This window comes from Ambystoma mexicanum, chromosome 1q (assembly GCF_040938575.1).
Source record: "Ambystoma mexicanum isolate Mex_15411 chromosome 1q, UKY_AmexF1_1, whole genome shotgun sequence".
In the NCBI taxonomy this organism is placed as follows: Eukaryota; Metazoa; Chordata; class Amphibia; order Caudata; family Ambystomatidae; genus Ambystoma; species Ambystoma mexicanum.
Genome location: NC_090922.1, coordinates 561,321,069 through 561,465,247, shown reverse-complemented (window position 1 = coordinate 561,465,247; position 144,179 = coordinate 561,321,069).

Here is a 144,179-nt window from a genome sequence, read left to right as displayed (position 1 = left end):
TACCACAGCTTCAGTGATTTGTACTTCTAGATAGGCTTCGACAAGATATACTTCAAAGTACTTCAACAACTTCAAGTAGGCAAGGCACTCTTACTTTGAATAGCTTTCTTCAAAAGGGCAGCCTCTTTGCCTCTCTTGTCTGTCTGCCACAATCACAACCTGAGTCTACCTTTAAGACTCCCACAGTCTCTGGCAATACAGGTTGCATCAACTGCAAAATAGTCTTTATAAGCAGCCAATTTCCCTTCCCCAACTTTACCTGTACCTTTCTGCCAGATGTTGGCCCAAATGATTACCCAGAAGCCTTGGTGCCACTCTCTTAGCTTCAGGTTATACTTGCACAGTTGCATGCATTCAGGGAACAGGGACCAAGCAAGAAATACCAATCATAACACACCTCCTTCCGTTGCCACAACAAGACACACCTTTGCAACAAAACAGCACAGCACACATACCACAAACACACATACACACACCTGACACACACCTGACACATGCACATCCACTCAACAAGCAGGCAGATGGTTGTCCAACCAGGCATAACTAACAAACATGCAGCTGGACCACACCAATCTCGACTGACAAACCGGAACCACCAAGTCATCACCAACACCTTCCACATACCATTGCAACCGGAGGGTCTCCAGCCTGCAACTCTGGAATGCTACCTGCCCCGCAATGGGCCAACCAACTACACTCAGGACCATCATGTAACCAAGACACCTTCTGTCCACCACTGCCACTGGCGGGCCTCAGAGCTGCCACCCCCAAGCACAAACTGCCCCTATATGGACTGGCACGTGGCCCGCTTCACCTCTACAAAACAGAGCTAACCATCATCACAGAGCATTCCAACCAGATGACACACAAGCGAGATGCTTACTTAACCACAGCCATACAATGACCAATATTCTTACCCGACACACACTCAACACCCGACACTGGCAACTAACCTGCACAGAAGGAATCAACAAGGTCAACACACTCCAAAACAGAACATAATCCCAGTGCCTCCTATGTCAAACTCTGCTGAGAAGACTGCCCACAACCAGACCAGCTGAATGCCGCCCAAAGCGATGGTGAGAGTTGCCAAGTCCTCCAGAATCATCCGAAAGGGCATCCAGGATGATTCCAGTAAACCAAAAAATGTGGATAGTAAGAAATGATCCTACATGAGGCTCACACAAACAATCATCAATTCCTATTCCTGCATACACACATCAATATACAACCCCATCTACCTGTAAAATCACACTTCAGAGAAGGCCTCCATCCAGTGACAGCCTTCACCATTGGATACTGGTATCACAAATGGAGACCAGCAAACAACAAATGTAGTCTTTTCCCAATGGTCACACTGCCATACCCACACAAAAACACACACCAACCATGCAGCCCATACATCCACCACATCCTCACACCATCCAGCAAGGTCTGCAGTCTCCTTTTTCCACTGGATACTCCATTAAACACTCTGGTGTGAGAACATACCTCTGCAAAAATCATATGCAACAAACAGGGTGTGAGCAGGGCCTTAACCACACCAGCTGTCCAAACATCAAAATAAATTATCTCCATCCACCCCAAAACATCCACGCCCATCATTGGCACTGTACTGCACTACAAAAATGGTGACTCTCCATAGTGCTTCCGCTTTCCAACATGAAAACATAACACTCCATTTAAAGTTGCTGTTCTAACAATCCATGTTGCTAGTTTGCTCAACCTAAAACCGCTGCAAAGCCTCAAAAGCAGTTAGACTAACATATATAAACCTAACATTCACACATGAGCACATTAAGCTGTATGTCTATGTTGCTGTTTTGCGCAAGTTAAAATGTTGCAAATCCTCAAAGGAAAATAAATTAGCATGTCTAAACGTAGAATTCACACTGGTACACCTTGAGCTATAAATCCATGTTCCTGGTTGGAACCCAAAATGCTGCAAAGCCTCCGAAGATTACCTCTAGCATGTTCAAACCCACATGCATACAAAAGCACATAGCACTCCTGCACACCTAATATGCAACACTTTAATGTTACTCTGAAAGTCCATGCAACGCTTTCCAATCGATGCTACTTCAGGCCTACAATTCCTCAAAATGCTGCTCTAATATTTCACCAACACTTTATGTAAGAGAATATTACCCTCGACCTGTGCACATTTGGCTACATAAACAATGTGCCGCTTTACTCTGAATACCAATAATATGCTCGAATTACCACCACAGAGCTGAATAAAAACCCAGCACACAACGTAAAACGCTACACTATCACTGCCGGAGGCCTGTGTCAATCCGCTGCTCTCCATCATTCGCCATCCTAGTCACACGTGAACGCAGATGAGAGCTCCGAGTCCAGTGCCCATAGTCCAATATATGCTTTGTTGTTTATGCGGCTTTGTACATCACTGCAGAATGCAAACAAAAGTACCTGCCACTTGTAAGTGAGCAGCATCCAAGTCCCACTGGGCACAGAGATCCGTTAGGGAAGCACTTATTCGTTTGATTCATCTGAGGGATGTTGGGAGGAATGACACGTCTGAAGGTTCTTTTCTTTAAACTGCTTATTGTTCCACAACTAGCAGATGCTGTAACAGAGCGTTCTGGAAGAGAGCGCTCTGATTCTATGTCAAGACTCGGAGGCTCAGATTATGCTCTCACTTCTCTTTATTTACGGTCTCGGGCATTCTGCCTTTAGTTTGCTTCTTGCTTGCCTACTCAACGGTGCCCTCAACCGTCTCCTGATATATTCCGTAATCTTTTCTGGAGGATCCCAATCATTGGACCTTGAATGCACCAGTTCGTCTGGGTCAAACTCATCTTTTAGTGGGTCCTCCTCTTCCCTCCTGCCTTTTTTGCTTTTAGGCTCCCATTCGTCCTCATCTGGGGAGGTCTGAGGTTCTGATGTACTGTATTCCTCAGATTTTGAACTGCTTCTGCAATAATCGTCATCAGACTCACTTGAGCTTGTGACTTGTCTCTCACGAGACCCCGCCTTCCTTTTCCACACTCTGGATCTGTGAGGTGAACCCAGGGGGGAGGTGGGGGGGAGTCTGGGCGCTACGGTCCCTGTAGGTTTTATTCTTACTTCCTCCTTTTTTCCTGTACACCTTGCCCTGCGACAAAGCAGCCAGGTCACGTAATATGCCCCTCTCTCTATGAGGCCTCTCGGCACTCTCCATTCTTTGAACTGCTTCGCTCTTGTGCAAGCCTCTTACATGAGGACCTTCTGATCCTTCCGAGTAATCACTCATCTTGTTGCAGTGCCTTATAAATGTATATGCAGTCTACTTGGGCTGCCCCCATCATAATGTACTTATCTGTAGCTAGGCGAGTCTCAGTATATGCTAGCAGTTTGTCTTGGGACTGAGCCCGTCAATGAGATATTTAACAACATCCTTAATGTCTCCTCCACAGCAGGCAGAACAATGAGGGGTCTATTCAACTTTACCTGGACTGGGCCTGTTATTTCTCTTGTGGGCAGCAGTGTCTATTCCAGCCTGCGGTGCCGCTTTTAGCCACCAGGTGGTGCCTGCAGACTATCCAGTAGAGCTTCTCCTCGCTCTCTTCCCCCAAGCTGCACGGTTGAATACGGCTGCTTAATATATATTACGATCGTTTATTTGATCTTTTTGTCTCCACTCGACACTATGAGCTTCCACCACTCTGTCACACTAAGTTCGCAATGGCGCTGGAACCAAAAGGTCCCGTCGCGCTGTTGCGAACTTCCGTTATGCAGTGCCTCCTAACGAGTTGAGAGAGACGCTGTAACGAAAATCCCATTGCATCCTCCCCCGCGGATATGTTCCGCCAATTCACTCTAATGCGCTCCGTGCTTCTATAAACTAACCGTGCGCGCACCTACCAAGTCCTAGCATTATAAACATTTACATATTTCACATTCCTATAAAGATAAAGAAATTAATGCACTTATCTCAGCTGCTCGAGCAGCAAAGAAAGAGGAAGGACTATGAGGCCAGTTAGTGTTATAGAGGATAGGAGAGGTATAATTGGACAGTGAAGTCATGTGATTGGAACAGCCTATGACAAACGGACTACAAATGCAATGGTTTTGTTGGGATTTGTAGTTTTTGTTGGTTATTTTTTTTCATGTTTGTTGGTTAAAATTGCTGCTCAAGTAAGTAAAGAGAAGTGAGAGCCTAATCTTTCGCCTCCGAGTCTTTAATAGAATCATGACTTTCTGTAATGAATGTATGGAAAATCTGTACTGTTCACCATGAGCCTCAACAGATCCACTGATGTTACCACTTCACCTGTGGCAGCTGTGACCCACAGCGCTCCCCTGATGCAAACCGTCACATCAGCCCAGGGCCTTACACGGTGAAGGGTAGGACTCGTAATCTCCATTCACAGTGAATTATCTGTATCTGACAGTCCGACAGCCCTCCAGATCACACTGAACATAACCTGGGCATTTGTCCATGTTCGTACCAACACGTTTGCTCATTACTTTCACCCCCCTTCGGTACCCACCAAGGAAAAAGGTGCAGAATGAGATATTCTTTCTTTTTTGGCATAAAAGGCTGCAGATTTATTTTCACAACATTCTTCATAACTACCAAATTCAAAACACTGCAACAAAAACTTTGTGAAAATAGTTCTGAAGGTGCAGCGACCAGCCGACTGCTCCGTGTCCAAACCTTGCTTACCCCTTTCCTAACTAAGTCCACTGTTGGCCAAAGCTCCCCCAATCATTCTTCTCTGAGCCCCGCCTGCCCTTGCAGGTGTTCCTGGGCTGGGGGAGTGCCATTTTGTCGGGGGAAACAGAGCCCTCATCGATAACTCTAACGCCCCTGCCGCTTATAAGCCTCCCGGCCCGCCCCTTTCCGTTGTCCTATTTTGCAGGAATTGTTGCCCCTTTGGCGGGCTTCCCGCCCCTCGAACTTCCCGGGATTGCCAGCACACCTCCCCTTTACCCAGGGGGGAGGGAGGAGAGGACGCTGCCCCGTTATTCGGGCGCCTCCTCCATTTCCTTACGTCGACACCTCCATAACCTCTGCATTTCAGTACCCACAATCTTGCCACTGGAACACTGACATGCCAAAGGTGGGTCCACGCCCACTGTAGCTCCCCCCTTTCCTTCTCTTATAATTCCAGCAGCTTCATGCATAAATTCCAAAAGAACAGATCCATGCCTGCTGATGACAAATGCACTCCGTCCTTCACATAGTATTCTGGGGATTTTAAATTGATCAGATCGTGCCTGATCTGCAGGAAACCTCTGCCCATACAGAACTTAGCCATTGCCCTGTTTAATTTCCTCCTCGATTTCTCCACTGCAGAATAGCTTTCTGCGCCCCTCCATTCCTGTCTCGGAATGATCTCTGACCAGATGATGTCTGTCTCGCCCAACTGCATGACAGCTCCTGTAAAGTGAACATCATTTCCCTCATCAAAGACCCCCTACCCAAGCTTGTCAGGTCATTGCCACCTAGATGGATGATCAAAACGCTGGGCCTGTGCTGCTTACCCAATAACTTGTCTGTGTGCCCCTGCAACTGTGCCCATCTCATCCTGCGCACCTTATGCCACCAGATCCGTTACTCACCGCAGTCATTCTCAATCTCTCCGCTGTCCGCTTGCCCCAGCCCTAGACACAAATGAATGCCCCACTACCCAAACGGATTGTATCCTCCTTTGAGTTGCTGTTAATTGGAGGAGATGAGAAGGTGGTCATTAAAACTACATTTTGTCCAACCTTATGTACCTCCTGAAACAACCAGACTTCCAACCCCCGATTCTCATGATTGCCTCCGGTCCCATGCCCAGTGCGGCCACTGTTGTGTCCGCCCCTATTCTAAAGGAGTGTGTACCAAACACTCCTCCTGTTGCTCCCATCCCATTCAACGCCATATCTGTCACACTCCTGAACTGGAGCCTGCTCAGGGCTGACCCATCCCTGTGCAAGAATAGGGGGACCACGCACCCGCCTCTTGCCTCTCCTGTAGGTATGTCATCAGCCCAGCTACTGGACACATTATGCTCCCCTGGATGCTATAAAGGGTGACTGTCCTCCCCTTTCCCATCTGGTCGGTCTTGGACTTTCTTAGATAGATGCACACCTGTTCTTTTGATAATTGCACATCCTCCAACCTTAAAAACCCAGAGCCCCATCCCTCTCTATTCTCAGGAACCAGCTTGCTTAATCTGAAGGCTCCAAAGAAGACCAATGAAAAGGCTCCCGTGAACCAAACCCCCTCCCCTCGCTATGGCAAACAGTGTGCAGGGTTTCAATAAAACTGTGCAATTTTACAATATCAATGGCCACCTTTCGTCAGGCTTTCTCTCCGTTTGATTTGCCCAACCCTTCATTGCCATTGCAATGTAGTGCTCCTTGGTATGATCAGGTTTCCCCCCGAGCTTGAAGTAATGAGCTATTGCCCACAAATGATAAGACATCCAGGATCTGGTTTTCCCAGACCGCCATCCCCATCCGACGAAGGCGCGTACTGGCGCTCCCCTTTGCCCTTCCATCAAAATGTCTTCTTGGAAGGCTAGGAATCGCTCCCAGCACCCCTTGTACCTCCTTGCTGTGCCCGGGGCCAGTGCAGTGTAGATTTGCGAGCTCAGATTACCCCAGTCATGCCCACCACTGCACCTTGAATGTGGTCATCCTTCTGCTTGCCTCTGGACAGTTCCCCCGAAATTTCTCCCACTGCAAACGAGAGAGAGAGAGTCAGCTGCCACGTTCTTTACTCCTGGAATGTGTCGTGCTCTTACCTCAGTGTTTAATTTGAGCAAGCTTGTTGTCAGCACTCTCAGTAACCTCAGTACCCTTACATTGCTGGGTGTCCCCTGATTAATGATTTGGACCACTGCCAGGTTATCTGACCATGGAACCACCCTCCCATTTGCTAATGACTTTCCCCAAAACTTGAAAGCAACCACTATTGGAAACAGCTCCAGCAGGGTGATGTCTCTACTAAGTCTCTCCTGGTGCCATGCTGCCAGCCAGGCCTGTCCGCACCAGTCGCTCCCCAGAATGGCCCCAAATCTGTGTGAGCCTGAAGAGTGAGTAAAAAGCTTGAGTTTCTTGCTAGTGGCCCACTGCCTCCGCCACGGTAGCATACTTGCCAACATTCTGTGACCAAAAAGATGTTGGATTTTTGAAGTTTCAAAAATAATAATTCCCATAACAATGACATCACAGGAAAATACGAAAACATACATTGTTGGCACCACTGGAGCATTCTATAATACACAACCCATCAAACAGCACAACATGGAAAGATACTCAAATGTTAAACATGTATCATTCTGAATGGTAACTTAACACCAAATTCAATTACCTAACTTCACAGAAGGTAATCACACAGAGCTCGTAGGCAACGTTTGCTACTGCTCTGTAGCAGCACCCAGGCAGTACATATAAGCTAAACTACCTTTGAACTAAAAGAAGTAAAAAAAGGGCGTCGCCCCTTCTAAAGAGGGGTCGTTGTGAGGCGTGGATAGTGGTAGATTCCAGTGTTCCACAGTGTTGCTCACTGGGTCTGCATGCTAACTTCCCGTCTTTGCCCTCATTGTTGAGACTTAACCTTTCCCTCTCACACTTTGTGCACCAAATCCAAAGAAAAACACAAAATGCCATAATGTCACAGCAGGACGAGCCCAAGCCTATTCTAAGAGCAGAGTAGCATCACAAATCATGTCTGCATCCTCTTGACCTTAAGGTATTTCATTATGATGTTGGTTTCAGAGCCATGTTTTCCTGCCTTATTATCACTGGCTCGGCAACCCCACAGTGCAGCATGGTGCTGATACAAGAACAAGTTTAAAAGTGAATTTACCTGAGAGTGGAGTCGTCCAGACTGACACTACAGTGACTCAACTTAGCTGAGGCACCGGCACTGCCCGAAGGATCACGGCACTTGACGCTGGCAGGCAGACACTACCAAGCCTTGGTGCGCAGGGCAGAGCCGGAGTCACGTGATGGCCCATCTTAGATTTTGATTGATGACAGAGGCGTGTGCCTGGCCAGGCGCACGCCTCTGTCATTAATCAAAATCTGACATGGGCTGTCACGCCCCCAGTGCTCTGGGGCCTCAGGCACAAGCCTGAAAATCCATAGTGCAGCCACGAAAGTCAGTAGGCGGTAGGACTGCTTAAAAAGTGGTATCCTACCGCCTAAATCGGTAGGGTTGGTCGAGTATGCAGTAGTACCCCATTGAAATCGTCCAGGAAACCATCCCCCATTTTGAGATCCTCTTTCACCTCGGCCCCCAACTGCACATGATGGGAATCATGTTGCAGCCCTACCGTTTTGAGCTCAATGGTCCTGCCGAACACTTTCCCCGCCGGGATCACCTTACCCGCAAAGTTCCCCACCAATGATTGCAGCTCCGTCAAGTCGGCCTTACTAATGCCCCTTAATTGCTTGATTGTTTCTTTAAGCTTTATCACCTTCTCCCTTGGCAATCTGCACTTCCCTTCCCCCGAGTCTATCTCTATTCCCAGGAATGTAAGCCTGGTGAGTGGGCCCACTGTCTTCCCATTGGACAAGGGGACCCAACCTCTTCCATCAATGCCTGGAACGTGCTCATGAGAGCCCCACATTCATCTGTCCCTTCTTTCCCCAATGAACAAGAAATCTTTGAGTTAATGCACCCCACCGTGAGCCCTCTGTTTCAATGCATACTCCAGAAAGATACTAAACTTTTCAAAATAAGCGCAAGAAATAGCGCAACCCATCGGTAAGCACCTGTCGTAGAAGTAAGAGTCCTTCACTATGAAACCCAGCAAATGGTAGCTCTCCTCCTGAATTGCTAGTAGCCTGAAGGCAGACTCAATGTCGACCCTTCCACATTAAAGTGCCTCTCCCCGAGGTCCACACTAGCTCTGTAGCATTGTCAAATGAAGAATAATGGACCCTACAACTCTCTTCGGCTATGCCATCGTTCACTGCCGCACCTTTGGGGAAGGAAAGGTGCTGTATGAGGCAAAACTGCCCCTCCTCCCTCTTTGGTACCAAGCCCAGGGGTGACACTACAAAATTCTCCAATGGCGGGGATGTGAACGGGCCCGTAACCCTACACAGCTTGATTCCCTTAGCAACATTCTGTGCCACAACCTCAGGCATTCTCACTGCTGATTTTAAATTGTCTGCTTCCCTGCTCCCCACCACCCCGTAATAAGGGATCCTAAACCCCCACCTGAAACCTTCCCAAAGCAATTTAGCGTCAGTGATGCATATGATATGATATGCATTCAGGAATGGAATCAATTTATGCAGGAGTAGGGGCATGGGCAAGTGAGTTTCAATTACGTTTAGCCTTCTCTTTGAGTTTTGCACTACCCTTCTGCTTTCCCTCACCAGAAGACGTGCTGTGGTTTCCTGCACCTTTGCCACCTATGCGTTTAAATCTGCAGATTTTGCCAAAGGGGCAATACCCCTCCTCGAACTTCAAGCAAACCGCCTGCTCCCCCTGCTGCTAACTGGGTCGACTATTCCAGGAGGATCACCCTCAAAAGGACCACCTCCTCCTGTCCCCATAAGACCATCTCTCCCTTTTATAATGCGGCTTCTCGTCCTGTGCCTTGTCCCCAGTCTCCCTTGATGGGTATCAGGTAATATTATCCCCACCAAATATATTGCCGTATATATGGTCGTCGGGAATGCCTATAGGTGATATTTTTAGTGGGGATAATATTAGGGTTTTTTGGGAGCAGGGGTTGCGGAGGTGTCCACCGCTCCTTTTAAAATAATATGGGGGCGCAGGGGTGTCCCCCGCAGGTTCCATGCCTTAATATCCATGGAAAAATATGTCGATATTTTTGTATGGCGATATTTTTGCAGGGATATTAACACATGGAACCCCTTGATGGTACCATTTTCTGGTATACACGCATTTCGCGACCTATTTTTGATCGTGGTACTTTTCATCGCCGGATTTTACATCGCCAGAAACCCTGTTTTTTTATTTTTTTATTTTGGGGGGTGTTTTGTTGTGGTTGGGGTATTATTATAATAGTAAGGGGCGTCAGGGGGGAACCCCCCCATAATAACAAAAAAAAACAAAAACAGGGTTTCTGGCGATGTAAAATCCGGCGATGAAAAGTACCACGATCAAAAATAGGTCGGCGAAATCACGTAGAACCCATTTTCTCAATGTAACCCCTGACATTCACCTCATCCCAAGAAATTGCCGGCCAGATCTGCATTTTAAGACTAAAACCCTTGTCACACTTTAACCAAGCCTCGCCGTCATAGGTCCGGTATGCGGTATGGATGTACTGCTCATATGCAAATAACACCCCCGCATTCTGTGGGTACATTTCTATCATGATGTATGCCAGCATCCTGAAAGCTGCCAACCAATTGTGGATGTTCTCCTCTACCTTGGCCTTCTCCCTGTCCTTCTTCTACCTCTCCTTCTCTGACAATTCACGTAAGCCCAACCCCATAGGCTCCATGTCTAGCAGGGAAAAGATCTAAAAAAATTCCTTCTGCCAAATCCTCCCCTTTTAGGCCAAAGGAATGTGCCAAACCAAAGAGTTCCCAGCTGCCCATTCTGGGGAAAAGCCCGGCGTCACCCTCCCGTACTGTGTGGCATTACCCCACACAATACCCTGCCCTTGTCTGCCTGCCGGTGTAGCTATCGCATGGTGCAGCTGGCTGCCCTCCCCAAGTAGGGTTTCTCTGGGCAGCAAGGAGGCTTGACTCATGATCGTGGGGATCACAGCCCCCCCAATGCACCTCACCTTGCTGATGCACCTCCTCAGCATTCCTCCCCACTTGATTAAATGCATTTACATTTCCGCACAACATTTGACCATTTCCCCCATTTCCCCATGCTTGCAAACACTGCCTAAACATACCTTTAACCTGTTCCAAGGATGCCACCGCCACCGAGCTGGCTGCATGCGTGCTCGGTGCACTGCTTCTACACCTTGGAACTTCCGCAGGTAAAGCCGCTGGATCGGCAACAGGGCCCTGCTCTCCCCCCTTGCCTTTTGCCCCAGCTTCTTTTCGCTTCTTAGCTGCCTCTGCCTGCTGCCTAATGGCCTTAGCCTTGGCAATCATTGTCCTCTTCCTCTTAGCCGCAGGTTCCTCCTCCTCGCTGGGCCCGCTTTCCTCCTCCTCTTCTATGGCCTGGATCTCTTGCATCACCTCCTCCGCTGAAAAATTAGGAAACAATAGTGGGAACTGCGACCTTTGGCTTGGCCCTGCTGCTTTTCCATCTAGCTGTGTTGCCACCATGTGCAACCAATTTGGCCCATGTTTGGCAGTTGCCATCCGCACCATCATCACAAATTGCTCCAAGTCTTTATCAGTGCAGCATAACCCTTGCGTGCCCTGACCTTCTGTCGACATGTTCCTTGTTGCAGCGGCCTCCAGGTACATGCACTGTGATCGATGGAGCGACTAGTTGCAGCGGCCTCGCGGCACACTCACTACTTGCTTGATAGTACTGTTTCACCTAATTTCCCAATGAGCCTGTCTGCACAGCTCTACCAGCAGCTGCCCAACAGGCACACACACTGCTTTGGTGTTGATGTAAAGGGATTCAATGCGTTGGATGTTTCTTCTTTTCCTTTTTCATAATTCCAGATCAGCTCCAAATTCTGTGTGGTGTAACAGTTAAATTCTAGATGTGCTCCAAATTCTGTATCCAAATCCTGTGTGGGATAACAGTTAAGAGCACACACTTATCCTGTCCTGCAACCCCTGCAGCGGCCCTTAAGGCACACGCACTGCAAGGTTTTTAACCCAAGGATGTGCTCCTGTTTGTATAATGTTCCCGCATTGCCCCCTTGAATGTTTTGTCAATGTACAACCCTAAACCTCGACGCAGTGTAGCACGTGTCTTCCCCTCACTGCCGCAGAGTTATTTGGTTGCACACTATGACTTTGCAGTGTCCTTTTCACCCCTAATGCGGCCCGTATTGATCGTTCTAAACAGTTAACCGCCTCCGGTATTGTGGCGTGAGGGTGGTCAGCCTCGTACTTGAAATATCGATGTATCCTTTTCACCCTAACCTCGGACCGAATCGATCTCTTCTAAACACACTTCACTGCCCCAAACGCTCTACACAATTTGGCCGCCTCTGGTATTGTGGCGAGAGGGCATGCAACCTAGCACTTGAAATATCCCTTCCATCCCCTTGCTCACCTTTGGCTCCTGTTGTTCCAGTACCGCTTCTCTGGGTTCAACCCACTGCTTACTCAGTTGCTTCTTCCCTGTGCCTCTGATCCCTGGTCGGCTGCAGTCCGATGGTCACGCCACTGGCTCTTCTGCTTCCCTGCGGCTTCGTTCAGTGGGTCCTGCGGTCCACCTGGCACCACCCTCACAACATCCGGGGTCCGCACCGACCACCACAGCTACCTTCCGCAATGCTGGCTCCCTGGAAGGCACCTCGATCCTTGCGGCAGCCCCAATGGCACACGCACAGCTGCAGTGCCTCGAACTTCTCCCTCCTCAAGATGAAAATGCTACGACACTGCTCCACACCTCTGCCTTCAGATGAAAACAAACTAGTCCGACGGCTTCAAAACAAAACAAACCTGACCCTCCTTCATACGCAGCGTCCTTCTGCTGTGCTGTGATGTCCCTGGAGGCGAAAACCAGGCGGCCTATAAGCCCTCCGACCCGCCCCTTTCCTTTGTCCTATTACGTGGGCATTTTTGCCCCTTTGGCGGGCTTCCCGCCCCTCAAGCTTCCCGGGCTTGCCAATACACCTTACCCAGGGGAAAGGGAGGAGAGGACGCTGCCACGTTATTCGGGCGCCTCCTCCATTTTCTTACGTTGACACCTCCACACTCAGCGCTCCAACGTGAGAAACCTCAACTGTTACTACTGAGGGAATCTACTGACAGAAACTTCTGTCCAAGCTCCAAGTACCGATTAACATCAGCCAAAAGCCTTCCTGTGCCAGCTCTCCTTAGCAAGTGCAGTTCTTTAATTTGCTCTGGTTGCTTCAATTACCTCTGTGAAAGCACCACCGGCATGACTCCCAGCAGGCACTGTGACAGCAGCCTTTGCCATGGTGCCTTCATACCCAGTGAGTGCTGCCAAACACTCTGGATGTCTTTCTGACGAGTATATCTTAGTCTCTCTGGCTGCACTGCTGACGTGCCCCTTCTGGCACCGACTCTGTGCCTGTTGGGAATCACCATTAAGCATAAACAGCCACTCGGTCATGTAGTTTTTACACGTTAAGGAACATAACACTTGTATTGTCAAGATTAGATATTTGTTAATAGTCTTAGCAGCATTCTCTCTCCTTAATTAGGGACATACAACCACTCCTTTAAGCAATAACAGTCTTTCAATGAGGGAACACTTTACTTTATACATGTGTGCTACATTTCCATTCTTCTGTGTATTTCAGATGCAACAAACAACTTCTACTCGCTTTACTTCTTACACGAGTGAACAGGGAACTTGAAACTGTTGCCGGCAATGCTCATGCAAGGTGTTAGAATGCTGTGTTTCTGGTACACTTGCTCTGCAGTCACATTGCTAGCACGATTTCTGCCACAACTTCTACTGCTTCTCGCTCGCTGTGGGCCCACACCCTTCTTCTGTAAAGGTGTTTCCATTTCAGCCACACGTTTTGAGAGCCCCTCTCGCTCTTGAGACCCACATCTTAACAACTGCTTCTTGTCTCAGTCTCCTGTACGTCTGCTGCTCGGCAACCATGGCACTCAGGCTCACATATGGGACGACAGCTCTCCTGCACATCTTCCGCTCCACAGCCTCTGCACTTCAGAGTTTGGGGGAACAAGACCCTCTCTGAACAAGCAGGTGAAGTCTGCTGTCTCCACGTTCCGGCGTCCCTCTTATTCTCCCACTTCTGCTTTCTTCGCCAGCCTCGTGCCTTTTTCCATCTGCTACTACTGCCACAGCTCACATTCTCGTCACAGTTCCAGCTCCTTCCACTCCTTCTAATTGCTTGCACCTGAGAGCTGGGACGACAGCTCTCCTGCACATCTTCCGCTCCACAGCCTCTGCACTTCAGAGTTTGGGGGAACAAGACCCTCTCTGAACAAGCAGGTGAAGTCTGCTGTCTCCACGTTCCGGCGTCCCTCTTATTCTCCCACTTCTGCTTTCTTCGCCAGCCTCGTGCCTTTTTCCATCTGCTACTACTGCCACAGCTCACATTCTCGTCACAGTTCCAGCTCCTTCCACTCCTTCTAATTGCTTGCACCTGAGGGGGCCTTTTATGCCTCTCAGGTTCCTTCAGGTGTGGGCTGTTAGGCTTAATTGCCTGACTACTGCTGCATCATGCCTCTTCAGCCCTCTTCCTTGTTCCAGTACTTTGTAACCCCCCAGGGATTGTGGGATTTGTAGTCTTCTTCACCAAAGTTAGCTTTTTCAACAGTTGAACAAATTTTAAGGACAGAGCGACTTCCCTTGAAATTATTAAAAGATGGATGGTCAGAATTAGTTGTTTTAAAGGAAGACATTTGGTTTAAGGCTTTTTCTCTAGATCAGAGGTCTTCAAACTGTGGGGTGTGCCCCTCAGGGGGCGCGGCCACATCCCAGGGGCATCGCCAGAGCCCAGCATGAAATGTGGTAAAAATATATATATATTTTTTTTTATTTTTAGATTGGAGGAAATGGGAAGGGGCAGCTCACATGGTCAGACTGGACCATAAAACCGTCTTAGGCACCAATGAAAAAAATGTCCAGCAGTTGCAAATGGATATTCAGTCCTTAAGTCACAGACTGTTTGAATAGTACCCAAGGGGTTGTTTTATGTTCAAATGTAAACAAATTGTGATATTTAAAGAATATTTATTCAGCAACAATGGTCAAAACTACTAGCTGCATAGTGAAGTAACTCCTCAAACTGGCCCACATTGGCCAAAAAAGTGGCCCATTTTGACTGGCCTACACTAGCATTTTGCATTTTTGGTACGGTCATCACCCTACTGCCCTATAGGCCAGTCCAAGTCTCATCCACAATGGGTGAGGGGGCGTCCACCCACTGGCCACCTCACCCATTATGGAGGAGCCGAGGAGCCAGCCCAGTGAAACACTAAGGACTCCCTCAGCTGCTTTTTCCAGCTGAGGGAGTGCTCCTGGGCTGGCTGAACTGTCAAAGGGAAACACTGTTTGCCTTTGACAGTTCATTTCTCCAGCCGCACATGATCACTGAGCCATGCAACGCTGGGGGTGTTTTGCTTCGCCAGCCTTGCATAGCTCATTGGAAATGCTGGCTGGGGCACTGCATGTATGTATGTGCAAGGGGGTGCTCCTGCGCCTCCTCGCACATATGGGCCGAGCAACCTGGAGCGTGGCATTCTAGCAACCACGTGCAGGCCCCTGCAGAAGGTACGTTTATGGGGATTTATTTTTTATTTAAATGTGAATGGATGTGTGTATGCTTGTGTTATGGGACTGTGTTGGGAGCAGGATGGGTGTCAGCACTGGAATAGTGGTGGGAGTAGGGTGGGGAGTGCCCAGGGTCTGTACTGGGAGTAGGGTACGGTGACGGCACGCAAATGTTCATAGCGATTTCTACATACTGTCCATCTGGCACTTTTGGGGGGGCCCGGCCTGCCCAAACTTTCCTCAGGGGGGGCCCAGGCCAAAAAAGTTTGAAGACCACTGCTCTAGATCCTTTTACCTTATACCTTAGGGCATAATGAGGGGATTTCTTCTTGAAAGATCCTTCTGCTGACAAGGCTTGCTCAAATTTAACAAAGCTTGTACCCCAGGTCACAGATCTTATATGTGGCTCAGGGGCGTTATAATGGCAATAGGCCATTACCTGTTTTGGTAATCCGGGAAGGCACTTCCATTCAGAGGACAAATATGGGATCTCCTCAACACCTTGGGCCCTGTGTCCTCCCAGGTGATCCTCCTGCAGTACACCACCCCCAATGTTAGGATCAGGAAGCATCTGCCTTTCCCTGGTCACCTGGGAGGAGACTTTAGATTAGGTTTTTAGTGAGGGATCCGTAGGATTCTTCACACTAACTAACGGAGGACTTAGGTGCTCATTGTCAGGGTGGTTGTCAAACTCAGAATGTTCGTCCTCTGTCCAAACTAACTTACTCTAGCCCTACCACTAACAAAAGACGTTAACATAAATAGATCCAGGAGGATGACTCCCTTCTCCTGGTGCAATGAGACCAGCCCTAGAGGGCATATTTCTATTAGCCTCTGATAATAGTTCAAGTTCTGCACTTGTAGAGAATACCAAAATGATTCCCTTCTCCTGGTCTGAAAGTTCAACAACTGCTATCTCCTCCTGGTTGATCTGGTCAGCCTCCAAGCTGCTGTTTGGTAATGCCGTGCCTTAGTTCCTGATTTAACAATTTAGGTGAAATAACCTGGAGAATGACTCCCTCCTCGTGGGTCAGTTGCTTCAGTCATTGGCTAACTTTGGATAGTTTCCTGCAACATTTTTTTTATCAACCCATACACCTCTTTCCAGGCGAGTCTTAGGGCTTGCTTGAAAGTCAAACACTCCCTTTGGTTCCAAAACATAGTTATTTCTTGACTTTCTTTCCCCACCTCTTGTCGGTGACATGATCCCATGAATTGTCACAATAGCTATTAACAAGTCAGTCCTATAAACTTTGCAAAGGAAGGTGAAAAAGCATCTACAGCAAATAGACACATTGCGCTCTAGGAGGGCAACCCACGGGCTAACAGGCAGTGCAAGTCAGCCCAGGCTTGGTAGTTAGTGGCCACTCCAGAGAGCATGCATGAAGGGATGAATGTAGAACTCATTTCTATACCTTCCGAAATGAAAGTCCATGATCATGTGAATTGCAGCGAAAGAACCCTGTGGCAATACATGTGCACGCAATGTCAGTGTAGGAAAAGTCATTCACTTAACATGTCATTCCTCTGACCTGGTAATGGCATTGTTGGGCCAAAAAAGGCATAAGTATGTCTTGCGGTGGGCATAGAACATGCTTTCCTTAGTGTTCAAATATATGATGTTACACAGGGACTTTTAGATTCCTGAGGCGACCCATTGTTTGATCCTACAGAAGTGACGCATCCTAGATCCAGAGAATGGACTCCTAGGCGTCATGTGGCAAAATATGTACATTTGCGAATAAAGAAATGCCCAGAAAGAGGGGAAAAGAAGTAACGCAGGCCAGAGCGCCCCAGACCTACCACTGTTAAAAAAGCCACTGTTACCCCCGAGTTAGACCCACAATTGGTTACTTTCCTAGCACAGATAGGTAAAACCCACAAATACGGCCTGGATAGGGCCCTAAAATTATTTCAGGACATGTTAGACATCTCAGGTCCATTAACAAAAATGATTGACCTGGCGGAAGAAGCTATGAAGAATGAGGGTTCGGTAGACCCAGTCCCTCTCCGGGTGTGGACGCCAAGGACTATCTGTTTTCTGGGAAATGCTGATTCTGGCATCACAGCCAAGAATCAGGAAAGGAGTCCTTCTGGCACTAGCCCCAAGATTAGAAGATTTACAGGCCGATTCATGGAATAATTAGCGCGGCGCAAGTGGGCAAAAACGTGCGATTCGCAGTGGAATAGCGAAAATTGCAGTGCAAGTGCGAAAATCGCACAAAAAGCAGCGCACGTCGATTCATGGAAGGCCGTGCGCGAGAAAACCAGCGGATGTGCGATAAAAAAGTGCGCGGCGCACGTTGGCGCACAGGCCATCTAACAGCGTGCGCCAGGTCACAGCGAAAATCGCACAGGCCACAGCGAAATTCGCACATAGCGCGGCGCACGCAACAAAAGTAGGCGTAACACGGGCGTAACACTCGGAATGGGGAACAACTTGCCAAAACGTGGGCGTCACGGGGGAAGTACAGGGCACAAGTGCGCGGAACGCCCACACGCTCGCCTACAACACGTATTCATGGAATAGAATAGGGGAAAAAAGCGCACGCTCAAACCAGCGCACAGGCACAAACACGACCGCCACAAGAAAGCAGGCGGTAGCGTCTCTGCGGCTGTAAGAAATGTGCGCCAAAAGGTGCGCCAACAAATAGCACCTATATACTGCCATGATGAATGTCCCATACTGTGGCCCTCCAGGAAAAATGACGTGCAAAGGGGTACCCACAAACACGGACACCCGCTGACAAAAAATACGTGTGCGTGTATACCGGGGTGCGCAGGAAGTCTCACACGCGATTTCAGCAGGGTACGTGCATCACAGGGGTTCGTGTGAAGTCATTCCCGCGATCGGGCCTGGGGGAGCGGGCTACGTGTATTTCAGGGGTTCGCGTGAAGTTTCTCACGCGATCGGGCCTGGGGGAGCGTGCTACGTGTATTTCAGGGGTTCGTGTGAAGTTTCACACGCGATCGGGCCTGGGGGAGCGGGCTACGTGTATTACAGGGGTTCGCGTGAAGTTCCTCACGCGATCGGGCCTGGGTGAGCGGGCTACGTGTATTCCAGGGGTGCGTGAGAAGTTCCACACGCGAATAGCCTGGGCGCGTGTATTTCAGGGGTGCGCAGAAAGTTCCACACGCGAATAGCCTGGGCGCGTGTATTTCAGGGGTGCGCGTGAAGTCATCCACGCGATCGGGCCTGGGGGAGCGGGCTACGTGCATTTCAGGGGTGCGCGGGAAGTTCCACACGCGAATAGCCTGTGCGCGTGTATTTGAGGGGTGCGCGGGAAGTTCCACACGCAAATAGCCTGGGCGCCTGTATTTGAGGGGTGCGCGGGAAGTTCCACACGCAAATAGCCTGGGCGCGTGTATTTCAGGGGTGCGCGGGAAGTTCCACACGCGAATAGCCTGGGCGCGTGTATTTCAGGGGTGCGCGTGAAGTCATTCACGCGATCGGGCCTGGGTGAGCGTGCTACGTGTATTTCAGGGTTTCACGTGAACTTTCACACGCGATCGGGCCTGGGGGAGCGGGCTACGTGTATTTCAGGGGTGCGCGGGAAGTTCCACACGCGAATAGCCTGTGCGCGTGTATTTCAGGGGTGCGCGGGAAGTTTTACACGCGAATAGCCTGGGCGCGTGTATTTCAGGGGTGCGCGGGAAGTTCCACACGCGAATAGCCTGTGCGCGTGTATTTCAGGGGTGCGCGGGAAGTTTTACACGCGATTTCTGCACGGTACGTGTATTTCAGGGGTGCCGGGGAGTCCCACATGTGATTTGACAGTGTGGGTCCTCCCAGGTGTACCCTGTACACCCTCCACGGCCCCTGCAGGCAGCCCACACCACAGGGGACTACCCTGCATCCCTGGTCATGTCCCGCAGGCAGCCCACCCAACATGGGCATGCCCCCCAGCAAAGGCACATGTCTCCTTGAACTAATGAACACCAACTCATGTCCCCTTGCACCCCCACCCCCCAGCACTGTGGGGCACCTGCCAGCAGGCCCCCACCCATGTCCAACTCATGTCCCCCACCACCCCCACCCCCCAGCACTGTGGGGCACCTGCCAGCAGGCCCCCACCCATGTCCAACTCATGTCCCCCACCACCCCCACCCCCCAGCACTGTGGGGCACCTGCCAGCAGGCCCCCACCCATGTCCAACTCATGTCTCCCACCACCCCCACCCACCAGCCACCAGGGTCACCCTCCACCAGGCCCCCACCCATGTCTCCCACCACCCCCACCCCCCAGCCACCAGGGTCACCCTCCACCAGGCCCCCACTCATGTCTCCCACCACCCCCACACCCCAGCAGTGCAGGGGCAGCCTCCACCAGGCCCCCACTCATGTCTCCCACCACCCCCACATCCCAGCAGTGCAGGGGCAGCCTCCACCAGGCCCCCACTCATGTCACCCACCACCCCCACCCCCCAGCCACCAGGGTCACCCTCCACCAGGCCCCCACCCATGTCTCCCACCACCCCCACCCCCCAGCCACCAGGGTCACCCTCCACCAGGCCCCCACTCATGTCACCCACCACCCCCACCCCCCAGCCACCAGGGTCACCCTCCACCAGGCCCCCACTCATGTCACCCACCACCCCCACCCCCCAGCCACCAGGGTCACCCTCCACCAGGCCCCCACTCATGTCTCCCACCACCCCCCACCCCCCAGCAGTGCAGGGGCACCCTCCACCAGGCCCCCACTCATGTCACCCACCACCCCCACCCCCCAGCCACCAGGGTCACCCTCCACCAGGCCCCCACTCATGTCTCCCACCACCCCCACACCCCAGCAGTGCAGGGGCAGCCTCCACCAGGCCCCCACTCATGTCACCCACCACCCCCACCCCCCAGCCAACAGGGTCACCCTCCACCAGGCCCCCACTCATGTCACCCACCACCCCCACCCCCCAGCCACCAGGGTCACCCTCCACCAGGCCCCCACCCATGTCTCCCACCACCCCCACCCCCCAGCCACCAGGGTCACCCTCCACCAGGCCCCCACTCATGTCTCCCACCACCCCCACACCCCAGCAGTGCAGGGGCAGCCTCCACCAGGCCCCCACTCATGTCTCCCACCACCCCCACCCCACAGCAGTGCAGGGGCAGCCTCCACCAGTCCCCCCACTCATGTCACCCACCACCCCCACCCCCCAGCCACCAGGGTCACCCTCCACCAGGCCCCCACTCATGTCACCCACCACCCCCACCCCCCAGCCACCAGGGTCACCCTCCACCAGGCCCCCACTCATGTCACCCACCACCCCCACCCCCCAGCCACCAGGGTCACCCTCCACCAGGCCCCCACTCATGTCTCCCACCACCCCCACACCCCAGCAGTGCAGGGGCAGCCTCCACCAGGCCCCCACTCATGTCACCCACCACCCCCACCCCCAGCCACCAGGGTCACCCTCCACCAGGCCCCCACCCATGTCTCCCACCACCCCCACCCCCCAGCCACCAGGGTCACCCTCCACCAGGCCCCCACTCATGTCTCCCACCACCCCCACACCCCAGCAGTGCAGGGGCAGCCTCCACCAGGCCCCCACTCATGTCTCCCACCACCCCCACCCCCCAGCAGTGCAGGGGCAGCCTCCACCAGGCCCCCACTCATGTCACCCACCACCCCCACCCCCCAGCCACCAGGGTCACCCTCCACCAGGCCCCCACTCATGTCACCCACCACCCCCACCCCCCAGCCACCAGGGTCACCCTCCACCAGGCCCCCACTCATGTCACCCACCACCCCCACCCCCCAGCCACCAGGGTCACCCTCCACCAGGCCCCCACTCATGTCTCCCACCACCCCCACACCCCAGCAGTGCAGGGGCAGCCTCCACCAGGCCCCCACTCATGTCACCCACCACCCCCACCCCCCAGCCACCAGGGTCACCCTCCACCAGGCCCCCACTCATGTCACCCACCACCCCCACCCCCCAGCCACCAGGGTCACCCTCCACCAGGCCCCCACCCATGTCTCCCACCACCCCCACCCCCCAGCCACCAGGGTCACCCTCCACCAGGCCCCCACTCATGTCTCCCACCACCCCCCACCCCCCAGCAGTGCAGGGGCACCCTCCACCAGGCCCCCACTCATGTCACCCACCACCCCCACCTCCCAGCCACCAGGGTCACCCTCCACCAGGCCCCCACTCATGTCTCCCACCACCCCCCACACCGCAGCAGTGCAGGGGCACCCTCCACCAGGCACCCACACATGTCCCCCTGCCCCCAGGTCCTGACGATACTCAATCATTGCAGTAATGGCCAGCATACCCAGCACAAACACCCAGGCAAGGATTGCATCCACCCACATAGTGAATGCAATTACATGATACAACCCCAATGGCAAGTCTGTAAATGAACACATGTCCGTCACACACACATACACAATGGGTGCAAGTGAATGTCAAAACCCATATCATGACATGTATGAAACCAATGAGAAAATACCACAAGTGAAAGTTAAAAAAACATGTATTAAAGATGAAAAATAAGTAAAAAAATCAAACATACAACAATGGGGATAACAAAATAAATGGTCCATGTCCGAGAACAAATGTAAAAATAAAAAAAACAAAGTAATCCAAAAACAAATGTTGTCCAAAGCAAAATCATGTGGAAGTAAAATAATGAAAAACCATTTCCTCATGGTGAACACAATAATTAATAAAAAAAAAAATTTTCTTCAAAAAGCAAACTATATACATGAAAATTCCAGGGTCCATGAGCCCAACACCATAAATGAAACCTACTACTACCTAATGAAAATAATATATACAAAAAAGTGGCCATTGTCCGAGCGGTCCAAAAATACAAAAATTAATAAAGGAAACCTAACACTAACTAACTAAATAACTATATACAAAGGCAGCGGGCAAGTCCTGCGGCTCACTCGGTGATGTTGCTGGCCAGGGCATCATCGAACTCCATGTCGATGTCCTGGAGGCGGGACTCTGTCCTGGCCCCGAGGTCTCGCAGGGATAACCCCATGTCCAGCTCAAACTCCCTGCGAGCTTCCTCGAGGCACTCAGCCCGCCTCAACGCCCGACGCATGGAGAACTCCGCCCTGACCATGGTGAGCCGCTCCTCTTCCGCCCGCTGCCGCTCCGCACCTATCCGCTGGACCAACTGCTCCCACACGGAAGACACCACCATCCCAGGGTTGCCCTGCCCTCCGGCCGATGCCTGTCCCTCTGATCTTGAAGGCCCCGAGCCATGATGCCTCCCACGTCGAGCCTGCTGCTGCCTCCGACGCCACTGCCTCTGCCAGCACGACGGCATCCAGGCTGATGGAAACCACCGACGCCGTCGTGCACGTGCCCTGCCCGATGATGCTGTCACATCTTCCATCTGCTGGGGTCCAGTTGCTGTGTTGTCCACCCCTGCTGGACCTCCGACTCCCAACTGTGGCAGGGATGGGATCCCCACCGAGCTGGCTGCATTGGTCGGGGCAGGTCCACAGGGGGCCCTGGTGGCATCTGGGCCGGAAGACGGCAAGGAGAACGACTGGTGTATAGCCTGCACAGAGGAGGAGAGGGCCGCCAGATTGGACAACACATGCAGGAAACCCCCGAACATGGCCGATCCCAATTGGGCCACGTCGGCACGGTGCACTTCGTGATGACGTGCGTCCTCCTCCCGGGAAGCACGCACGGCATCACGAATCACAGCCGTGCGCATCGCGACCCCAATCAGGACCTTCTCCACACGGCCAGGGGTTCCCACGTCCGCAGGTGGAGTGGAGTCAGGTGACATGGACATCCTCTCTACCTGCGGACGGGCCTGGGACGGGGCATCCCTGCTGGTGCATGGTGGTGCACTCACAGGGTCAGGGACAGCGACATGCACAGGCCCCTCCACGGTGACCTGTGCTGCCTCCTGCCCCTGGCCCTGGACTGCACCACTTGCACCAGCAGGGATGCCCCCACCAGGCCCCATGTGTGCCCCAGTGGCGGCCTCCTCCTCCTCTGTGCAAACCACCAACCTGGATGGCTCCTCACCGTCTCCCACCGTAGCAGGCCCCTGTGGGGGCTCACCCACCCCTTCCGCTGCAGCCGTGGGGGCATCCCCGCCGCCTTGCTCCACAGCGCCGTCTCCGCCCTCTTCTTCACTAGCCGCTGCTAGAGGGAGACAAAGAACACAAGCATCAGGGCACTGTACAATGGTCCCCTAGACAGGAAGCAATAGCAGATGAGCACCACTGTCAAAGTACACTTCCATCATGTCCCTCCACAACACATGGGTCAGTCCAGGCAAAACACACACAGTAACAGGCATGGTGCATGCCATGGACATTTCCATGCATGTCCAATGGACTCTTGAAACATTCAATGATATGTAACTCACATGCATCATGGCTCATGCCTATCACATGCACACACTTCACCTCAGTCACATCCATCTGGCCCCAAACACACCAAACACAGCGGATACAAGGGTAATTTGGCTGCTTCACTGAATCTGTGCATTGTCACACACATGTGTCATGCATCCATGGCATGCACAAGTCACAGACACGCAGGTCAGGCACACAGACATGGCTACCATATATGTACCTGGCATCAGCACCCATCCCTCACCCCACCCATGTCCAGGTACAGAGACTGGCATGCTCTCATGTTCAAAATCTGCATAGGGCTCCCCATGCGGCATTTGAACACATGCAACAACCATGTGGGTCACACATCACTGGTCGCACATGCATTACCATGATGTCCCTGCACACATACATGCATACATGGCCTATGGCACACATACAGGCAAGTATCATAGAACCAGCACACCGCAACATGCCCTGTCTCACACAGTAATGCTTGGACACTTACCGCTCAACTCCAGACGGGCCTCCCTCTCAAGGATCTGGGCGTGGAGCGCTGGGCGTACGCGTTCCAGGACCCTCATCTGGATGGAACTCATGCGGCCCCGGCCCCCCTCCACGAGGCGCCGGCCCTTCACAAGGGTCCTGGACCTCAAGTCCTCCCAGCGCTTCTTGATCTTCAGGACGTTGCGGGTTGCCACCCCCTCCGCGTTGATGGCAACCACACAGTCGGCCCAGATCCTCTCCCGTCCTTCCTTGCTGGCGCGGGACGATCCAAAGAGGGCATCATACTGCCCCAGGACATGATCCACCAGGACACCAACTTCGTTGTCAGTGAAGCTGGTGCCCCTCTGCCCCTCTGGCCTGGGGTTGCCACTGGTGCCAGATGTGGAAGTGCCCGACATGGCAACCCCAGAGGCAGGTGTGGGTGGGCAACTGGGTCCTGGGGCTGGGCTGTGGAGCGATGTAATCCCAGTCGGGAGTCTTCAGTTCCAGCAGGGGTGGACACAGCAACTGGACCCCTGCAGATGGCTGATGTGCAGGCACCAAATGGCAGGGCACGGTGGCAGCAGGCAGGCAGGCAGGCAGGCAGGCAGCAGCAGATGGCACGTGGGAGGCTGCTCGGGGCACTGGGGGGCAGTAACTCGGCCTTCTGGGCAGGAGCGTGGTCTTCCGTGTGTTTTCGCGTGGCCAGCTTGATACGGAGTGATTTGGCACGTGAAAATCCTGCACGTCAGCGTGAAATCCGAGGAAAGGCCCTTAGCGCGTAAGCGCGTCAGCACGCATACGCGATTCTATTGGACCAGAGTCCCTCAGCGCGTAAGCGCATCTGTGATGTGACCCGCACAGGTGTTCCCCACTCAGCACGTGATGACGGAGCACACGTGGAAATACTGCACGTCAGAGTGTCATCGCGTGTAATTGGACAAAAGTGCGCGTACACGCGATTGGCCTATGTACGTGTATTTCATGGGTGCGCGGCCACTTACACACGCAAGTACGTCAGCGAACCTGTATCCCATGGTGCGTGTGAACTTCCACACGCTATTGGACTGTGAACTGGATTCCAGGGGTGCGCGGGTCACACGCTCGCCTAGAACACGCGCAAAGCATAAATTTGCGGACTTTAACAATAACAAGCTCAGACGCCAGGATGAACATACCGTTCCTAGCAGCAGTGGCAGTGGGCTACCAAAGGAGGAGGAGGAGGATAGTCAGGGCCAGAATATTCACACCCAGAACCAGCCTTTTCGGGATGCCTGATGACCAGGTGTATGGGAGGTACAGGTTTCCACCACACATTATACTGGACCTGGTGAGTGAGTGGGAGGATGACCTCACATCACCCACCCTGTGCTCCCAAGCACTCAGCCCCCTGGAGAAGGTCCTCAATGTACTGCACTTCTTAGCCACTGGATCATTTCAGCGGACAAGTGCCATAGTGGGTGGGGTGTCACAGGCCACCCAGTCACGCTGCCTACACCAGGTCTTGAACATCATCACTGCACGCCCATCAGTCCGCAGGCACATATACCTGCCCAGAACACCTGCAGAAAGGCATGCTGCCGCCCTGGATTTTTACGCTGTGGCACGATTCCCCAAAGTGCTAGGTGCCATCGACTGCACCCATGTGGCTCTACGTCCCCCCAGGGCATCTGAGCACATCTATAGGAACCGCAAGCACTGGCATTCCATCAACGTGCAGGTAGCATGTAATGCCAAGGGAATCATCACCTCAGTATATGCCAACTATCCCGGCTCCACCCACGACAGCTTCATTTACCGAATGTCCACCCTAAGCCGGGACCTAGAAGCTGGGCGGCATGGCGATACATGGCTGCTTGGTGAGTATGTATGCCACTGCACATGCATGCATGTTGGATACTGAGCAAGGTCACAACCCCACCAATGATACCAATCACCACCTCCACAGGGGACAGTGCCTACCCTCTCAGCCCCCACATGATGACGCCAATTCGGAACCCCACCACGCCACCCGAGGTAAGATATAACACAGCCCACATTACAACCAGGGGCATAGTGGAGCGCACATTCGGAGTGCTAAAGTCACGCTTTCGCTCCCTTGACCGTTCTGGCGGGCAGCTGTTATACGCTCCCCCAGTAGTGTGCAGGATCATAGTGGCAGCATGTGTCCTGCACAACGTTGCAACACGCCGGGGCCTGGCCGTGGACATGGTGGTGGCCCCACATCCCCAACCACATGCACAGCCGCTGCGCATGGGAGGGGAAAGGGCACGGGGGGAGGCAGCCCGTACACAGCTAGTGGCTAATTACTTCACATAGAAATCACACCCCTGTGGAGTGCACACTGCCCTGGCACATTCCATCTGACAATCAATGATGACTCAACCTGACACTGATCCTGAATGTCTGGAGAATGAACCGTGAATACCATATCAGCCTGAGATTGTTCACCTGGAAGTGTCACAATGTGTGCATCCCTACCCACACAGACACCACCAATGCAGTTTTGTGAAGTTACACATTGAAGCAGCTAAAATGAATACCCACTTGCAAAATGCAACAAGAGGACAGTGCCATGTCAGCCAACCCAACCCCAGCACCGCCACACGACACACCGTGCCATGTCATGCTAATTGCACGTAAACAAAGTAATCCCCACAACATGACATCAGTCTCACTATGTACAGTGTCCCTATTAGAAACCTGCAACACCTGAAATGCTCACAGCAATGCCGGACCAACAACATACTTGAGCACGTACTACCATTAACATGACATCACAAATGTTACATATTAGTAGTCTCACCACCTGGAAATGCCTGCACTCCCACCACTACCAACTGTGCAGTGTTGGCGCCATGTAGAGTTGTAGGTGCACTGCTGCCAACATAGACCCCATCTCCAGACTAGAGGTCCTTGTGTAGACATGAGGAAGGGACCTGCAAATTGGGAGGTAGACACAGAAGAAGAGTTACACATCAATGCAACATGCAGTGTACAACACAACAGCAATATGCACTAGGAATGTATACACAGTATTGACTACAGACTGCCCACACAGCTCATGGGAGTCCAACGTCACTGTGTAATTCACTGTCACTTGGGCACACCCTTTGCAAGCCCATGGAAACGGGAAGCAGGAGGGGTGTGTGTGACTCAAACCCAAGCATCTGAACCAAATACATTACAAGCCTGCATGTGCCCAGCCACAATGCAGCGTATGCCCACAGGAACCACGGAAGCCAACAAATCGTCCCAAAAAAATTGGGAATAAAAGAAATGAAAATAAAAATAAAAATAAGAAACAATCAAAAATGGCCATTGATGGGCCCGGGGGGGTTGGGGAGGCCACCCAGGAGGTCCGAGGACAGGATGCACACCAGAACCCACCTGCGTGGATCCTGGGAAGATAAAACACCTCCATGGGCTCATGGCCCACACGGCTACCCTATTGTGGGAGTATCACTGCTGTCGCTATTATCACCCTGTGCAGCTGCATCCGGAGGTGGTTGCACTATGGGAGGCAGCCCACGCAAGGCCCTAGTCTGCTCCTCCATGGCTGTAAGCATGCGGGTGTGGTAGGTCTGGTTCTGGAGGATGAGTGTGCGGAGGTCCCCATGCAACAACTCACGGGATGCCCGGACCTCCGCCCTCGTTGCCTGCATCTCAGCTGAGAGCGTACGGGTGATACGCTCCAGCTGCTGTTCTGTCCTTTGGTGTGTTGAAGCCTCAAGCTCAACAAGAGTCGTCCTGAGGTGAAGGAGCTCCTGCCTCAGGGCTTCCCTGTGGCCCTGGGACTCAATGGAGATGGCCTCCTGCAGAGTCGCCAGTGCCGCCCGCCTGTCCCTGTTGGACCCCAACATGTCCTCCCTGTGTGACTGGCAGATGGAGTCGGTTGCCTGCTCTAGTCGCTCCATCAGCCTTTCTGGGGGGACAATGGAAGTGGCCACCCTATCCATGGCCTGAGCCATCATCTCGGATGATGCAGCCTGTTGGGTTGCCATACCGTAAATGGATTGCTCCCATGCGGTATTGCCGGGTGGCGTACGGCCACCACGTCGGCGGGCACCACACCTGTCTGGGGCAAGGCGAACTGCGCCTTGCTGTGCTGGCACTGCCTGAGGCTGCAGGACTGCATTCCCCCTCTGATCTGCTGGCCCAGGAACAGGATCAGATGTCGCGGAGTGTGACCCTGCATCCGTAACCACCGAAGGCGTAGCTGCCAACACTGACATCCCCATGGAGGGTTCTGACCCTGGTGCAGGTGGGTGAGACAGAACAGAATCCCTCCCTGGAACACTCACCTGCGACGGCACGTAGGTCTCATCCGAATCAACACCTGAGTACAGCTCGGGGGAGGTGCAGCCAGAGACACCCCTTGAGAGCACGACCTGCAGCACTTGTGGGTTCTCCCCCACCACCACACCACGTCCCTCACTGGTGGTTGGTCGGCCCTTGGACCCCTCCTGGGTCTGCACCATCTCCACAACCCCAGCAGTATCAGGTGCGTCTTCCCCTGCAAAGACATGAAAACAAAGAAATGGAAACAGGCATTAGCACCATGGCACACAATGAGGGCTGAGAAGCAAGAGAACCAGTACTTGATTGACACATGTCCCACATGACTAAAACCCTCCCATGCATGCACCCTCACTGCGTATGAAGTGCAGGCAAATGGCACACACTGATGACACCAAGATGGAAGATGAACACATTTTCTGCATGCTGCCTGGCAGTGGCATCACACATTGGCCTGTGATTGCCAGGTGAAACACACATGCCATCACACAGATGGCATGTACCATTGCTATTGAGTGAAGATGGAGAGGAGGGCAGCACCTATTCATTCAGTCCAGTTCCCGCATGTAATCGCTTTTCTAATTCTAACAGGTCAGATTTTTCACCTGGAGCTGCCAGTCTGAAATGGTCCAATTGCACAGGGACATGTGTGTACAAATGATATCCAGGTAACAAAGTCACTCCACTTTACCATACCCATGTCAGACATGTGACTAGTGGACAGCGACATGCCTAGTGAAAGTGGTGGAATGCAAACAAACTGACTGAATGAACAGTGAAAAATAAGCAACTATGTTGTGGCAAGGTGACACTTCAAGGGCAACTGGCGTGCAGTTGGGCTAGATGTCTACTGTTGGCAGAAGGGATACTGCTATGGCCAAATGCAGCTGCGCAGGAAGGATTGCATGAAGCACATGGCTGACCCATACGACTCAGGCGCACACACTCTCACCTGGCACACAAACAGAAGCCCTCACACACACACCATGCACATGGATGACACACACATGCATGTGCACTCACCGGACAATGCCTCGTAATCAGCCAGATCTCCCACGCCTTGGATCTGTTCCTCCGTGACGTAGGTCCCAGCGACTGACTCATGTGGAGTGAGTTCCATGTCTACTACTGGAGACCCACCTCCAGTCACTAGAGTTGCGGCATGACTTGAGGCCAGCTTACTCTTTGCCCTGCGCTTTAGGTCATTCCAGCGCTTATAGCAATCATTGGCTGTGCGCCTCACGATTCCAAGGGCACTTACGATGTCCGCAACGGTCTGCCAGTGTGCCTGGCGTTGTGCAGGTGTGGTCTTGGATCCTGCAACAATGACCATCTCGTTGTCATGTCCGGACACATACTCGACAAGTGCATTCAGTCCGTCATCCGTGAAGCTGGCTTCCTGGATGGGCCGGACTGTGTAGCCGTGTCTGGGGCATCAGCCAGTGCCGGACGAGCACTCTTCCTCTTCCGCTTGGAAGGTGGTGGTGATCCTGAGTGTCCTGCGCCGCTCTGGACACTAGGGGCAGGAGCCCTGGTGGACTCTGTATCAGGAGTGTGGGATTGCACACTCAGCATGGGAGTTGGTGCAGGCATTGGCTCTAGTGTGATGGTGTCAGGGGAATGTCAGCAGCATGGACTAGGACCGACACTGTCCTGGCTGGGTGTGTGAGGGCTGGGGTGAATGGAGCCGCAGCTGCCCCTGCAGCCTCTCCGCCCTGCCTCCTTGGTGCAGCAGATGACCTTGCTGGCCCAGATGCACGTGGCATGGTGACATCAACGTGCACCAGCGCACGTGTCATAGGCCTGTTGACCTGGAAGTCAGCCATGGAGTCAGCCAGATCTGGTGCCACAATGGGCTGGTCCAACAAGGGCTGAGCATGGATGGTGTCAGCCACATCAGCCTCAACGGGAGGGGGGGGGGGATTATGGGTGCCCTTGACTGGTCCTACACACATGGGGGGACAGGCTCACCCTGCAAGTAACGACCACGTCCCCTACCGGATCCACCACGGCCACCACTTGTGGCTCTTCCACCTTTGCCACCCTTACGGAATCCTCGCCTCCCAGCCATGGCACTGATGTAAATGTGCGTATGGGAGTGGCTGGAAACTATTGTCCTGGGCAATAGGGGGTCAAAGGGGTTGGGTACCAGATGGTAATTGTACCCTAGTGCTCTTGCAAGGCTGATTGTAACCCCTGGGGAAAGATGACGGGTCACGCTACGCACAGGAGCCCCAAAAAAGGGAGATGACGTGCACGCAACCCCTCCTAGACCACGTGTGCAGAAAGAAAAACCTGCACTACGCTGTGGCACCCAGTAACACAAGAATGAACGTATGCGTGTCACACGCAGCCTAGAATGACCTGTGAAGGGGTAGGCTACACACGGGGCAAGCACAGATGTTAGATACGTGCGTGACTCACCGTCTGCCTGGTAAACGAGCGTGTAAAAGGAGCACGTTTGGTTGGCAACACCCCCGCCAAAAGAAGATTTGTACGCTGTCTGAGGAGACAGGACAACAGTAGAAGGGAACACTGTTTGAGGGAACAGGCCCAGGTAAACCAGTAAAAGCGAAAAAAGAGAAAAAGCTGTCAGAGGTAACAGGGAATACGAACTTGAAACGCCGTGAAGTAAATCGCGTGTGAAACGACAAGAAGTACAGAATTCACCCACTCGCTCTCCACGAAAAGCACGTACAAGGAAAACGTGTTCTACACGTACCTTTTATACAGGGCCACACGTCCAGCGTCACTTACGCGGCGTGTACGCGCTAGGGCCATTTCCACCAATTACACGCTTTGTCACTTCTGCATGTAGGGACATTTCCTCCAATTACACGCTTTGTCACTTCTGCGTGTAGGGCCATTTCCACCAATCACACGCGATGAGACTCTGACGTGCAGTCTTTCCATGTGTGCTCTGTCATCACGTGCTGTGTGGGAAACACCCGTGCGGGTCACGTCACAGACGCGCTTACGCGCTGAGGGCCTTTGGTCCAATAGAATCGCGTATGCGTGCTGACGCGCTTACGCGCTAAGGGCCTTTCCTCGATTTTCACGCTGACGTGCAGGATTTTCACGTGCCAAATCACTCCGTACCAAGCTGGCCACGCGTAAGCACACGGAAGACCACGCTCCTGCCCAGAAGGCCGAACTACTGCCCCCCAGAGCCCCGAGCACGCTCCCACCTACCATCTGCTGCTGCCTGACTGCCTGCTGCCCACGTGCACTGCCATTTGCTGCCTGCACATCAGCCAGGGGTGCTGTTGCTGTGACCACCCCTGCTGGAACAGAAGACTCCCGACTGGAATTCCATCGCTCCACAGCCCAGCCCCAGGACCCAGTTGCCCACCCACTCCTGCCTCTGGGGTTGTCATGTCGGGGCAAACACCATCTGTGACCACTGACAATCCCCGGCCAGAGAGGCAGAGGGGCACCAGCTTCAGTGCCACCGAAGTTGGTGTCCTGGTGGAGCAAGTCCTGGGGCAGTATGATGCCCTCTTCGGAAGTTCCCGCGCCGACAAGGAAGGACGGACTCGGATCTGGACTGACATCGTGACTGCCATCAACGCGGAGGGGGTGGCAGTCCGGGACTTACAACATGTCAGGAAGCGCTGGGAGGACTTCAGGTCCAGGACCCTGAACAAGGCCCGGCGCCTCTTGAAGGCAGCGGATGCCAAGGGGCGCCGGGGCCACTTGTCGGAAGAACAGATGGGGGTCCTGGAACGCATATCCCCAGCGCTCCACGTCCAGGTCCTGGAGAAGCAGACCCGTCTGGAGTCGAGCGGTGAGTGTACATGCATCCTGATTGTGAGCAGTGCGTGTGGTGATTATTCGGTATTGTGCAGGTTGCACATCTGTTTGTATGGGGTCGAGTATGGGTGGGGGTGTACATGGCCGTGGGGCTGACACATGCGAGGGCTGTAATGTGTGAGACATGGATGGTGCTTGTGTGTGTAGGCTTGCATGGCAAATGCAGTTGTGCGTGCACACATGTTTGTATGTATGTGTATGTAAGTAGACATGTCCGTGATGTCACGCATGTATGTTGTTTTGGGCTGCATGTATGAGCACTGTGTACATGTGCATGTGTGTGTATTTGACAAGGGTGCAACAGTGATGCAACATGGATGCATGTGACTGCGGTATGTGTAAGCCTGATTGGCAGATGTGACATGGATGCCCGTCTGAACAGTGCGACACTTGGCAGAGGTGCACACATGCATGCAAGTGTGGTGGTGTGTGTACATGTGTGGTGCACTTCCTGTGTTGCATGTGATGTCTGGGTCACCTTTGGCTGCTCATGCTGTTGTATGTGTATGGATGGTGGTGGCAGTTGCGATATGGCTGTGGTATGGCTCATGTGTGCGAGTTGTAATGACATGTGTGTTGGGGATTGTGATGACATGTCTGAGGCTTGCCAATGCCACTCATGTGCAACTGTCATGTGTGTATGTGTCCATTGTACAGTGCCCTGATGCCTGTGTTTTGTTTCTCCCTGTCTGCAGCGTCAACTGATGAAGAGGGCGGAGAAGGTGCTGTGGAGCACAGCGGCGGGGATCCGACCGCCAGCCGGAGACGCAAGGCCCGACTCCCCTCCCGTGTTGTCATCTCGTCGGGGAGTGAGGAGTCCGGTGCCGCGTCCCAGGCCGCAGCTGCCGGGGGGAGGTCCAAGAGGCGGAGGTTGGAGTTGGACTCCTCGGCAGCAGAAGGGGCAGCTGGGACCCCACAGGGCCCAACAGGGGAAGATGGCACGGAGTCATCCAGGTTGGTGGGGGGTCTGGTGGAGGAGGAGGCCGTGCAAGCACCAGAGACGGGGTCTGGAGGTGGGGATCCCACTGGTGCTAGTGGTGCAGTCCAGGACCAGGGACAGGAGGCAGCACAGGCCGCCGCGGAGGTGCCTGTGTGCAATCCTGTCCCCGATCCTGTCCCTGCATCATCTTGCACCAGCAGGGATGCCTACGTCCAGACCTGTTTCCGGGCAGGGGATGAGCTGACGTCAACTGGCCTTCCTCTGCCTGCGGACGTGGCTATCCAGGTCCGGGTTGAGCCTGTCCTGGCTGGTGTGGCGTTGCGTCAACGGGCCATGCGAGGTGACCTGCAGCCTTTTCATGGAAAGACTGCACGTCATCTCGAATGGCTCGTTGACCACGTCAGCCTGCTGGGACAGGTCACCCAGACCGGATTCCTCCGTCTGATGGGGCTTGTTCCGACCCCCTCCTCAACTGGACCCCCTACGCGCCAGTCGTCCTCTGTGCCATCTTCCCACCCATCAGTCACCTGGGTGCCCTGTGGAGCTGCCTCTGACAGTGCGGCCAGGCTGGTGGAGGAGGCATCCCTGCCACAGTCGGGAGTCGGACGTCCAGCAGGGGTGGCCACATCAACAACTGCACCCCAGCCGGCGGAGGATGTGCAGGCAGCAGGAGGCAGTGCACGGGCAGAGGCAGAGCAGCAGCAGCAACATGGTGGGAGCCATGAAGGCTCGGGGCCTTCGACATCGGAGGGGCAGGCATCGGCCGGAGGGCAGGAGGACCCAGGACAGAGAGTCTCTTCCGTGTGGCAGCGGTTGGGCCACGCCATAGGTGCGGAGCGGCGGTGGGCGGAAGAGGCGCGGCTCACAATGGTCAGGGCGGAGAACTCCATGCGGAGGGCCCTGAGGCGGGCCGAGTGCCTCGAGGCAATCCGCAGGGGGTTGGAGGAGGACACGGCGTCGTCCCTGCGGACCCTCGGGGCCCTGGAACTGGACCGCCTCCGGGACATCGAACAGGAGTTCGATGATGCCCTGGCCCGGAACACCACGGAGTGAGCCGCTGGACTTGCCCGCCGCCTTTGTATATAGTTCTTTAGTTTTAGGTTTCCTTTGTTTTTTCTTGTGATTTGGAGTCGACGGACACTGCTCCACTTTTTGTATATAGTTGATATTTAGGTAGGTTTTTTAGGAGGTTTCCTTAGTTCAGTTGTGATGATGGACCCTTGTTATTTTTGTACATAGTTCTTTGTTGCATGGAGAGTTTTTACATTTCACTTTGGACAACATTTTTTGGATTTGATTTTCTACTTTTGTGTTTTTATGCGGACATGCAGCTTATTTTTTCACATTTACATTGTAGTTATTTTTCTTTCTTTACCATTCGTATTTTTGTCCAATACATTTTTTTTTCCATTGTTCACTGTGTGGTTTCATCTCATTGGTTTCATGCATGTCATGTTGTGTGTTTTCCCATTCAATTGGAAAATATGTGTGTGACGGACATGGGTTCATTTGCTTCATGAACATTGGGGGTGTAACATGTGTTTTCATTTCCATGTGGGTGAATGGGTTACTTGGTAGGGCTTTTTGACTGTGGAGGCTGACCATTACGCACATGATTGGGGATTGTGAGGACCTGGTGGGGGCTGCACATGGTGGCAGGGGGGTGGGGGTGGTGGGAGACATGAGTGGGGGCCTGGTGGAGGGTGACCCTGCACTGCTGGGGGGTGGGGGTGGTGGGAGACATGAGTGGGGGCCTGGTGGGGGCTGCCCATGGTGGCAGGGGGGTGGGGGTGGTGGGAGACATGAGTGGAGGCCTGGTGGAGGGTGACCCTGGATGCTGGGGTGTCGGGGTGCAGGGGGACATGAGTGGGGGCCTGGTGGAGGTTGACCCTGCACTGCTGGGGGGTGGGGGTGGTGGGAGACATGAGTGGGGGCCTGGTGGGGGCTGCCCATGGTGGCAGGGGGGTGGGGGTGGTGGGAGACATGAGTGGGGGCCTGGTAGAGGCTGCCCCTGCACTGCCGTGGGGTGGGGGTGCAGGGGGACATGAGTGGGGGCCTGGTGGAGGCTGCCCCTGCACTGCCGGGGGGTGGGGGTGCAGGGGGACATGAGTGGGGGCCTGGTGGAGGTTGACCCTGCACTGCTGGGGGGTGGGGGTGCAGGGGGACATGAGTGGGGGCCTGGTGGAGGTTGACCCTGCACTGCTGGGGGGTGGGGGTGGTGGGAGACATGAGTGGGGGCCTGGTGGGGGCTGCCCATGGTGGCAGGGGGGTGGGGGTGGTAAGAGACATGAGTGGGGGCCTGGTGGAGGCTGCCCCTGCACTGCTGGGGGGTGGGGGTGGTGGGAGACATGGGTGGGGGCCTGGTGGAGGGTGCCCCTGCACTGCTGGGGGGTGGGGGTGGTGGGAGACATGGGTGGGTGCCTGGTGGAGGGTGACCCTGCACTGCTGGGGGGTGGGGGTGGTGGGAGACATGAGTGGGGGCCTGGTGGGGGCTGCCCCTGCACTGCTGGGGGGTGGTGGTGCAGGGGGACATGAGCAGGTGTGCAGGGTAGTCCCCTGTTTTGTGGGCTGCCTGCAGGGGCCGTGGAGGGTGTACAGGGAACACCTGTGAGGACCCACCCAGCCTAATTGCGTGTGATAATTCCCGCACACCCCTGTAATACACGTACCTGGCCAAATCGCATGTGAGAATTCCCGCGCACCCCTGTAATACACGTACCCAGCCGAATCGCGTGTAGAACTTCCCGTGTACCCCTGTAATACACGTACCCAGGAAAATCGCGTGTGATAATTCCCACGTACCCCTGTAATACACGTACCCTGGCCAATCGCGTGTAGAACTTCCCACGCACCCCTGTAATACACGTACCAAGCCAAATCGCGTCTGATAATTCCCACGCACCCCTGTAATACACGTACCAAGCCAAATCGCATCTGATAATTCCCGCGCACCCCTGTAATACACGCACCTGGCCAAATCGCATGTGAGAATTCCCGCGCACCCCTGTAATACACGTACCCAGCCGAATCGCGTGTAGAACTTCCCGTGTACCCCTGTAATACACGTACCCAGCCAAATCGCGTGTGATAATTCCCACGTACCCCTGTAATACACGTACCCTGGCCAATCGCGTGTAGAACTTCCCACGCACCCCTGTAATACACGTACCAAGCCAAATTGCGTCTGATAATTCCCGCGCACCCCTGTAATACACGTACCCAGCCGAATCGCGTGTAGAACTTCCCGTGTACCCCTGTAATACACCTACCCAGCCAAATTGCGTGTGATAATTCCCGCGCACCCCTGTAATACACGTACCCAGCCAAATGGCGTGTGATAATTCCTGCGTACCCCTGTCATACACGTGCCCTGGCTAATCGCGTGTAAAACTTCACGCGTACCCCTGTAATACACGTACCCTGGCTAATCGCGTGTATAACTTCACGCGTACCCCTGATATGCACGTTACCCGCTTTGCGTTCCTTGTTTGGCAGCCCTGTGGACTGGTCCAGGGTTAGCGCTGCCCTTTGCGATGATTTAGCGATTTTGATGGCTTTTCCTTGCGCGAGGGCGTTCTTGGGGGCGTTACTGGCGCTGCTGCAGGGTCGCTGCGATACTCTGCGCCACGGCTGGTTTGGGAGCCTAAAATCCATGAATACGCTGTGCGCGGAAATCGGTTTTAGCGCACGTGCCTGGCGCAGACAATCGCACGCGGACACTCTGCGCCAGCCGCTTGCGACACTTTTCTGCGAAATGCTATGAATTACCCTGTTAGCCTCTAAAGAGGCAGGTGTCGAGGCAGGATCAATGCTATGGGGAGAAAATTTCATTAAGGATATCTCCAAATATGGAGGTCAGCATATGTCATTGGGTAAAGCTTGGATGCCTTTAAAAGGCTTTCTGGGAGTTGTGTTTTTGGATGGGCCGGAAAAGGCAGGGGTCGCTTACACAGAACTCCATTTCAGGGACCCCAGAGACAGTTTTGCCCTATCCAACAGAGAATGGGCAACATATCTGCAGTTCAATAGCTCAGTGCCTCTGGAAGCTATTGTTTTATAGCCAACATGATTTAATGAGCAAGATCACCGAACCATGGCCACACCGCAACTGCTGGAGTTTAGTGAGAAATGCGACCTCTTGCATGATAAGCAAACTGGTTTTTGGACAGCCAGGGGCACCGAATCACTTTGCTCTACATCAGAGATGAACTCATGAGGCCACTGGATGGCAACATTCCCTCCATATTATTCGCGTGCACATCTGCCTTTGGCACTGTCTATCAGGCCATGTTCAGCCAACGTGAGACAGCCTTCGGATGATCATTTGCCATTAGAGCTCTTCTCATCCTTCCAACAGAGAGACTCAGAGCAAGTCAAGACTTTTTCTCTAAAATCCTTCCACGTCGTTGTGTGGTTCCCAAAAGGCTCCACCCTTCCTCCTTGGATATTCAATGCATATCTTAAGCCTCTTGCTACTATTATCACACCAACACTGTTTCCTTTCAGACCTATGCAGATGACATGAACATTACCTTTAGTCTCCTTGGAGCTCTGGATGCCTTCACCAGAATCCAAACGTCCTAGCTGAGATTCAAGACTGGATTCTTGGCAATCGCCTTTGTCTTAACATCCGGAAGGTGGCGATATTTTATTTTGGCCACACCATGCTCCCTCTGTCAGCGACGTCTCATCCTCAGTACTGAACTGGGAGTTGCTTTTGATAATGCCCCATCTTTCACCCCTCCTACCCATGAACTCACAAAGAGGTTACACTTCCAGCTCCATCTCCTAAGACGATATGATATGACATGGCATTTATAATGCGCCTATACACAAGTGTTTCAAGGCGCAAGTTCTCCATCTACTGAACACCAGGCAAACAGTGTACCTTAAGTTTACAATTATCCTGTCTATTGCAACAGCCTCTTAATGAGTTTCCTTAAAAATCCTACCCAACAATCTTGGATCATACATAACAAATCAAACAGGTTACCCTAGGCCTTAAACCTCGGGGCCATACCACTCCAGCTCTTCTTTCTATGCATTAGCTCTTTAGAGTACTCTGCAGTTTTAAATTACTCTATCTTGTGCACAGAGCATACTGGATCAAGAGCACAGTATTTGTTAGATACAACATCAAGAAATACTGTCATTCTAAGCCATTGGGTTGTCAAACATACTGCGGACAGACGGCATACAGTCCCTGGTGCCTATTTCTCCTGCCGGCCACTTTACCCTTTTCGACATAGTAAGGGATATTTCAGCATACAGCTAAACTACCACTACGCGGCGCTGCTGTTTCAAGAGTCAACGAATGCAGTACGTTAGTGACTGATGTACTCATACTCGACCAATGTACATTTACCAAAACAAATGCTTGATGGATATTACCTTCTGCGTAAAAACTCGCAACCCTCACTGCAGTGAACGATTAGCACTGCTCTTGGCGAGGCAGACCGTTCTGGTTTTGGGAGACTTGAGGGCCCGTGAACAGGGCATGCAGTGCGAAGGGAAGGTTTCTGTGATTCCGACCGAACCCAAGGTCACGCACATTTAGTGTCAGCTGATCCCAGAGTCACACAGCAACGTTGTGTGTAATAGACACATCACAAATAATACAATTGAGAAAAAGATGCGTTGGGTGACACCGGAAAATAATACCAGTTATATATGTTGCATTTCTTTTATGCACTTTGGATTTTTGGTGGCCATGGTGCATATTTGAAAACGCTATATATAGCAATGAAGTAGAAGATGCAGACTTGCATGGAATGGTCTTGCTGGCACGGTCATCCTTGTGGTCTGGAGGGCTCTCGTGACCCGTTCTGATATCTCCCATCACATTAGAGCGATACTGCTTTGAAAAACATTTGCTTGCACACTCACATTTATGGAGTGAGCTGTTTCTATAAGAGCCATTTTAGCTTTTCAGCTTTTCAGTTTTTTTAGCGTTGTGTTTTTTTGCGAGTGGGCATTCCATTTGAACTTGTTGCATTCCAGCTACTGAGACCTATGGGCGTGATTAAAGTTGACACTCAGTTTGGAACACAACCAGTTGACCTGGTTTCAGGTTGTTACCACTTAGATCGGGCGGCGGCGGAATCTAATATACAGTTCTGTCTACTGCTGCAACAGCCATTTGGAAATGCCCTGAATAGCTGACATTTTTCAACCAGACACATGCCACAAGTATAGAAGGTTAGGGACAGCTCTCTCCTCGATCACTCTTAGATAGGCGTTACACCGCGCACCATCTAGGCTAAGGCACCCCCGATAGGGACAGGGTGTTCTTCCCCAGGGCGAGTTCTGTTAGCTGGGTGGCCCTGCTTCAGTCTGAGCGTTCATACAATACTTTTCTAATTTGTGTATTTTTGAACCACCACCCTCCTACAAAACCATTGTTTTTTGTGCTACCACATTGTATCCTGTTAACGGTTTAAAGGATGACAACGGCTTGCCCGTGTCCCCTAGCTCCTACTAGCTTACCCTGTTTGTTTCAACGCTGTCTATTCCCCAAAACCTCCCCGTGATCACGCACGACAGTGCGACCATTGCCCTCGGGAATGTGCTAACCCCCCCCCCCCATAGCTGTTCCCCAATCAAAAACCACACAGAAACACCAACTAGTTCCCCCGCAAACGCGCAATGATGACGTCTAGCATTGGGGTCACCGGCTTCTCTCCCACACGGGCGCAAGTGCGCACCCTAGCACCGATCCAAAATAGGGAAATGACCTTTAAAGGCCTTCTCTTGCCAGGGCCCTGCTCACGTATCCGATGCAATGCCCGCATGACATGGGAATGGCCGACCATCCACAGGCGGAATTTTGCCATCTGTAAATAATGACAGGGGCAACGTTTTTAGATGCACATATCACAACTCAGCGGCTGCACTTCCTCTCATAGAACTTTGCTCACCATCCTGCACTCATTCTGGTCTGATGCGCATGTGGTCGGCATTGGAGTCCCAATACCCACTTTCTATGCCCTGGTCTTCTGCCAACCCCACACTATGGCCGCACATATTGATGGCCCAATCCTGAAAGAATGCGAGGAAAACCGCCCCTCCCCAATGCCCAAACCCATTGGAGCCAGGCTCCAAAATATCCTGTTAAATTGGAATGGCTAAAATGGGGTTTAGGCCCTTCAGTCATACCCATAAGATTTCCGCCACTGCTGTCACTGGGCATGTGATGTGCCCTGGAGCCTGGCACAAGGTCAGAGAATCCCCACCCAGCTGATCCGTTTTTGACCTCGGCAACCATGCCCATACTAGTCCCATATCCAGTCTAATATACCCCTTCAAGGTTCAAATCCGACTTCAGAATCCATCCCCCAATGCTGAGTGCACCAGGAAAATCCTTTTTGGGGGTGGCTTTAAATGATGCCACCTCTGCGGCATCCCTACATACCTTTTCCAAAGCCTCAGTATGCCCTCACATGTCTGTACATCCAATTGCCTCGTGCCATCAGGTTGCACCCTCCTACTTCTCCCCCATCCTAGAGTTGTCCAACTCCAGGCCTCGATTTTCAGGAAACTCCTCATTAATATTCAGGAGGTAAATGTGCACATTTTTCCTCATGAATATTAATGAGGGACATCCTGAAAACCCACCAGTATTCCAGCCCTCGAGGCCCGCACTTGGACAACCCTGTAGCGAATGCCTTTGTAACAAGGAAAATACCGCCTCATGCCTGTTCCCCACTCAATTCAATTCAGCAAAAAACGCAATTGCAGCCACGTGCCTTTTGCAAAGGATCCTGGTTTCCCCGTGCCATGCCAATGCTCAATGTGTAGGCCATGGCCACCTCAAGTGAGAACAATACTTACCTTTTTGCAAAGGATCCTGGTTTCCCCGTGCCATGCCAATGCTCAATGTGTAGGCCATGGCCACCTCCAGTGAGAACAATACATACCTTTCTGCATCATCACAAAAAAGCATAAACAATGTGAAGGCCCCCCCGCCCAGTTAGGTTTTATTTTTGCCGCCAATGATGGCACCATGAACTGTGGGAGTGCTGCTCGCCAGGCTTCCACAGATCTTTCCATACGCCGTCATTCATTGGTTCTCCTACTGCCGGGTTCAATCCCCAGAGCTCCAGCATCTTACAATAAGACAAAGCATCCACAATATTCGCCTTCAATCCTGGGACCTATTTCACCACCTTAAAACCTGCATTCCCTTCCAAGCAGGTCAGCACTACTTTCAGCCTCCTCAAGACCAACTGTCAAGACCCCCTCCGGTTCTTGAGCGCCTACTATACCGACATACTACTATATTACCAAAAAAACGGCTGCCCTGTTGACAAATTCTTCCTTCCACACTGTCAGCGGTGCCACGATAAGAAACAATCCCAGAAAAGTAACATTCCGCACCAAACCGGATCTTGTCCATTCCAACAATGCCTGCATGCACCACATCCGCCCTAGACTCGCAGCAAACTCCAAACTTCCGGCTGCAACCGTAAACAAGCCCCGCCCCCGACTCGAAATCACTTGTGCTGGCCACACCAAGGATCCCACGCTCTCAGGCCTGCTTTCACTTAAGCTACTGCCTGTATTGAGTTATATAATGTGCAATATGGGTACAATTAAAATTAGATTCCCTTTCACTTAAGCTTGCAGCCATCCAGCATTGCCCTTGCAATTGCCCTTCATAATGGAAGGCCCACCCATAGAATCTCCAGTGTGAAGGTCAACTTGCGTAGCGCAACCTTCCTTCCAGCTGTAGACTGAAATCAGTGCTTAATTTGTGGGGGTGTTTGCCGGGGCCCAGCCCTGGCACTTATTGTCTCAGACTCAATTTAATTATGAAGGGGTGATAGTGCTTGCATCCACCACAACGAGCAGGTGTGAGCTGTAATGTAACCCCAAATATGTCGACACTTCGGGGAGCAGCTAGGTGTGGTGCCCCCAGCCCCCGCAGTGTCACAGGAGTGCTAGAAAATATTTGGGCACTGGCACTTTTTTTTTTTTTAACAAATTAAGCACTGAGACTGATCAACTGATGCCTGAAACTCTTGAACTTTTTCCATCGTCATCCAACTCACTCATGTCTCTGGGCCCATGTTGTTACCCAGAAAGGTGAGTTTAGTGCCTGGACCTTCCATCATTTCATGAGATAAAGGCACCCCAACGCCAGCATCACTCAAACACAATCTCATAACACCTGTTTGCATTCTTGAGGCGTGGGGGAGCCCAACAGAAGGAGGTCACCAGGCAATGTAGGACCTGCGTACACAGAGAAACCTTCTTTGTCACCGGTTCCAGGAATCTAATACATTTCTAGAAGCATGCGCACAGGACACTGAGCAACCCAGCGACATACACTTGTCACAGTAATACTTCCCTTTGAAACGAAAGCCAAGTGATTGATAATCATCCAGATGAACCAGTAGCAACCCAAAGGCCTCCTCAGTTTCGTCCATTGTCATCCAAGCCCCCAGCCTGATCCAGAGAGGGGCAGCTGGCACAGCAACAATCTAGACGCATCACATCATTTACTGAACCACACATGTTCAATCAATCTATAGCGCCCTGCTCTTTCTTGGGAACCAAACCAAAGGTGCGCCCACCAGATTACGTACCAGTATTGAACCAGCCATCCTACTGAGGGCCCGTCCTTAAAACCAAAATACAAACACGGGGCAACCTTCCCTGCAGGATATTCTGACAACCAGTGTACCAATGCTTCATATTTCACTGGTGTAGGGACCCCCCATACACCCACTGAACCCCCTTTACTTAGGCTTCCCAGCTGCTTTCACTTCTGTTCTTTGTCATTCGCTTTCCAATGGCACTTTGCAGTGCCGGATTAAACACTGTGGAGGCTCCTAGGCAGTCCAAATGTTGCCCCCCTAATATCCTAATATGTTATTAATTTTCTGCACTGCTTTATTTTGATCCGTTGTCGCGGGACCTTAAAAGGCGTGGGGCCCATAGGCTGGTGCCTTCTTGCCCTAATGGATAATCCGGCACTGGCCTTTTTATTTATTTATTTATTTATTTATTACATTTGTTACACGCCCAGACCCTAGGGTATCACAGCAAGGTTACAGACAGCTTATCAAGTTTCTTGTACAGTGTTACAGTCAAACGGAAAGAATAGCCTTTAGCCGAACGGCTCTAAAATACAGCGTAATTACACAATTGATATACTAAATGAATACGAAGGAGGACATACACATTCAACATACAGCCAATGCCATTGTTGGTTTGGCCATGGCAGGATAGCATGAGATATCAATATTGGTTGAACAACCAGGTTTTCAGCGCTTTTTTGAAACCTGAAATAGTTTCCTCATTTGTAATGCTGAGTTCCAGAGGGTAGGGGCGAGGACTCTAAAACGACTTCCTCCTGCTTCTGTATGGGAACCCAGCCCTCAAAATGAGCAGACATGTCCAAAACTGCAAGTCAGCGCTGTTGTTGAACATGTCTACTTGATGGAAGCTCAACAGGGCGCCTTCTTATCGCCTGTTGAACTTTCAGTGGGAAGAAAGGAGTGGCCAGCCCTGGAGTAATGCCGGGTGGCATTCCTAATCATGCTCTCTTTTACTGCTGTGCAATTCAGCCAAACGTCCGCTGCCTTCTGCCCCCAATTCAGCGAGGGATGTCCACCTTCTGCCCCATTGAAGTCTTCAGTATACCCGATCACTGCACCATGGCAGACAATCCCTGTACGTTGGAACTATTAAATATTGATAGGCAATCAACTTTGGTGCGAACTCTGGATATTTTTCAAGCATAACTGATATAAGCACAGAAAACTCCATTGACCACTTCACTATAATCTCTTTTACTTCCTTTTCTGTCTCTTGTGTTAAACTCTTATCCAACAAGGTGAATACATCTGCTTATTTCCCCACCCAAATCTTCTGGTACTATGTACCGTGCCAAGAGTCTCCCAAGACCCTGTTTTCACCCCCAGTTTCCCGCCCTCCTTTTCAAGTGCAATGCTGACCCCTCCTATGTCAGTTCTTTCGCCGCTGCCGTTTCATTGGCTGCAACAGTCGCTTGCCCCATCGCCGACACTGGGCTGTTATCATGGAACTGGAACCATTTCCTTTGCACCTATACGGCCAAGCAACTGCAGGCCCACTTTGTGCCAGGTCATGGGGCACTCATATTTGTGTTGCAGCCTGCCCAAAGTCCCTGTGCTGTCCCTTGAAACATTCTCGATATCTGTTGACCAGTCTGCCATTGAGACCCCACGGTTGCTGCAACTGGATCCAAGGGTGAATCTCCAGGGGTTTAGGCCACAGCTGCTGAGACCAGGGACTCCCCTGCTGCACAGTGGGGCCTTTCTCCCTTGCTCCCCTGCAATCTTTTCCCGTTGTATCTTGCTGTGTCTTTGTGCGCAATAGACCTTTCAGCACTACCCCGTAGACTCCTGGTAGCCAGAGGCGTAGTCAGGATTGTCTAACAAGTGGGGCCTGATGCTAATGTAGTTGGGCCACCACAGTGACATTAACATCTGTAAATACACACACGGTGCTGCTGAGTGGGCATTTACAGATGTTGGGTGGACTTTGCCCTCTCAGGCTCCATATCCCATTTAGGCCTATGCTGGTAACACATTAGATTCCCCAGTACTCAACATTTGCTCCCCTACCGGTTCAGCTACCACCATTTGTACTGCTCCTGAATTCACCTCCTGTACATTTGGTTTGGTTGGTGTGCCTCCTAAATGCAGCTCTGGTCCCCCCCTGATGATCACCTGACACCATCCCTGCTGTTGTGGAGTCAGTGGGGGGCCTGTGCTGCGCAGCGCGGCATGGTAATGAGAACTGTGTTGGTCTCACAAGTCCATGCAACGCTCTAAAGAAAAGGCGCTAAGCCGGGCCTCTTCATTCGTCACGGCGTGCGGGCACATGACATAAGACTCCTACCAATTTTTATAACAACAAACATTTCACAATAACATGTCAAACAAAACACGTGTTGAAACAGTAAATGCATGGCCCAGAACTCAGTGACCCAGGGACTGGTGACACGCCTGCAGCAAAATCTTTGCTGGTTCAACTGGGGCTTTATCTTTCTTTCATGTCAGAGTTCAGGTGCCCAGGTCGTAGTCCCTCAGGCGTACAGGTGGTCCTCTCTGCTCACAGGTTGGGTACCACTGTTCGGGCTCGGCACTTGGGAGACCTCCTATCTGACAGTTGTTCTCCCGGGTTACCTGGTCTGTTGCATTCCCCTGGCGGGGCTTTCCTGGACCGCCGTCCTCTGTGTCACTAATTTCAGGGTGATGGACTGCGCCATTCTCTCTCAGTCTATGCCAGTCAGTCTGTAGTCTGAGTGATCCAGAGAGTCTGCAGAAGAAACTGGAGTTCCTTGTCACCAGTTCATTGCCACCTGCAGCCATTATTTGCTAGCCTTGCACTGAAACTACCTTGAGGGGCGATGTCTCATGTGTGAGGGAGTGCTTTCCTGTTGGGTGCCCCTCACCAAAACTGTCCCCTACCACCAGGTTATGCTCACTTAGGCCTCAGTGTGCATTTTCCTTGCTGATTACGGTTTCTCCCCGGGTGCGGACTTCCTCGTCTATAGTTCCTGGAGTCTCGCATCCAGCTCAGGGAGGAATGTGCGGGGGCATCTCTGGAATAGGACCTCTGCAGGGGCCACACCTGTGGAGCAGTGTGGGGTGGTTCTGTATTCGACCAAAAACTGGAAGAGTGCTCTTCTCTCACAGTCCCCTTGGCCATGCGCTATTCGGAATGTCTTGTTTAGGGTGTGCATGAATCGCTCTGCTTCTCCATTTGCTTGAGGCCACACCAGCGTGATATTTCGATGCACAATCCCTCGTTCTGTTAGGATTTCTTCAAGGCCGGAGCTTTGAAATGGTGGGCCATTGTCAGTGGTCGAAGTGGGCGGGAGCGGTCGGGAGCGGTGCTCTCCTACTTCTTTAAATTAAGTTTTACTGTTCTTATACTTTTATTTTAAAAAGAAACCGGAATGGTTTTGTTTTAAAATAAAAGTGTAGGAAGCAGTTGAAACTTGCACTTACAATACGCTGCACTGAACGTTTCCCTAAACAGCAGGTGCATGTGTTTTGGAGTTTGTATTGTGCTTGGGGGGCTTGCGATGGGGTTTGTGGGGATCGGTGCAGGATAGTAGAGAACGTAGTTACACTACTTCTTTTCGTACACTTCAACCACCGGCCATTGTCTGAACACACAGCTTTAGGGAAACCAGGGGTGGCAAATATTTTCTCCATCACTGGTGTTACATCATGCAGGGCTAAGGACGGTATGAACTCAACTTCGGGGTAACGAGACCATTGATCTATCATCACAAGAAAATGTGAGTCTCGCTTCGTGGATCCGAAATCCATGTGGATGCACTCCCATGGTTCTTCAGTCCTGGACAGGCTTTAAATGGCGGGTTCCCTCTCTTTCAGGGCAGCCGCCTGGCACCATTTGCAGGCTTGGATGAATTCATCCACTTTCAGTTCCAGGGCGGGAAACCAGACTTTGAGTCTGAGATGGCTTTTTATTTTCACAGCCCCTTGGTGGCCGTGGTGTGCCAGGGCGATTGCCCTTTCTGTTAGTTCATTGGGGATCACCATGTGAGATCCTCTCAGAAGGAGGGCGTCCTCGGTGAAAGTTAATTAATTCCTCACCTTCCAAAATTGTTCAAGTGTCGTCTTGGCTTCTGTTCCCCAGGTTCTCGAGTACCGACTTCCACTGACCTGACTCCATGGCGTCCTTTAAGAGTCAGAATCATCCTGTGTCTTGACACGGATCACAGTTCTTCAACGTCCATGGATCCCGGGACAGTCCCTTTCGTGACTAGTCTCTTCTGCCTATGCAACATCCTCCTGGGTGGCTTTGTTCTTTGCTTGCAGGTGTTGGGACAGGTAATCCGCTGCGTTGTTTTGTCCACATCAGTACATGAGGTTGACGTCGTACTCCCGAAGCGCCAGCAGTCACTTCTCAATTCGTGGTGGTGGGTTGGCAGAGCTGCCCGTCATGATGGACAGCCAGTGGTCGAAGTGTACGAAAAGAAGTAGAGGAACTATGTTCCCTGCTGGACTGCCCCCACTCCCCAAAAATCCCACCCCAACGCCCCCTCCCACACACAATACAAACCCCCCAAACACTTGCACCTGTTGTTTAAGGGAACGTTCAGTGCAGAGCACTGAAAATGCATGTTTCAACTTCTTCCTACACTTTCATTTTAAAATGAAACCATTCCGGAACAGTTTCTTTTTAAAATAAAAGTATAGGAGCTGTAAAACATAATTAAAAAAAGTAGAGGAGCACCGCTCCCGACCGCTCCCGCTCACTTCGACCACTCTGGACAGCAGGGGTTTATGGTCCGTGACCACACTGACTGGTTTTCCATAAATGTATACAGGGCTCAAGTCGAGAGTACATGCGGGAGGACTCAGACCCACCCCAGCTAAAATGAAAAACATTGAATTAAAGCTGACCTGGGGATCGAACTACAGTCATCAGGTTTGCAAGCCTGACACTTCACCACTGCACTATATAACCTGATAAAAAATAGCAAACAACTAAAGGTGAAATGTCCCTCTTTGGTACTGCAAGTTCCAGGGAAAACATTTGTATTGGTTCTTGGAGTTTAAAACATGCACACCTTTTAACGTTTTCAAAAACACTATTAGAAGAAAATATTCTCTCTTGGTTTTGTGAGTGTTGATTTTATGAAAGGCAAATGCCATTCGTCCTGTGCAATTTGGGTGATTATTCAAAGCCAATTTAATGAAATGTGCATGTTTCACCTTGATATGCTAATTTCTGGCAACATCAAATTCCATTGCGTTTGTTGAAGAGTCCCCCCAATTTTATTTTTAGGACTAGACCTCGAATGTATACGTGGAAGTGACGACATGCCCACAGCAAGGCTAGTGCTTCGCGTTCAATTTGAGAGTACCAATGCTCAGTCAGGGAGAGGGCTCTGCTGGCATATACGACAGTGCATGGGGTGCCATATTGTTCGGCTTGCATGAGGATGGCCCCTACGCCAAACAGGCTTGCATCAACAACAAGTTCAGTGTCCTTCTGTGGGTCGAAGAAAGCCAGGGTGCATTCGTCTGACAGAACTCCCTTTATATCATCAAAAGATTTCTGCTCCAAGGCTGTCCATCGCCACGTTGTGGATTGTTTTGTGAGGTTTCAGAGGGCCTCAGAGATGTGGCTAGGTTTTCAATGAAGTGGCCACAGTAAGTGACCATTCCTAAGAAGCTTTGAACTTCCGCTTTGAACTTCCAATACTGACTGGTGCTTTGGCATCCTCCATGTCTCTTACTTTCACCGGATCGGAGGACAGCGCTCCCTCCTGGAAGATGAAACCAAAGAATTCTATTCTTTTCAGGAACTCGCATTTCTCACGATGAAGGGTCAACCCCAGCGATTGTATCTTGGTTGGTACTTTCTCCAGATGCTCACCTTCCGATCTAGCATGGATCAGGATGTCATTGCTCACATTTAGAGTTCCAAGCAGTCCCACCAGGTCCCCACGTATGGCGTTTTGAAAAACTTCAGCCGCTGATGAGATGCTGAAGTTGAGTTATATGGACGTGCGTTGTGAACGTGGTTATTTATTGGCTTTCCTAGTGGAGCAAGAGTTGGTGATACCCCGAGCGGAGGTCGAGTTTGGAGAAGACGGTTGGACCTTCCAGTTCAGCTATGATGTCGTCCAGCTTGGAAGTTAAGTGTCTTTCCCTTTTTATTGCCTTATTACACAGCCTCATGTCAACACAGATGCGGACACTGTTGGGCTCTTTTGGTTTTTGGGCAATGACTATTGGGGACACCCAGGGCGTGGGCCCTTCGACTTGCTCGATGATGTTGAGGTTGACAAGGTTTTGTATCTCCTTCTCCACTTTGTCACGAAGATGGAAGGGCACACAGTGGTGTTTCAATATCACCGGCTGGATGATGTCCTTGATGTGGAGGCAGATTGGTTCTCCTGCCCTATGCCAGTGAATACACCTTGGAACCTCTTCAGCAGTGTTCGCACATCTTCTAGGAACACCCCATATGCAAATTGAATGAGTCTGAGGGCTTCAGCTGGACCACAGCCTAGTAGAGTCTGGGTGCCTACTTTGGTCATGTAGAAATGGGCACATATGGAGATGTGACAATGCTGGATGGTGTCTACAAAGGTGCCTTCTGTGGGTAGCAGGCTTGTGCTCCTGGAGGTGAATATGCACGACTTGGTAATTTGGAGTGGCCGAGGTTCTGGCAGCTTCCAGTATTGTTCGTCAGCCATGACAGTGATGGACACACCAGTGTCAAGAAGTACAGGGACAGGGGTGTCTAGGATAGTCAACCAGCACCTGGGTTGGAGCTTTCCTCTGACTCCGACCATGAGCACAGCTGAGATAAAGTAGACATCCTCGTCGTCATCCCCTGGCCTTCTCCTGGTAGCTCCATTGTGGTGTCTACCGATGTGGTGCTGGCATTCTGGATTGTACGATCCAGTGGAGTGCCTCTTGGATGCTCTTTGCCCCTCGACACACTGACCGGGGCCGATGCTCTGCACACGCTTGCAAAGTGGTTTTGGATTCCACACCTGGTGCATGTGTACTCTTTGACCAGTCTTTTTCATGAAGAAGGTCATACCCACATTGCAGGCAGGAGGCTGGGTTGGATGAGTTCCGGTGTCTTTTCTGTCACCAGGCGTTCCTTGTTCCTTGGCTCTTGGGGGGATGCTTTTCAACTGAACATACCTCCTCTAGCTTGACCAACATCAGTGCTGATTTCATTTTCGAGGCCTTGATGCCTGCCAGCTCTTAGGACCATTCGAGCTCAAGGATTTTGGGAAGTGTTATTCCCGGCTTGCGAAGGATTTGTCTCCGCAGTTTGACAGAGTGGTCCCCGATGATAATTTGGAGCCTCACCTCTTCATCTTTGTTTACACAGGCGCAGGTTGCTGCAAGCTGACTCAGACGACTGTGGTACTTGTCTAGGCTTTCATCACTCTTTTGCATGGTGGTGTGCATGATGAATTTCTCGTAAACGGTAACCATGGGAGCGAAGAAGTCCGACAGCACCTATACAGCTGTGATGTACGAGTCATCTGTGGGGCGCAGGGTCTTAAATAGCTTGTGGACCACTGGGTCTGCTGAATATATCAGCGTACATTTCTTTGTTAGGTAATCTTTCTCCCCAGTAGCATTGAAATACATGTTCATGCGTTCGCACCACAACTCCCACCATGGTCCTAGGTTGTCTGGTGCATGCACCATCTACATTGAATTCACAAAGCGGTGCGAGTGACCCTCACTGATGTGATGTGCCTCCTTGTGGTCATGGCGCAGGCGCACTAGCCTCATCGGCTGATATCTTCCCTGGGGGTTATGGCATCAGTCAGGTGGTGTAGTTAGATGAAGAGGGGCACACAGGCACTCCAGGTGGAGCCGCACCCCTGATCTGGGATGGTGAAGCCTCTGTTCTTGTACAGCGGGCGCACAGGCACTCCAGAGTAGGGGGAGCCGCAACCCGCTTGTGGATGATGAGGGTGATACCACAGGGCTGGCACACGAGCACTCTCTGGCGAGAGCCGCACTCCTCCCTCCTATTAGAGTGGCCCTGTGTGGGTCTGGGGCGCAGGTGGGCAATCTAGACGAGTGTAGGTTCAGGCCCAGCCTGAGGTTTCCAAAATTTGAGGTGCCTCAGAATGACTACGTGAAGAGTGGTGGCTGAAAGAAGGGCATGGAACTTCTTACCGGCATTCACAGAACATGATATGTTCTTACGGCGGGCTGAGGGAATACAGATGATGTGGGCCTGCAGGGTTAGCAGTGCTTCGTCCTGGACTCACTCATCGCCATTGTAGTAGAGTCAGTGGGGGGACCTGTACTGCGCAGCGTGGCATGGTAATGAGGACTCTCACACAGGTGTTGGTCTCACAGGTCCTCGCTTTGCTCTAAAGAAAGCATGCAAAGCTGGGCCTCTTTATTCATTCTGTTGTCTAGGTATACCAGAGAAGACCGGGTTTCACACTACACATTCAGCATTCAGAGCACTCAGGGCCCAATAAATCCTCCCCGGTTTGCAGACAGAGGACTCAGCCAAGAGCAAGTTAGAATTGTCCGTTATTTTCCTTAACAGACAGGGATTATACAGGAAAATTAGAATTCTCCAGCAATCACAGCTCCTGAGCCCATGTCAGGGGCTTTTGTTGAGGTCTGACATCACAAATCAGGGCTCTACCCCAAAAACCTAGGAGCCCACCTGACTGGGTGGTTGGGGTGATATTACCTATAGACAGCACATATTGAGGTTATCTAACTGGTCCTAACATGTCAGGTGGGATTGCCTGAGCTGTCCCCAGAAACCATCTATTACATTGTTGGGAGGTTGCAGGATTATCATTGGCCCTTGCCCTTTGCCATCCACCCCTGGATTTGTGTTTCCTGATTGGTTGGAGCTGATCTCCCCAGGCCTGGGACCAAGCTCTGTTCTGAGCACTCCGTGCACCTTCTCAAGGTGATGAGAAAGACTATGTTCCAATTGTTGTCATCAGTATAACCACTTTGCCTTAGAGAGTGCCTGCAGGGTTACAACGTTGTAAAACAACATATGTATCACTTTGTGTCTGCTTCGCTGGGAACTGCTCCTCTTCCCACTATGGGTAAATGGCCATTGTTCGGCTTGGCTGCACCACATCGGTGAAGACCGCAAAATTGAGCTTTCAGGTCTACATTTAGTGAGGATTTATTCTGCTATTTTGCAGGCACCCTGTCTCTGGAGTTTAGGAATGTTCTGCAGATCTCTGACCTTGGTTGCGAGCCCTGGTCTGGTGCTTCGTGCAGCCTAATTCTGCTTTTCTTCTCTTCTCGTGCTGAGGCTTGTGGCTTAATGTAATTCTACAATGGTTATGCTATGATTTCTATATGTCTATATATTATATTATTTTATATAGGTTAGTGATACTTAGTCCTCCCAGGTTCCTTATATGACCCTGTAGTTCCATATGGTTAGTTGGAATAATCATATGCTAGCTGGCTCTGCATCACTTGTTTTCTTGCATTACTGCGTTTCTGCGTTTGGCTAATGAGATAAAATAACAAAGGCTTTCGACAGTATGTATATGTATCTGTCCTCTATCTACAGAACTGTGTAAGCATGTTCTTTGTGTGTGCACGTGTGTGCTTGTGTAACTTTGCATGGATGCAAGGTTTCTTCATGGATAACATAACTATCTTGTGGTGTCTCTAATGATGTCAGCAGAGTTAGATTTTTGTCATTAGTCAATCAAGTCCAGTGAGGCACCTCCATCCGTGATCAATGAGGCAACTGTATCCAGGAAGGCGTCAGCTGGATAAGGTTTGAATGGTTGTCTGAGAGAATATCTGTTCGCATATGTGGTTGTCACTGGCCCTCCTGGCAGATGGCCAAACAGTGACTGACATCTTGCATTTCTAGCTCTTTGGGCTGTCATGTTTATGGGGGTCAAGAAGGGCATTCCAAGGAGCCTCTCTTCAGTCCACCCTCTGGTCCACTTGTTGACCATTCCACCAAACCTATTCACTGTTGCTTTTGGCAGCCATATCTTTGTTATTCCTCCAAGATGTCATAATAATTTGCATGGTCATCGAAACTCAGTGCCATGCAACTGAAGTCTCATTCTGGGTTACACCATACCCATTTCGACCAGTACCTCTTGTTATGCACTGGATCATCGAATGTTATCATCTTGGTCAGGAACAATGGGCACTCCTTTATCTGTGTCCTCAGTTTATTTCTTTCCTCCACTATCTTTTCTTCTTCGCCATTTGTATTTATATTTACTATTACTTTAATCCCTATTTTCTCTGTCGTCTTGTGGCATTACGTGATGCAGATCTTTATCACACATAGTGCTACTAGTACTAATATTAAAGCTCCTAGTAATACTTTTAGTCCGTCTTTCATCCAAGTTGGATCCATGAGAATAAATACGACAGCCAGCTTTGATCCTTTCCTGTTCCTTTGGCTTCCTCCTCCATCTTGGCGTGCATTTTTGACAATCTTGTCACTGCTTCTGTCAGTGTGCCATTTGCTTCCTCATTTGCAGGCACAAATGTACACAAGAACTCCAGATCTTGGTGCAACCCCTCCTTCCATTGCTGTTAGAAGGTCTAGAACATATCTGTACTGGAGAGCCATCAACCTTACTGCTCTGCGCTCTTCTTTTATTGTGTTCAAGTCATTTACAGTTGAGTTTATGCTCTGCATCAGCTTCCATATCATAATCTGGAGTCATTTTGCATTTGTGTATGTCTGCACAGCTGGAACTGCCGATGCAAAGAACACCTCTGTCCCAATGAACAATCAAAGTTCAGGTGGTACACTACCAAGTGATGCCTCCGATGCTGATGAGAGGTAGTTCACTCTTTTCACTCTACTCACTTCCACTGACCTCGTCTTTCTTCTTGCATTGTCCATCTTAGGGAAGTCTTCTGTCTTGGTGTCCTTTTGTGGTACTACTAATGCTGGTGTATTGATGTGTGCCAACAAACATACTCCTCCCCAGTTGGGTGACAGCTTCTCATACGTCTTGGCTTTGCACGCCCAATAATGATCCATTAAAACTGCCATCCCAACCTTCATTGCTGGATGCTTTTCTTTGTACTTGCACTCTGTTTTTTCTCCCACCCTTACTGCACCATCATTCTGGAAACACAATGCTGTTTTTTTCAGTGGTATTATGGGCATTGGTCGCGCTTCATTGTCCACCCAGGTCAGTAACTTTATACTTGCATCCCATTCTTTTAGGCATTTATCATTTTCTGCTTGTACTGTGTTCACTGGAGCTTGTAGGAGCATGGGTGCTTTGCTGCCTACAATTCCCTCCTTCCATACTTCAGCTGTGTACACATGGCCACACACAAGCATCTGTGGTCATTCCCAACATCCCGGTTCTCCTCCTGTTTCCTTGGGTCCCTTCTTAGGACATGGACATTCTTTCAGTGTTATTGTTTTTGTCTCTCCTTTCTGTGGGCCGTCAGTTATGTATTGTATAGCTGGATCTTTTTTCCAGTACTGGTCCATCATGTCAAGTGTCTTTATATAGCTGTCTTCATAGGGGAATGTTGCCTTGCATATCCATTTCAATGTTGCTGTTCTCCCTTGCAATCTTCCACCGGTTGTAAATATGGACAGGTACATAAGGCATTGTGCTCTTGCTGCTGGTATTTCAGTTGCTTCAAATGTACTGCAAGCACTCATAGCATAGGGGATTAGTGAGTAGACATAACAGCTCTACGCAGTGGTTTGTTTACCTACTTTTGTCATGTGCTTGTACCACATGTTATTAGATACTCAAGCAGTATCAGTGAGATAGAGATCCACCCTCCCATGTCTGCATCAGCACTGCATCTACCTCTCTTTACTGTACTTACAGTGCTTACCTTTTCATCTGACATGGTCATTCCACCTGCTAGATTTGGGGTTGTGTTAGTAGAGGTCACAGCAGTATTACTAGCAATTTATGACATTCGCCAAAAGATGAGGGCAAAAATTCTACATGAGAATAAGACACAAGGACACAATAAGCATTATTTTAATAATGCCCTCGATCAGTTACACCTCTTGGATCCTTGTGTAGGTTGAAGATATCAGTTACCCACCGTAAATGCGCAAAACAAGCATTACCGTATTAGTATTATATTAATTCAAGCACCGCAAACTTGGTGTTGGGTCATTGCAAGGAAAAATAAGGTTTCCCACACAGCTCTTATTCTAGGGTCACAGAGTACTGAAAGTACAGACAGGGTTCCTCTCTCTAGGGGTGGGTAGACTTGGGCCAAATAGGCTATAAACATACGGATAAACACATTAGGATGGTGCCTTCCTGTGCGGTCTGATCTCCTGACAAATTGGAGGAATTGGCCTTGGAAAGATTCCGGATGAGGAGCAAGGGGGAGCATTAAACAATGCAATACTAACAATGCAATGATAACAGTCACACTTTCACGATGAATGCTGTCATTGTGCGGAAAGAAAAATAATAAACAGACAGTGTGCCCTCACTCTGGATGTGTAGAAAGTCCTTTTCCTACCTCCCTTTCTCTGGAATGCGTAATCAAAGGGTGTTCTCTGCTGGGTTGTGATTGTTCAAGGCAATTGTTTCCTTCTTCTGCTTGTGAATCGTTGGCCCCTACATTGTTGGTGCTAGGAGAGGCCGCCGCTTGGTAGGGCTTGATGTCCCCCAGGTGATTCCAGTTATTCTTCCCTTCTAATTTCACTGCTTGCTTAGTGACTAGCTCCACTCTATAGGGTTCTGTAAAACGTGGCTTGCCCCACTTTCTTGTGAAGTTCCTTAGCAGAACTTTGTCACCTGAATACAACTGGTTGTTTCAAAAGGTCCTTGTTTGCTTCTGTGTTGTTCTCTTCTCTTGCTTCAGGCCTCTCCCATTGTCCCTGCAGTTGATGAGAAATAAAAAGAGGCACTAGCCATCAAGGAAGCAGTTGATTTTCTAAATTTCATTCCCCAATACATCAGACATTTTTTCTGCATCTTTCAGTGCTCTAGTGGGAGGAGATAGGGGAAGTCGCATGCGCCGTCCTGTCACCACCTCATGTGGGGTTTTAAATGGTGGTCGGACCCTGGTTTATTACTCAATGCAAATAATGCTAATGGTAGACTGTGAAGCCACCTCATATTGCGTGTCTTTTTAATTTTGGCTACGCCTTCTTTGAGCAGGCTGTTGAGGCACTCACACATTCCATTTGCTTGCGGGTGATAGACACAAGAGAATTTGTGTTGTATTCCTAACAAGGTTGTGATGTGCTGGAACATCTCATTGTGAAGTGACGGCCATTGGCAGACTGCAGGAACTCACACACGCCCCATCGTGGGAAGATTTCTCAAGCCAGGAATTTTGCCGCTCTAAGGGCATCAGGATGGGAACATGGACCGCCTTGGATCCATTGGGAAAACAGGCACACAACCACTATCATGTACGGTATCCTTGGCATACTTGGAACATGTCGACATATTCGACGTGCAGGTGCTGGAATGGACCCATTGGGTATGGTATTGCTCCTCTCACTAACCTTAGTTCTGTAACTTTCACCTGACTCACACGGAGGCACTGGTCTAGTCTGGGTTGCTGTGGCCTCTTCGAGCGTGATGCGCAGAACTCGGAACACCGACTGAACAGGACCCTCAAATCTTGCTTGTCTGGCCCGTAGGAATATCCTTCTGCAGATGAGAAAGGGGATTAACAGTCTGCAGAATAGTGTGCTTGCTCCCCTCTTCCCCCCTTTGTTCTTCTCTAACTTCCTCCGAAATCCCCGGTTGAAGCTCACCTTATGGTTTGAAAGGATGAACTCTCCATCCTGCTTCTGGTGCAGGGGCGCCTGTTTGTCCAGTTACTTCACTGATTTTCAGAATGGCGCTGGCAAAATCCACTTGACTTTTCCGAGCGGAACGCCGTAAGTATGAAGATTACAAAAGTTCAAGTGTAGAGCCTCCTTTTCTGTTGCCTTCCTAACCTGTGATCTGTCCTTTATTTCAGGTGCAGAATGAAGTCGATGCGTTGAGGGATTGAATTGCCAATGGTAAACTCAGGTGAGTTAGCGATGGGGGCGATCCCTCTTAATGTCTTTATATTCCTCCAGTAATGTCTTTTGTCCTTTCCCCATAGGGGCCGGGGTGCGGTACCTGCCAACGAAGCGGCGCCGACCCAAAATGAGGAATGGTCCACCAACAGAAGACCGGTAAGTGTTATGGCAGAAAATTAGGCTTTCCTCATATGTTCCCTCTGCTCACCTTTTGTCTCTTCTTCTCTCCCCTAGGCGCAGAGATGTGGCGACCGGTGCAGACAGTCGCGGTGGAGCCAGAAGAACTCCCGAGGACAGGTGAGTGAAGCGCGGCGCTGCAGTGAGCAACGTGGTGCTTTTAAATGAAAGTCTTTTCTCAGGAACGCTGGCGTGAAGGTTCCGGATGCAGGTAAGAAGTTTGATAAAATTCTTGGTTTTCACCTTTCTCTTCTCTTCTTTCCTTACAGGTGTTCCAGGATCGAGGCGGGCGTGGCTGGAGACCAGATGCAGGAGCAGACATGGTGAGCGTTCAGCTGCTTGGATGCAGAACAACGCGAAGCGTGAGCTACTGTCTGGGCGTGGCTTAAATAGCCCCCAAAGTAGTTCCAGGTAAGTATCCTTCCCTGGCCACGCCCGAGTGGCAAAATAGTCCCAATGGAAAAATAGTCCCTTTCAGGTCTCAGGGAGGCCTGAATCTTGCAGCATGGTCTGCATCAGGTAAGTGCACAAAACACCTTCCTTTATGAGCCTGGCGCCTATGGCGCCAGGACTGATGTCCAACATGAGCCTAGCGCCGATGGCGCCAGGACAGAGTCCAAAGAGCCCATATAAGGGGCTGCTGGGCTTTTACCCAGGGGCATGATGCCTGCTCCCGGGGGTGCTGGGCCTGGCCTGGTGCTCCGGGGGTAGGCATCATGACACACTAACCTTAGTGTATGGCCTGCAGTAAATTGTTTACAAACTAGACATCTAGTCATAAATTCCACAACGTTTTCTGTCAAATTAGGACCAAAGCAGTCCTCTCCAATATGAGCAGCAAGCACCTCCTTCTCTATATGGGTCTGTTGGTGTAATTGTGTCAGTGTAGTGTGCAATAATGAAAATGGCCTTACCACTTTTCCTGTGTTATTTTGCCTCCATAAGGCATCTGTCAGAGAAACTGTACACCCATCTTGATACATGACTCTTTTTCTTCCCTGCCTGCAGCTCCCTGTAATTCCATAATCTGTGTCACTGGTAATGTGTTATATCCTTCCTTTAGTATCGTTGTTCGCGCATAAATGTGTGCTGGGCATGAAGCATCCATTTCTAAAATGTCCCCAAAGTAGGTGGTGTGTTTTGCTTCCGCATCTGCTGCCTCGTTGCCCCTGGAGTTGGGATCCTCCCCCCGTGTGTGCTTGGCCCTTCACCAATGCCATGCGCAGTGGGTACTAGAGTGCCTCTATCAATCTGCCCAATAGGCGTGCGTGCTGCACCAGTGACCCATCAGCACATCTGAAGCCCCTCCTCAGCCAATGTGACAGCCCAGAATGCACTTTGGATGTCACGTAGGCTGAATCCGAATACACTGTTACTTCCTTGCCTTTGCTATGCTCTAGTGCTAAAATGAAAACGACTAATTCTGCTGCTTGTGCTGATAAATGTGACGGTAGATGTGCGCTTGTCACCATCTCGCTCGTCCCATCCTCTCTCAATCTCACTACTGCTGTCCCAGTATGTCTTTCCCCGGTCATTTGGTCAATTGTTTATGACTCGTCAATATAAAGCACGTCTCCCCCCTCAAATGCGTTCTCCTATACCTTTCTAGCATCACTGAATTCTTCTATGTTGGCTGTGCAGTCATGTACGTAGTCACCGTCTCCTACCGGTTCGGCGATGAAAGTCTCTGGATTGACAAGTCTGCATCCCACTATCTTGAGAGCTGGGTTTGACAGTAACACCTCGAACCCTTAAGCTCTCTGTGTTGTCAATGTACTTTTGGGTCTTTCCAGTATTGCGAAGAGAGCATGCTCCACATAAAGAGTGGTGCTGCATCCCATGGTAATACTCGCTGATGTGTCCACTGCGAATGCGGAGGCAGCCAATGCCTGTTTGCATGCATAGTGTCCTCTCATGACTGGGTCTAATTTCCCACTGTAATATGCTAGAAGTCTGTGCCCCATGCTAGTATTTTGTATTAGTACTGCAGTCATAACCACTCCGTTGGAGTGGAAAAATAAGAAGAATTTACTTTGATAATCTGGGATCCCTAACACTGGAGCTGTGCATATTGCTTCTTTCAGCTCGTAAAATGCCTCCGTCATCTCTGATGTCCATTGTAATATACCCTCCCCTCTTTGTGCTTCCTTCAGTGCACTCAATAAGGGCCTAGTGTAATTAATTACATAGGGCCTCATTATGACCCATGCGCTAAGTGTTTAACAGCGCCGTAAAAGGCTGCGGCGCTGTTAACACCTAGCGCCTAATTACGAGGTCCCTTTGCGGGACCCGACCTTAATGGCTGGTTTTACCAGCTGTTAAAGTAGGGACCCGCAAAGGGACCTTGGTGCTAATTACGGTACCGCAATTTGCGGAACCGTAATTAGCACCTTCCCCATTCCCATTGAGCCCTATGGGGAAAAATGGGAATGGGGAAGGGCCATGGCGGCATGGGGAATTACCGCCCCACCAACCTCGGAATGGGGTGGTAATTCCCCATTCCGCCATGACGGACTCCGGCATGAACCATGGTGCTAATAGCACCATGGTTTAGCGCCGGAGTCCTAATGAGGCCCATAGTCCTAGAAACTGCTGCGTTTGTCTTATGGTTGTGGGCTTGGCTGTCTTGTGTATTGCTTCTGCTCTTTCTGGTGTCCCTTTTCTCCCATCTTGTGATATCAGTTGTCCGAAATACAACACTTCTTTCTGGCAATATTGTAACTTTGCCTTGTCTACCTTGTACCCATGGGCCTCATTACGACCCAGGCGGAAAACCATGGTGCTCATAGCACCATGGTCCATGCCGGTAACTTACCGACTCCGCCATGGAGAAAGGGGGAATTACCACCCCATTACAAGGCTGGCGGGGCGGTAATTCCCCCTTCCTCCATGGCCCTTCCCCATTCCCATTTTTGCCCCATAGGGCTCAATGGGAATGGGGAAGGCGCTAAGTACGGTACCGCAAATTGCAGTACCGTACTTAGCACCAAGGTCCCTTTGCGTGTCCCTACTTTAACGGCTGGTGTAGACCAGCCGTTAAGGTCGGGTCCCGCAAAGGGACCTCGTAATCAGGCGCTAATGGGTTAACAGCGCTGCAGCCTTTTACGGCGCCGTTAACCCATTAGTGCCAGGGTCGTAATGAGGCCCATTGGTCCTCATTACAACTCAGGCGTTAAGGGTTTAACGGCGCCGTCGGCGCCGTTAAACCTTAACACCTGATTACAAGTGTCCCTTTGCGGTTTGGTGTTTAACGCCTGCTTTTAGCAGGCGTTAAAAATACAACCCGCAAAGGGACTTTGGAGCTAATTACGGCACCGTAATTTACGGTGCCGTAATTAGCGCCTTCCCCATTCCCATTATGCCCTATGGGGGCAAAAATGGGAATGGGGAAGGGAAAATGGTGAATGGGGAATTACCGCCCCACTCACCTTGGAATGGGGCGGTAATTCCGCCATCCACCATGGCGGAATCGTAACCTTAGCGGCATGGACCATGGTGCTAATAGCACCATGGTCCTCCGCCAAGGTTGTAATGAGGGCCATTGTCTGCTAGTACTGTCAACATGTGCACAGAGTCATATCTACACTGTGTCTCTGGCTTGCTGCAAATCTATATGTCATCTATGTACTGTATAACTGGTCTCTCTAATTTTACATTTTCTAAGCCCATTTGAAGTTGAATATAGAAGGTGATTCACAGTACCCTTGAGGAAGTCTTGTATGTTTCCACTTCTTATTTCTATATAGAAACAAAGTTAAGTCTTGTGAGTCTGGGTGTAATGGCATGGAGAAGAACGCATTCTTCAAATCTATGACCATGAAGTAGGTAGCTTCTGTGGGAATGATACACAAAATTGTTGCTGGTTCGTAGCTAATGGAAATTCTGCTTCTACAATATGGTTCAGAGGGCGTAAATCCTGTATAAAATCCCATGACCCCCCTGTTGCCTTTTTAATTTCCCTCATGTTTAGAAGGTGTATCCCATGTGTGGAACACACTATCCCCTTGTCAGTGAATGAGATGGTCATGTGAGGTTTGCTCATAATGTCTCTCCCCATTATGTTTCATTGTGTCTGTTGTGAATATAGTATGGGAAGAGCTAGGTCATGTTCTCCTATAGAAAGTGCAATATTGTCTGTAAATGGAAACTATTGCATTGCCCCAGAGAATCCTTGAGCATTCATGGCATTGCCTGATATTCTATACTTCCCTTCACGGATGCAGGATATAGTCCCCTGTGTCTACAAGAAAGGAGAACGTTTTGTCACCTATCGTCACCCCTATGTGTGGTTCCTCCCCTGGGTTGGGTGTAATCGATAGGGTGGAACATATCAGGTCTGGCTGTGGGCTGTCCTATTGAGGGTATAATGACATTCCATTTCCTAAGAATAGGTTTCCTCCACTACAGTAACCCTCTCTAAGTTCCTAATGGGAGTGGTTGCCATGGAGTCTGGGTATGCCAGTGTCCCGTCGTTAGGCTGTGCTGTGTATGATGGCAGCATGTTATTCTACATCTGTGGCATCTGTGGTGTCTGTGGATACTGTTGCGCTGGCGCCTGCATTTGTGGTGTCTGTGTCATGGGCTGGTGTGTCATGGATTGGTGTGTCTGCGGGTATGCTTTTGGTGCCTGTCGTTGTTGTGTCTGTCCTTGGCATAGAACTCATTCTGTTCCCCGGGATGTGCTGGCTGGTATTGCATCCCCCATTCTGTGGCATCCCCCCATTCTATGGCATTTCCCCTCTGCTTCTACATACCCTAGAGATATGCCCTACGTGTCCACACACCCAGCACTGGGGTAGTTCTCTTATTTGCCTCTGATACCCTCCAGAGAACCCTTCTGGACCCAGCTGCATTTGTTGCCCATATCCGCGATACCCTGTGCGCATTATGTCTGTGGTGTGTTCTGTCCTCCAATGCTTGTTAACACTGCCCCTTCCATGGTGTATTTAGACAGTTTCTTCTGCACTAACTTTGACTCCTCCTGCTTTCTTTCCTCACGCTTCTTCCTCGCGCTTTCTTGAATCAACCGGCACTAATGTACTGTTGTGAGTTGAATCTCTGACCACGTTTTTTGCTTCCATCCCCACCAACTTCTTAAGTTGCATTTGGACCTGCTCTGGTAATTCTTGGCATAGTTTATGATAGAATAATGCCACTGTTCTGTCCGACAGTTCTTGCGTTTCCAGGTGCCATAATTCTTGAATAACCTCAATATATTGAAGAGGGTCTTCATCTTCCCCATTATATGTGCCATAATCGCACTAATATATGACTTGTCTGGGTGCTGCGTCCATAGATCTTGCCATACGGACGCTCGGCAGTTAGCAAATGGTGAACCATTGTGCGCCATGTTCTGGGTTGTTACTCATGGGCACCCTGCCCTTTTCCATATGTCATCGGCACCCTCTCTGTGGGTCACCACTAGTAAACCTTTTATGTCCTCTACTGCTAACTTCAGTCCTGCTGTCATTCTTTCCATTTCATATATTGATTTCCCTGCACCTGTTGTCACCAAAGGTAGCCAACACCTCATATTTTCCTTGTCGATATGTTTCCAGGGTATGTACTGAGGTCGCCCCCTCCCTTTTCCAGTAAGGGGAACTCTGACAGCCCCACCTCCCCATCCAGTCGACCGGTGTCTTTGGTGGATGTGAATTCCCTTGCCATTTCTCCCCTCCTTCGTGCTGAAAGGTCTCTAAGACTCTGCACATATGGGGCTATGTCATCCATGCTGTGCAATGTAGCCCTGGACTGACATAGTCTCTCGTCCTTGTCACCCCGCAATCCCCCTGTATCTTTGTCTGCTCCCCACGTGGAGCTTCGATCAGTGTGTTTCCCTGTTGATCGATGACCAAGTCACCCTGCCCCCTCATCTTCACTCTCCACCAAGTCATCTTCTGACTCGGTGTCTCCCAATTCACTGCCGAAATCGTCATGGAAGCTCGATCAGTCTCCTCAGTACCTTTGCTCCCTGTGGTTCCCCTTCTAGGTCAATCAAATTCTTGCAGTCCCCGCTCATGGAGGACCATGTGTTGGTTTTGTCTGGTAGCATAGCTGCCCTATCGTAGCTCTTGCTCCGCATGCCTATCCCATTCTTCATTATAGACAAAAGTTGTTGATCACAATTTTAGTCTTATATCTCTCACTGCCCGCTCCTCCTCCTTGCATTTGCACTCTCTTGTGAGCCGCTCTATGTGCCACTTCCTCCCTTCCCTCTTTACTAAAACTTGCCTTTCCTTCTCGTCTTCCTCCCTTCTCCTCTCTATCTTCTTGAGCTCTCTCTTTCTCCTCATCTCTCACTGTTCCTTCTCTTCTGCTTTTAGCTTTTCTCTTTGCACTTTCTCACGTTCTTCCTGTTCCTCTTTTTCTTTTCTCTCCACCTCTTCCATTATCTCTGCCCACTCTCATGCTTCCCTGCTCTCTTTGCAATCAGCTACTTCCTTACTCACCCCTCCTGTTTCTCCCACTGTCTTCCCATCCAATTTAAGGAGTATTTGTCCTTCCACCCACTCGTTCGATGCTGTATTGTAGCCCCTTCCCTCATGCGTGTCTGGGTCTGGCTGTGCACCCCTTTTCCACCTCCTCCTAGTGTGACCCCTTTCAGCCCCTCCTTCTTGGTGTATGGCCGAGGTGCGAATGTTGGATTTGTTTAACCCTCCACCGCTTTCAATTCTCGTATAGGGTATAGACCCTGTGCCCCTGCTGCAGCCCCTGGGCTCTCATGGTCAGTGGTCAGGAGCAGGTGCCGAGGACTTTCCGCTCGGGGTCCCCTTATTGGCTCAGCATCCATTGACGCCTCACCACATCCCCCTCGTCGTCCTGAAACATTTTCCAGAGCTCAAATTTTGCAATACGGTTGCTCAACATTTTTCCCTTATAAACCTTGTGTAGATGTGTGTGTAATGGTTGCTGCACATATTTGGAGAAGCTCCCGCCTTTTGGCATCTGTGCTTTTCGTCCATTCAGTGCTATATTTACAAATCTTGTCCTTATATCGCAGAAGGGCCTTACATAGTTGTTGTAGGGACTTGTCCCCTGCACCTTTACCACAATACATTGCTTTTGAATACTTATTTAACCTCAAGTTGAGGTTTTCGACACTCTAAAGTTATTTTGCGAAATATACCTTGTCATGCGCAATTTCACATTTCCAGATAACAATTGTTTTTGTAATATCACAATCACATCTGGCTCCCAACCAACTGCTTAGGTGAGCTCAGTCCACAGCTCTTCTGCAACTTTCTGCCTCCTCAGGCACACCCACCACTTCCGCGCATGCGCCTTCCGTGCACCGCCACAGAACAGCTAACTCCATCAATTTTTTATTGTCAACACCGAATTCTGCACCTCCTCGTGCTCTCCTAGTCCTATGCACAGAGCTTTCTGGTGATGTCACCTCTTTACTGAGTAAGGGAATGATAGAAATCACTAACAGAGCTCACAACTATACTGTTCCATTAAACAGACATTTTTTCACAAAACCCAACCGACATATACCCATGGTCGTTGTCCTGCCTCATAACAGGGGATACCGAGATCTATTAAATAGTCTTAACATCTTATTCATGGTCTAATTTTGAGCACAAAATGTAAACTTTGTATTCCTGTACATAAAAACCCTAGTTAAGCAAATCCTATAAAATTCTTAAGAAACGTCTTTTATTTGCCCTGGAGAATCCTTATCAGAACAGAATGAAAATACATAAATAAGAACATGATGTAAGGATGAATTAAAGGTCCGTCAGGCCGTGCCTGTCAGCAGCTTGGGAAGGGTTATTCGATGCTGTGACAGATTATGGGCCTCATCACGGCTTGGGGGCGCTAACCCCGGCGGTATTACTGCTGGGGATATTAGCCCTACTGCCAAACGCCCATCGCTATTAGTGCTGGATCACGGGTTTGGCAGAACGGTTAGTCCCCATTCCCCATTGGGTCATTCGGGAATTCCCCATTGCCCATTGGGCCCAATGGAGATGTTTGGCGCTATTACCGCTGGCAGTAATAGCGCTGAAAATCGGATTTTCAGCTGTGAGCTGGGGTCAAATCCGCCAAGCCCATGATTTGGCAGACCCTTAAATGCGTCAGTAATAGCGTTACCCACAGCATTTAAGGGTTACCGCCAAACTCGTGATGACCCTGTATAACTCCAGGTTTTTCTTAGAGCTGGTATCGCACTGTCCAAGGCCTGATACGCATGTAGCTCCTGAGACAAATGTACCTGTGCATGTAAGGGATGTTCGATACATGGTCTACAATTACTATTACATACCTGTGTTTAGAATTCATGGCTTGCAAGGGGCCTATGAATCCAACTCCAACTTCTGCTGTACTCTCTTCAGGATCTCTGTGGGGACGAGAGGTGCCTGTCTCACTTTCAACCTTTTGTCACTGTTTTAACACTTGTGGCATCTTTCCATTATGTCCTTTATATCCTGGTCCATGCAGGGTCACCTGTATGCTTTCCTTACCCTGAGTCTCATCATGTTGCTTCCCAAGTTCCCTGAATGGGCTCTGTATAGTATCATTTTTCTTAACACCATATGGGTACCATTCAGTCAACCCTGAATAGAAATCTGTTCTCTTTGTGGATTTCTTCTGCTACTTTCCAGTATAGTCGCAGGCCTTCTGGGATTGCCCTTTCATCTGGTCATCCATGTTATACCCCTCTCATCAGCTTCAGCACTCATTCATCTTAGGCCAATTCGTCTAAACAATGTCGCTCACTCATTTCCATGAACTCCTTGCTCCTTAAATCACTGATTGATGCCTCTACGCACTCGTCTTGCAGGAACGTGTTATCTTTGTTGTTTTGTTCAGGCAGGCCTGACATGCAATCAGACTGTGAGTTCTTCCACCCTGGAATGTGCATTATTTCATATGCATACTACTGTAGTTTGGCTGCAAGTCATTGAGTGGATGTCTTTGTGTCTCTCAGGTTCAGCATGTGTACCAGGGATTTCTGATCAGTAACTAGATAAATCTTGGTTCCCCACACATAAGTCCTGAAATACTCCACTGCCAACACACATGCGAGCATCTCTTTCTTCAAAATGGAATGGTTTTTCTTCGCCTGGGACAGTGCCTTCTCTTCTGTGTGAGAGTCACTCCCTGCCCATAGACACTTGGACCTGTGGAGATGTAGCTCTTCCACATTGGGTTGAAAATCCGAAGGCACGGGTCTTCAACTATAATTTTCTTCACATCATCAAATTTAGCCTTCTGCACCATTCTCCACAATTTCTCCATCCCCTTCTTTTGCAGTCCCCTCATGGGCACTGTTTTCTCAGAATATAGTGGTACAACTTTCACATAATAGTCCACCAGCCCCAATAATGGCCACAGCTCTTCTTTGGTGGTCAGTGCTGGCGCGTTGACAATTGCTTGAAGTACGTTTTTCTTGGGGCTAGTGCCATTCTGTGATATCTTGTATCCCAGATATTCCACCTCCTTCTCCTTGATCATGCATTTCTCATACTTTATTTCGGCATTCTGCAGGTTATTCAACATAATTCTCGGTACAACATCATGGCTCTCTTTCTACAACAGTCTACCTCAGTTTTGTAAGACAGGTGGAGATGTGAGTTCCTTTTGGCAGACTAAAGCTTGCACAGGATATCAGCAATCTATATAATGTTCATGTTGTGCGTCCCTTAAAGAGACCGGAATATCTTTTGGTGGCCTGTGGTGATTCCCATTTCCTGCTTGTAGCTTGGTGGGGGTTCCGGGGTGATCACCCTGTACCATCCCCAGTCCCAGCAACACACAGAGCAGGGGTCAGCAACCTCTGGCTCTCCAAATGTTTTGGACTAGAACCTCCATCAGCCCTAACCAGCATAGTCAATATCCAGATATCATGGGAATTGTAGTTCTAAACACTTGGAGAGTTAAAAGTTGGCAGACCCCTGACATAGAGGGTGGTGTCACCGGCCACATTAGGCTAACACCCTACCCACCTTAAGGATCACGCTGGGGACTACTCACACATGGCTTCACCTCCTCTCTGGAGTTGAGTATGGAAAGAAAATCTTCATACATACATGACGTATCTGTTCCATTGGAATCTGGCAGCCATTGCGGGCTCACACATGCGTGCCACTATTCCAACTGGATCGACATGAGAAACACATGAAACACCTGAAACACGCACCCTCACACTGGCATCCCATCGATTAACTTTATTGTTATTATTTATAACAAACCATAACAAAGTTAGTCAAAATATATGTATTTTACATATTATAAATATAATGTTACTGAAGCAAGGTAAATTCCCACTAAAATAACTAAACCAGGTTAAAATACAATTCCAGCATTGTATTGCTCTTTACACCATGACAAAACACCTAAACCCACTGAGCTTTCCTCATCCAGCTCTATGGCGATAGGTGTTAGTAAATGCCACACCCGCACAGACAGCAACACAATTTGAAAGAAACGCAAACCACTCTTCCGTATAAAAAAGCACAAATATTTTTGCTTGTACCAAGGGACTCTCCTGCGCTGGATGCACGGTCTCAAAGGGCAACCGTGTGTTGATGAACCCTGATGCAAACATGTTGACCTGCAGACTGCTCCCAAATATCTCTAGCTCAGAAAATGTGGCTTTCGGAATACATAGTAAAACAAGGGTGGTGTGTGTAGATTTTTCCTTCCAATTACTTTTAAGACTATTTAAAAGAGGTTCTTTCTTAATCCCTTTCTTTACAGCAATGATTCATTACAAATCCCAGACAGACATGTGCTCGGTTTGAGTGCTTTACTATGTCAGAAATGGATTTGGCAGGCAGACGGGGTTGTCAGCACCTCCACTAGACAGTCTGAGGAGTTGTTTTTCTCTAGATTTCAGCTTTATCTCAAATTAATTGCTGAGCTGACGCTAAAGCTGCGGGTTTTAGGCATAATCCCAAAACCAACGTCTAAACGGGTGTGTTATATCTCCCTGACAAAACAGAACCTTTTGCGTGTACTTCCGCCTTTTCTTGTGCAGCGGGATACTTGTGATGCGGGACCTAGCTACCACTCATTTATGTTATTTTGATTGATAGGTCAGAAATCAATTTCAAGGTCACTTTTTGATCATTTTGGTAATCCCGTGGATTTATGCTGACATTTTGGTGTCATGTCTTCTTTGTGCTGTCAGAGATACTTTTTCCAAAGTTCCCAAGGAAGCTGCAACTGCATTTTTAATGTGCTGTCCTGAGTAGCCCAAATGGCTACAATGGGATGGATACTTCACACTGCCTCATTTTGCCCCGGGTCGAGTGTCCACGCCCAGAAAGTGTGTATAGGTTGCTGCACTACTGCCTAGCCATTGTATCTCGATGGCAGGCAATGTCTGCCTGAGCGCCAGCAATATGACTACCAGAGTATTTTGAAGTGCTATGACCTTCCATTTTTCTTTTCAGCCTTTCTTTTTGTGGTTTTACCCATGAGAATGGCCATTTTGGCCGTTCTGGCTATGAGCTCTTTTCAGAACTCCCAAAGTCACATTCGTGTGAATGGGATCCGGTTCTGACTGATTGGAAGCATGTGTGTGTGTGTGTGTGTGTGTGTGTGTAAACTGTACTTTGCGTTCAGTCCTCTATCCATCTAAGACTGAAGCTCTCATTTACCATTGTGAGAGTCAGGACCCTACCTATCACCACTGCATGTTGCTCTTCACACGCGCTCACCAGAGGAGCTGTACAAAATCCTCCTAACAATGACATGTGTAATGCATGCCTAATAATCTCCAAGTACAACTTGAACACTGGTGAGACACAGACGAGAACGTGGAGCTGTGACGAAGAGGAGTCCTTAATGTCTTTAGGACTAGGCCGCTGGATCTAATGTTAGGTGGGAGGCTGATGGAGAGTTTATGGCCAGGGATGGAAAATCATGGGGGAGAGTTTCAGGAGAGTTCACAAGAGCAGTGGCAAGCAGGGGTCTGTTACTATGGGAAATTTATGGACGAATATAGCGAAGTAGTTTTGTGATGTAGCCTCAGGTTGCTCGAATGTGAGTGATATCCAGCTTCATAGTTAGCTCAGCATCAAGAATGACACCCAGTGTCTTGACACTACTGGCCACTGTAATTCTGCTGCCAGTGTTGATAAAGGACTCACAGTCAGAGTGAACATTTTTGAGTCGTTGAGGTGAGGCAAGGATCAGCAGCTCTGTTTTATAGGTTTTGAGGTCGGGTGAGTTGGTTGTCACCCATGTCTGGATAGATTGAGTTGATAACATGAAGATCCTGAGCATAGATGCCTGATTACTCAAGGATGACCGGAGTGTCATCAGCGTAGTTGGTATACTCAACACCCAGGTCATCCAAGAGAGAGAGAAGGGGCATAACATAGAGATGAAATAATGTGAGGTATATACAGGACCTCGATGGCCGTAGATAGGTAGCCAACACCCTCCATGGCCACTCTGGTAGTCTGAGGTCCCAGAAAGGATGATATCCATTGCGTGTCAGTGCCAGTGCAGTGGGCTTGCTCTTGTAACCTGGTCACCAGTAAGGAATGATCAACCAGGTCAAAGGCCGCTGAAAGATCCAAAAGCATAAGCAGGGCAGGGTGACCTTTGTCGATAATAATGGGGAGATTGGATTTGAGGTCCAACATGGCAGTTTCTGTGCCATGTTTGGCTCGAAAACCAGCCTGCCGGGCAGTAAGGATGTTGCTATTTTCCAGGAACTCTTGTAGTTGCAAGTAGGCCACGCGATCCATGATTTTTTAACAAAAAAGGAACGTTAGTTATTGACCTGTAGTTTTTGGGTATAGAGGGGTCCAGATTATTTTTCTTCAATAGAGGGGTGATCCATACATGCTTGAGAGGGTAGGGAGCATTACCCTCTGTGAATGAGAGGTTCATCCACTTGGTAACGCAGGGGGACAAAATATTCAAACAGTCCTTAAAGATGTTGGCGGGACAGTTGTCTCCCTTGCAAGAGGTGGGCTTCATGCCAGTCACAATCGTACAAATGTAAGCCTTGGAGCAATGTTTAAATTCAAACTGAGTAGATGTCTTTTTGTTTTGGGTCACTGAGGGGTTTACCGGGGCCAGATAGACAGTCCTGGCAGTAAAAAGCAAACTTTGTTGGGTTCATATAGCCTGTTGATGGTTGGTGATTTTGGAAGAGAATTCCTCATGGATTGTTTGACACCAAGCACAGTCTGTGGTTGGTGCTGGTTTGCTCACAGATTTGCCCTCAAATTCTTTCAGGATTGAAAAGAGCTCCCTGGAGATCGATTTAGCTGAAGCAATCCTGTTGTTGAAGCTGATTGTTTTTGTCTCAGCGATTGCTGTTTTAACTTTTGTAAGTGTTTGTTTGGAAAGCAAGAGTGTAAGATGGGAGGGGTTCTTCCGGCACTCCCTTTCTGCAGACCTTTTCAGGCGCCTGAGATGTAGGATATCTTCATTGAACATTAAAGTTACATGCACATAATGACTTGAGAGACAGCCCACACAACCATCCCACCCTCACTGACAAACATGGGACACTCATTCAAACTCTTACACCAGCATTCCAGAATCGCTCATCCATATGACATCACAGACATTCCATGCAGACCGGACAAGCACATTACAGCATCTCTGCCTCTGTACACAATCATACTGCTAGGAGGTAAAATCCGAACCAAGCAGAAAAATACACTCATAGGGGAAACAAACACATAACTTAACCCTGCAGCTCTCTTGGCCATCACAATGCCATAGCAGCTAAGATTATCTGACAGATACATCCACTGCCATTACTGTCCAGCCTTTCAAAGGAATCATGAAAACATTACCATCTTATCGGGTTGATAGGAGTTTCTCTACACAGGGTCCTTTGCTTTCAAAAATGTGCTTGATTCCTACATTGGCAATGTTTGGTAGGGAGCTCAAAATCCATCTTTTTAACAGAGTCCTTATCCCCTGCTTTTACCGTTGCAATTATGGCACCCAGCGACTCAGTTTGCCTTGCCTAGTCTGTTTCATCTGTGAATTATAAGTAGCTATATCAAATCAAATTAAACAACATCAAACCAGTCATAAATGCCAGATGAAACACGCCTCACTCGCACACAACTGCTGCCAAAGCATAACTGGAGGCAACTGATGTACCTCTGTGGCAAGGCCGAAAAGTGACACTCTTGAAAACAAAGCATTTGCAATTTAAAGAATGGCTTTATTCAATATTTTGCCCGGGAAGGGGTTGGACTAACTGCATATGGAAACTTTGGAAGTAGCTAGAAACAATAAGGATGTTCCTACAGCAAACTGTGTCAGGGATGAGATAACAAAAAACAGGGTTCCTCTCCAGGCACCCAAAAACCTGCCCTTTTCATTCAGTTTGTAACCTATTCTTAAGAGTCCTTGGGTTTCATTCCGAGTTTGGAGCAAAGGGAAAAATGATGCCGGTAAAGGATTACCGGCATCGCTTACCGCTACAGGCTATTCAGACCAGCCTAACCGTTATTAACGGCATCGTAAAGTACGGTGGCTCTAATAGCAGCATGGGCGCCAGCACGCGGGCCATCATGCCGGCAATAGCGGCATGCCGTAAGAAATGGAGGAGATCACGAGTGAAGCGGACATGCAAATACCGGCATCATGAAGGCGTTAAAAGTGGTTACCGGCATGCCGTAAATATCGGCATCCCTGATCAACCGTAGCATGCCATGTGCAGTGTTCCCAACTGCCACAGGTGCACACAATCAGCACAGGTCGAGGCAATGGAGTCTGGCCCAGTACAAAAGGAGCACACCCACACACCACACCCCTTCCCCCACCGAGATGTTTCCAATAGTAGTAGCATTATTGGAGCTGGAGGCCATGCTTGCATTGCCTCATCAGCAACAACAACAACAGCCGGCACCACAGAGGAGACGCAGGAGGAGACGGAGGGTGAGACAGGCTCAGCATGCCCCACCAGTGCAGCCAGCGTTACCACACAGGCAGCCCCCAATCCCTTGCATCAGAGCCAGTCCTTTCAACCTAACCCCTGAGCAGATCCACACCCTGTACCGTCTGGACCGGGACACCATCACCACCATCATGGACATAATACACGACAACATTGTCAGCCTCATTGAAATACACACGGCCATCCCCCCTCTACTGAAGGTAGTGTCTGTGCTCCACTTCCTTGCCACAGGCACCTACCAGCACACATTGGGGCACATGCATGGCATATCACAACCCTTATTTTGTCGCATTCTGAACCAAGTGCTGGATGCCCTCCTCAAGCACACAAGGGACTACATATCCCTACCACGGACCCCCGAGTAGATTTTTGATACAAAATTTGGCTTCCATGAACTGGCAGGCATGCCAAATTGTGTAGGTGCCCTCGACTGCACCCACGTGGAGTTGGTGGTATCGCATGCCATGGAGGTGGTATACCGCAACCGCAAGCAATACCACTCCATCAATGTGCAGATGGTATGTGACGCCAGCAAGATCATCACACATTGTTGTGCCTGATATCCCGGATCAACTCATGACTCTATGGTCCTGCGGAACTCCACGCTACCACGCTTCATGGAGCGGCATGCTGGACGACATGCCTGGCTGCTTGGTAAGTTGCATGACTGGCACATGGCATTGAAATGGGGGGAGAAATGCACACACCACCATGCTGTCAATGTTGATGTGACTGCACGATGTGCACATCACCGAATACTGTGCCCCAAAGCATCACAAACGGTACATGACACCCAAATCTCATAGGAATGAAGTAAGGTCGACACCTATCACTACATGACTAACAGTAAACCACCCCACATCCCACAACACGTGCACCACAGATCAGCGGACCTCACCCTCCGTAACGCCATCCAGCAACATGCAGTGCCGATGCACAGGAGGGACGTGCTGTGCGCCAGTCAGTGATTGCACAATATTTCTGACACACATGGCTGCAGAGGGTGACATGATAGTTGGACAGAGGGCACTGGGTGTGGGGGTGCATGTACACTATGCACTGTATATGAATAAATGATACATGCGCAATGATGAATGTCCACTCACGTCTTGCTTTTCACACAACCGGTGTATTAAATATAACTATGATAACGAAAGTGCAAAAACCCTCCACCACCCTCCCCCCACAAATCCACCTCACACCCTCCCCCTCATCCCCCTCCCCCCACAACTCCCCCACACATGTCCCATCAAGTCTCCAATGCCTACATGAGGCTGCCCTGACTATCAATTCGCACTCCCTGGTCCAGGTGGTGGCATGTCTTGCCGGCGCAGGTTACGTGCTGACCAGCGGAGTGGGCTCGTCTGGGTCGAGCTAGATGATGACGGTGTGGCCGCCTGTTGGGATTGGGTAGCCGGATGCCCTGCCTCCATGGCATCGGCTATGCGGCCTAAGACCTGGCGGAGGGCCGAGACCTCCTCGCAGAGGCGGCTGGTGTTATCGGCAAATATTTTGGCCATGGAGGCAGAATTCTCCGTGATGGACCTGCCTAGAGAGGCGATGTTCTCCCGCCACTCAAGTCTGGCCAGTGTGTTGTCCTCAACAAACTGCCGCACAAGGGCAGTCAGCTGGTCTGACCGCTGCGGCCCTGCGGGTGCACCTGTGGAGGTTGATGGTCCCTGGCTGTCCTGCTCAGCCTGCTCAGCCTCTATACTCGGCAATATGGGCTTGAAGTGCCCTTCCATTTGCTCCTGGCCAGACTGCTCCGGGGTGGTGGCATGGTCAGTTTCGAGGGATGATATTTGGGGGAATGCCGGTGGACTGGGCGTGCAGACCACTTCTGATGCATCGTCCTCAACGGGCACCGTATGTCATCCTGTGGGTCATCCACAGCCAAGGGTGCTGTGGCTGCCACCTCCCCAGCCAAACTGGACTCCTCAGAGAGTGGTGCCTCCCCTGATTCCTCAGGATGGTCAATGGGTGGTGGTGCTTTGGCCTCTACGGCCCTTGGCGGCACCAGTGTACTGGCAACCTGGGGTGTCTTGCCTGGTGGTGCACAGCGGCCTTTGGGTTGTCCCTTCGAGGTCTAAGGGCAGTTGGCGTCATCCCGGGACCTCTTCCGGGGTGTGGTTTTTGCGGGGGTTGCGTCCTGCCCATCGCTGTCATGGTCAGAGCCTGTGGGGGTCAAAGAGAGGGACGGCATGAGTGATGTTTTGATAGGCATCATACATACATTTGGACTATTGATCACCCACACAATTGGGGCTAATAGGCATTTGAGTTTGGATGAGTACGTTGTTTGATACATGGGTGAGTTATGCAGGCATATGTCAGCGTCACTCATGTTGGCCAAGAGCTATGCTATCTGACATGCATATTTGTTGGGGCCTGCATGCTGTGTGCCTCATGGCATTTACATCAATGTGTGGTATGTGTCAGGTACGGCATTGCCTTGCTGCAGGCATCTGCATGTGTTTGTGATGCGTCCGCCTACTTTGCTGGGAGTTTGTGTGTGTTGGACCATGGCTTGACTCTTTGGACTGACATATTGGTTGACTTTCATTAGACTCGGCATAACAGTGTTTTTTTAGGACTTCTCACCTCCATCGGCCGATGTTGTGGCGCCACACTCCATCTCGCCAACACCTTCAATCCCCTCCATTACTATCATGCTGGCGCAGCTTTCCTCCCATGGGGTCAGCTTGATGGGTGAGCTGGGTCCTCCTCCTGTTGCCATTGCCTGGCTCCTGTTGACTGAGAGAATATTTCTCACTCTGAGTCGCAAGTCGTCCCAGCGCTTACGGCAGTCTTTGGTGGTTCGTGGTGTGTTTCCCACCGCACTGACTTTCTGTGACACAAGTGCCCAGATCTCCTTTTTTTTTAACATGGCCTCCCTCTTCATGCTGTTTACAAATACAATGCCAGCATGCTCCTGCAGTGTCCCGGCCAGCATCTCCAACTCATCTTCGTTGAATCTCTCCTTGCGCTGGCGGGCAGCTCCCATCTTAAGGGCCTTGGGCATAGTGGTGTATTTGGAGAATGTTTTCTGAACAACAGCAGAGTCCCACAGGTCCTGCGTGGTGAGGGTGGCAATGGATTGTGTTTTTAAAGATGCCGCCGTGCTCCTTCCCGTTCCTGTGCGATGACGCTACTTCCGGTTCCGCTTATTAGCGGTGACCGTTATTAGTGGTGAACGTTATTAGCGGTCACCGCTAATAACAGTCACCGCTATTGCCGTATTTGGCCATGCCGGTAGTGCTATCTGCGCTATGCATAATGCCGCTAAGGGCATTTTTCGTGCCTTTAGCGGCATGGCGGTAATGACCTTACCGGCATGGCGCAAAGCTTGTGCCCGTGAAGTCGTAATAGTCCTCTATTAGCAGACTAACGACTGCCCGGACACGCTATATACGCCATGCTGGTAAGGACCGTTACTTACCTCCAAACTCGGAATGACCCCCCCTTGTCCCTTAAGGGACACCCTACTCTACAAAGCAAATGTCCACTGAAGTGGCCAACGTAACAGTTTTCAAATCCTGTTCTTAATCAGTCCTTGGCCTAAGCTATAGCAACATTTTTCCAAGAAGTGGCCAACAAAAGAGTTCACAAATCCTACCCTCAAATGTCCAGCGCAACATAACCAAAAGGTTCACCAAGGTTTACCCACAGACTGGAGGTTTGAGTCTCCTCATGTTCTCTTTACCCAGGCTTACTCTTAGCCTAGCAGCATTCACTTCAGGTCTCTCACAGACCTTAGGGTTCTCACTATGCACTTCAGATCTGTGCCAGACCTAAAGTTTTATCAGAATTCACTTCATGTGTCTCTCAGACCTTGTGTTTCTCAACATTCGCTTCAGTTCTCATTATTTCTCCCTCATCATTCAGGGCCTTTTCCAGGCAGCCGATATTTGCAGCATTCATCAGGGGTGGTTCTTCTCAGTGTTCCTTGTAAGGGCACCAGGTCCAAGATTACACTTTTCACCAGCTGGCTTGCTCGTGTAACATCTGTCTTTGTCTTGGCAGAGTTTCTACTGAATTAGCCTCAACAAGCTTACCATGATTTCTCAGATGGTGGCGTCTCCATGTATCCAGGGAGTCTGAATCAGAATGTCGGCTTCTTTTCAGAATTCATGCTGTTCTGGCCTTTTACAGATCTTCTCATAGTCCTGAACTGGTGTGTTATTATTATACAACCTAGCTCAGAATTGGCTCCATCTCCGTGCAAGGTATGTCGGCCCCATTAGTTTCTATCATTGTGTCTGAGGGTTTATCTTGGTATAAAGCCATCAGCGCAATTTTCGGATCATTGAATCTCTGACCAGTGGATGTTGGGACTTGTCCTCTGTATATTCATGCATGGTATGTGGTAAATAGCAATATACCTAGTCGCTTAGGGGTGGGTGAGCCTGTGGTATGCCATTCCTTTCAGCCTCTGGGAGACACATCAAGTAGCTGGCGGATCAACCCAGTCACTAGCCTCTCACCCCCTCACACAATAAGATGGTGAGTTTATTATACTCACCACACCCGTACAACCACCACCAACCAACATGCAATAACAAATACAGCTGCCTCAACCCATGTGCCATCCAAACATACATCCTAAAATAATTTATCCATCCATTACAGGATGCATAGACCCCAAATGCATTACATTTTAATTCAACTTATGTACAATGCCCAGCAAATGGTACAATGATATATTCTAGAAACCATCCAATGATTCCAGAACATCTAGACAACTTCCAACACCCTGAATCAGCAATCCACCCATGTATAGGGAATCTAAACATGCACATCACATAACAGATAAACACCTACCATACACAGCAAACGCAAATGCAGAATTTTACCCAACTGTAAAATAAGCACTGCATGGACCCTAACTCCCAACTGGAACCCATGGTAGATTGCACCTAGGATATACATTAGGTTTATCTCCCTGCAGCCCTCAATGTGAAGACAGGACATTGACACAACATCATACTAAATAAAACCAGCCCCATAACACCTTAACTTCAACCCCCAATACCAATCCTCTGGTGGGAGAACCCACACTTGGCATGATGGCCACACATACAACAGCATAGTGTTAAAACAGCTCCACCTCCCTGATGATGCCCAACAAGATAGAAACACGAGTCTGGGGTTGCTGTTGGTACTCTTTTTCAGAGTAGAATCATCTAGCATTTTGCTGCTGGACTGCCCTTGAGGGTGGGACCAGACTGATATACAATAGACATTTCTGTTCTGTGAAAGGTGAGGTGAGCTGAACATGGTTATAGACCTTCTTGAGTGTGGACCATCACATAGAACATGCTATTTGGCCATGTTACTTCTCCGTAGAGGGGCTCCCACATGTTTGCACATTTTGAAGAACATTGGGTTTAAACCTAAGTTTTTAAGGGTCTAGATGTGGACCCCTTGCTCACTGTGCTTGGAGAGGCTCAGCATCACATCGCTAATGATGTCCAACAAGGCAGGAATATCTATCTGGGCTTTGCTGAAGGTACTCTAATTTAGAGGAGAATTAGCTAGCATGTCAGGGCTAGACTGCCCTTGTGGATGGGACTGACTGATATAAAAATGGACATTGCTCCTCTGTGAAAGGTACATTGAGCTAACACATGGTTGTATACCCTCCTGAGTGGGAACCATAAGATAGAACAGGTTATTTGGCTGTATGTATTCTTAGTTGAGGGGCTCTCACATTTCTGTAAATAATATGAAAAGCAGCCTCGAAACAAATATCTGCCTAACCCCATATAACCTAGAAGTAAAGATCAGGAGAAGGCAAATACTACAGAGGAGCTTGGAGTGAACCTCAGCAGAGATGAGGCAGAAGGTCTTAAGAAGGAAGCGGGCGAACGTAGTGAGGAAAGAGTTGGAGAGACTCTCAAGGGGGTGCAAAAGAAGGTAAAACAAACATGGTGTTAATAAAGGAGCTGGAGCTAAGGAGTAATTGAGAGGAGGAGTGGAGGAGAGGTACCAGGCAAGCCTAATTCCAGTAGAAAGAAAGTTAAATTGGGTGGGGGGAGCACAAGCATGTGGTGAAGCATTGATGAGGCTTGGAAAGAAAAGAAGGAAAAATAAGGTAGCATGGACAGAATGGGAGGTGCACAAAACATTACGAATCATTGAGGCAGTAGATGAAGATGAGGTGTCGCTCCAAGAGTCAGGACTCTGAGACAGGGATGCAGCAAGAGTAAAAAATATAAAACAAGAGAGCAAGTGAGATGTCCTGCCTCTGAGAAGTTTGCTACTAGCCATCTGCACCCACAATTACCTATGCCTAGGCCTAGCAGGCAAACATAAAAGGGCACCCAGATACCAGGGTGTTAGTAACTACTCTTTCCCGTAATAGACAAACCAACGCGGTAGTTTCAGCGTCATCCTATACTTGTAAACTTATCACTGCGGGCCCTCCCTTCTTGACAACCGGTAACTGTTTGATCCTCACCAGAACCCTTATCATGTCCAAAATTGACTACTGTGACACCCTCTAATTAGGGACTAGTCAAAGAAACCTTGATAAACTCCAGGTCACTCAGAACAATGCCATCAGAGCTGCTCTTAACGTACCCAGGCACTCTCACATCTCCAACACAAGACGTGACTTGCACTGGCTACCCATTGCACATCGCATATCTCTCAAGGCACTCGTTCTAACTCACAAGGCCCAGAACAACGCGGCTCCTGCTTACTTGTCCACGCATTTCACGCACCATACATCAACCAGACCTCTGAGATCTGCCCATGCTCACATGTCTATTCCTAGCTTCAAACTGCAGACAGCCGGAGGATCGAGGTTCCCAGTCGTTGCGGCTAAGCTCTGGAACTCCCTACCCAATTCACTTAGAACTGTGCCCTCCATCCACGCCTTACAAAATAAAACTAAACTGTGGCTCTATGAACGGGATGCCTTGGCCGCCTCGCCCTAATTCATGCAAGCATCCTTCTGAAAGGTGCTACCTGCTCGGGTATCTCCGCATCTTCCCTCCATATTGTATCCTGTTTCTCCTTTAACCTGAGCACTGTTTGTATTCTGTTACATACTGTATACTGGGGGACCTGTCTTTTTTCTCTCCTGATGCAATGTTTTAAATACGTGTAAGCTGTTTTTTTTTTGCTGTAACCACTGCCTTCAAAACATGCGCCCAGATGCCCGAGGGCAAGGTGCGCATTACAAATAAAATAAATACAAATACAATTACAAACCCCCACACAGGTACTAGCTCAGCATCTCGCCCTTCCTCCTCCTCTGGACACTCTCCACGGCTTCCTCTGCTCCCTCCTGCTTCTTGGCATGCTTGGGTCTGTTGTAGGGATCCTCAGCCTGACTCCGCCTTGCAGCTTCCCTCCTCTGCTCCTAAGAGCAACTTCCTTCTCTCTTTGCAGGCCCCTTTTAATCACCTGTGTGATATTAACAGGCTGCAGGTGTGTGGTTAGGGTTGGGCCTGCCTGACTCTGCCTGGCCTTGTTAGTGTGACAGAATGGCAGTGGTCCATAGGAGTCAATGGCCCCTGGATTCCAAGGGGTAATCCTCATTCCTCCTTGTTGCTTCTTCTTCTTCACAGTATTTGGAGTCAGATTGAATGAAGTGGATGCTGGGAAATGTAGTGAGTTGTAGGTCTTGGGAGAAAGTCAGTTGAATAATTATAAAAAGGTTTGTCAACAAAAAAGGGGAGTAATGGGCTTGTAGTGTTTCACTGAAGAGGAGGGTAGGTTATTGTCAGAAAGGGGAGAGCAAGTGTATTGTTTGGATGAAGGTGTTTTCTCCTGCCTTTTCTTAAAGGAAAGTACTAGGGTAGGATGGGACTGTGGTGGCAACATCCCATAAAGACTCCGAGGCTGTCAAGTAGGGGTGTATCATAAAAGGGGGGATACTGCGTCTCGCCCGAGGGTTTTCATTCCGCGGTCCCCAGGGCCCTCTTTCCCAGGTGATCCTCCCTCGCTTGGCGTCCCCCAGGGTCAGGATCCAAGCACGATGGCCCGCCCCTGGTCACATGAACAAAGGATCCCCGGGGTCTACCAGTGAGAATACCCTCAGGTTTCTCACAACACATAGGTCAAACGGCCCATCCAGGCACTCGCACTGCTGCCTGGTGACACCCAAAGACTCCTCCAGGCAGGATCCATACAAACAGGCAACACTACCACTGGACAAGGCATCCAGTAAATGCCTACAGCTGCACTTGTATGGGCCACCAAGTACCACAGCCACACCATCAGGATCGCCAAAGAGAGGCCTCCAGTGCACTTTTGCTTTATGGGCAATACAAGTAACTTGACTTAGCTACCTACCTAGCAACATGGGCACCAACCTACCCCAATTATCTGCTGCTGGTACGTCTCTGGTCTGCAAGCCTAATACACCAAAGGCACTCCTAGGACACCTTGCATCCTTCATTATGTCCATGTTCCCAATGTGCCTAGCAAAAAATAGCCTGCTACCTCTACAAGGTGGGCGATTACTAGAAGGAAACTCATTGAAAAGGTGCAAAACTGGGCAATTGCATCACTAGTTTCAATGCTTGGAACTTTCTTATAGTTCCCCATACCTTTTGGAGGTTTTATACCTTGTTGTGGCCTACTCCACCTACCTATCACCACACCATTTACAACTAGATGTTGGAATAAAAAATGTTGCACCCATAGATTGTTACCTCTCACCCCTCAGACTCCTGACTTAGGTGATTAGTTTATTTGGGAAGTTTTTCATCTTTGCGGCTGCTCCCATCACAACACTTAATGCCTGTTTTTCCTTTTTTTCACCCCATTGTTAACATATTAGGGTAATAATTTTAGCTTAGTTCAAGTTCTATTTCTACCAGTTCCAGATACATGTGATGACTTGTGGGGTAACCCACAGACCATCCCTGCCTTAGAAGCTCTCTCTTCAACCGACAAAGATGGAACACTCGTTCAAACTCTCACATTGACATTCCAATCGCACACATCCAATTGACATCACAGGCATCTATGGTGCAATATTCATTCAGAACAGAAAAGCTCATTACAACAGGTGGGTAGGTTTCGGAAACCACATGTGACCGGGTGGTAGCGGAGAGAAATAGAGAGTGTGACATATTCAGAGTGGTTTCCCAGAACAAGCCAATTGTGTAGTTTCTGGCAGTTTGGAGGGTTTCATTAGAGATGGTATTGTGTGCCACAGAAAGATTGAAAATGGCAGGACTGGAGAGGACGTGCTCATCTGTCATGGCAAGACTTTCATCCAGACTCAGGTTGACATAGGTCAGGGGTCTGCAACCTCTGGCTCTTCAGATGTTTTGGACTACAACTACCATAATCCCACAACATTGGGTCTGGTGGGTGGGGATGATAGGAGCTCTAATACCAAACATTTGGAGAGTGAACGTTTGGACCTCTGGCATTGGTCAGAGGTGGTGTATGCCTCAAGAAAGTGTTTGGAGATGAAGAATCACTGCTTGCTCTGGTATTCTGGAGTACCATGGAAATCATGCAGTAGGCGTGCAGATGCAGAGGGTGGTGTAACAAGGTAGAGGTTCTTTAGGATTGGCTGCAGGATGGCCTGATTGAAAGCAGTGGTCACAGAGCCTGAAGTAAGGGCGAAGATAAAGCTATCAGTCAAGTGTTAAGCTCAGATGGGTGAACCTCCTTTCACCTGGAATGTAGGAAAGACATTGGTCAGGGCCCGAGTGAGAGAAATGAGGGCGAGGGGAGATTTTATTAGGTCAGAAATTATGGGGTATGATGGACTTGAGTGCTATATTACTTAACTGTGCAGTTATGATTTTAAAAGTACGAGTCGCGTGTACATTTATAAACATAAGTATTTAGAGTTAGACCTTGTCAAGGTCAATACTAAAAATCCCTTTTCCTTATAGATTTCTCCATTTATTGGTGATTTATAACTCAACAAGCAGCTCTTGGAACCACTCTAGACAGTCAAGCAAAGGGGAATGGAGGTTCAGGAGGATGAATGGAATAGAGGTTCTGATTCTCAAACATGTGCAATGGCGCAAATTAGGGGATCCTATTGTGTGTTTCAGATGTGCACATGCTATCCTATACCTGATTCTCAATGCTTTAAATTTGTGCAAATCTGCACATTACTGAAGCATCTTTGAGATGCTTGCATACAAATGCGGTTCACAAAAATGCTCCAGGTATCTCCAGATTGGTTCACAGATTTGGCTTTGAGAAACAGGTGGAATGAAATTTACATGTTTTCTCTCTATATGATCAAGATGGTGGTTTCCTTTGCACACATTGAAAGAAATGTTAGACTTCCGGCCCCCTTCTTCATCCTAGTCTTTACAATATCAAAGATTTCAAGATCAAGACTTGATATTATGTATGTTTTGTAAGGCTTTTCATTGTTTTCATTTTGTTGTGTCTATTTACAAAGTAAAGCAGGGTATACATCAATCAAATGGTGCTATTTCAAATAATTCTTGCTCTGGAGTTTAGATACATTTGGTCCCAGCAAGTAGTTCAAGTAAACACATATGACAATGACATTCAAAATCACCATGAAAAAACGTGCAATGCCATATGCAATCCCTTTTCCTTATTTCTCGCATTTGCTTTGCAGGGAGAGATAGGCCCTGGCACTACCCAAAGCTCTGGCACCAATCTTATGCTTGCCCAGGCCGTCAAGGCAGAGGGCAGGAGCAAGAGTTGTATCAGGCCTTTCTCTTTGAATGGGCATGTGGAGGGAGCATTTTAATTAACATTTTGTTTTGGTGGCCTGGCACCTAAACTGACAGGGTTTCTTGAGCTGATGTGCTTTCCGATGCTGTCTCCCACCCACCTGTTGACTTATTTGAACCCTTTCCAACCTATTAGCCAGGCCTTTCAACGACAACAAAAACCAATACTGTTATCTGTACACATGGGTATGACTACATTGGCAGGAGCTAGACTTTTACTTTTTCATTGATTTAAAATGCTGTGCTGTCAGTTGAACTACTGTGTGGTTGTGTCATCACAGTAGGCAATATTACAACATGAAAGCAACCTCGGAGCCAGAATGTCGATTTTTATATTTTCATTACAATACCTATGATACAAGGGACAACCGTAGCACCTTAATCTTGCATTGCACCATTCCTAAGCACTCGGGATGCACAGGTATGACACTCTGTATTTTCATGTGTATTTTGTATTGATCTTTTGGACTATTTAGTGGATTGAGCTACAATATAATCAATACTTCTCTTTAGCTTTTGGTGATAACTTTTGTTTTTATTTGGTGGGCATCCAATGGGAGTTCCCAATATCGAATGCCTACACGAATTCTCAACTCTGTTCCGCATCTTGCATAAAAATACGTCTTATGTCATATGATTTTAGTGTGCCCCTGAAACCTATCTATGCTAAATCAGAGCTATGAATGTCTTGTTTCATTATAGATGTTGCCCGGTTGTTCTATAGTCTTGTCCATGGTCATCACATGTCATAGGGACGAGGCCATTACATATGCTATGTTATCAGTTTCATCAGGCACCCATCAGGGTATGCAGGTATTCATTTCTCTTTATGTGGCATTTACTTTGAGTGAATTCTGTAGGCTTCATGCATTTCATCAATGTATGTGTTTGTAGTCTCTAGACATCGATCGATGGATAACAACCCACTTACATCGGTAAATATCAGTTGGCATCATCAATTTGTTTATTTTTTACCTGTACGAGGAAACAGTCCTTCTTACTTTTATGACAGGACCTTGAGACACCACTGAAGGAGAACAGGTTTGTCATATTATTTTTATTATCATTTTGATGTTGAAAAATATCAGAGTTTAGAAGTGTAACCAATACTGTCAGTACGCAACACGCGTTTTCTCACCACACTACGTTTTTAATGTATAGCATCAAGGAATTGTACATACTTTTTAATTTAGCTTTTGCTCACTTATCTAGTCACTTCTTGTCCCGAAGGAGGATAATGGGATGGTCAGTGTTCTTTACGGAAAGTATGACAGCACCCAAGGACAGCAGGTATGTTGCTCAAATTTGCTTTGTGCGTATCCATGGGTGGGATGTGAAAGTTATCAAGTGCAATAAATATACATATTTAAAAAAAAGATCACCTTATATGTTATTAGTTTGACTCTACTCACGTGTTAATTGCACCAAGTCAAATTCGTCATGGGGCATACTGATCAAATAATTGTTTCCATCTTGTATACTTATTAGGCAAGGAGGCACCCTTTAAAAGCCTGTTGTAAGAATATTTTGCATACCATTCAACCTGCACGCTTTTGGATGTTGTCAGCCTCCATATAATCAGCTAACTCACTCGCCAAGCCTTTTGCACAGCCTTAGACGTCAATTTGGAAATGTATCCATTGAGCATTGCAAATTACTAGTACATTTTTTTAAGCTGCATTTCCAAAGATTTAAGAGTAAATAGTCTCAATGTTCTTGTACTGAAACATATAGCACAACTACTGGAAATTCTGAATCGCTTTTGGAGGGAAATAATAAGCAGGTACAATTGGACGTTTTGGAAGCTGTGTTGGTTTTGTTTCTAAACAAAAGTAGATTGGGATGATGGCACACCATTTGAATACCTCCTATCGATGTATTTCACTATTTACTTTTTAATACAAACCATACAGATAGTTTAGAAGCTTGACTCTTTTCATTAATTCTTCAAACAATAATAACGAAAAATGATTTTCTGTGCGAAGCCAGTGAAAGAAAGAAATGTGGGTATGCATTGGATTGGGAAGAGGCCGGTAGGTTAAATCAAGTTCCTTTATCTAAAGATTAACAGGGTAATTCATAGAATTCAGTGCACAAGTGGCACACGCGGCTGGCGCACAGTGTGCGCGTGCAACTAAGTGCCGCAGCCGCGTGCGCTAAAATCCATTTCCGCGCACAGAGTATTCATGGATTTTAGCTTCCAAAACCAGCCGTGGCGCAGCGACCCTGCAGCAGTGCCAGTTACGCCCCCAACTCCTCCCCATGCGCCATGCACAACGCACAAATCCCGTACATGGCGCACAGGCCCCCAACCATGAAAACGCCTGTAAAACTCCCCGCACACCCCTCCGATTACACTTACCCCGCTGCACGGGGAGTCTCACACGCGATTGGAGCAGGGTACATGTATAACTGGGGTTCGGGGGAAGTTTCACACGCGATTGGAGCGGGCTACGTGTATTTCGTGGGTGCACTGGAAGTTTAACACGCGATTGGAGCGGGGTACGTGTATTCCTGGGGTTCGCCAGAAATTTCACACGCAATAGGCAGTGCGAGCGGGGTATGTGTATTTTGGGGGTGCGCAGGAAGTTTCACAGGCGATTGGCCCAATGCGAGCGGGGTACGTGTATTTTGGGGGTGCGCAGGAAGTTTCACACGCGTTTGGCCCAGTGCGAGCGGGGTACGTGTATTACGGGGGTGCGCAGGAAGTTTCACACGTGATTGGCCCAGTGCGAGCGGGGTACGTGTATTTCGGGGGTGCGCGGGAAGTTTCACAAGCGATTACGCTGTCGCAGCGGGGTATGTGTATCCAGTGGGGTGTGCGTGGAGTCCCACATGTGAATTAGCACTGTAGGTCCTCCCAGGTATCCCCTCTACCCCCTCCACGGCCCCTGCAGGCAGCCCACACCACAGGGGCATACCCTGCATCCCTGGTCATGTGCCGCAGCCAGTCCATCCACCATGGGCATGCCCCTCAGCCAGGCCACATGTCACCTTGCACTAGTGATCACCAACTCATGTCCCCCAGCACCCCCACCCCCCAGCAGTCAGGGGCACCTGCCAGCAGCTCCCCACTCATGTCCCCCAGCACCCCCACCCCCCAGCAGTAAGGCGCACCTGCCAGCAGGCCCCCACTCATGTCCCCCAGCACCCCCACCCCCAGCCGTCAGGGGCACCTGCCAGCAGGCCCCCACTCATGTCCCCCAGCACCCACACCCCCCAGCAGTCAGGGGCACCTGCCAGCAGGCCCCCACTCATGTCCCCCAGCACCCCCACCCCCCAGCAGTCAGGGGCACCTGCCAGCAGGCCCCCACTCATGTCCAACTCATGTCCCCAGCACCCCCACCCCCCAGCAGTCAGGGGCACCTGCCAGCAGGCCCCCACCCATGTCCCCCAGCACCCCCACCCCCCAGCAGTCAGCAGAGGCACCTGCCAGCAGGACCCCACTCATGTTCCACTCATGTCTCCCAGCACCCCCACCCCCCAACAGTCAGGGGCAACTGCCAGCAGGCCCCCACTCATGTCCCCCAGCACCCCCACCCCCCAGCAGTGAGGGGCACCAGCCAGCAGGCCCCCACTCAGGTCCCACTCATGTCCCCCAGCACCCCCACCCCCCAGCAGTCAGGGGCACCTGCCAGCAGGCCCCCACTCATGTCCCACTCATGTCCCTCAGCATCCCCACCCCCCAGCAGTCAGGGGCACCTGCCAGCAGGCCCCCACTCATGTCCCACTCATGTCCCCCATTACCCCCACCCCCCAGCAGTCAGGGGCACCTGCCAGCAGGCCCCCACTCATGTCCCCCAGCACCCCCACCCCCCAGCAGTCAGGGGCACCTGCCAGCAGGCCCCCACTCATGTCCCACAGGACCCCCAGCCCCCAGCAGTCAGGTGTCCCACTCATGTCCACCAGCACCCCCACCCCCCAGCAGTCAGTGGCACCTGCCAGCAGGCCCCCACTCATGTCCCACTCATGTCCACCAGCACCCCCACCCCCCAGCAGTCAGGAGCACCTGCCAGCAGGCCCCCACTCATATCCCACTCATGTCCACCATCACCCCCACCCCCCAGCAGTCAGGGGCACCTGCCAGCAGGTCCCCACTCATGTCACCCCCTACATGAAATACAGATGCACAATCATGTCCCACTTCTACACCAAAATACCACAGCACGCCACCCCATTCTTGAGACACAATGATTTCCCAATCCACCCCACCAAGAGTCAACTATGTACATCAACACATGTCCGTCACACACACACTGGTTGGCATTGATTGGGTAAACCCACATTTTCACATGCATTAACCCAATGAGCGAATCCCACACATGGAACTAAAATATGAAAATGTATTATGTACAAAAAAAAATCAATGACATGAAAGCATAACAAAACAGCAAACATGAAATGAAAAGCATGTGCAAAAGATGAGTAAATGAAAAGTATAACCAATCCAAACAAATCCGAAAGAAAAATAGTCCAAACTCTCCCTCCAACAACGCAAATCCAAAGGAAACGTAAAAAGAAAAATCCATTGATCCATGGTGAAATCAAATGAAAAAGGTCAAAATAATCCATTGTCCAACTATGTAGAATCCATTGTCAAGGGTCCATGAGCCCAACGAAAGAAATGAAACCTATCTAATAAACTACCTAATAAAAATAATATATACAAATGTGTGTTGCATAGTCCATTCACCACAAATCAAAGAAAAAGGAAAAGGGAACCTAACTCTAAAAACTATTTACAATGGCAGCGGACTAGTCCGATGGCTCACTTTTTGATATCCCGGGCCAGGGCATCATCGAACTCCCGCTCAATGTCCTGGAGGCGGTCCTCTTCCATGGCCCCGAGGGTTCGCAGGGACGACGACATGTTCACCTCCAACTCCCTTCGAATTACCTCGAGGCACTCGGCCCGCCTCAGTGCCCTCCGCATGGAGTTCTCTGCCCTGACCATTGTATGCCGTGCCTCTTCCGCCCGCTGCCTCTCCGCATCTATGGCGTGGCCCAACCGCTGCCACACGGAAGACACTTGAAATCCTGGCTCCCCCTGCCCTCTGGCCGATGCCTGCCCCTACGATGTCGAAGGCTCCGAGCCATCATTGCTCCCACCATGTTGCTGCTGCTGCTGTGCCTGAGCCCTGGCTCTTGCTACCTGCACGTCCTCCTCTGGCTGGGGTGCAGTTGTTGTGGTGGCCACCCCTGCTGGACGTCCGACTCCCGACTCTGGCAGGGATGTGTCCTCCACCAGCCTGACCGCTGGGTCAGAGGCAGCTCCACAGGGTACCCAGGTGATACATGGGTGGGAAGATGGCATGGAGGACGACTGGCGCGTAGGGGGTTCAGGTGAGGAGGGGGTCGCAAGAAGGTCCAGCACACGGAGGAATCCAGCACCGGTGACCCATCCCAGCAGGTCAACGTGGTCAAAGAGGCATCCGAGATGACGTGCAGTCTCTTCACGAAAAGACCGCAGGTCACCTCGCATGCCCCGTTGACGCAATGCTATCCCGGCCAGGACAGGCTTAACACGGTCCCGGATAGCCACGTCCGCAGGGAGAGGAAGGCCAGTTGTTGTGTGCTCATTCCCTCCCTGAAAACGGGTCTGGACGTAGACATCCCTGCTGGTGCCAGATGATGCAGTGACAGGATCAGGGACAGGATTGCACACAGGCACCTCCGCGGCAGCCTATGCTGCCTCCTGTCCCTGCCCCTGCACTGCACCACTAGCACCAGTGGAATCCCAACCTCCAGACCCCATGTGTGTCCCTTCCGCGGCCTCCTCCTCCACAAAACCCCCCACCAACCTGGATGACTCCGTGCCATCTTCCTCCGTTGGACCCTGTGGGGTCTCAGCTGCCCCTTCTGCTGCCGAGGAGTCCACCTCCGACCTCTGCCTCTTGGACCTACCCTCGGCAGCTGCGGCCTGGGATGTGGCACCAGACTCCTCACTCCCCGACGAGATGACAATCTGGGCGGGGAGCCGGGCCTTGCTTCTCCGGCTGGTGGTGCAATCCCTGCTGCTGTGCTCCACAGCACCCTCTCCGTCCTCTTCATCAGTTGACGCTGCAGACAGGGAGAGATAAAACACAGACATCAGGGCACTGTACAATGGACTGATACACACATGACAGTTGCACATGAGTGGCAGTGTCAAACTTCAGGCATGGCATCACACTCCACGACACACATGTCATTTCAACTCACACATATGAGCATTTCCACAGCAATATTGCACCAGGCAGCACCATCCATACACATACAACAGCATGAACAGCGGAAGTTGAGCCTGACATCACATGAAACACAGGGAGTGCACTAGACATGCACACACGCCACCACACTTACATGCATGTCAACATCTCCTCCAACTGTCACAGTGATGCGATCACCATACATGTCACATCTGGCATTCAGCCTTCTACATATCAGTGTCACCTGCATCCATGTTGCATCACAGTTGCACACTTGTCAAATACACACACATGAACATGTACACAGTGCAGATACATGCAGCAGGAACCACCATCCATGTGTGACACCACAACCATGCCAACGTACATACACAGAAAATCAAACATGTGTGCTCCCACACCTGCATTTGCACAGGATGCTTACCAACACATACACCATCGATGTGTCTCATACCTAAGAGGACTCACATGTGGCAGCCTCACGCCCCCGTTCATACACATCCCTACATGGCCCTACGAAAACACATGTGCAACCTGCACACTACTGGCATACCACCACACGCACAGTGTCCAATCAGTATGCATGTACACTTACCGCTCGACTCCAGACGGGTCTGCCCCTGAAGGACCTGGACGTGGAGCGCTGGCATATGTGTTCCAGGACCCTCATTTGGTGGTCAGACAGGTGGCCCTGGCGCCCCTTGGCATCCGCTGCCTTCAAGAGGCGCCGGGCCTTGTTGAGGGTCCTGGACCTGAAGTCCTCCCAGTGCTTCTTGACATGTTGTAAGTCACAGACTGCCACCCCCTCCGCGTTGATGGCAGTCACGATGTCCTTCCAGATCCTGGTCCGTCCTTCATTGTCGGCGCACGAACTTCCAAAGAGGGCATCATACTGCCCCAGGACTTGCTCCACCAGGACACCAACTTCCCTTGCACTGAAGCTGGTGGCCCTCTGCCTCTCTGGCTGGGGATTGCCAGTGGTGCCAGATGGTGTTGTGCCCGACATGGCAACCCCAGAGGCAGGAGTGGGTGGGCAACTGGGTCATGGGGCTGGGCTGTGGAGCGATGGTATCCCAGTCGGGAGTTTTCGGTTCCAGCAGGGGTGGTCACAGCAACTGCACCCATGGTTGACGTGCAGGCAGCAAATAGCAGGGCACGTGGGCAGCAGGCAGTCAGGCAGTAGCAGATGGCAGGGGGAGCGCGCTCGGGGCTCTGGGGGGCAGTAATTGGGGCTTCTGGGTAGGAGCGTGGTCTTCCATGTGTTGTTGCGTGGCCAGCTTGATACGGAGTGATTTGGCATGTGAAAATCTTGCACGTCAGCGTGTAATTCGAGGAAAGACCCTTTGCGCATAAGCATGTCAGCACACGTACGCGGTTTCATTGGACCAAAGGCCCGTAGCGCGTAAGCATTTCTGTGACGTGACTCGTGCGGGCGTTTCCCTCATGACGTGGGCATAGTGGTTCAGCGCGCGTGAAAAAACTGCACGTCCGCGTGTGAATGCGTGTAATCTGAGGAAAGGGCCTACGCGCATAAGTGAAGTGATGCGCGTGGGCGTTTCCATCAACACGGGTGCATGTTCATCGTACTCGTCCTAAAACTGCACGTCCGAGTGTCAGCTCGTGTAATTGGAGGAAAGGGCCTTAGTGCGTACACGCGTAAGTGACGCTGTACGTGTGGGCCGCTTTAAAAGGTACGTGTAGGACCCCATTCCCTTGTACGTGCTTTTTGTGGAGAGCGAGTGGGTGAATTCTGTACTTCTTGTCGGTTCACACGCGATTACCTCACAGTGTTTCAAGTTCGTACTCCCTGTTACCTCTGACAGCGTTCTTTATTTTTTTTGGGCCTGTTTCCTCAAACAGCATTCACTTCTTCTTTTGTCCTGTCTCCTCAGACAGCGTACAATTCTTCTTTTGGCGGGGATGTTGCCTACGCACACACGCGTGTTTTTCTCACATTATTTTTCCAGGCAGACGGTGAGTTGCGCACGCATTTACCAACTGTGCCTGCCCCGTGTGTCGCGTACCACTTCAGAGGTCATTGTAGGCTGTGTGTAACAGGCGTACGCTTGTTTTTGTGTTTCTGGGTGCCACGGCGTAGTACAGGTTCATTTTTCCACGCACGTGGTCTACGAGGGGTTGCGTGCATGTTACTTTTTGTTTTTGGGGTGCCTGTGCGTTGCGTGACCCGTCATCTTCCCTCAAGGGTCACAGACAGCCTTGCTAGAGCACTAGGGTACGAATTCCATCTAGTACCCTACCCCTTTCACCCCCAATTGCCCAGGACAATTGTTTACTGCAACTCCCATATGCACAACAACATCAGTGCCATGGTTGGGAGGCGACCAAGCGGTAAGGGAGGCAAAGGTGGCCGACCTCCAAAAGGTGGGCGTGGTGAGCACGGTAGGGGACGTGGCCATGATTTGCAGGGTGCCCCTAGACCCCCATGTGTGGAGGACCAATCAGGGACACCCATGCTGCCCCCCCATGCTTGAGGGAAACGTGGCTGACACCATCCCAGCTCAGCCCTTGTTGGACCAGCCCATTATGGCACCTGACCTGGCACAGGTCAGCAAGTCTAAGCCACGTGTGCCGGTGCAAGTTGGTGTCACCAGGCCACGTGGATCTGGGGCAGAGATGTCATCTGCTGCCCAAGTAGGCAGGGTGGGGAGGCTGCAGGGGCAGCTGCAGCTCTATCCACCCCAGCTCTGAGTCTCCCAGCCGGGACAGTGTCGGTCCTGGTCCATCAAACTGACGTTGCCCCTGCAAACATCACACTTCAGCCAATGCCTGCACCAAGACCTATGGTCATTGTGCATTCACACACTCCCAGTACCCAGTCCACCTGAGCTTCTGCCCTTACTGACCAGAGTGGCGCAAGCCACTCAGGCTCTGCTCCACCTTTGAAGAAGAGGAAGAAGGGTGCTCTGGCACTACAGGCTGAGACCCCAGACACGGCTACACAGTACGGCACGTCAAGGAAGCCTAGCGTTAATGACCGCAAACTTGATGCACTTGTGACCTATGTGTCGGCACATAGCTGCGAAATGGTGGTGACTGCAGGGTGCAAGACCACACCTGGTCAACGTAGGGCACACTGGCAGACCATCGCGGACCGCATAAGTGCCCTTGGATTTGTGAGGCGCACAGCTGATGATTGCTACAAGCGGTGGAATGACCTGAAACGCAGAGCAAAGAACAAGCTGGCCTCAAATCATGCCGCTACTCTGGTGACTGGCGGTGAGTCTCCACCAGAGGACAACAAACTCACTGAACATGAGTCTGTTGCTGGGACCTTCGTCACAGAGGAACAGATCCAAGGCGTGGGAGAGCTATTACGATTACGAGTCATTGTCCGGTGAGTGCCCATGCATGTGTGTATAATCCATGTGCATGTTGTTTGGGTGACGGGTTCTGATTGAGTGCCAGGTGAGGGTGTGTAATCCTGAGTGTAATGGGTCACCCATGTGCTTCCTCCAATCCATTCATGTGCCTTTGATTTGGGTATGACAGTATCCCTTCTGTCCACAGTAGCCAATTAGCCCCACATTACTGCTGTTGCACTTGAACTATCATCTTGCAACAACATTATTCTGATTCTTTCTGTCTTCATTCAGGCTGATTGTTTAGATTATCCCATTTTTCATATGCTTTTTTCATCCCTAATGCCACATATGTGACATGCTTCTGTCATTGTTTACACCCCACATTGTGCCACTTTAGTTATCTGGTTATGTGAATGTTTAAACCATTCAGGGCGAGGGAGTATTGGCCTGGTGAAATTTATTTTTAGGGCCTGTTTGCATGTGGAACATGATAGTTGTTTCCTGTCATGTTGAAGTGAGCAACCATTGATGTGTACATCTGCCTACAATCACTGTCTAATTGTACACTGGATGTGTTGTAGTGTGCGGCACATGCATATTTTGCAACACTATTTTGCATTAATCTTCTCATCATGTCCATGTGACATGGATGTGAGACAGTACTCATTCACTGACATATTGCTGTAGTTTTGTAATTTACCGTGGCTATGCGACATGACATCTGTGTGCTGGCATGTGTCATGTATGAGTATTGGACATGCTACTCACAGGCTGATGTGTGATGCCAGTGCTACACGACATGCTGCGAATGTGTTGCTTTTCCATCTTGGTGCCCTCATTGTCTGCCTTTTTGACTCCCCTTCAGAATCATTGACAGTGCATGCATGCCAGGGTTATAGTCATGTGGGACATGTGTTAACCGGGTACGGGATCTCTGTCTTGTCAGGCCTATGTGTGTGCTATGGTGCTCATGCCTGTTTCCATTTCTTGTGTTTCATGTTTTTGCAGGTGATGACGCACTTGATGCTGGTGAGGTTCAGGAGATGGTGCAGACCCAGGAGAATTCTCAGCCACGACCAGGCACCAGTGGGGGATGTGGTGTGGTGGTGGGTGAAAACACTTTGGTACTGCAGACCATACTGTTGAGGGGTGCCTCTGGGTGCAGCTCCCCAGACCCCTATCCAGGTGCTGAGTCGGATGATGAGACTTATGTGCTGTCGCAGGTCAGTGCTTCTGGCAGGAATTCTGTTCTGTCCAACCCACCTGGACCAGGGGTAGAACCCTCTATGGGGATGTCAGTGTTGGTAGGTCTGCCTTTGGCGGTTACGGATGCAGGGTCACACTCCACAGCATCTGATCCTGTTCCTGGGCCAGCAGATCAGAGGGGGAATGCAGTCCTCCAGCCTCAGGCAGTGCCAGCACAGCAAGGTGCAGATCGCCTTGCCCCAAACAGGTGTGGCGCCCGCCGACGCGGTGGCCGTGCACCACCAGGCAATACTGTATGGGAAAACTCCATGTACGGTATGGCAACCCAACAGGCAGCATCAGTAGAAATGATGGCTCAGGCAATGGAGAGGGTGGCCACTTCCATTATCCCCCCTGAAAGGCAGATGGAGCAACAACAGCAGGCAACAGACTCCATTTGCCAATCACACAGGGAAGACATGTTGGCGTCCAACAGGGACCAAAAGGCGGCACTGGAGACTCTGTGCGAATCCATATCAATAGAGTCACAGGGCCACAGGGAAGCCCTGAGGGTGGAACTCCATAACCTCAGGCAGAGGCTGCTTGAACTTGAATCTTCCCAAAATGTTAGAGCAGAACAGCAGCTGGAGCAGCTCACACGTTCGCTCTCAGCTGAGCTGCAGGCAACACGTGAGGAGATCCGGGCATCCCGCGAGGCCATGCGTGCAGAAATGCAGGCAACCCGTGACGTGCTGCATGGGGATCTCCACACTTTAATCCTCCAGAATCAGACCTTCCAGACCCACATGCTTGCTGCCATGGAGGACCATACCAGGGCTTTGCGTGGGCTGCCTCCCATAGTGCCACCACCTCCTGATGCAGCAGCAGAGGGTGAAGAGACAGACAGCAGTTCTCCCACAATGGCATAGCAGTGCAGGCCATGAGCCCATGGAGGTATTTTTTTTCTGCAACATCCACGCAGGTGGGTGTTAGTGTGCACCCTGTCCTAGAACCTCCTGGGTGGCCTCCCCCCCTTTCCCCCACATGGCCATTTTTTTTTTTTTTTTTTTTTACAGTGTGTTGCCTTGTGTGGCTCCCGTGGGCATCCACTGTATTCTGGCTGGGCACATGCAGGCTTGTCCTGAGTTTGGGTTAGATGCTTGGGTTCATGACACACACACCCCTCCTGCTTCCCATTTCCATGGGCTTGCAAAGGGTGTGACCAAGTGACAGTGAATTACACAGTGACGTTGGGCTCCCATGAGCTGTGTGTGCAGTCTGTAGTCAATACTGTGTAGACATCCCTAGTGGATATTGTTGTTGTATTGTACACTGCATGGTGTATTGATATGTGCTTGTGCATCCATGTCTTCCTCCTAATCTGCAGGTTCCTTCCTCATGTCTTCACAAGGCCGTCTCCTTTGCAGATGGATTTCATGTTGTATGCAGTACCCTGACACATTTGCGTGGCAGCAACACTCTACAGTTGGAAGGGGTTGATGTGCTGGCTTATTCAGGTTGTAAGACTACCACTACTTTGACTTAGTACTGTCATGTTTTTGCAATGTTTCATGGTGTGTTGCTGTATTGTGTTGGTGGTAAGTATTTGTTCATGTATGCTGTTTGTTATTGATTACTGGGAGCATATTTTCTGTGGGCAGTTTCCATTTGGGATAGTGCACTTTGTGACACTTGTGTCAGGTCTTGTGCATTGCTTTGTTTGCTTTCACATTGCATGACATGCCATGGTGTGTTGGGTGGTGGAGCTGGGGAGGGGTTGGGTGACATGGCGCTATTTTCATGTTGTATTTTGCAAGGGGGTAGTCATTCATGCAGCATAAATGTGTGTGTTTTTTTTTACACAGCATTGGTTGTCTTTCGGCAGGTAGGGATGCAGGTGGGGATGCACACAATGTAACAATTCCAGGTGACCAATCTCAGGCTGGTATGGTTGTGACAGTTGACTGTCCCTTATGTCATCATCATTGATTGTCAGCTGGTATGTGCCAGGACTGTGTACACTCCACAGGGGTGTGATTTTAGGTGAAGTAATTAGCCACCAGCTGCGTACGGGCTGCCTCACCACGTGCCCTTTCCCCTCCCATGCGCAGCGGCCGTGCTTGTGGTTGGGGATGTGGGGGCACCACCATGTCCACAGGCAGGCCCCAGCGTGTTGCAACGTTGTGCAGGACACATGCTGCCACTATGATCCTGCACACTACTGGGGGCGCGTATAGCAGCTGCCCACCAGAGCGGTCAAAGGAGCGAAAGCATGACTTCAGCACTCCGAATGTGCGCTCCACTATGCCCCGGGTTACAATATGGGCTGTGTTGTATTTTACTTCGGGTGGTGTGGTGGGGTTCCGAATTGGCGTCATCATGTGGGTGCTCAGTGGGTAGGCACTGTCCCCTGGGGAGGTGATGATGGGTATCATTAGTGGGGTTGTGACATTACTCAGTATCTGACATGCATGCATGTGCAGGGGCATTTATACTCACCAAGCAGCCATGTATCACCATGCCGCCCAGCTTCTATGTCCCGGTTTAGGGTTGACATTCTGTAAATGAAATTATCATGGGTGGACCCTGGATAGTTGGCATATACTGAGGTGATTATTCCCTTGGCATCACATACTACCAGCACGTTGATTGAATGCCAGTGCTTGCGTTTCTGTAGATGTGCTCAGATGCCCTGGTAGGACGTAGAGCCACATGGGTGCAGTCAATGGCACCTAGAACTTTGGGGAAGTGTGCCACCCCGTATAAATGCTGTACGGCAGCCTGCTTTTCTGCAGGTGTTCTGGGCAGGTATATGTGCCTGCGGAATGATGGGCGTGCAGTCATGATGGCCAACCCCTGGTGCAGGCAGCATGACTGCGTGGCCTGTGAGACCCCCCCACTATGGCAGTTGTCCGCTGGAATGAACCAGTGGCCAAGAAGTGCAGCACATTGAGCACCTTCTCCAGGGGGCTGAATGCTTGGGAGCACAGGGTGGGTGATGTGAGGTCATCCTCCCACTCACTCACCAGGTCGAGTATTATGTGAGGTGGAAACCTGTACCTCCCATACACCTGGTCATCAGGTATCCCAAAAAGGCTTGTTCTGGGTGTAAAAATGCTGGGCCTGACTATCCTCCTCCTCCTCCTGTGGTATCCCACAACCACTGCTGCTAGGAACAGTATATTCATCTAGGCGTCTTTGCTTGTTTGTTGTTTGCACGCACTTTTATGCTGCACGGGTTCCACGTATGCCTGCTTCCTGCTGGCGTACATGTTTCCGGATTAGCGCATCTTTTTTGGCGCATGCATTGGCCCCGTTCGAGTCCATGAATATGTGTTGTAGACGCGCGTGTGGGTGTTCCGCGCATTTGGCTCCTGTACTTCCCCCGTGATGCCCACTTTGTCACGCGTTGTTCCCCATTCCGCGTGTTATGCCCCCTGTTCCACCTACTTTAGTTGTGTGCGCTGCGCTATGTGCGCTTTCGCTGTGCACGTAGCGCACGCTGTTTGGAGACGTGTGTGCCAGCGTGCGCCACGCAGGATTTTAGCGCACATCCAGGGATTGACACGCGCACGGACTTCCATGAATCGCTGTGCGCGGGTTTCACTGCGATTTTCGCACTTGCGCTGCAATTCGCATGCTTTCGCGGGAATTTTCAGCGCACATTAATTCCATGAATCGGCCTTTAAATTATTACAGCAGCAGCCCTCACAGCAGCAGCTCTCTCCCTTCTCTTTTCCCAACGCCTCCCCCATTCATCCCACAACATTGAAACCCCACATTCTACACTCTGCAGCAGCCCACTGTGCTGCTTCCATTTACAACTTTCCACTGTGTTTTTACTTGAAATTACAATATCCACTTACAACATAATGCATGAGTGTCTTCTGTGTTTGCGTGGAGAAACGTGATTACTTAAATACGTAGACTGCATTTGGCAACACCATGTACTAACGTCACAACCAGGGGCATTGCATAGCGGATGCCACAGCTGATGTCAGAAGCAGAGGCATGTGCTATGATTTATTGCCATCAGGGCACCTGACCTTTTGGTTGACTGCACTGCTGATTACATTATCACAAGATGGCAGATTGGAGCAGGTGCGATTCACAGATATTCATCTTTTGAAATGTAAGTTGTGCTCCACGGATAATTTTTTTAATGCATCGAAATATGGTGTGATGCAGAGTACTTTAGGTTAAATCGAAAATGTGAGTGAGTTTGTTGGCCTATGCTCATGATTATAACGTGGCTCTCTAGGAATTGTACAAGATACATAGGGTTTTCTATGAAAGACAAAAGCTAGAGGGGTTTGGGGGCATGACCTTTCTCTTTATACCTCCCCTCTCTCTTCCATAGTTTCTTCAATTAGTCTTCCTCTCATTTATATGCTGATGATGCCCAAATATGTGTCTCATCCTCCTCCTTTTCTGACTCACCTCACACTATTATATCTGCCTGTCTTCATACCTCACCTAATAATAACCATGCTACTATCCCAATATCCCAACAGTTGAAAGTCCACACATCAAAATAAACACACCACTACATTCCCTATTACTACAACTACCACTAGTGCAAGTACTATTTCAACGGTGCAAAGTACTTTTATTGAACCAAAAAAATACATCTTAGCAATTCAACTAGTTCTATTTTAAAAAAATAAAACAAGGTCCCAATAGAAACACCTATAACATCAGCAAAAAAGCAACTTAAAACTCCTTCACTTTTAAGTAGTAACATTTTAAAAAGTAAAACTAGCGTGGAGCACAAAACAAAAAAAAGACAATTTACCTATTACTACTACTACTTTAACTTGTACATGTCATGTGAATCAACCTCTATATCCGAATAGTTTGTTCCACTCTCTTCCTCACCTGAATAAAGTGTGGCGGATGTCCTCGTCTTCTTCTTATCTCTCACTGTTTATTTCTTTTTATGCAGGTATGGCCGACCGCGGAACGACGCCACACTGGTTGCCGGAGAAATATCCGGAAACCAGAGGCCCCGGATCTGCAGCCGCCAGAAGGGGAAAAAGCTGCGAGGGCAAAAAACCCCAGAGAATACTGATATGTCGGTAAATGTCTTCCGGACACTCAGGTAAGCTATGAATCCAGGTACAGTACTGCTCCACTCTGTTACGGAAAAAGGAAATGAAAGCGAGAGGAGAGACGGTAACCCAGGTAAGTAGAGAGAGAACAGGGAAGCCAGGACACAGGACCCGAGGCACGGCAGGGAGACGCCGAGGGCCAGGGAAGCCATGAAGACGAAAGAAAGGAAAGAAGGCACAGAAAAGGGGAAAGGCGAAAACTCCAGATAGGAGGGCGGTAAGCCAAGGAGAAAACTCACAGAAGCGCTGGCAACAAAGGAGAAACAAATCAGTTGCAACGCGACCGCCGCGGTCGGGAGTGAAGAAAAGCCGGCGGCGGCGGCCATGACAGAAGGAAAAACTAGACAGCTGAAAACACTGCAGCGCAACGTAGTGGAGCAATTCAATGGCGGCTGCATCTCCATCGGTCCCATACCCTTACATAGAAGGGGCGCATGACAGTACATCAGAAAGTTCAACAACTGAACAAATATCACAACTAAATATTTGTAGTACTGGCAGTAGTCACAGCATTTCAAGGGCTACTAGCAAAAGCAAAAAGCAACAACCCGAAAATATATCTATCTCTGCAATAATTCAATTTTTTGCAAATTAAGACCAGAGATTTGGGATTACTTTCAAACTCCTGCACCAGATAATGTGCAAAATGTAAGAGAAGTAATTTGCAACATTTACAAATAAAAATTAAAACGGGGTAAACTTAAAAAATATAATTTATGAAATTCAGCAAAATTAGTGCATATGCAAAATAAACATGAGCAGATATATATTAGAAATGTTTATAAAACTGAAACTACCAAACACGCGTAAAAAAACAGTTCCACTGTAGTTAGTACAATTTAGAAAAACATATAATAAAATAAAACATATAGAAACTGTAACTGTAGAAAAAGGAAATTAACATGTACCTTCTAAAGGTCCTAAAACATCAAGTTGGTGATTGTGTGTCTCCTCTAAATGGACCATGTATTGGCCCAGAGTATGCTTCTTTTTTTAGTCTGCTTAAAAGGAGAAACTAATGCAGATACGTGTTTGCAAACATTAAAATATCATCAACTAAGACATGCTTTTAAAAGTAAATATATAAAAATTATTAATTTCAAATTTAAATTTGATTCTTTGTGTGTATTTAGAAATATGGGCTGTTGCTATTTAATCATAATGAATGCATTCCAATACAATATAATTATAATAACAATGATATATGTATCACAATAACAAATTTGAACATTTTCAAGTAAAATAAAATGTTATTTTTAAAAATAATTATAAATCCTGCCACAAAAAATACAACAAATACACATACATGTTATACCCATTTAAAAAAATCAATCAATTAATATTAAAATTGCAGACACCACATAATATATTTTAAATGTTGCTTCATGCTGTACAAAAAAATATTAACACTTAAGGCAGTTTTTACTAATTAAAACCATTTAAAAAATACCAACATACAAAACACTAAATAAAAGTTAAATATATATTTTTAATATTAATTACATGTGTCTACTCTTACATACTTCATCAGAGGCCGATTCATGGAATTAATGTGCGCTAAAATTTTCGGCGCAAGCGTGCGAAAGCGTGCGAATCGCAGTGCAAGTGCGAAAATCGCAGCAAAACCCGCGCACAGCGATTCATGGAAGTCTGTGCGCATGTAAATGCCTGGATGTGTGCTAAAATTCTGCGTGGCGCACCCTGGCGCACACGTCTCCAAACAGCGTGCGCTAAGTGCACAGCGAAAGTGCACATAGCAGGGGGCGTAACAGGCGGAGTGGGGAACAACGCGTGAAAATGTGGGTGTCACGGGGGAAGTACAGGATGCAAATGCGCGGAACGCCCACATGCGCGCCTACAACTCATATTCATGGAATTAAACGGGGCTAATGCGTGCGCCAAAAAAGACGCGCTAATCCGGAAACATGTACGCCAGCAGGAAGCAGGCGTACGTGGACCCGCGCAGCATAAAAGTGCGTGCAAACAACAAACAAGCCCAGACGCCAAGATGAATATACCGTTCCTAGCAGCAGTGGTCGTGGGATACCGCAGGAGGAGGAGGAGGATAGTCAGGCCCAGCATTTTTACACCCAGAACCAGCCTTTTTGGGATGCCTGATGACCAGGTGTATGGGAGGTACAGGTTTCCACCTCACATAATACTCGACCTGGTGAGTGAGTGGGAGGATGACCTCACATCAGCCGCCCTGTGCTCCCAAGCACTCAGCCCCCTGGAGAAGGTCCTCAATGTACTGCACTTCTTGGCCACTGGATCATTTCAGCGGACAAGTGCTATGGTGGGGGAGGGGTGTCACAGGCCACGCAGTCACGCTGCCTACACAGGTGTTGGCCATCATGACTGCACGCCCATCAGTACGCAGGCACATATACCTGCCCAGAACACCTGCAGAAAGGCAGGCTGCTGTACAGGATTTCTATGGGGTGGCACAATTCCCCAAAGTGCTAGGTGCCATTGATTGCACTCATGTGGCTCTACGTCCCCCCAGGGCATCTGAGCACATCTATAGAAACCGCAAGCACTGGCATTCCATCAACATGCAGGTAGTATGTGATGCCAAGGGAATCATCACCTGAGTATATGCCAACTATCCAGGGTCCACCCATGACAGTTTCATTTACAGAATGTCAACCCTAAACCGGGACCTAGAAGCTGGGCGGCATGGCGATACATGGCTGCTTGGTGAGTATAAATGCCACTGCACATGCATGCATGTCAGATACTGAGTAATGTCACAACCCCACTAATGATACCATCACCACCTCCCCAGGGGACAGTGCCTATCCTCTGAGCACCCACATGATGACGCCAATTCGGAACCCCACCACGCCACCCGAGGTAAGATACAACACAGCCCATATTGCAACCCGGGGCATAGTGGAGCGCACATTTGGAGTGCTCAAGTCACGCTTTCGCTCCCTTGACCGCTCTGGTGGGCAGCTGTTATATGCTCCCCCAGTAGTGTGCAGGATCATAGTGGCAGCATGTGTCCTGCACAACGTTGCAACATGCCGGGGCCTGCCGGTGGACATGGTGGTGCCCCCACATCCCCAACCACATGCACGCCTGCTGCGCATGGGAGGGGAAAGGGCATGTGGTGAGGCAGCCCGTACGCAGCTGGTGCCTAATTACTTCACCTAAAATCACACCCCTGTGGAGTGCACACAGCCCTGGCACATACCAGCTGACAATCAATGATGATGACATAAGGGACACTCAACTGTCACAACCATACCATCCTGAGATTGATCACCTGGAAGTGTTACATTGTTTGCATCCCTACCTACCCAAACACCACCAATGCTGTGTCATCAAAAGACATACATCTATGCTGCAAAATTCATTACCCCCTTGCTAAATACAACATGAGAACAGCACCATGTCACCCAACCCCTCCCCAGCTCCACCACCAAACACTCCATGGCATGTCATGCAATGTGAAAGAAAACAAAGCAATGCACAAGACCTGACACAAGTGTCACAAAGTACACTGTCCCTAATGGAAACTGCCCACACACAATATGCTCCCAGTAATGTATAACTAACAGCACACATTACCAAATACTTACCACCAACACAATGCTGCAACACACCATGGGAAAATGCAAAAACATGACAGTACTAAGTTCAAGTAGTGGTAGTCTTACAACCTGAATACGCCAGCACATCGTTCCCTTACAACTGTAGAGTGTTGCTGCCACGCAAATGTCTCAGTGTACTGCATACAACATGAACTGCATCTGCAAAGTAGACGGCCTTGTGAAGACATGAGGAAGGAACCTGCAGATTAGGAGGAAGACATGGATGCACAAGCACATATCAATACACCATGCAGTGTACAATACAACAACAATATCCACTAGCGATGTCTACACAGTATTGACTACAGACTGCACACACAGCTCATGGGAGCCCAACGTCACTGTGTAATTCACTGTCACTTGGTCACACCCTTTGCAAGCCCAATGAAACGGGAAGAAAAAGGTGTGTGTCTCACGAACCCAAGCATCTAACCCAAACTCAGGACAAGCCTGCATGTGCCCTGCCGGAATACAGTGGATGCCCACGGGAGCCACACAAGGCAACACACTGTAAAAAAAAAATATCAAAAATCAAAAATGTCCATGTGTGGGTCAGGGGGGTGGGGGAGGCCACCCAGGAGGTTCGAGGACAGGGTGCACACCAACACCCACCTGTGTGGATGTTGCGAGATAAAAAATACCTCCTTGGGCTCATGGCCTGCACGGCTATGCCATTGTGGGAGAACTGCTGTCGTTCTGCTCATCCTCTGATGCTGCATCAGGAGGCGGTGGTACGATGGGAGGCAGTCCACACAAAGCCCTGGTATGGTCCTCCATGGCAGCAAGCATGCAGGTCTGGAAGGTCTGATTCTGGAGGATTAAAGTGCGGAGATCCCCATGCAGCACATCACGGGTTGCCTGCATTTCTGCACGCATGGCCTCGCATGATGCCTGGATCTCCTCATGTGTTGTAAGCATCTCAGCTGAGAGCGAACGTGTGAGCTGCTCCAGCTGCTGTTCTGCCCTAACATTTCGGGAAGCCTCAAGTTCAAGCAGACTCTGCCTGAAGTTATGGAGTTCTACCCTCAGGGCTTCCCTGTGGCCTTGAAACTCTATTGATATGGATTCGCGCAGAGTCTCCAGTGCTGCCCGTCGGTCCCTGTTGGACGCCAACTAGTCTTCCCTGTGTGATTGGCAAATGGAGTCTGTTGCCTGCTGTTGTTGCTCCATCTGCCTTTCAGGGGGGATAATGGAAGTGGCCAACCTCTCCATTGCCTGAGCCATAATTTCTACTGATGCTGCCTGTTGGGTTGCCATACCCTACATGGAGTTTTCCCATACAGTATTGCCTGGTGGCGTACGGCCACCGCGTCAACGGGCACCACACACCTGTTTGGAGCAAAGGCGATCTGCACCTTGCTGTGCTGGCACTGCCTGAGGCTGCAGGACTGCATTCCCCCTCTGATCTGCTGGCCCAGGAACAGGATCAGATGCTGTGGATTGTGACCCTGCATCCGTAACCGCCAAAGGCGGACCTACCAATACTGACATCCCCATAGAGGGTTCTACCCCTGGTCCAAGTGGGTTGGACAGAACAGAATCCCTGCCAGAAACACTTACCTGCGACTGCACATAAATCTCATCATCCAACTCAGCACCTGAATAGAGGTCTGGGGAGGTGCACCCAGAGGCACCCCTGGACAGTATGGTCTGCAGTAACATTGGGTTTTCACCCACCACCACGTCCCCCACTGGTGCCCGGTCGTGCCTGAGATTCCTCCTGGGTCTGCACCATCTACTCAACCTCAACAGCACCAAGTGCGTCATCACCTGCAAAAATATGAAAGACAACAAATGGAAACAGGCATGAGCACCATAGCACACACATAGGCCGTGACAAGCCAGAGATCCAGTACATGAAATACACATGTCCCACATGACTATAACCCTGCCATGCATGCACTGTCAAAGAGTTGGAAGTGGAGTCAAAAAGGCAAACACTGGGGAGCGCAACATGGATATGCAACACATTTGCAGCATGTTGGGTAGCACTGGCATCACACATCAGGCTGTGAGTGGCATGTCCAATACACATACATGACACATGCCACCACACAGATGTCATGTAGCATAGCCACGGTAAATTACAAAACTACAGCAATATGTCAGTGAATGAGTACTGTCACACATCCATGTCACATCGACATGATGCGGAGATTGATGCTGAATAGTGTTGCAAAATATGCATGTGCCACACACTGAAACACATCCAGTGTCCAATAATACAGTGATTGTGGGCTGATCAATGGTTGGTCACTTTAACATTACAGGAAACACCTGTCATCTTCCACATGCAAACATGCCGTAATAAAAAATGTCTGCAGCCCAATACTCCATCGGCCTGAATGGTGTAATCATTAACACAACCAGGTAAAAGTAGTAGCCCAGTGTGGGCTGTAAACAAGGACCGAAGCATATCACATATGTTGCAATAGGGCAGAATAATGTGTACTAAAAATGGGAGAGTGGAAACAATCAGCCTGAATGAACACTTACAAAATCTGACCAATGTAGTTGCAAGATGACAGTTCAAGGTAAAGTGCACTAATCTGGGCGTAATTGGCAACTGTGGGCAGAAGGGATACAGTCATACCCAAATCCAAGGCACGTGAATGTATGGGAGGAAGCAAATGGGTGACACATAATGCTCAGGAATACACACCCTCACCTGCACTCAATCAGAACCCGTCACCCAAACAACATACACATGGATTACACACAAACGCACGGGCACTCACCGGACAATGCCTCGTAATCAGGTAGTTCTCCCACACCTTGAATCTTTTCCTCTGTGATGAAGGTCCCAGCAACAGACTTATGTTCAGTGGGTTCGTTGTCCTCTTGTGGAGACCCACTGCCAGTCACCAGAGTAACGGCATGATTTGAGGCCAGCTTGTTCTTTGCTCTGCGTTTCAGGTCATTCCACCGCTTGTAGCAATCATCAGCTGTGCGCCTCACAAATCCAAGGGCACTTATGCAGTCCGCGATGGTCTGCCAGTGTGCCCTACATTGACCAGGTGTGGTCTTGCACCCTGCAGTCACCAACATTTCGTGGCTATGTGCCGACACATAGGTCACAAGTGCATCAAGTTCCGGGTCATTAAAGCTAGGCTTCCTTGTCGTGCCAGAGTGTGTAGCCGTGTCTGGGTTCTCAGCCTGTTGTGCCAGAGCACCCTTCTTCCTCTTTTTCAAAGGTGGAGTGGAGCCTGAGTGGCTTACGCTGCTCTGGTCAGTAGGGACAGAAGCACCGGTGGACTGGGTAGTAGGAGTGTGCGAATGCACAATGACCATAGGCCTTGCTAAAGGCATTGGCAGAAGTGTGATGTTGGCAGGGGGAACGTCAGTTTTATGGAGATGGACCGACACTGTCCTGGCTGGGAGACTCAGAGCTGTGGTGGATGGAGCTGCAGCTGCCCCTGCAGCCTCCCCACCCTGCCTACTTGGGGCAGCAGATGACATAGCTGCCCCAGATCCACGTGGCTTGGTGACACCAACTTGCACCGCCACACGTGGCCTAGACTTGCTGACCTGGAAGTCAGCCTGGGAGTCATCCTGTGCCAGGTCAGGTGCCACAATGGGCTGGTCCAACAAGGGCTGAGCTGGGATGGTGTCAGCCACGGTTCCCTCAACCAAGGGGGGGGCATGGGTGTCCCTGATTGGTCCTCCACACATGGGGGTCTAGGGGCACGCTGCAAATCCCGGCCATGTCCCCTACCGCGCCCACCATGCCCACCTTTTGAAGGGCGGCCACCTTTGCCTCCCTTACCGCTTGGTCGCCTCCCAACCATGGCACTGATGTTGTTGTGCGTATGGGAGTAGCAGTAAACTATTGTCCTGGGCAATTGGGGGTGAAAGGGGTAGGGTACTAGATGGAATTCGTACCCTAGTTTTCTAACAAGGCTGTCTGTAACCCCTGGGGGAAGATGACAGGTCACGCAACACAGAGGCAGCCCAAAATAAAAAAAAAATGTGCACGCAACCCCTTATAGACCATGTGCGTGAAAAAATGAGCCCGCACTACGCTGTGGCACCCAGAAACACAAAAATAAGCGTACGTGTAATACACGCAGCCTACAATGACCTCTGAAGGGGTACGCAACACACGGGGCAAGCACAGTTGGTAAATACGTGTGCAACTCACCGTCTGCATGAAAAAAACGTGAAAAAGACGCGCGTTGGCAACACCCCCACCAAAAGAAGAATTGTACGCTGTCTGAGGAGACAGGACAAAAGAAGAAGTGAACGCTGTTTGAGGAAACAGGCCCAAAAAGAATAAAGAACGCTGTCAGAGGTAACAGGGAGTACGAACTTGAAACGCTGTGAAGTAATCTCGTGTGAACCGACAAGAAGTACAGAATTCACACACTCGCTCTCCACGAAAAGCACGTACAAGGGAATCGTGTCCTACATGTACCTTTTAAAGCGGCCCACACATACAGCGTCACGTTCCTCCAATTACACGAGCTGACACTTAGACGTGCAGTTTTTGGACGTGTGCGATGAACATGCACCCGTGTTGATGGAAACGCCCGCACGCGTCACGTCACTTACGCGTAGGCCCTTTCCTCGGATTACACGCATCCACACGTGGACGTGCAGTTTTTCCACGCGTACTGCCACGTCACGAGGGAAACGCTTACGCGTCCTGGAACACATATGCCCAGCGCTCCACGTCCAGGTCCGTGAGAGGCAGACCTGTCTGGAGTCGAGCGGTAAGTGTACATGCATACTGATTGGACGCTGTGCGTGTGGTGGTGTGCCAGTAGTGTGCAGGTTGCACATGTGTTTTTCGTAGGGATGTGTATGAACAGGGGTGTGAGGCTGCCACATGTGAGGTCTCTTAGGTGTGAGACACATTGATGGTGTATGTGTTGGTAAGCATGCTGTGCAAATGCAGGTGTGGGAGCACACATGTTTGAATTTCTGTGTATGTACGTTGGCATGGTTGTGGTGTCACATATGGATGGTGGTTCCTGCTGCATGTATCGGCACTGTGTACATGTGCATGTGTGTGTATTTGACAAGTGTGCAACTATGATGCAACATGGATGCACGTGACACTGATATGTAGAAGGCTGAATGCCAGATGTGACATGTATGGCGATCACATCACTGCGACAGTTGGAGGAGATGTAGACATGCATGTAAGTGTGGTGGCGTGTGTGCGTGTCTAGTGCACTCCCTGTGTTTCATGTGCAGTCAGGCTCACCTTCGGCTGTTCATGCTGTTGTATGTGTATGGATGTTGCTGCCTGGTGCAATATTGCTGTAGAAATGCTCATGTGTGTGAGTTGAAATGACATGTGTGTCGTGCAGTGTGATGCCATGTCTGATGTTTGACACTGCCACTCATGTCCATCTGTCATGTGTGTATCAGTCCATTGTACAGTGCCCTGATGTCTGTGTTTTATCTCTCCCTGTCTGCAGCGTCAACTGATGAAGAGGGCGGAGAGGTTGCTGGAGCACAGCGGCAAGGATCGCACCACCAGCCGGAGACGCAAGGCCTAGCTCCCCTCCCAGATTGTCATCTCGTCGGGCAGTGAGGAGTCTGGTGCCGCATCCCAGGCTGCAGCTGCCGAGGGTAGGTCCAAGAGGCAGAGGTTGGAGGTGGACTCCTCGGCAGCAGAAGGGGCAGCTGAGACCCCACAGGGTCCAACGGAGGAAGATGGCACAGAGTCATCCATGTTGGTGGGGGGTTTGGTGGAAGAGGAGGCCGCGGAAGGGACACACACGGGGTCTGGAGGTAGGGATTCCACTGGTGCTAGAGGTGCAGTGCGGGGGTAGGGACAGGAGGCAGCACAGGCCGCCGCAGAGGTGCCTGTGTGTAATCCTGTCCCTGATCCTGTCACTGCATCATCTGGCACCAGCAGGGATGCCTACGTCCAGACCCGTTTTCAGGGAGGGGATGAGCACACAACAACTGGCCTTCCTCTCCCTGCAGACGTGGCTATCCGGGACCGTGTTGAGCCTATCCTGAGTGGGATAGCGTTGCGTCAACAGGGCATGCGAGGTGACCTGCAGTCTTTTCGTGGAGAGACTGCACGTCGTCTCGCATGCCTCTTTGACCATGTTGACCTACTGGGACGGGTCACCGGTGCTGGATTCCTCTGTGTGCTGGACCTTCTTGCAACCCCCTCCTCACCTGAACCCCTATGCGCCAGTCATCCACCATGCCATCTTCCTACTCATGTGTCACCTGGGTACCCTGTGGAGCTGCCCCTGACCCAGCGGCCAGGCTGGTGGAGGACACATCCCTGCCACAGTCGGGAGTCGGACGTCCAGCAGGGGTGGCCACCATGACAACTGCACCCCAGCCGGAGGAGGACGTGCAGGCAGCAAGAGCCAGGGCGCAGGCACAGGCACAGCAGCAGCAACATGGTGGGAGCAATGATGGCTCGGGGCCTTCAACATCGGAGGGGCAGGCATCGGCCATAGGGCAGGAGAACCTTGGATTTCAAGTGTTTTCCGTGTGGCAGCGGTTGGGCCACGCCATAGATGCGGAGCGGCAGCGGGTGGAAGAGGCACGGCTCACAATGGTCAGGGCGGAGAACTCCATGCGGAGGGCCCTGAGGCGGGCCGAGTGCCTGGGGCAATTCGCAGGGAGTTGGAGGTGAACATGTCATCGTCCCTGCGAACCCTCGGGGCCATGGAAGAGGACCGCCTCCAGGACATTGAGCGGGAGTTCGATGATGCCCTGGCCCGGGACATAAATAAGTGAGCCGTCGGACTAGCCCGCTGCCATTGTAAATAGTTAGATAGTGTTAGGTTTCCTTTCTGTTTTTGTTTATTTTGGGGCGATTGGACAATGCACCACGTTTTTGTATACAGTTCTTTATTAGGTAGTCTTTTTTGTAGGTTTCATTTCATTTGTTGGGCTCATGGACCCTGGATTGGTGATTTGTATATAGTTGAACAGTGGATTTTCTTTTTTTTCTTTTCATTTCACCATGGAGCAATGGATTTCACTTATTTTTTCCCTTGGATTTGCTTTGTTTGACTGAGACTTTGGACACATTTTCATTTGGATTTCTTTGGATTCTGATTTCATATTTTTCATTATTTTCTGGACATGCTGCATTTTATTTCTTCTTCACATTATTGTGTGTTTTCTTTTCATTACATTCATTTTGATTCAATACATTTTTGTTTCATACTTCGGTGTGTGGTATTCTCTCATTGATTTCATGCATGTCATGATGTGGGTTTTCACATTCACTTGCACCCATTGTGTGTCTGTGACGGACATGTGTTCATTTACATACTTGCCATTCAGGTTGTATCATGTAATGGGCATTTCTATGTGGGTGGATGCAATACTTGGTTGGGTTTTTGGGCTGGGGTGGCATGGGGTGTGATGTGGCTTGCCATTAGGCCCATGATTGAGGATGGTCATGATGTGGGGGCAGGGGGACATGAGTGGGGCCTGCTGACAGGTGCCCCTGACTGCTGGGGGGTGGGGGTGCTGGTGGACATGAGTGGGACATGAGTGGGGGCCTGCTGGCAGGGGCCCTGACTGCTGGGGGGTGGGTGTGCTGGTGGACATGAGTGGGACATGAGTGGGGGCCTGCTGGCAGGTGCCCCTGACTGCTGGGGGATGGGGGTGCTGGGGACATGAGTGGGGGCCTGCTGGCAGGTGCCCCTGACTGCTGGGGGTGGGGGTGCTAGGGGACATGAGTGGGGGCCTGCTGGCAGGTGCCCCTGACTGCTGGGGTGGGGGTACAGGAGGACATGAGTGGGGGCCTGCTGGCAGGTGTCCCTGACTGCTGGGGGGTGGGGGTGCAGGGGGACATAAGTGGGACATGAGTGGGGGCCTGCTGGCAGGTGCCCTGACTGCTGGGGGTGGGGGTGCAGGGGGACATGAGTGGGACATGAGTGGGGCCTGCTGGCAGGTGCCCCTGACTGCTCGGGGGTGGGGGTGCTGGGGGATATGAGTGGGGGCCTGCTGGCAGGTGCCCCTGACTGCTGGGGGGTGGGGGTGCAGGGGGACATGAGTGGGACATGAGTGGGGGCCTGCTGGCAAGTGCCGCTGACTGCTGGGGGGTGGCGGTGCTGGGGGACATGAGTGGGGGCCTGCTGGCAGGTGCCCCTGACTGCTGGGGGGTGGGGGTGCTGGTGGACATGAGTGGGGGCCTGCTGGCAGGTGCCCCTGACTGCTGGGGGGTGGAGGTGCTGGTGGACATGAGTGGGACATGAGTGGGGGCCTGCTGGCAGGTGCCCCTAACTGCTGTGGGGTGGGGTGCTGGGGGACATGAGTGGGGGCCTGCTGGCAGGTGCCCCTGACTGCTGGGGGGTGGGGTGCTGTGGGACATGAGTGGGGGCCTGCTGGCAGGTGCCCCTGACTGCTGGGGGTGGGGGTGTTGGGGGACATGAGTGGGGGCCTGCTGGCAGGTGCCCCTGACTGCTGGGGGGTGGAGGTGCTGGGGGACATGAGTGGGGGCCTGCTGGAAGGTACCCCTGACTGCTGGGGGGTGGGGATGCTGGTGGACATGAGTGGGGCCCTGCTGGCAGGTGCCCCTGACTGCTGGGTGGTGGGGGTTCTGGGGGACATGAGTGGGGGCCTGGTGTCAGGTGCCCCTGACTGCTGGGGGTGGGCGTGCTGGTGGACATGAGTGGGACTTGAGTGGGGGCCTGCTGGCAGGTGCCCCTGACTGCTGGGGGGTGGGGGTGCTGGGGGACATGAGTGGGGGCCTGATGGCAGGTGCCCCTGACTGCATGGGGGTGGGGGTGCAGGGGTACATGAGTGGGACATGAGTGGGGGCCTGCTGGCAGGTGCCCCTGACTGCTGGGGCGTGGGGGTGCTGGAGGACATGAGTGGGGGCCTGCTGGCAGGTGCCCCTGACTGCTGGGGGGTGGGGGTGCTGGGAGACATGAGTGGGGGCCTGCTGGGAGATACCCCTGACTGCTGGGGGGTAGCGGTGCAGGGGACATGAGTGGGACATGAGTGGGGGCCTGCTGGCAGGTGCCCCTGACTGCTGAGGGAGTGGGGGTGCTGGGGGACATGAGTTGGTGATCAGTAATGCAAGGTGACATGTGGCTTGGCTGGGGGGCATGCCCATGGTGGATGGGCTGCCTGCGGGACATGACCGGGGTGCAGGGTAGTCCCCTGTGGTGTGGGATGCCTGCAGGGGCCATGGAGGGTGTAGAGGGAACACCTGGGAGGACCCACACTGCCAATTCACAGGTAGGACTTCCCGCGCACCCCCGACATTCATGTACCGCGCTCCGATCGCGTGTGAAACAACCCGCGCACCCAGGGAATGCACATACTCCACTCGCACAGGGCCAATCGCATGTGTAACTTCCCGAGCACCCCAGTTATAGATGTACCCCACTCGCACAGGGCCAATCGCGTGTGAAACTTCCCGCGCACCCCTGATTTACATGTACCCCGCTCCGATCTTGTGTGAGACTTCCCGCGCACCCCAGGAATACACGTACCCCACTCGCACAGGGCCAATCGCGTGTGGAACTTCCCGTGCACCCCCAATTTACACGTACCCCTCTCCGATCGCACGTGAAACCTCCCACGCACCCCAGGAATACACGTACCCCACTCGCAAAGGGCCTATCGCGTGTGAAACTTCCCGCGCATCCAGGAATACACGTACCCCACTCGCACAGGGCCAATCGCGTGTGAAACTTCCCACGCACCCCAGGAATACACAAACACCAATCGCACTGGGCCAATTGCGTGTGAAACTTCCGACGCACCTGATGAATACGTGTACCCCACTCGTACAGGGCCTATCGCGTGTGCAACTTCCCGCGCACCACAGTTATACACGTAGCCCACTCGCACAGGGCCAATCGCGTGTTAAACTTCCACCGCACCCCTGAAATACACGTTCCCCTCTTGCCGTGTGCGGCCCTGTATACTGGTACAGGGTTAGCGCAGCACTTTGCGCTGGATTGGAGATTTTGATGGCTTTTCCTTGCGCGAGTTGCGTTCTTGGGGGCGTAACTGGCGCTGCTGCAGGGTCGCTGCGCCACTGTGCGCCACGGCTGGTTTTGGTAGCTAAAATCCATGAATAAGCTGTGCGCGGAAATGGATTTTAGCACACGCGGCTGGTGCAGAAAGTCGCACGCGCACACTGTGCGCCAGCCGCGTGCGCCACTTGTGCGCTGAATTCTATGAATTACCCTGTCAATTTCTGGTGACTTTCGTAATGATACCCAGAAAACCTGAACACGTACATACAAGTATTCGTATTATAACTTGAAGAACCTTTAATTGGTATTTTCCAAAAGCTATTATACATAAACAAAGTGACATTCGAATTTTTAACATTTCAAATTTGGGATTTTCAATTGGGCTCTTTTTTTAAAGGTTCTTATTAAAATTTAATGTAAGGGAAGTCTTTAAGGGGTAATGCGGTGGCTGTCACACAAATTGTATTTCCATTTTCACGAATATAAATAATTTAAATTTTACATAAGTAGATCAGAGAAAATCACAATTAAAACAAAAAAACATATATTTCAATTAAATACATTATAGCACAATTGTGAAAATAAAATAGTACTTAAAACATTTTACATACAAGTTCACAACATGTATTATTTTAATATTAATAACATGTAAATTGACATTTACATATTTCCTCAATTTCTGGTGGTTTTCATAATGATAACTAGAAAAAATGTATCAAGTACATACAATACTCAGCGTTCCAGCCTGTTGGTCCTTGACGCCCGCAGCCTCGCTGTTTCTCCGCGTCTGCCTGTCTGCTGATCTGGATTCCATTCTCCCTCTGTCCGCATTGCTCCGACTCAGCGTTCCAGCCTGTTGGTCCTTGACGCCTGCAGCCTCGCTGTTTTTTCCGCGTCTGCCTGCCTGCTGGTCGGGCGCCAAAGCGGACAGTGAGCCCGCGCCTGCACTCCTCCGACTCAGCACTTCCGCCTGTCGGTCCTCGAGGCCCACAGCCTCGCTGTTTCCACGTGTCTGCCCCTAGCGGATAGTGAGCCCACGCTACCGCCTCACTGCTATGGACCAGAAGTCGCTTCTCCACCTACATCTGCAGCCAACACCTACCCAAAAACGTTTTAATTAAAACCAAAAAAATAAAAATAATTTAAAAAAAAGGAATAGAAGGAAAGAAATAACAAAAGACCCCCTACTCTAAGGAACTCACTGGACCAGTCTCCTATCGTGCCCACAAGCCTAAAAAAAGGCCCCAACCAAGGACATAACAGTCCTGACCCAAAAACACCAAACTTCCAACCACCGTCTCCTTGCTGATATCTACCCGAAACAAAAAGCCATCTCTAACATTATACCTTCAAATTGAAGAAAGTCGCGCTCTGTGCGAAATAGAAACAGGACACCGAAAGGGTCTCTGCCCTTGGATCTTGCACCATTGACCACTTTTAACATAAAATCGAAATCAGCAGAAGATCGAAAGGCTTCATGCTTTCGAGCTGAAACAAAGAAAATTGATATCTGCACGCCATTACAAAAAGAAGACCTTCATTTTCCTCACCACTAAAGAGAGCAAAAGACCTTGTCACTTGGATACCGAACGTCATCCTAATCCTAACCATCGTAAAAAACTGACTATCGAGTCATGATGACAGACTAAAAGGGACACTGTGCTAGAGCTCAATAACTTGATACTATCGCTAATCAGGAGACCGAAAGGGGTCGTCCCGTGGATCCTGAATACCACAACATCTAAATTGTACCTTCAACTACTGCAGGAGACCAAAAGGAACACATCCTTGGCTCCTGTCGCTGACCAGGAGACCGAAAGGGTTAGTCCCTTGGATCCTGAATGCAACATCATTTAAATTCTACTCTTAACTACGGCTGGGAGACCGAAAGGAACACATCCTTGGATCCCAACACACTCTGACCCTACCATTGATCAGAGGATTGAAAGGGCTCGCCCTCTGGAACCTGAACTCTACATCAATAAAACCCTACCTGCAAAATTCTTTGGGAGTCCGAAAGGACAAGCTCCTTGGATCCCAGCTGAACACACAGTGATCAAACGACGATGACGACAATTCGAACCATTAAACAACAGCCCATTCAACATCCAAAAACAAGACAAACAACTAAACTAGCGACTGCTAGTACCACAGAGAAAGAATTATCACAGTTAACAATGGAACAATCCTTTAAGAAAGCATCAACCCACAAAGGAAACCTAAAAGCAATGTTATCGAACCCTCAATACAAACAAGAATCTCAGTCTATCATAGAAGACAAGTCAGAAAATGACAACCTCACCCAGGAAACTCCCCAACTAGCACTTGGGACACAAATTACAGTAGACAACCACCAACTCAACTCAACCGAGCTGCTACCTCTGGAAACCAAAGCACAAGTTCACAATCCGTGTTCTGAAACCCAATAAGATACTCTTCCCGCCGCATCCCTGTGCACTCCGCGACCCCGACTTGAAAGTCAAGAAAACAATCCTTCTGCCACCCCTAACAGAAAAGAGCGACCTACAAACCACAATTTCCCTAATAACATGACACATGATGATCCGCCAAACTCTATAATCAACAATAAGGAGCCTACAAAATCGACAGCTGAACAAATTCAAGCAAGTACAACAAATGAACAAACTCCTGAAACCAGTGTCATATTACATGAAATTATCAGAAAACAAAAAACAAAAGATATACCCAACCACACCGGTGGTAAAGACACCCCACATCACCAACCAACTGAACTGAGAGAAGACATAAATACCCAATCATCAGTATCGACAACATCTCAACAGACGAAAAAAGAAAAAGCAAGACTTGCACGACTCACGTGGCTTCATACCCCCAACTCCATCAAACCCACACTTTCAGCGGACCCTACTACTTCCAAACCAAGAACCAAAGTGGCAAGACTATCATTGGACATTACCGAAATTGAGTCAATAATGACAACCATAGAAAAAAGAAAAGAAATATTTGGAAACATAACAGAAGCAAACTGAATTCAACTAACATCGACACTGTGCATTCTGCACGGCACTCAAAACAAACCGGTGAAAAGAGAACCGCAATCTGATCTTGCTGAGGGAAAACGGCTTCAACACGCTTCAATTACGACTCAGATGACTCCTATTACACTCCAGATCCCACAACTAAGAACCCAAAACCGAGCAATCTCCAACAAAAAAACGCCAATGCCACGCACAATCATGATCACTCTGAAGAAAACATAAACCCGAGGATTCCTACAACAATGCTAGATTTACAAAACATGCTCATCGCAACACTTTCCCAAGTGATGATTCCTTTTTTGAAATTACATGAAGCTATGAAAGACACCATGAAGGATCAAGCAACTCTTCTAGCGCTAATTCACTCGAAACAGATTAAAATGGAACATTTTGTCTCGACAGTTGAATCCCGTCTGGCAGTCGAATCAGAGGAAACACATCGATGGCAAAAAAAGACTAGATGAAATAGCGAGAGGCGACCGGCAAGAGAAAACAAAACTCACAGCAGAATTACTACAGATGCTTAAAGCACATCACCAGCAACAATCAAACATTCCAAATGACAAAGGAACTTCGAGCCCTCCTCTTCCAAATCTACCACAACATCCAACGGAGACAAGCTCGAGTGGCACACAACAGATACCAAAAGAACTGGGTAAAATCACTATCACCCAAAAGCCAGAGACAATCAACTTAAATAAAACAACTAAGAAACCAACCGAAGCCTACCAGATCTTCACAAAGGAAAAAACAACAAATTATACAAAACCCACACAACAGAAAAATATCAAAAAATGACAAACGGGTTCGCGAGCATTTCTAAGAACTGTGAATCAGTACATTCAACCTCCTCAACCACCAAAGCCCAAAATCACAACTCGTACAATATTACCATCCACCAGTACACAGAGAGATCAAGAGCCCTTAATTCAGACACATCCTCCAGTACCTTAACTGATTCCACCGCAATAACCTATTGACGAGGAATTGCTTAACCTAACAATTCACGAAGAACAAGCATCAGAAAACAACCAACATTCCTTTCAACCAATAAACCAGGCGGGCTTCATAATAATTGATGAATATTCCTCAGTCTACGAACAACAGCCAAATAAAAATCAAGATAAAACTACAGAACTCTCTCTAGAAGAAATCTCAGTTATATCGATGGAAAACGAGACAACAGATGAAACAACAGACGAATCCTATGATCTAATCTCATCGGTCTCGCTAATAAGAACACTATAAGAATCTACTGAACATAGTCGGATCCTTCCAATATTTGTCAACCCATTACGACAGAATGAAATATGTGAAATCCACATCGAAAATGAAATCAAAAGACTGGAACCCATAATCCTAAACAGAACAAACTTACTACGTCTCTTTGGTGCAATACCTCACCTGAATAAATTAACAACAAAAGACATTGATCTCATAACTTTCAAAGATGACCTAAACTTAGACAAGATTGTCATAGAGATACCCAATCCTAACAATCAAGAACTCATTCTATCAACTCGAGCCCAACTATATAAACTTTATCTTTACATGCTGGGCCTCAACATACACAAGACTACCCAACAAACCGAAGTATAAAGAAATCACAAGGAATGAGAGAAAGAACCACGATCAACTAAATTCACACAAGGAAAACCAGATACCTGAATAGACCAGTGATGACAGATGCCTAAGTCACCCGCCACAAACACGTCAGCCACGCAGAAATGATCAACCGAGTAGAAGAAGCTATGACTTTGACACTTCTTTCACAGACACCGTATCTATAGAAGACTCAATACGAACACGTCAACTTCACAGAGATGCACAAGTGATCAGAAGAATTTATGACTCTGAAACCTCGTTCTCAGAAATCGCATCTACAGAAGATTCAACGATGACCAATTCATAACAATCAATTAATCTCGGGTTCACGTGGTCACTCTGCTTGTGGAACACTAAAGGGAACTTACACCTGTTTACAAACCCATCTACTGAATTAGATCAATACCAAATCATATGCCTTCAAGAAACCTGGCTCAGTGACCCACCAGCATGTGACGGTTTTATCTCCTTTCTCAACCCGGCCATTGTGCAAAAACAAGGAAGACCTGCATCTGGGCTACTCACCCTAATCAAGATAAACCCTTACAGTACAGTAATGACCTCTGAGAACATAAATCCGTGGACCCAACCTACTATACTAACTTGCACAAAGATTGACCAAAACGGAGAAAGTAAAAATAACTCAATACTCTTAATCCTAAACCTCTATTGGAATAACAACGGATGCTTTCCTAGATGGAGTGTTCCTCTCAATTGACAAAGCTAAAACAAAACATCAGCTATTGGAAATAATAATCTGTGGCGACTTGAACATTAAGTTGTACAACAAGAATGGTTGCCTTCAAACCCCCTCAGAACTCTCACCAAAGGCAAGGAGATGGATAAAAGAAATCACGACACGAAACCTGATTCTCCTGAACCATGCAAACACCTCCGCACCCTACACCCCAACATGGATTAGAGGTTCATCTCACGCAATTATCGACTATATATTTCTATCTGACAGCCTACATCAATCAGTCACAAAAGTACAAACGGTATCCACCGATAGGAGCGATCATAACCAACTCACTGTTCATTCTCAATCTTCGCCCCAACAAAGCGAACCAGCAATATTAACTCTGCTAGAACTAAATGGTACAACATCAAGACTAAGGATTCCACAACCAATCCTAGCCATTCTACCGAAAAAATTTCAAGATGCCAACTTGACAGACTCTGTAAAACTTAACTATGAATGGATTTTAGTTCCTTTCCGACAAACCATCAAAAATCGTCTTCACAAAGACCACCATCATACATACAACCAAGAAATTGCTGAAAGGAAATAATGCCTAAACCGAACAATACGACAGAAAACCTCCCCTGCAGAGAGCATTAACCAGATCAAATCTCTGAAACAGAAGCATTCCAATTGGATCAAATCTCAAAAAAGCGTCATTCAACAAGCAGACACAGAAAACATAATGAAACTCCACAAGACTCACAATACCAGAGAGCTCTGGAACTTGCTCAACGAAAACCATCAAAAACAACATAAACTTACAGCCAATGTAGCACAAGAAACTTGGAAAACCCACTTTGCCACTATCTATGCATCACGAAGAACAGACCCTCAGAACACACTGTCTGCAATAGAACAAACATGGAAAGTACATGCGGAATTCGAAGATTTCATCCAGCTGATCAAAAATCTTAACACCTCCAGAGCACCAGGCCCTGACGGTCTATCCAATGCTGTCATTAAACAAGACCCAATTGCCTGGGCGAACTTCTTGTGCCACATCACAACCTTGATCAACACACTCCACCGAATACCAAACTCCTGGAGGTCGGCAATAATTGTACAAATGAACAAGCAAGGATCAAGGGAAGACCCCCAAAATTTCCACCCGATTGCCCTCCACGATCCGTTAGGAAAACTATTTGCAGCAGTACTCCTAAAACAACTAACCACGTGGGCCATAAAAAACAACACATTTTTGACCAGGCAAACAGGCTTCACGGCTAACGTTGGAACAAATCTCAATCTGATATTACTACAACTAATCAAACATGAAGCCAGCAATTCCAACACTAAAATATATGCAGCATTCATTGACCTAAAGATGGCCTTCGATGCAATTTCACGCGAAAAAGTATGGTCGAAACTTAGAGCATGGAACTGTCCTTCGAATAGCCTTGAACTGATTGTCCTACTTTACTCAAAAACCACCATAAAAGTAAGACTATCGAAACAAGGAGCCACAACATCCACCATACCAACAGCAAATGGACTAAAACAAGGATGCCCTCTGGCAGCAACACTTTACAACCTGTACACCGCTGACATCGAAGAGCATCTAACATCCAACAAAACCAACCCTCCCAAAATCAATTTGATTCCAGTTCCGGCTATGGCATATGCAGACGATATTGTCCTACTAGATAAAACACCAACTGGACTACAAGCCTCTCTGACAGCTCTGAGTCAATACATGGGAAAAAATGAACTAACGATCAATACTGAAAAAACTAAGACAATGACTCTCACCAAACCACCCACAAAAAAACCATACCAACCGATCTTTACCATCAACGACTCCAAAATTGAAAATGTGACATCCTTCAAATACCTTGGTATTCCAATAAATCAATCAAAATCAGAAGAGCAATGGATAGACAAAATTGATCAAACAGCCCAAACCCTATCAAGACAAAGTTGTATACTTCACAGAAAATATGGCAAGTTCTCTTTCAATCCCATTATTGCCTATTACAGACAGAAGTACATCCCGATATTAACATATGGAACAGAAGCAATGCTGAATGCCCACACAATCGACTGGACGAAATATGAATCAATATTTTGGCGTAAAGTCCTCCGACTTCCATAAACATACCCAATGCCAAGAATACGCTACGAAATGGCAACTCAGTCAATCGAATCCTTTGTACAATGGAAAAGATTAGACATTTTCCGCAAAATACTGACAGATGAAAAAACGCCAGCTATCCAAATCCTACGAGTTAAAGAAAACACTTTTAACACCACAATATTACAAAAATGGAAATCCTCAATGAGAAATGAAATGGAAATTGAAGATATTACAGAAGAACTCCTTACGCTCCGCCCACAACATGCAAAAATAAAACTCCTGCACAATGACTGGATAAAGACCATTCAAAAAAAGAATACCTACAAACAGAATCTCCAATGCACAAAAGACAATAGAAAAATCCATGAACCACCAGCCTACTTGCAAATCTTCCCAGACCAACTCATTCGAACAACGTTCTTAAAAGTACGTCTGAACATTCTTCCCACAAAATCGTACTTATCTACAACAAGACAGATTGATGCTGAAAATAACTACTGCAGGTTCTGCAAAGACCAAAAAATCACTGAAACCATTTTCCACCTGGTCATGGAATGCAAACATTCAACCAAACAAATGACCACACAAGAAAGGTGGGCCGCTCTCCTCAGCGGCCATAATAACAAATACACCTACACAATTGCCCTTTTTCTAAGCTCTATATTGGAACTAAACAAAATAAAAACCACCAGGAACTGTATTATAAATCATTAAACTTAAAAGATTAACGAAATTCCTGCAAATGATGAAAAAGTTTCCAATTAAACTATATCATTAAAAAAATTTTAAAAAATAAAAATAAAAAATGATAGTGCAAGCATGTGTTTTTGCTCAGATAGTCTACAGACACCTTCTGCCCTAGCCCTGCAGTGGCACAGGGCAGGTTCAGCAGTCACATCTACAATTCCTGTCAGCTGCTAGAAAACAAAGTGACAGCAGGCAGAGTTTTTTTTTATCTTCTGCTGCTCTATTCCCAACTCTAATAATGGAATAGCTTTGTACGCTTGGTGGCATGTATATCTTTAAATATAAGCCATGCCTGGTTGTGACATGTTATGATATGATATTTTATTTATATCGCACTCGTACACAAGTGTTTGAGAGCGCAACCAGGCAAAAGGGAGGGGAACAAGGGAGAACAAAAAGAAAACAGGGATCTTACTAGGCCCAGTGACATTTAAGAAAGCACAAGTGCATGGAAAAGGTAAGAGGGGGAAAGTGCATGGAAGGGGGGTGGGAATGGAGAGTGCAGAACAGAGTAGAGAACAGAATACATAATAAATAAAATAAATAAATAAATAAGGGCAATAAACCATGGTAGTGCGTCCAGCAAGTGGCAGGTGAAAGTTAGTCAGATAAGGGATATCTGATAAGTGCAGAAGAAAAGTTGGAGGGAGACTGTATGGGTACAGATACAGAACCCCAGTGCAGGGGGTGGCCTGGAGGCAATACAGGAGGGTGGCAAGGTGAGCAGGTACCTGGGCCCGAGTGACAGAGGGTGGCCAGGTGCACAATGCCAAGAGAAGAAACAGATCAACAGGGGAGAAGGGGGGCAAAGGAAGAGGCAAGGAGAAAGGACTTGAGGCGCTTCCGGAACTAGAGATGGTTTTCCTCAAGTTTCAAGGTGGCAGGGATGCATTTCCAGAGGGAGGACCCTGCCGAAGACAGAGATCTTCTCCCAGCTCGTTTCTTTGCAAAACTGTCACACGCTTCCCCTGTTGACGCTTAGGGAATACATGGAAACTTGGGCGCCATTGATTGTTCCATGTTTATAATGACACTTTGTGGTGTGTGGGTCTAGTCTTTTGTTGCACGGAAGTTCTGTTTCTTTAAAGCCACGCCCCGCCTGAGCTTTGCTCTGGGTTTTCGTGCTTACTCTGTGGTCTCTCCTGTGGTATTTGTAACCACGCTTTTGTCCTGAACATTTGAATGCTTGCCCACTTGTTCTATATCATTCATTTCTTTGAAAAACAGAGGGGTGTCTGGGAAACTCTCTACCAGCTCGAACACAGCCCATTGACTTGTTCTTGGGTGGATGGCCCCTGGGAGAGTCACAACCAAGTCTTTAGCGCACTGTTCTTTTCAGAGAGAAAATATTTCCCTGCACATCAGTCTTTTTCCTGCCCAGGGCAGTCCAGCACCGAAATGCTAGGCAATTCTCCTCTGAACAAGAGTACCACAGCAAACTCATACACGTGTTCAGCCTAGTTGGGCATCATCACTGAGGTGAAGCTGTGCCTCTCTAAGAGCAGTGAGCAAGGGGTCCACGTCTGGATTCCCCTGGTAACTTAGGGTGAGACCCAAAGTTACTTGGTATGCAAAACAGAGGGGTGTCTGGGAAACTCTCTACCAGCACAAACACAGTCCATTGACTTGTTCTTGGGTGTATGGCCCCTGGGAGAGTCACAACCAAGTCTTTAGCTCACTGTTCTTTACACATAGAAGAAATGTCCCCGCACATCAGTCTTTGTCCTGCCCAGGGGCAGTCCAGCACCGAAATGCTAGGCAATTCTCCTCTGAACAAGAGTACCACAGCAACCCCATACATGTGTTTCAGCCTAGTTGGACATCATCAGTGAGGTGAAGATGTGCCTCTCCAAGAGCAGTGAGCAAGGGGTCCACGTCTGGATTCTCCCGGTAACTTAGGGTGAGACCCAAAGTTACTTGGTATGCAAAACAGAGGGGTGTCTGGGAAACTCTCTACCAGCACGAACACAGCCCACTGTTCTTGGGTGGATGGCGACAGTGAGCTAAAGACTTGGTAGAGTCTCTCCCAGGGGTTATTCACCCAACAACAGGTCATTGTGCTGTGTTCGTGCTGGTAGATAGATTCCCAGACCCCCCTTGGTATGCATAAATTAACTTTGGGTCTCACCCTAAGTTACCAGGGCAATCCATACGTGGACCCCTTGCGCTCACTGTTCTTAGAGAGGCACAGCTTCACCTCACTGATGATGCCCAACAAGGCTGAAACACGTTTATCGGGTTGCTGTTGGTACTCTTGTTCAGAGGAGAATTGCCTAGTATTTCAGTGCTGGACTGCCCCTGGGCAGGACAAAGACTGATATGCAGGTAAATGTCTTCTCTGTGAAAGGGACAGTGAGCTAAAGACGTGGTAGAGTCTCTCCCAGGGGTTATTCACCCAAGAACAGGTCATTGTGCTGTGTTCGTGCTGGTAGAGAGATTTCCAGACCCCCCCTTGTTTTTCATTCCTTTCTTGGTTGTTCACTATGCTCCGCAACCCCTGAGGCAGAGCTTTCCGTCCCCCAGCCGCCAGGGCTTCCTTCTCTTACCTTCCGGCTCTCGTCCCATCTTTGTTGTTGCTTTCATTCTCCTTTAGCGGCTTTCGGGCAAGTTTGCCTTGTTCTAGCAGTCGCAGCTCTTTTTCTTTCCTGCCTTTCGGGTCTCGTCCCATCTTCTTTACTCATCTGTTTCCTTTCTCGACTCCTTTATTGGAGTTCTGTTTCCTCCTTGCTTTCTCCTCTTTTCTTTAACCCCTTATATCCTTACTGTTGATCTTCCTTCTCCTCTGCTTGGATCTCATTCTCACGGCCAACCCCGTATCTCTGATCCTCTCTTCGTTGGACTTCCCTGCACCATCAGCTCATTCCAACGCTCTCCAGAGCTCTTCCAGTTTTTCGCCAACTACGGCAGACGGTCTCATCAAACAATCCTGTCAGTATCCCCTGGAACAGTCTGCTTGCTTTTCAATACCACAACACAACTTCAACCAGCCAAGCCCTACATCATACCTGAGAGGTTTTTTCCTGCCTCTGGCTTTTTCCTCTCACTGGCTCTCGCGGGAGGGGGTCCTCTGCTAGTCGGTTCCAAATAAGCAGCAGAGTAGCTTCAACTAGAGGGAGGCTGTACCTCCATAAGAAGAAACGACAGATACAAAGGAAAAAGGGTAAGTTGCATTCAACGTCTACAGAAGATACAGGTGAGAAGGAGGGGGAGGACATATTTAGTGACGACCAAAAAGTCACCAAACCTGATCAGCGTGACAGTTTGCAACGCCACCAGAAATTCAACATGGTCACGGCGGACCAGATCCAAGAACTGGTAAATGCATTTCAAGGACTATCTCAGGAAGTGCAGACCCTAAAAACAGAAAACGCTACCCTACGCCAAATGATGACCAATCATGGCCAAATACGTGCTGAACTCCCACCCATGTCTCTAGCCTCTGGGAAGTACGATGGCGCACCTCGAAGATTCAAAGAATTCATGGAAGCCTGTATCATCCACTACACCCCAGACATATGCTTCAGACCAGGCCCTTATAGGGTTCCTCATTTCTAACCTCAGTGGGAATGCTCTGGCCTGGGCAACCCCTCTGGTGACTAGTGCCAGCCCACTTCTACAGGATTATGCTGCTTTCACTGCACAGTTAAAACAGACTTTCGTAAAACAAGAATCAGCGCAAGTTGCCAGTGACGAGCTGTTAGATATCCAACAAGGATCAATGGATCTATTAACATACATTTCAGTTTAAAAGAATGGCAGCCGAGACCAGGTGGCCGGAAATGGCTAGGTATGCAATCTTCCGGCGGGGTCTCCGGGAAGAACTTAAAGACGAGCTGGCAAGATCGCCCAGACCCGCTACTTTCACCGAACTGCTGTCAACCGTTCAACAAGTGGACTTTTGTCTTGCTGAAAGAAGAGCTGAACGGAAAAAGGGACGCAGTCCACTCTTCCACCTCGATCCCCTGGTGCTGGTTCCCTCCTCACCTAAACTATCCAGAGAAGAACCCATGCAGATTGGAACAACCCGCGGTCCTCTGAGTCCTGAGGAACGAAAGAAAAGAAAACACAAACTATGTATGTACTGTGGATCAGACAAACACATGCTACGCGATTGTCCAGAAGTTCCACCCCGTCAGCCGGGAACCGGTCGACCTCAGAACTAAAAGGGACGAGTTTCCGATGAGGACTTTCCAGTCCCTGTGTTTCCATGTCTGTTACCTCCACTACCTCTACAGAAGACAACCAGTTTATGGTGGTGGGTCTACAACTGCACTATGAACAAAGGACCATAGATGCCTTAGGACTGTGGAGCTGCCGGCTGCTTTATGGACACTGTTTGGGCTAAGAAGACAGGTATCCTTCTACTGGAAAAGGAGGAAGATAAGAAAGTAGAAGGCGTTGACGGAAGGCCTCTGAGTTCTGGGTTAATCACTCACGTCACTACAGCCCTCACTATAACCGTCTTGCAACATACAGAAGTGATTCAATTTGACCTTATCAGAGCCGCTCATTTTCCTGTCATCCTTAGAGTATCATGGCTTTGTATGCACAACCCAGCGATAGACTGGGCCAATAACCAGATGGCTTTCACCTCAGAGTATTGTGCAAAGACCTGTCTACAAGGAACACACTATATCACCATGAAGACACTAGTGGATACTCCATCATCACAGGACACCATATGGGTCCATAACATTCCTTCCAGCCCATGCAAAATCAGTGAGGTATTCTGTGATAACAATCCACAAAAGTTACCCCCACATAGACCAGAAGACTTTGCAATTGATCTTGTACCCAATGTTCTGGTTCCTTTTGGTTGTATGTTTTCTTCATCCCTCAATGAGAAAGAAGTCCAATGGAAATATCTGCATGAAACCCTGTTGCACAGCCTCATCCGACCATCGCGTTCACGAGCTGGGGCTTCTCTGTTTTTTGTTTCCAAACGTCATACACATGGGTTAAGAGCATGCATTGACTACAGCGGTCTTAACCAAGTCACCATCCGGGATAGGTATCCCATGCCCCTTATCAAAGACATACTGGAAGCTGTACAAGGGGCCGTGGTCTTTTTTAAACTCAACCTACGGAGAGCATACCATCTGCTATGTGTCCATGCAGGGGACGAATGGAAGACGGCTTTCCGCACCCCGTACGGACACTTTGAATACCGGGTCATGATCTTCGGGCTACTAAACGCCCCATCCATCTTCCAAAGATTTATGGATCGTTTGTTTTCTGATCTCCTGTACCATAATACCATCGTATACCTTGATGACATTCTGGTCTTCTCGTCTTCACATCAACTTCATCAAGAACACCTCCGTCGAGTAATACAACGTCTCAGGGATAATCATCTACTGATCAAACCAGAGAAGTGCATGTTTCAAGCCGCAACTGTTCCTCACCTGGGATTCATTATATCCAGTGCTGGAGTACAGATGTATCCCCAGAAGGTAGAGGCTATCCTCAAATGGCCTGCGCCCACCTCTGTAAAGGAGGTACAGAAGTTCCTGGGGCTGGTGAATTTCTACAGCAAATTCATAGCAGGCTTCTCTGAGGCCGTCTTGCCCATCACAGCTCTATTGAAGAAATCCTCAGCACCTTTTGTTTGGAACCAACAAGCGGACAAAGCCTTCCTCCAACTTAAACAGCTCTTTTGCACGGCTCCCATACTTCATCAGCCAGACAAAGAATGGCATTTCATCGTAGAGACAGACGCATAGGGAAGCCAGGTGGGCGCATTTTTTTGCCCAATACGATTGTACTATTACATACTTACCCAGATCCAAGAACATACTTGCTGACGCACTCTCCCGGGTACCCATACCAGGAGTCTCCTTGGAACATCCACCTGAACCAATCATTCTTTCACGTAAGATTGTCAACCAAATCTCCACCTTTCTGCAAAAAGTAAGAACAGCAACCAGGCGGGTTTCTACACTCCCTACCGTCACAGACCAAGACGTGATCAACAAAAAGCATGGTTTGCCGTTTGTCAACAAACGGCTGTTCCTCCCAGATCCTGACACTCGGCAACTCGCCTTGAAGTGGTGTCATGACAGTCCGTTGGCTGGTCATAGAGGGTGTTCTAATACCACAGAAATCCTCAGAAGACAGTTTTGGTGGCCTGGTTTGATCTCTGACATACACAAGTATGTTAAGTCCTGTCCCACATGTTGCCGTGCTAAATACAACCTCCAGAAAACAACAGATTTGCAACACCAACCGACTCTTCCGTCAAGACCCTGGAGTGTTGTATCTACTGACTTTATAGTGGATTTACCACCCTCAGAGGGCTGTTCCTGCATAATGGTAACAGTTGATACGTTCACGAAAATGGCACACTTTTCTCCATTGCCAGGTCTTCCAACTGCCACAGAGATGGCAACTGTATTCGTCAAGGACATTTTCCGTCTCCATGGATTACCCGATAAAATAATATCAGATCGGGGTAGTCAGTATACCTCAAACTTCTCGAGAACTCTTTGCTCCAAGCTGGGAATAGAAAGGGCTTTGTCCTCGGGCTTCCACCCGCAAACAAATGGGCAGACGGAGAGACTTAATGCCTCCCTAGAACAATACCTCCGCTGCTATATCAATTCTCAACAGGACAATTGGGTGGCTTTGCTCCCAACTGCTGAATTCTCCTACAATAACTCCAGACATAGCGTCACTTCTCTGAGCCCTTTTTTCTGCTCTTACGGCTTCCATCCCTGTGCCATACTACCTGGGAACCTACAGGCCTCCACCGTTCCGTCAGTAGGCAATATCCTCTCTACCATATCAGACTCCCATGCCATCGCCAGCAAAACACTTCAAGTCACCCAAGCCTGCTAAAACTCTCAAATCAACCCACATTGCCAACCCTCATTGATGTGGGAGAAGGGAACTAAGGTTTGGCTCTCGACCAAATGCCTTTCGCGATGGTTAGGTGTGTCCAAGCTGTCACCAAGATATTTGCACATATGCATTTTTGAACTTAAAACAAAAAAGAAACATTTTTAAACGCTCAGCATTTTCCATTTTTTATTGATATATCATATGATGTGATATGACTACTAAGAACATACAATTACACAGCCACAAGAATTTGATATCACACTTTTGTCAGCCCCGAGAGCATGGCTGAGCTATAACAGGACAGATGTGTATTGGTGTCAGGTTTGACGATCTTCAAAGCTGCCATGCAGAACAATAGTCTGGATGCTGCCTCTTTGATCATCGTTTTCCTCCAGGGTACAGGAACCCTCCACAGGAGATCTCCTGTAAACCGGTGCATTAAGGTCAGCACTGACATAACAAAACCAAACTCACGCCAGGGTTCTGCCAACTGGAGTCCCTTTGTAGTCATCAGAGATGGGAAGGGGGAGGAGTTAGAGCAGCCAGAAGGGAGAAGTGGTCTGAGAGACGGGTTAACCTATCTTGGTTTCTTTAAGGGCCCCCATATTACTTTCTGTCCACCATTTCCCGCAGGCAATGAGCTCTGATTGTGATCTCAGAAGACAAAGGCCACTTGTTACAAAAGCATTGATTGGACTCCTTACAGCAGACTTGATTTGGACCAATCCCTTGTGACATTTTGCATTCATAAGGGGAGGCAATCCTCACCTTTTTTTATTCATCTCTTAAATCTGACAAGAACGAGAAGAATTGACTGGACCTCTGTTTGGTAAACAGTCTATCCCATAGTCCTCTGCCAGGGAGGTAAAGGCAGAAGGCATACAAGGCAGAGGAGAGCTCTTTACACTAACTGTCCAGAAGAAACATTCGGGTGAACTGTTGTGTACCATGGCCTCACTTCTGGCTGCATTGGAGCAAGAACACTGTTAACTGGAGGTGAAGTATTCCCCGAAGGTGCGAGCCATACCTGGAGTGGGAGTGCGTAACAGAAGGAATAACCTTGTTCTGGAGCCCCTGATTCAAACTCCCAGCAACCCAGAATCCCAGAAGCAGCTGGAAACCTGTTTTACTGCTTCAAACCATCTTTCAGCCAGAATGCCCATGCTTGATGCCCTTGTGCCACCACAGGACCAGCAGTGCTGCTTTTTACACTCTATGAAAAATGTGAACCGCTTGCTGCAGTTCGAGCCATCCAGGGACCAACTCGACCGATTGAAGCAGGCCGACCCATCTTGACCCGATCATGGAATCCCTATCATGGGAGCCAGTGCCTTGAGCACTGATTCAACTGCCGGAAGCCATCAAACGCTTACCCAACCCAGCCGAATCATCCTCTTACGTGGACTCAACCACTGCCCAGAACTGTTGGAAGACATCCTCTCACAGTCTCGAATTCTGATTTGATCCATCGGAAGTCTACACCTTCAAACTAACTCAACGCTGACAGCCAGTGGAATTACAACTTGACAGTCATGAACTGGGCACGACTGCAGCAAAAGTGCTTAGAGACCCAGCTTGATGCTGTTGAGGACCAAAGCAAGAATAAAGGCTCTGTTCCCCTTGTCCGCTTTTGGGGCCATAGTGGCTTTCAAGCCCCCTCTACTACCTTGTTCGTCAAATACATATCCTTGAACCGTGACATGGGCCCTCATTACAACACCGGCGCTAAACCATGGCGCTATTAGCACCATTCCAAGGTTGACGGGGCGGTAATTCCCCATTGAACCATGGCCCTTCCCCATTCCCATTTTCGCCCCATAGGCCTCTATGGGAATGTGGAAGGCGCTAAGTACGGTACCACAAATTGTGGTACCGTACTTAGCACCAAGGTTCCTTTGCGGGTCCCTACTTTAACGGCTTGTGTACACCAGCCGTTAAGGTCGCGTCCCGCAAAGGGACCTCGTAGTAAGGCGCTAAGTGTTTAACGGCGCTGTTAAACACTTAGCGCCAGAGTCCTAATGAGGCCAATGGTTGCAAATCTATTGCCTGAACACCCCTGCTCATCAGCCAAGACTCCCTTTTCACAAATATCTGCATTCTCTGTGTTTCTTTTACAGAGGCGGGTTTTCTTCGTGTTTTATGATTCGTTTTTTACACGTTATTGTTTGAATAAAAGTTTATCTTTTTATAGAACCCTGATTGGACATTCTTTTATTTTGAAAACAGACATTGTACAAGTTGTTTGGGTTGTACCTGTCAGGCTGTGAGTGTGTTGCATGTAGGATTGGGATCACTGACGGTTGTGGTAGTGTGAGGCAGAGTAGGCAGTTTAGCCACTACTCATCTCTGTACTCTTGAGGAGCAGCAGGCATATCGTCACACAGCCAAGAGCTGGAGGTTAATCAGACCCCCACTGGCAAAAAAAACAGCCATTATTACCAGTAACGGTATTACCAGCGCCTTTGACAGCACCTATGATATCCCAGAAATTCCAGGCGCTGGTAACGGTTGGTCTATTTGCTTTGCCGGTTTTCCGGCGGATTACCGGCAAACATATAATGAGGGTCTATGTATACATATATGCCCTAACATTGAAGTTCCGGCAGTTTCAGAGATACATGGATACAATGATGTCAGGGTGTAGCTGTAATTATTATTTATCTGATGGCTTGAATTATGTATATTGTGTGAATGTGACTTTTGTGTGGATGAAATGGTTACAACTCAAATGTAATTTATTGTACATATTGTTTAAAGAAGTTATCCCGACACTTTTTTCCCGCTTCAATGGATCGAGGTGGCATGATTAAGGGCCCGTTGAAAGAGAAACATGAATTTCCCCGATTGAGTAATCAGATGTTGGCAAATGTAAAGTAAACCGTAGTCACACAGATTCTGTACTGTCATACACCGAATAACCACGGAAGGGCAGTGCAGCATCATTCTTCTCTCGTGCCGATAAAGGTGCAGCTTTTTAAGATGTCTCTTTGGCTGAGCCTGGCAGACAGGAACACAATAAGGAATGTCTTACATAAACATCGTGAGAAGAGAAATGAAGAGGGGGAAGTGGCCATAATTACAGAAACAGGAGACCTACCTGGCATCTATCCAAGAATACAGGGGCTACAGCCGCGGCGGGGGAAGGGAGGGTGAAGTGGAGACGCGCGGTGTATCCATAAACGAGGGGCTAAAGACAGGCACACTGGGGACACTGGTCCGAGATCTGCAGGGGAATGGGTTCTGTTAGGTTAGCAGGAGCAGAGGGAGCAGTGCAAGATTGCTCGGCTCTTATGTGGATGTGTACACTTTGGATGGAACTGTCATCTGTTGGTACGCAGCCTGGGTGTGTCCTGCAATGGAATGCATGTTTTTTTGTGTGGATAATGGTATGAATGGTCGTGTGGAGTGTCCGCTGGCAGAGTGTCTTTGCTTTCAGTGTAAGCTCACGTGGTGGCACACATTGGTTCATTCGTGTCGGATCTGACCTTTGTGTGGTCGTGGTTGTTGAACTTGGTGTAGTGTGTTAAATGGTGTGGTGTGGTGTGGTGAGGTGAGGAGCTGCAAAAGTGAATCGGTTGCAGTTCAGGTACCAAACATCACTCAAACCAGGAGCGCAAAACCGAAGGGAGCGATCAAAAGAGCAAAGTAACACAGGGTGCAGTCAAAGAGCAATTCACCAGCCAGGAGCAAAACAACAATGGCTGCCGTCGGATAATCAGCAGTAGAGTTCCCGGGGAGTGGGTGCAGTTATGAAGCAGCTGCAGTTATCCCATGGAGCGCGCAGGCAGCGTGTACAGATGTTGAGCAGCAGCCGATACAAGGTGCAAAACAAAGTGCAAGCTGTAAAGCAGTAGCAATTATCTCACAGTGCTGTTCGGTGTACAATAAAAGGGGCAAAATATAAACAAAATGTAAAGGCATAGTCAAGGCAACATTTCACAAAATTAAAGCGTTGAGTGAAATTTCTATCGGGAGGGGAGGGCTGAACTGAACAGGGGGGCAGGTAAGGAGCAACATATTGTAGTTTGAAAATGTGCTGCGGACGATCTTTAGGCAGTAGAGTAGCACAGTTCACTGATCATTGCAAATGTCGCTGCTTTTTAACTGTATCCTCTGTTACATGATTGATGGAGAACGCGATCTCACGGCAACAGGTATCACAATGCCAGCCAATGGAGGGCAGGCACTGCTCAAGGGAATGGGACAAGGGTGGGGATGTTATGTAAAGTTGATTTATACCGTGCACTGGTTCCACCCAGGGGCAGTCAGCAGGCTCTCACGTGGCTCTGCAAGAGAAGAGGGTGGGGTGTGTTAGTGATATGAAAAACCAGAGGGTGTTTCACAACCTAGTCCCCAGGGATCCCGCACTCAGGTGGCCGGTGAAAGGCCATCACTTTTGGATCCCGACCCTGGGGGTGGATAAGCGAGGGAGGATCACCTGGGTAGGGGGTCCTCAGGAAGTGGGGGAGAAGCACCCAATGGTGAGACATGGTATCCCTCTTTTTCCACAACCCATCAAACCCCTATCCCTACTTATTTTATGGGAAACTACAGCTCCCATAATTCCTCCCCTCTTTACATTGACAACACTACTTAGCCGAGGAAGATGAGGATTGAGGCCAGAAAGATTACCTCTACTTACTTGCAATGGCTCTGTCCCTGTAATGAGGCCAGGTAGAGTCGGGTACGTAATCCTAACTATAGACTCCCGCCACTTGTTAACACTCCCTGTCACGATAAAAGGTGGCACGCACAGGCACACTCTGAGCAAGGCTGGGTATGAGAAAGAACAGCTCTTTCAGAACTGATGTGAACCAGCATATGGAAGTTGGAAGGCCAAGGGGATGATCGGCAGTTACGAAGGAGAGCCAGGCGAGAATTCCACACTTTTGCTGTAAGTTTTCCAAGATTGAAATCGTTTGAGCGGAAGAGAGAAACCTTCAAGGTCCTTGAAAGCGTCCCGCGACCCTCTTTGGTGAATGAGGGAGTTGGGGATGAGCAGATGAGGCGTTGGTAACGGTCTTGACTGCTGCATAAAAGGCGTTGATGAAAGAAGACCAATTAACACAACCAGAGAGATATCGAAGGCAACAAAAGCCTGGTTTGTATTAAAAGCAAAAGTAACTGTAACCCAAAAGTTGAAGGTTGCACGTGTGCCGATAAAACCTGTAATAGAAAGGACAATTGCTGAATTGTAAAAGGAAAGGAAACAAAGTAACAGAGTGGTCCTGTGAGGCGGAATCGCACATTCGAAAGTCTCAGTGAAATCTTCTGAGTTGAAGTGTATTAAAACGGGAACCAAAGACAAGAAAGTAACCGCGATCCCAAAAGAAAGTTGAATAAGTGAAAAGCATTGTCCATCCGGTGTGTCCCCTCATAACTGGTCTCCATTTCAGCATGAACTGTTGTATTATTTTTTGGATTGCCTGTGAACGGGACCCAGATGGGCTGCAGCAGAGACCACGGTGGGGTGAAATTGAAACCTTCATCATCAGTGCATCAATGGGTCTTTGTTGGCTCTTGAGTAGACTGTTCTGTTTTCCTTAGGTCACATTAATTTTCCCCAGGTCCTCTTGACCTCTGAATGTTTATTTTCGTGTGTATTTCTGCCTTGGTTTACTATCAACCTCATGTTAACATGTAATGTTTTCTTTTTCCTGTTAGGAGGATTTCAAAAGATTTATATTGCCAATGCATGTGAATAAGTGAGATGTTTGTGTAATTGGTTGGTTTGATGGGCTAATGCTTATTCGATATGATGTGATGCTATGTTTGAATATACTTGCTGATTTAGGATTCTGTTTGTTTATTACCTTTTGATCTCGTGAAAGGGATGCGGTAGCGTTAAATCAGGGGCATGGATATTTATTGTAGAGCACTGTTGAGAGTTTTGGGGGTTGGCTACGGCGGGCATGGGTGGGTACCTTAAATATTTGTGGAAACGTTGTTGGGTAATAGCTGGGTTCAAACATTTCACTTTTCAACTGTAAGAATGTTCTGATGGCCGGTTATGGACTGGCTATTTTCTTTATTCTGGGTTTTGACCAATTAGTGGGAGATAATCAGCATTTGATCGGATGGGTTGGGAGGTCATGGAGGGAGGGGGTGTCTTGCTGCTATTTTGTGACTTCTAGACACATACAGATCTGGAAGTGGGGTATTTGGGGCAGGTTTATGGTCTTTCTGCAGCATGTGACAATTTAAGTGATGTGCTCATCTGGCAGGTACATTGAGGTCTTTAGTATGCTAAAGTAAGGGAAGGGATGAGGGTGGTGGAGGTTCACATGATTTGGTAATGGATTTCTGGACAGAATAGAATATTTATTGTGACGTGAAGTCTATTGGGGAGATTAAACCGCTGTATCGCTAAATTTTATGGGTGAGATTTTAAGGTGGGACATGTGCTACAATTGAGTGGAAGGGGAAACCAGTATATGATTCCGAGTATTTGGGCTGCGTGAGGTGTATTTGAAAATGTGTGGGATCTGTGGCAATAGCTTTTTTCTATTTTTGATGTGATGGCTGACCTGTTTGAATCGGATGGAATTGTGGGGATTAGAGGGAAGTGTGCTATTGATGAAGGTTTCTTTTAGTTTTTTTGATAATTTTGTTTGACCCTTTTGGTTTCAAATAGTGGGTTCTTTATGATTGGGGGGCGCGGCACACTAGAACTTAAAATGTATTTTTTGCGTTGTTACGTTGTTTTGTGGTTTGCTATATGCATCTTTTTAAGCTGGGGTGTGGGTGTATGTATTTTACCAAGTTCTTTTGACTTGTTAGTGGAGACTTTGGATTTGTGGTGGGATAGAATTAAAGAGGTGAAAATGAGTGGGGATTTGCGGTTTGTGTCATGGAATGTAATGGTTTGAATAATGTGAAAAAGAGGATGAACATTTTGCATTTTTTGGATGATCTGAAAGGAGATATATGTTTCTTGCAAGAGACACATTTGGGGAAAGATGAGATTGAAACATTGAGGAAAGGTTGGGTGGGGAAGGTCTACGGTGCATCGTTCAGTACGAGATCAAGAGGGATTGTGATCTTGATCAGAAAGAACACTCCTATTAAGGTCCTGAAAGAGGTTTCAGATAAAGAGGGACGGATAGTAGCCCTGCTGATCGATATACAGGGCCAATTGCTTTCTTTATCTAATAGCTATGCGCTGACGGTAGATGACAGGTCTTTTTTGAGAAAAGTGGTGCAGACGTTACAAGACATGGGGTCAAGGGATGGTGTCTTGGGAGGTGATTTTAATATTGTATTGGACTCGAATATGGACAGGAGTGGGATACCGGTTAAGGGAGGAGTCGACAGGCAACGCTTGGCTTTGGATGATTTACTTTTGGAACATGGTTTGAAGGATTGTTGGAGGATGGAGCATCCGACTTCTAGAGAATATAGTTTTGTTTCGGGAGCACACTTGGTTTATTCAAGATTAGACATGCTTTTAACGGCTGGTAAAATGACAGAATCTTATAAAACGAGTGAGGCTGGTAGTATTCTTTTAACTGATCATGCACATGTGACTTTGGACTTACGTTTGAGATACACCTTAAGGAAGCATAGTTTTTGGAGGATGAATGTTTCCTTACTTCAAAAGGATGACGTGGTGGAAAATTTGCAAAAATAGATTGTTTTGTGGCGTGTAATCATATGGGAGAAATTCATCCTAGTATAGTCTGGGAAGCTCTAAAGTCTACAGTGAGGGGACACTTGATAGCTGTCTCTAATGGACTGAGAAAGCAGAGCAATGACAGGGAGGAGGTACTTGGGAAAAAGCTGAGTGAATTGTCCAGAAATGTTATGGCTGACCAGGTGGGTGTTGAAGTGGTGGCAGAACTGAAGAGGTCGAAGAGAGAGTTAAAATCGTTGATAGATGAGCGTACAGAACGCAGTAACTTTTATCTAAAATGTGCTTATTATGAGAAAGGTGAAAAATGTGATAGATGGTTGGCTTATAGGTTGAGGAAGAGAGAAGCTGAGAGATCTATACCATCGATTCGGGATCGGAATGGCAAAATTACATATCACCCTGGTGAGATAAACAAGGTTTTTCGTGAATTTTATGTGAATTTGTATAAAAATGAACCAGAGGTGACTGGCAGGGGTGATGAACTCCTGGATAGAGTGAATCTTTCTAAGATTGCTGAACATGATTCATTATTATTAGAAGAAGATATTACGGTTGAGGAAATTAAGGAGGCTATTGGAAAATTGAATGTGGGGAAAGCCCCTGGTCCGGATAGATTTCCTGTTGAATTTTACAGGTTATTACCACATTCTGCACTTCATCTATTAAGAGACATGTATTTGGAGTCGATGATTAATGGTGCGTTACCGGAATCTACCAGGCATGATATGATTTCTATCTTTCGGAATAAAGGGAAGGATGATACTCAACCTGAAAGTTATAGACCTATAAGTCTTATAAATGCAGACAACAAAATTCTGGCAAAGATATAAGCAATTTGGATAGAGAAATTGCTTCCGTCGCTGATTCATGTTAACCAGTCAGGCTTTGTGAAGGGTTGGAAAACCTCCAGTAACATTAGTAAAATTCTGAATACTATCTACAAAGTGAAAGATCAGCGGAGAGATTGTGCTATTTTGTCATTGGATGCTGAGAAAGCTTTTGACAGAGTGAATTGGAATTTCCTCTTCTCGGTTTTGACCAGGATGGGTTTTGATGAGAGATTTGTTTAATGGATTAGGCTTCTGTACACTAATGCAACTGCTGAGGTTAACACTAATGGTATACGGTCTAGGAAATTTGAGTTGGAGAGAGGGACTAGGCAAGGGTGCCCTTTGTCGCCGCTATTATTTGTGATTGCGTTAGAACCGTTGGCTGAGACTATTAGAGCGGCTGAAGAAGTGGTGGGGCTTTCGAGCTGGGGATTACAGCAAAAGATTTGGTTGTTTGCGGATGACATGCTCCTGGCCCTCGGTGATCTGGAAAGGTCTGTAACAGTGCTTATGGAGATAATGGCAGATTTCCGGTTTTGCTCTGGATTCAAGATCAATTGGCATAAATCAGAGATCTTGCCTCTATCGCATTTAGTCGATAGAAACTTTGTGGTGGACTTAGGGTTTCGGTGGTGTCCGGATAGAATAGTGTACTTGGGGATTTGGTCGACTCCTGAGATTGGGGACTTGATATCTGAAAATATGAGAGTCATGTGCAGTGGGTTGAGGATTGATCTGGAGAGATGGAGTTTATTGAATCTCTCATTATGGGGCAAAGTGAATGCCTTGAAAATGATCTCTGCCCGGAGAATTAATTATGTTTTGAGTATGCGTCCTTTAATGTTGCCGTCATCGTTGTGGAAGGAATTGGACAGGATGCTTCAAGAATTCTTGTGAGATAGGAAACCTCCAAAATTGAAGTTGTGGAAATTGCAGTTGCCACTAGGTAGGGGAGGTTTAGGGGTTCCTAATTTCAGAGCCTATCATTTGGCCTTCATGTCGGATTTTTTGGTTCCCTTTGTGGATGACTTGCATGATGTATGGGTGGAGGCTGAGACAAGTTTCATTGGGCCGTTGACACCGCAAGCTGTATTGACTTCTGTTTCGAAACGGAGCTGTGGGAAAGATCCGTTGATTGAGAACTTGAGGAGTGCATGGAAAAATATATGCTAATATTTGGGTGTGGACACATTTAAGGAGCCTGGTGCCTCGATATGGTTGAACCCCGCTATTAAGATAAATGGTAATGTAATTTTTTGGGCGGATTGGTTTTTGAGTGGAGTACATTGGGTTGCTGATCTGTTTAAAAATGACATTTGGATGACAGCGAGGGAATTGCAACAGCATTTTAACATAGAGAACTTTAAGATCTCCGATTACATGAAGCTTAAACGGGCGATTGGGAATGTGGACTTTGAGCAGAGAATTATTTTTGTCTGTTTACTAGAAAGGTGGTTGGGGGAGAAGTAGGCCTGCCCAGTCGAGTCTATAAAGAGATTGTGTCACATTATTCTGGTAATGACCTACTAAGAGAGAAGTGGAGTAGAAGAATTGGGTCGGATATTTCTGAAGACTTGTGGCAACGTATGTGTGAGAATGTTAAAATGTGTTCCTTAGGGCTTACAGAGAGGTCGAGACAGATAAAGATTCTCAATCAGATTTTTTGGACACCTGAGAAGTTGTGGAGAAGGGGGATGTCGGAGAGCTCGGATTGTTGGAGATGTATGCATGTGTTAGGTACGTTGGAGCATATGTTGTGGGACTGCAGGTTGGTGAGGTTGTTCTGGGGTGAGAATGGTCAGGTGTGTGATGAGGTGATTGAGGGGTTGGACTTCAAAGTGGTGATATTGGGGGGTGATGAGTCTCTGGATGATCTTACTCAAAACCAGAAGAAGTGGTTATTCCGAGGGGCGATGATTGGTAAGAAAATTGTTTTGCTAAATTGGAAATCTGTATTGACTTTGAATATTGAGACATGGCTGACTGAAATGCGCGACTTGGCGGAAATGGAGAGGATGCTTTAGAGAAGAGAAGGAAAAATGGGTTTGTTTGAGAAAATCTGGGGTAAATTTCTTCGGTTGTACTAGACTTGGTGTAGTATGTGTGTAAGTGTGGGGGTTGGGATGGTAATTGAGAGATGCTATGGATTCGGAGGGGGGCTGTGGTATGATTTATATCTTGTTATGTACATAGTTGTTATATAAAATGCTTTAATTATTTAAGGAATTTTACTGTTTCAAGGAGTGTATCTTAATGTTTGTAACTTGATCTTCTGTAAATAAAAGTTTCAAAATAAAAAAAAAAGAATAAGTGAAAAGCAAAGTATGTGAACTCGGAATGCGCCAAGAGGGAAAAGTATATAAACTTTGAAAGCGGCCAAGAGGTGAAAATAAAGAGAATAAGAAACGGGCAAGTGCCAAGAGGCATTGGTGTTGCAAGATGAGGAAGATTGTTGATTATTGAATTGATTAAAGAGAGGTCGAAGTGGTCATTCAGAGGTCTACGTAAAATCCTTGCAGTTTCAAAAGTCTTCGACAGTGAAAAGACACCTAAGATAAAACGTGGGGAAGGGAAGCCCCACGAAGAGAGAGGCAGGCTCAAGCCCGGCCGAGGGAAGCCTGTGCAGAACTGTGTGATGAAGTGAAAAGGTGAATAGACAGGCTCGAGACCGGCAGAGGGAAGCCTGTGCAGAACTGTGATAAAGAGAAAAAATGAATGTGAAAAGAGAGGCATATTCAAACCAGGCACAGGAAAGTGTGTGCTGAATTGTGGGAAAGTAAAGGTCAAAAGTAGAACTGTGTATATATGATAAGGCGGACAAAGCCTAAGGAAGTGATTGAGCTACCAGAAGATTGAAGTCCAAGCCTGAACTGTTGAATTGTACCAGTAAGTCGAAGTGTGCAAGACTGATAGAACTGTGACGTCCACCTATCCTTTTTAAGAAAATCTCAAGACCCTGTGGTGCTGAATGTGGGGAAGGGAGTTGTTACCTAAGCCAGTCTGACATTTCTTTTGAGACGCTATTTTCCTTTTGTATTCCCTTAACACATTTGTCATTTTGAGAAGGAGGGCAAGGTCAGTTTTCTTTCAATATAGGCCTTTTATTTTGACTAGACTGACTTGGACTTGTTTGTTATTTGTTTAATGGCCGAGACTACTCCCATTTTAGAGTTAGGGCCCGTTAGGAATTCTACCAACCCAACCAAAATAAGAAATAAAGGTTTTCGAAACTTGTATATAGTGTGTCCGTGTCTACTATTGATACCACACCTTCCTTACAGTGAGGATTAATTGATAGGATAGGTTCAGAACCAGAGGAAACTGGTGTCTGTGTGTGTTGTCTTACATGTGGGAGTTGGTTTGAGAGGCCCCGCTGGTTGTAACCCTAAGGGTAGGACTCAGTGCCTTGGATGTGTGCTAGTGTTTGTGGTGGGTGGGTCGTATGAGGTTAATGTGGGGTGGCGGTCGTGCGTACTGGTTAGTTGTATCCATAAGGGGGTCCAGAGTCGCGGATGACTGTTAGGTGTTTGAGCTGTGTTGGTGTGCATTTGTGTAGCAGTGATGGATTTATGGACTATGTGCATGGGTATGTTCCATCTAAGGTTATTTCCAGAGTCTCAAAGTTGGTTGAGTGCGAGAATTAGATTAGTTCTCAGTGTGTCTATCTGTAGTGTGGCTAGTCCCTAGATCTTGTATAGTGGAGTTGGTTATGTTGGAGGAGCAGTAAAGGGGAATTGGGTAGTATGTTGGTTAGTTTTGCAGTGCTTCTGAATTGCGTCTTCCATTACTTCTCAATGGTACCTTCCTACGTTCTTGGTTGCGGTCCGTGTGCCAGCCCCGCCTCCTCTCCAAGCACGGGGCTAACTTCCCCAACTGTTTGAGGCCAGAGGTTCAGTTGTACATAGTATGTTCCTGATTACTCAGCAGGGATTAGTTGGGGTAGTTGCGTTTTGGCCTGATAAATAGGTGCACAGCTGGTATTGTAATATATTTGAGGAAGTGGTGCATGACCGGGCAACCCTAGTTATGCGGGTGAGCAATTGCTAGACCGATGCCTCGATTTAATGCGTTACCTGTCTGGGCTTTCCTGAGTGCATAAGTTGCGCATAGAGTGTCTTTCCAAGAGTCCGTCTGTTGATTGGGCGGGCTACTCTTAGCCGATCTCTCTAATTGTGGGCATGACTGGGGGAGATGGGGAATGTGGGCGGTGGGGTTTTCTCGTCCGCCTTGATTTCGCCACTGTTATCTGTGACGACGTCCCTTCATAGGTTTCTTTTGGTCCGTTTTGTTTTGCTGCGATTGTCCCTGTGCGCTTGTCATTGTCTGTTGAATATCCAAGTTTTTATTTCTCTCCTGAAGGTGATGTGGTCTTCTGTGATTCTAATTTCTTTGGGCATGGTGTTGCATAGGGTTACAATTAGTCTTGAGAATGTTGTTCCTCCAAATGTCCTCTTTACATATTGTTTAGTCTTTATTTGTAGATTGTTGCTTGATCGTAGATCCCTTCTTGACAGGTAGCAGGTGATCTTGGACTGGAGGAATTCTGCTCCTTGTCTGTTTAGGAATGTATGGGCAATGCAGAGGGCTTTGTATTTAATGGGCCTCATTACGACCCGGGCGGTAAGGGATTACCGGCACCGGTAAGGGCACTGGTGCTGGTAATCCCTTACCGCCCAATTCCGAGGTCCCTTTGCGGGTCCTCCCTTAACGGCTGATTTCACCAGCCATTAAGGACGGGACCCGCAAAGGGACCTTGGAGGTAATTATGGTACTGCAATTTGCGGTACCGTAATTACCGCCTTCCCCATTTCCATTGAGCCCTATGGGGGCAAAAATGGGAATGGGGAAGGGCCAATGGTGAATGGGGAATTACCGCCCCGACAACCTTGGAATGGGGCGGTAATTCCGCCATTCACCACGGCGGAATCGGTAAGGTAGCGGCTTCAACCATGGTTAACGCCTGGGTCGTAATGAGGCCCAATGTGTTTTTTACTGGTAGCCAATGAAGGCTTCTCAAAGCTGGAGTGATGTGATCTCTTCTGTTTAATTTCAGGAGAATCCTGGCTGCAATGTTTTGGACCTGTTGAAGGTTCTTGGTGAGTTTTTCCGGCATTCCTAGGTAGAGGCAGTTCACGTAGTGAATTCTTGTCAGTATCAGGGATATATGATTGTAAGGGTTCTGTGTGAAAAGGAGGGTTATGGGAGCATCCTCCCTAGTAGTCTTAGTTGGAATGATTTTCACCTGTGGGGACATGTAGATATTAATGAGCAAGGGGGAAAGACTGCCTCATGAGGTACTCCGCAGGAGATATTTTTGGTGTTTGAGTTGAAAGATGGTAAGAAGTTTCTTTCGGTTCGATTTGTGAGAAATGAGGTAAGGCACCTGAGGGCGGATTCCTGTATGCCACATTCTAAGAATCTTTTTATTAGTGTTGCATGGCTAATTGTGTCAAATGCCACAGATATGTCGAATAGTATGAGGGCAGATTGGGTGCCATTGTCTGCATTTATTTTCAGGTCGTCCCGTTTTGATAGGAAGTGCTGATTCTGTTCCTCCCATTGGTCTGCACTAGCTTTACCAGTGGATAATCAGCGACTGGTAAGGGTTGGAGAGTGTCCCCTTGCAGGCTTAGTTAAGCAAATGGTGTGGGAGAACCTGGAATAGTCCGGAGATGGTGTGCCTCTGATCCCCTCGAGCATCTTGGTCACATGATCCTGATGCAGGCCAATGGAGGGCAGGCAGCAGTGAGAAGTGTGGCAGTAGGTTGAGGAGTGTGGAAAGTGATAACTTTACCAAGAGGATGATCAACATCTGGGGATGGTCCGCGAGTGAGGGTCAAATAAGTATTGTATGGCAGTGCAGGATCAGCAGCAGGACTCTTGTGGCATCAGCCCCTGTTTATCTCTGCTATGGCTCCCATTCTTGCTTACTTTTCATGCCGACCCCTCCCTCATGTCCTGTTATGTCCCCTGAGTTGAGTTGAAAAATTCTTCATTCTTTCATATGAGGTGGCCAAACCACAGGGGACTGGGTTGTTCCAGCTAGTACCCCACGTGCCTCCCAGTGTGTGGAAGGTGTGGAATCCCTTGGGCCTGTCCTCCCCTCAGTGAAAGAGTGTTTCATTATTGCAAAAAGAGTCATGTGTATAAAAATGATCTGGGACCACAAGGCAGAGCATGCTTCTGAAGGGTGTGCCTGTAACAGTGGGAAAATACTGCCACTGTGAATGCTTCTAAAAACATGGCAGCGAGTCCGCATTAAAACTCCAGAACGAACAAACAATTTCATGTAGTTAAACACTCCCATTCCACTTTTATATGTCGGCCCGAACAAAAGAGATGTGAGCCGCAAAGGTTTGCCAAATGCTGAGCTCTGAGGAAATTTAAACAATGCGAAATCACGTTCAATGCTGTGCCATCACTGTGAGAAACAGGAAGCTTGCTGTTGGCTGAATCCTCAGGATTTGGTCATTGAGAGGTCAACAAGTACCGTGGAACACAGCGGTGGAGCGTCTGCTCACACGAGTCAATCCAAAATAATACAAGAGGACAGCCCGACTTCAAAGACTTGGCACTGACCGTTACTCAAGTTAAGTGTGGTAGGTTAGAATCAGGAGACAGACAAGGAGGCATGTTCTCTGAATTCTTCTTTATTTAATGGAAAAAAGGCCTAAGGTTTCCATAAGACTCTAAGCCCTATTCTAAAAAGAAATAAGTAGAAGGGTCCTCGCCAGGATGTCTTACATGAATCAAGGCTTCAGTCCAGAATCCTGTTCTAACCTAGTTTCTTCCCCTACCTCTGAAATGAAAAAAACACACAAATACAACCACTTTATACGGCCACCTTTGCCCATCATCCAAGAGATGGGATGGTAGCTGGTTTCTGACCCACACCCTTGTATCTTTTTATCATAGGCCCCTTTGCCTATGAGCACAGTTATAAACACAAAGGTCATATTGTTCAATCTCTTCCTCTCTCATATGAGGTTTCTTAGAGCCTTTCTCGTTTCAGGGAGACTTTACTCTCTGCTGTTCCCCATTACCTCCCCAGTCGGGGTTCTTTCCGCCTTTTTCTACCTGCTCCAGATTCCTCTCCTTTCCACACCCCACACTGCAGATTTCCTTTTCTTCCTTTCCCACTCTGGGGCTTCTCTTGTTCTTGTTCCCCGCTCTGGGGCTTTTTTGTATTGCTTCCCACACCGGGGCTTGTCTTTGTCTTGTGTCCTCTCCCCACTCTGGGTCTTCTTGGTGTTTTCCCCACTCCAGTGCTTCTCTGGACTCTCCCACCTTGGGGTTTCATTCTGCTCTCCCCACATAGGGATTTCCATGTATTCTCCCAACCTTGGGTCCTCCATGTGTCTTCCCCACAATGGGATTTCTCTTTGTTCTCACCTCTCTGGGGTCCTTCTTACTTTTCCCTGATTTACTGCCCTCCTCCCAGTTCCCCGGAGCCACTGCATACCTTCTTTTGCCATGTGGTGCACCTCAGGAGCGGCGTAAGGTCTGTTGGATGCAGAGCCACTTATGTGTCATGATCCATCGATCACGCCCTTTCTGGTCTTCCTGGTCCCTGGCACGTCGGGGGTTACTCGCTGTAGTACACCCAACATGGCCGTATACACGGAACGCGGTCTATCGACCTTTACGTCCTAGGCAGCACATTCTATAAATTAGCCACTCCCCTGCGGCTCCGCGCGTCTCAACGCTACCGTTAGCTGTGGCTTGACGTGTGTCGTAGTTCGTACTCCTGGAACTGAGTTGCTTCTTGAATTCCCGGAACCCATTCCTTACTCCTTTTCCTTCCCCTCTCCTTGTACCTGTATCCTTCCGCGTTCCACGCGGTCCGCCCCCCGAATGCTGCCTTCCTTCCTGGTCTTCCTCGACTTTCCTTGATCCCGGACGAAGAAGGTGAACGAATCCTGGAATCCGAAGACGGCCGAGCAGGCTTATACAAGACCCGAACAGCACGGAAGAAAACCCCGGCGAAGGATTCCGCAAAGCAGCGAAAACAGGTGAGAAAAAGTGAAACCTGTGACAGATTGAGACGCCACCTGATTGATTTCGATACGGACATGGAAGCGGCCATCCAGGACCTTATGCGTGGTATGCACGAGTTGACGACTGAAGTGCAGAACTTAAAGCAGAGAATGCCGCCTTAAAGCAATTGGTGTTATCCCGTGAATCCGCCATGAAAGAGAGTGTAATACTGGGCGGCGTTGTTGATAAATATGATGGTTCCGCAAAGAGCCTTAGTGGTTTCCTTGATTCATGTTTGGTCCACTTCACTTTTAAGCCTTATTATTTTTCTACGCCCAGGGCTAAGGTGGGCTTTATTATCTCGCATCTTTCCGGTAATGCTTTGACCTGGGCCACCCCACTAGTTAACTCTGGGGATGCTCTCCTGGATGACTACGACGGCTTCATACAGGCCCTTAAGACCATGTTTGACCGGCCAGAACAGCTCTACTTTCAACAAGGTACCCAGGATATGCTCACGTATGTCACACGCTTCAAACAGCTGGCTAAAGAAGCGGATTGGTCCTCTGAAGCTTGTTTTACTCTATTTCGAAGAGGGCTAAACGAAGACATCAAGGATGAACTAGCCAGAGTGGCACGCCCGAGTTCCTATCAAGCCTTGATGGATCTCGCCCTACAGATTGACTTTCGCATCCAGGAAAGAAGGGCAGAGAAAAAGAAAAGCAAGTTACCACTCCAGAAGAACCCCATTGGAATACCCTTGAACCCCGAAGGCATTTCTACTTCTAGCAACGAGCCTGAACCTATGCACCTAGGGGCATTCCGTGGACCTATATCCTCCCAGGAAAGGATGCGTAGGATCCATACCGGATTGTGCATGTATTGTGCATCAGATAAACATTTAGTAAGAGAGTGCCCAATAGCCCC